Here is a 144,179-nt window from a genome sequence, read left to right as displayed (position 1 = left end):
ACAGGAAAAGGAATATCAGTTGATGAGCTATTGAATTTTTTAATTTTAAAAAAATCGCACCAAAAATGCTAAAGATGAATGATAGTTGATAAAAGTATAAACAAAAGCAAGACACATATAACATCCCCTATGGGGTATCCCCCCATAATTTGCATGCACACGAAAAAGATGCATCCGAGAAAGTGGCTGCTACACTAGGATTCAAGGGATACTTTGTGGATACCCACTCCTAACATTATGTAACTCATGAGCTTCACCAAGGAGCCTCCTATTAACAGGCAGACAGTAGATCCAGTTAATTCCTACCAAAAGCATTTATTCCATTTAATGGCATTTAAGGTCTTCCCTAATGTGTCACTATTCTGTTTTTCCGGCTTTGTCTCATATTCCCCCCATTACAAAATATTCTACAAGAAAATTGCACTACTTGACACCTTCCAAATACACTCTATATTTTGCTACCCTTGTGCCTAAGCTTACCTTATCCCCTATATTTGGAATATGTTACTCCATCTTTGCCCTTTGAATTCCTTTTGGTATTCTTGTTGCTGAGTCATTTCAGTTGTGTCCAATTCTTTATGACCTCATCTGGGATCTTCTTGACAAAAATACTAAAGTGGTTTGCCATTTCCTTCTCCAGATCATTTTACAGTTGAGGAAACTGAGGCAAACAGGGTTAAGTGACTTGCCCAGGGTCACACAGCTAGTAAGTGTCTGAGGCCAGATTTGAACTCGAATCTTCATGACTCTAGGCCCAGCACTCCAACCACTGAGCCACCCAGCTGCCATTGAATTGGCATTGAATTCCTACCTGTTCTGTAAAGATGAACCAAAATGCCACCTCCACCTCCTCCATGAATCTTTCCATGATAGTAATATCTCATGTTTAGCAATTTAAAGTTTTCAAAGCAATTTCTTCACAATAATGCCATGAGTTGTATTTGTTGTTCAGTCATGTTTGACTCTTCATGACCCTGTTTTCTTAGCAAATGTACTGAAGTGATTTGCCATTTCCTCCTTCAGTGGATTAAAGCAAGCAGTGACTTGCCCATGGTCACACAGTTAATAAGTGTTTGAGGCTAGATTTGAAATCAGATCTTCCTGACTCCAGGCCCAGTGTTCTATCCACTGAGTCACCCAGCTGCCTCCATGAGCTATATAGTACAAATATTATTATCCCCATTTTACTTATGAAGAAAGTGAGCCCTTCAGTGATTAACCCACAATCACTCAGCTGAAATTTATACTGCCCTTTAAAGTCTGTAAAGCATTTTATGTACATTTTATGCTTTCAGACTTACCATAACACTGTGAATTAAGTAGTATGTGATCATAGGATCCAATCAATGAAATTATTGGACTTTTTAAAATTTTTAAAAAACCTCTAAAATGGATGATAGAGCTAAAAGGAACCCATGTGGCGATCTGGTCCAAATCCTCATTTTACATATAAAGAAATTAAGGTTCAAGGACATTAAATAACTTGCCCAAGGTTAGTAAGTTGTCTTATTTAGAGAACTGCCTTGTTTGTTATAAGAGGATGAGAGGGAAGCTGGAATTTGTACTGAAAGGTTGCCATCTTTCAGGCAAATGGCTGATATTCTAGAACAGAACTGAAGAACCTGCAGCCTCGAGGCCACATGTGGCCTTCTAGGTCCTTGGGTTCGGCCTTTTGACTGAGTCCAAGTTTTACAGAACAAATCCTTTTGTTAAGGGGATTTGTTCTGTGAGGTTTAGATTCAGTTAAAGGGCTGCACTTGAGGACCTAGAGGACCACATGTGGGCCTTGAGGCTGCAGGTTCTCCACCCCTGCCCTAAAATAATCCTTTCTAAATACCAATGACAGGTGTTTAACATTCAGATTTTAGCACGGGGCAGTGGAAAATGTGTTGTCCCTAGAGTCAGATGATCTGAGTTCAAATTCTGATTCTACAACTTACTGGGTGACCTTGGAAAGTTACTTAAAATTTCTGGGCCTCAGCTTTCTCATCTGCAAAACGAATGAAATAACCTATAAGGTATCATCCAGCTCTAAATCTATGGGATTCAGAGGTGAAATTTGAACTCAGTTCCTCTCACTCCAGTGCCATGCTGCTTCACAGCCCTTATTATGCATACTTTACTGATGAGTTAACTAGAACTTTGAGAGGTTACATGGTTTACCTCTCGTTACATGGCCAACAAATGTCAGAGGTCGGATTTGAACCTGGGTCTTCACGCTTCTACGTCTAATATCCTAATCACCACACCACACAGTCATTGGTGGCTTTTTTCTCCTTGAAATTCATCTAGCATTTTGTTTCACCCTCCTCTCATGTATTCATCATATATTACTTTATATCCTAGTTATCAGTGCATGAGCTGGTTCTTCCTGCTGGGCAGAGATCTGTCCAGGACTGGAGGACAGGCACCATATAGTACCTACATGTTGAATCTCCCCCAGTGCCTACCTCAGGACTGCACTCACAGTACAAGCTTAACATGTGTTTGTTGAATTGTTGGCAAACTGAGCCTTGTGCTTCTACCTCCTTAGTTTAATAAAGTGATTCTTGTGAAAATACCTAATGCAATTACCACCAAAGCTATTCTTCCTTAAGCTGAATAGCATACAGAGAACAAACAATGACAGGCACACTCACACCAACTGAGATTGGAACTGAAATATTAAAGCAAGAGATTCCTAAATGGATGTCTTCAGAGGTCCTCAGAAAATGGTAATTACAGCAACGCAAACTCCCACAATGCTCAATGTGCTAATTATACCCTGGGTTTATGGCATCCCATCAATAGAGTACAGAACTGAAATTTGTCCATTGTAATGACATTCTGATATCTCACAATGCAAATCAATGCCACAGATAATGCCATGCATCTGCCTGGGCCCAAGCAAAGATTATATGTGCAGGACTGTCCTAGATACATTGCTTTGGTCATCCTCAAAACAAATGTTTTGAACGGCGTTCATCATTTCCTCTTTGGTTGCTTTGTTTTTTAAATGCTGGCCAGCACATGGGCTGGATCTATGCATGTGGGTGTGCACATACTCACACAGTATCATGGATGTAGGGGTTAGACCTCAAAAAGGGACCTCAAAAGCCAGAAGAAATTGAAGACCAGAAACCCATCCTCACAAATCTTCTACTTGATCTAAGGTGGCCAGGTCAGAACTGGTGGGAGACAAGCTCTGGATCCTCCTGACGCCTCTGATATTTATATGCTGTATGACCTTGATAAAACCAATTAATTTCCCTGGGTCTCAACTTTCTTATTTGTAAAATGAGGTGGTTGAAAAGAATGGCCTTAGGGGCAGCTAGGTGGCGCAGTGGATAGAGCTCCAGCCTTGGAGTCAGGCGGCCCTGAGTTCAAATCTGGCCTCAGACACATGACACTTACTAGCTGTGTGATCCTGGGCAAGTCATTTAACCCCAATTGCCTCACCAAAAAAAAAAAAGGCAAAGAAAAGAATGGCCTCTGGGGTCCCTTTCAGCTCTAAATTTGTAACCCTATTAAATAATCTTGGAAAGGTAGGGAGCCATTGAAGCTTCTTGAGCTCAGAAGTGACATGGTCATACTTGTGCTTCAGGAAGATTAGAAGCTGGAAGAAATATAGAGTGGTGGATGAGTGGAATAGGTTAAGTATGCAAGACACAGTTGTCAATGACTATAGTAATCTATTATTTGATAAACCCAAAGACCCCAGCTTCTGTAATAAGAACTCATTCTTTGACAAAAACTGCTGGGAAAACTGGAAAAGAGTGTGGCAGAAACTAGGCATAGATCAAAATCTTACAGCATATACCAAAATAAAGTCAAAATGGGTTCATGCTTTAGATATAAAAGCTGATACTGTAAGCTAACTGGGAGAGCAAGGAATAGTTTAACTATCAGATTTATGGAGAACAGAAGAATTTGTGACCAAACAGGAGATAGAGAATATTACAAAATGCAAAATGGATAATTTTGATTACGTTAAATTGAAAAGGTTTTGCACAAACAAAGCCAATGCAACCAAGATTAGAAGGAAAGTAGAAAACTGGGAAAGAATTTTTACAACCAGTCTCTCTGATAAGGGTCTCATTTCCAAAATATATAGAGAATTAAGTCAAATTTATAAGAACACAAGCCATTACCCAACTGATAAATGGTCAAAGGATATGAACAGGCAGTTCTCAGATGAAGAAATTAAAGCCATCTATAGTCATATGAAAAAATGCTTTAAATCACTATTGATTAGAGAAATGCAAATCAAAACAACTCTGAGGTACCACATCACACCTGTCAAATTGCCCATCATGACAAAACAGGAAAATGATAAATGTTGGAGAAGATGTGGGAAAATTGGAACACTAATGAATTGTTGGTGGAGTTGTGAAATAATTCAACCATTTTGGAGAACAATTTGGAACTATGCCCAAAGGGCTACAAAAATGTGCATACCCTTTGATCCAGCAATAGCACTTCTAGGGCTATATCCCAGAGACAGCATACAAATGGGAAAAAGATCCACATGTACATTAAATATTTATAGCAGCTCTTTTTGTGGTGGCAAAGAATTGGAAATTGAGAGGATGCCCATCAATTGAGGAATGGCTAAACAAGTTGTGGTATATGAAATAATGGAATACTATTGTGCTATAAGAAATGATGAGCAGAAAGACTTCAGAAAACCTGGAAAGACTTATATGGTCTGATGCTGAGTGAAGGGAGTAGAACCAGGAGAATGTTGTACATAGTAATAGCCACATTGTGTGATGACTAATATTGATAGACTTAACCCTTCTCAGCAATACAAGGATCTAAGACATCTCCAAATTGGTATGTGTGGGGAAAAAGATAATGAGTTCTGTTTTAGAAATTCTGAAGGAATGGATGGAAAATGCTATCCACAAAGAAGAAAGAACTATGGAGTTTGAATGCAGATCAAAGTATACTATTTGCTATTTTTTCTTCTGTTGTGTTTTGTTTCCTCTTTCTGGTAGTTCCTCCTATTGGTTCTAATTCTTCCTTATAACATCACTAATGTGAAAGTATGTTTAATAGGAATGTATATGTATAGCCTATATCAGATTGTGCATCATCTTAGGGAGAGAGGTGGGGAGAGAAGGAGAGAAAAATTTAAAACTCAAAAGCTCATGGAAGTGATTGTTAATAAATCAAATAAATTAATAAAAAAAAAAGATGGATTGTAAAAAAAAAAGATTAGAAGCTGGGCATAAGATAAATCAGAAAGTGAAAAAACCAGAACCAGAACCCAAGAATTCAACCAGGAGACTACATGAATACATGACATACATTCTACAAAGCATTAACTTTTCTTTTAAACTTTTAATTTAGAATATTAGCCCAAAAAATGTACATATGCTTTTGAAAAGGGTAAGGTAAGAGAGGATGGCCCGAACAAAGGTGGTGGTAATATCAGTGCAGAGATGAGGATGGATTTGAGAGATGCTGTGGAGACAGAACTGACAACTGGTGAAGACTTATCAGCTAACAACAATAGCAATAACAACAACAATAATAACTCACATTTTTCTATAGCATCTATTATGTGCTGAGCACTTCACAAACATTATTTCATTTGATCCTCACAACAACCCTGGGAGGTAGCTGCTATCATTATTCTCATTTTTCAGATGAGGAAATGGAGGCTAAACAGACTTACCCAGGGTCTCATAGCTACTAAGTATCTAAGGTCACATGTGAACTCAGGTCTTCCCGAATCCAGGCCCATCAATCTACCCACTGCACCATCTAGTTGCCTCCAGATATGGATATGAAGGAAGTAGGGGGAAGGATCAAGGATGACTCTTGATGAATGGAAGGGTAGGAATACCCTCAACAGAAAGAGGGAAGTTTGGAGGACTGGTACATGTAGGGGAAAAGATAATGAGTTCTGTTTTGGAAATTCTGAATTTGAGATATCTATGGGACATATTTGTAAAGCCCTCAGCACAGTGCCTGGCACACAGTAAGTGCTATATAAATGCTGATTCCCTTTCCCCAACCAAGAAGAGATGTTCATCAGGCTGCTGGTGGGGCAGAAATGGAGATTAGTTAATAACTGGAAGTTGAGTTTATGTGGGTTCAAGAAAAGACAGATGAAAGGAAGGGAAAAATAATAATAGGCATTTCTATAGAGCCTACTATGTGCCAGGCACTGCACTAAATACCTTTTTTTCCCCTTCATCAATATCTCATTTGACCCTCACAACAACCCTGAGAGGTAGGTGCTATTATTATCCCCATTTTCCAGATGAGGAAACTGAGGCAAACAGAAGCTAAGTGACTTGCTCAGAGTCACATAGCCAGTAAGTGTCTGAGGCCGTATTTGAACTCAGGTCTTCCTGACTCCACTTAACTGCCTCCATATAGAGCTCCCAAATATAGAAATTTGGGAGTCATCTACATAGAGATGATCCCTAAACCCACAGCTGCCGATGAGATCACTAAAAGAAGGTATAAAGAGAAAGGAGAAGAGGACTCAGAAAAGTGCTTTGGTGAACACCCACAATGTGGAGAGGTGAGGCACGTGCTCTGACAGAGCAAAGGCGACTGAGAAAAACCGATCAGACAGGTCTGAGACAGGAGCGTCACAAACCCCAGGGAGGACAGAGCGTCACCAGGAGCCTACGGTTAAAGTCCCCATTGTTAACGGCTCCTACAATAACAAACTCATGGAGACGACTGTCCCTCAACACTGCCAACATAATTCCCAGCCCCAAAGCAGCCCGCAGAGGATCAAGGTCATCTCCCAAGTATCTACAACCACAAAGAGCCTCCGAGGAGGCATCGTTTTTGTCTCAGGAAGAACTACAACAAAAGCCCTGCCTGACCAGTGTTACAATGAGCGGATGCGATGACAAAAGTGAGGCAAGCCAAACGGTTTCTTTTGGGACAGAATTTAACTGTCAATACAATATCCAATGAGCTCAAATGGCAAATAAAACCATATATGATTCCTCTACTCATTAAACACTAATGACTCTGTGTTGCCTTTAGTATAAAGTATAAACTCCTTTGTTTGGCTTTTAAATCCCATCACAGTCAGGCCCTGATCTATCTTTCCAGGCTTATTATTTATTACTCCCCTTCACACTCTGAGATCCAGCCACATTGGCCTTCCCTCTGGTCCACACACACACACACACACACACACACACACACACACACACACACACACACACACACACCCCACTCCAATTCTGGGCTCCATCGCTCCACACTGGATGCCACCCATTCCTGGATTGCACACCCTCCTCTCCTCTACCTCATAATCTCTCTCTTCCTTCAAGACATCATCTTAAACATCATCTTTTCCACAAAGTTTTTCTTGATCCCCTCTCCCCAAACTGGGAGTGTCCCTTCTCACTAATTACCTTGTAATTATATGGACTTATTCTCTTTATATTTATTCTGCATGTGCTTATACATATACATCTTGTTTCTCCAACAGATTGTACGCTCCTTGAAAGTGTGGATTGTTCATTCTTTGTTTTCATACTCCTAGCACATAGTAAACACCTAATAAATGTTTGTTCATTGATTGATAGAAAGCAATATTGTCTTTATTCTCATCTGGTGTGATGGCACATCAGTGTTAACTGATGAAAAGGAAGAGGGGATGGCATTTTTCTTTACAAGACATGCTGCTCTTTCTAGAGAGTCCAGACGACACACAATGGTTTGCATGATGTCAGAGGAAGGTTGTGGCTCTGTCTTCCATGCCCACATAAAGCACAAAAAGTGGGCCAACCAAGCCTCAATTGCCAACTTCATCTACACGCACAGCTCCACCAAAGACATCATGAAGAACAAACCCAAGGGGTTTCCTCTTATAAAAGTAGTGGTCTGGGATCCTTGCTGGTTTAGGAAGAGGAGAACATTGCTCATTACTGCTAAAGGCATCCATGCCAGTCAGCATGTATACTGCAGTAAGAAAGCCCAGCTCAATATAAGCAATGTCTTCCCAGTTGGCTCTGTGTCCATTGTGTACCTGGTGATGGGGACAAGCCTGCCTGCACATCTGGAATCTATGCCACAGTGATCTCCTGCAATCCTAAAACCAAGACAGCACAGGTAAAACCACCTTCAAGCTCTAAGAAAGTGATCTCCTCTGCAAACAAAGCTGTGGTTGGTGTTGCTGAAGGAGGTCATATTGATAAACCTATCTTTAAGGCATGTTGGGCCTGCCATGAGTACAAAGTTAAAAGGAACTGAAATAATCTTAGATATGCAGATAATACCACTTTGATGACAGAAAGTAAAGAGGAATTATGAAGCCTCTTGATGATTGAAAGAGTAGAGTGCAAAAGCTGGCTGGAAGCTTAACATAAAAAAAACTAAATCTTGGTAACCGGTCCCATCACTTCCTGACACACAGGGGGAGAAGGAATGGAAGCAGTGTCAGATTTTATATTCTTGAGCGCAAAGATCACTGCAAATGGCAACTGCAGCCATGAAATAAAAGATGTTTGCTCCTTGGAAGGAAAGCTATGGCAATCCTGGACAGCCTACTAAAAAACAGAGACAGCACCTTGCTGACAAAAGTCTGTATAGTCGAAACTATGCTTTTTCCAGTAGCGATATATGACTGTGGGAGTTGAACTGTGCCAATGCTTTTGAATTATAGTGCTAGAGAAGACTTTTGAGAGTCCATTGGATAGCAAGGAGATCAAATTAGTCAATACTTAAAAAGAAATTAATTCAGACTATGCCCTGGAAGGTCAAACACTGTAGCTGAAGCTTAAATACTTTGGCCACATAATGAGGAGAGGGGACTCATTGGAAAAGACCCTGATGTTGGGAGAGATTGAAGGCAAAAGGAAAAGGGAACAGCAGAGGATGAGGTCATGGAAACAACAAACATGAACTTGGAAAGACTTCGAGAGATGGTAGAGATATGGTCCATAGGGTCACAAAGAGTCAGACACAACTGATAACAAAAACGACAAAAGCTGGCCACTTGTCCAAGGCGTGACCATGAACCATGTGGAACATCCCTTTGAGGGAGGTAATCACCAGCATATTGGGAATCTATCCACCATCCACAAAGACACACCAGCTGGATGTAAGGTCAGTCTTATCACTAACGAGAACACTGATTGGTTCTGGGGTACCAAAAATTGTTGTTGTTTGTCGTTTGTTCTCAAAGAGGACCATGACATCAAGAAGATGATGCCATGACTTTCAAGTGAATTGAATTTAAGTGCGGGAGGGCCATGCAAGGTCACCAGCCTCACTTTCTCCTCCAGAGCCATCTGGGAATAGTGGCAAGATATAGATCTGAATGACCAGAGGGGGCCCCCAGTACCAAAACTATATAGAAGGATAACTAGGGCCCAGAATGTTGATGCTAAAAATTATTTTGGAGAGGAAAAAAGGAGTGTTATCTAGCAGTTGAGTCAGCCCTACATCCTAGATTCTATTCTTGAAGTCAGCTATGTCTTTGGACAGGAGGATCACTTAGTGATTTCTTGATATTTTTTAATGGTTGACATCACCATGGTTACAAGGCCTAAATGCAAGATACAACACATTGTGGATCCAAAGGCTCATAGTCCACCAGTATCCCAACCCCCACTCCGGTTGTTCCCCCCCCACAGAGCACTTTTATAGTCCTTATCTGTGTCTTTCCATAAATCTTCCATAGAATAGCTATCTAATGCAATGGAGGCCATCATTGAGTTTTGTTTTGTTTGTTTTAATATTTTATCTGTCACCTTTCGCTTAAAGAATTTAAACGTTTTAACCTAACCTGAATGCTGTGAAATTATAATGACCAAACTTGGCCACAAAGAAGAGATATGAGAATGCATATCTCTTGAAAATGACACCAAGGTTGAGAGATCATCCAGGTTTATGGGAGAATGTTTTATGGCTACTGTTCTTACTATGGCAGCTTATTAAATTCCTTTACTTTGTAATAGATATGTCTCCTAGCTGATGAAAGCTCAGTGGAGGGGACTCCTGAGGTATAGTTTTTGGAATGTGAACCCACAGGTTATCCTCCAACAGAAGAGAGTAGCCAACCCCCTAGAGACCCAACTTGCAAACTTGTATATTTGAGTGAAAGTTCAGAGAGATTAACCTAGAGACAACTTTATACATATTTTGCATTTTGGGTCTTATTAGTTGGAATTCTCTTCAGGCACAATTTTATTAAATATGGATTTGTTGGGGGTGCAGACTATAATGCAACAGATCCACAGTCCTTTTCACAAAATTTAATTTTTAAACATATCTGAATAAAGCCTAAGAAGTAAAAAGAAACATAAGAGGATTTCACCACAAATATCAGAAACACTTGAAGAAACATAATACTTATTCACAGTAGCTCTCTTTACAGTAGAGGAGAAAGAGAAGAAGAAGAAGAAGAAGAAGAAGAAGAAGAAGAAGAAGAAGAAGAAGAAGAAGAAGAAGAAGAAGAAGAAGAAGAAGAAGAAGAAGAAGGAGGAGGAGGAGGAGGAGGAGGAGAGGAGGAGGAGGAGGAGGAGGAGGAGGAGAGGAGGAGAGGAGAGGAAAAGAAGGAGAAGAAGGAGAGGAGGAGAGGAGAAGAAGAAGAAGGAGGAGGAAGAGAAGAAGAAGAAGAAGAAAAAGAAGAAGGAGGAGGAGGAGGAGGAGGAGAAGAAGATGGATAAGGAGAAGAAGTAGAAGTAGAAGAAGAAGGAGGAGGAGGAGGAGGAGAACGAGAAGAAAGAAGAAGAAGGAGGAGGAGAGAAGGAGGAGGAAAAGAAGGAGAAGGAGAAGAAGAAGAAGAGGAGGAGGAGGAGGAGGAGGAGGAGGAGGAGGAGAGAGGAGAAGAAGAGAAGAAGAAAGAAAAACATAGTAGAAAGAAGAAGAAGAAGAGAAGAGAGAAAGAAGAAGAAGAAGAAGAAGAAGAAGAGGAGGAGGAGAGGAGGAGGAGGAGGAGGAGGAGGAGGAGGAGGAGGAGAATGAGAAGAAAGAAGAAGAAGAAAAAACATAGTAGAAGCTCAAAGACTAGACAATGGCTCACCAAAACTTCGGTATATGAATAGGGTGGAATGCCACTGTGCTGTAATTAACAATAAACTTGAGGAATTCAGAGGAACTTGGGAAGACTTACATGAAATAGCCCTGTAAAAAAAGCAGAATCAAGAGAATACATTCAATAATCACAATAATGTAAATTAAAACAACTCTATAATGCAACCAAATTCCAATTAATTTCAGTGACCAAAGGATTAAATGATGAAACACACCTCTCTTCTCTGTAAGGAGGTTGGATACTATGGGCATTTTTTGTCATTGCTGTTGTTCAGTCATGTCCAACTCTTTGTGACCTCATTTTGGAGTTTTCTTGGCAGAGATACTGGAGTGGTTTGCCATTTCCTTCTCCAGTTCATTTTACAGACGAGGAAACTGAGGCAAATAGGGTTGAGTGACTTGTCCAGGGTCACACAGCTAGTAAGTATCTGCAGCCAGATTCAAACTCATGAAGATGAGCCTTCCTGACTCCAGGCACAGAGCTCTGTCCATTGCGCCATTTAGCTGCCCCCATACTACAGGCATACAAGTGTTGGCATATGCTGTCAGACTAAGGTGCTTTTGTAACAGCTTGGTTTTGTTTAATTGTCTTTGGTATAGGAAAGGATTCAGTGGGAGGACAGGGATGGTATATTGGGAAATGATCCTGATAAAAAATAAAAAGCTGAAGTAAAACATTTTTAAAAAGAAGAAAAATAAAATAACAAGCTCCTAAGTCATAATTCAGGAATTGATCCCAATGCAAAGTGAGCTCCAAGATGGATCAGAGCCATAGGCTTGAGTCCCAGAAGGTGAGAACCCACCCATGTTGATTCCTCCTTCTTTCTCAGGCCTCTAACACAAGCATTATTGGATGAGATTCACCCTCTTGTGTCTGGAAAGGCCAGTAATGTGCTGTACTCAGTTCATACTGCCTTGCAAGAGCCAATTGTTAAATTTTCCACGAGAGCATTTATGCCTCAGAAATCAGTAAACACTACAAATCAGGGCTTCATTTATTTTTTTAATTGGTTAATTTTTAAAAAAAAATAAAATTTAATTGTCTAGACAAATCCATGAAGAAAATGTTAATAATGCAGATTAAATTTAAAAGCAAATCATGCATACTTTTTTTTTTGCAGAGTTGGTTATTAAACACTTACTTTTCCATCCCTGGGAAGTGCTCTCATTCTGGTTTTTCAGAGAGAACCATCCCTCATCCTCTCTCTAAAGTCCCAGAAGCACAGAGTTGGATGGTACCTCAGCAGCCATCTAATCCACCCCACACTCACTAAAGAGTCCCTTCTACAACATATCTAACGGGGTCATCCTGCCTTTGCTTAAAGACACCTTGCCAGAACCCCCTTCCTGTCAGATCCAGGGGCAGTCCATTCTATTTTAACATAATTCTGTTAGGAAAGTTTTTACCGACCACATCAAACCAAAATTTGCCTCTTACTCAATACAACTCCTACTTATGCCCTTGTATGCCAAACAAAATAAATCTAATCTCACTTCCATATAAAAGCCCTTTGTATGTTTGAAGGCAGCTGTCATGTCTTCCCTCTTTCTTCTTTTCTACAGATCAAATACGCCCAGTTCCTTCAATCAGCCCTCCAACGGCATGGACTCATGGCATTGCACCATCCTGGTAGCCTCCTCTGAATGAAACTACAGCTCATCAGTATCCTCACTAAACTGGAACAGAATACAATGCTCCAGGTGTGTCCTGGCCAGGGCAGACTAAAGAAGGACTATTGCTTCCTTATTCCTGGAAGCTATGATTCTCCTAATGCAGCCCAAGATTATGGTAGCTTTTGCTGAAAGCTACATCACACTGATAATTAATATTCAATTTATAGTCTTTTAAAAATCTCAGATCTTTTTCAGATAAACTGCCGTCTAGATATACAGAGGCAACTAGGTGGCACCATGGTGCATAGAGTCCCTGACTTGGAGTCAGAAAGACTAGCGGACAAATGCAACCTCAGATATTTACTGTCTGTGAGATCTTGAGCAAGTCACTTAAAACCTCTGACTGACTCCTCATCTGCAAGATGGGGATAATAATAGCATTAACCTCCCAGGGTTGTTGTGAGAATCAAATGGGACTATATTTGCAATGTTTAGCACAGTGCCTGGTATATAGTAGGTGTTTAATAAATGCTCATTTCCTTCCATACTTTTCTATTTTGTGAAGATGATTTTTTGAACTCAAATATGACTTTACATTTATCTCTATTAAATTTCTTTCTATTCATTTTAGCTCTCTGTTCTAGCCTGTCAAAATCTCAAGACCTTTTGGGGTCTTGATTCTCTCATCTAGCAGTCTTAGGTATCCCTCCAAGTTTTGTGTCATTTGCAAATCTGATAAATGCACTTCATCAAAGTCATTAACAAAAATGTTAAACAGGACGGGCAAGGTAAGGACAGAGGCCTGAAGGATCATACAGGGCATCTCCTTCCAAGCTGACATACAACCATTCGTGTCTCCTCTTTGGGGGAGAACAATCAATCAGTTCTTAATATGTAACTATCTGGTCCAGTGGCTCTCTCAAAGAGTGATCTGGGGACCTCTGGGAAACTCTGAGGGCTCTGAGATCCTTTCAAGGTCAAAACTTTTCATAATAATACTAAGAAGTTTGCATTTCTATTGTGGTTAATATCAATTAATATAACCCACACAAACAAAAGTTATTGGGGGAGGGTCCTCAATAATTTTCACGAGTGTAAAGAAATCCTGAGACCAAAAAGTTTGGAAACCATTGCTCTAGTCCATGTCATTTCACTTTTTCCATAAAAATAGCATAAAATACTTTATTAATTATTTTGCTAAAATCTAGGGGAACTATATTTACTCAGAAATGAGATTAGTCTGACATTTACAATTTCTGATGAAAACTTCCTGGCTGTTTGTGAGACCTTCCTCCTTTTCTAGATTTTTACTAACCATATCTTTAATAATATGTTCTTAAATTTTGTGAGGATTCAAAGTTAAGATCACTGATCTGCAATTTACAGATCCCATTTTCTTTTTTTAACAAGAACAGGGACGTTTGCCCGTCTGTAATCCTGTGGTAGGGCGGCTAGGTGGCGCTGTGGATAGAACACTGGGCTTGCAGTCAGTAAGACCTCTGAGAGTTCAAACCTGACGCCACAAACTTACTAGCTATGTGACCCTGGGCAAATCACTTAAACCTGTTTACCTCAGTTTTGTTGTTATTGTTCAGTTGTTTTTCAGTCATGTCCAACTTTTTGTGACCCCATTTGGGGTTTTCTTAACAAAGATACTGGAGTGGTTTGCCATTCACTTCCTTCTCCAGCTCATTTTATAGATGAGGAAACTGAGACAAACAGAGGTAAGTGACTTGCTCAGGGTCACACAGATAGTAAGTGTCTCAAGGCCAGATTTGAACTCAGAAAGATGAGTCTATCTACTGTGCCACCTAGCTGGCCTTCAGTTTACTCATCCGTAAAATATAGATAATAATAGCACCTATCTCCCTGGATTATTAGAAGGATAATAATGAGATTATATTTACAAAGTGTTTTGTAAGCCTTAAGGCACTATATAAATGATAGTCATTATCATTACTTATCCTATCACTTTTGTTCTGGTCTTTTCAGATCAAAGGTCAAGTTTCTTGGCAGAGGAAATAAGATAAATGAGAACTAAGCAATTTTATCTTCTGTCACCAGTTGTCCTCTTTGCCATCTAGGCCAAGCAATGGTCCTACTACTTCTTCAATCCATCTCTTTTAACCCAGATAGCTTTAAAAGGGATTGTCTTGTCTCTAGCCTTTCTTATGAGCCTCAGCTCATTCTGAATTTTAGCCATTTTGACCTGACTCATGGTGACTTCTTGTTGGCTCTCCCAAGCAGGATTCAGTCTGTCTTGTTTTCTAGGTTGTTCCAGATGAGGAATGCTGGGTGAACTGAGCCAAAATGGCAGACTCTCACGCCACCATCTTGACTCTACCCTTAAGAGGATGATTTCTTACAATGTATTCCTGGAAGTTCCAAATTGTCAATTCAACATTTGATTCCAAATAATCCAACAACCTCCAAGATGGAGCAAAGAAGAGAATAGGCAATGAAGAAGAAATGTTGATGTATGGATTTAGGGGAAAATGAAAACCCATAATAGAGGCCCTCTATTTTTTTCAGTAAAGTAGGAGTCATCCTTCACTGAGGATGCAAGTGGTATTAGGAAGTCTTTAGAAAGAGAAGTTAGAGATTCCTTTAGAAAATGAACCTTCCCTACACTGTGTTCTTTGGGTTGACTCAATATTTACTAAAGATGAGGAATAGGGACCAGACCTGTGGTTTGATTGATAGCGGGCAGGCAAGGAAACACTGGTAGAGACCAATGCAGGTCAGCACTTTCTCTACAGCTTAGAGACTTCAAGAAGTACCTAGAGCACTGAGAGATTGTTACTTGACAAGGGTCACACAGACAACATGTGTCAGAGACAGAATTTGAATACAGGTCTTCCTGGCTTTGAGGCTGAGTCTTTATCCACTATGGAACATTGACTCTCATATTAAGGAAAGAGAACTAAACCTTTGAGTACACATGAAGAATGTTAATTTGATTCCTGTAATAATTGTTTAATATCAATCAATCAAATGTTTTACCTTTAGAAAATCCCAAGGTCAGATTCAATGACCTCTCAAGCTCTCTTCCAGCTCTGAAATCCTATGACTCTATGATCTTATTCTCTACCCCACCTGGCAGAACCCCTTACCTCTCCCATGGACATGTCCGTCCTAATCTACCTGTCCTATGCTAACCTCTCTGCTGACCTCCAGTCTTGTATCTCTAACTGCCTTTCAGACATCTCAAACTAGATGTCCAGTAGACATCTTAAACTCAACATATCAAAAACAAAACTCATCATCTTTCCCCCTAAATTCACCCTGCTTCCAAACTTCATTATTACCCTAGCAGTCAACAGCATCCTTCCAGTCCCTCAGGCTCACAACCTAGGTGTCATCCTGGATCCTTCATTATCTCTCACTGCTTCCCCCTCACACACCCTATATCCAATCTGTCGCCAAGGTCTGGTTATTTCATCTTTGCAACATCTCTTGAGTATGTCCCCTCCTCTCTGACACTGCCACTCTGGTGAAGGCCCTCATTATCTCACACCTGGACTATTGCAATAACCTGATGGTGGTCTGCTTGCCTCAAGTCTTTCCCTGCTCCAAACTATCCCCCATTGAGCCACCAAAGTGATTTTCCTAAGGTGCAGATCCAACTCATTAAACTCCAGCGGCTCCCTATTGCCTCAAGAAGCAAATACAAAATCCTTGGTTTGGAATTCAAAGTCCTTCATAACCTAGCCCCCTCCTACTATTCCAGTCTTCTTACACCTTAATCCCCGACATGAACTTTTCAGTTCAGTGACACTGGCACCCTTGGTGCTCTACAAACAAGATCCTCCATTTCTCAGCTTGGGTCATTTTCTCTGGCTATACTCCATGCCTGGAATGTTCTCCCTCTTTATCTCTGCCTACCAGCTTCCTCTAAGTCCCAGCTAAAATCCCATCTCTTACAGGAAGCTTTTCCCAATTCCTCTTGATTCTAATGTCTTGTTACTTTTGAATGTCTCCATTTTTCCTACATATAGCTAGTCTGTACATATTTGTTGCTGGTTGTCTCCCATTAGATGGTGAGCAGCTGAGGACAAGGACAGCCTTTTGTCTCTTTTTGGATCCCCAGAACTTAGCACAGTATTTGGCACATGCTGTTAGTCATTTCAGTCCCATCTGACTCTTTGTGACCCCATGGACCTCCGTGCATGGGATATTCTTGGCAAAGATGCTAGAGTGGTTTGCCATTTCCTTCTCCAGTGGCAAACAGTGGTTGAATGACTTGTCCTAGATCACACAGGTAGGAAGTGTTTGAACTCGGGTCTTCCTGACTCCAAGTCCAGTGCTCTATCCACTGTGCCACCTAGCTGCCCTATCTAGCACATAACCAGGTGACTAATAAATGGTTGTTGTTGAACAACAAAAGGTGATTGATAAATGCTTATTGACTGACTGACCAACTGCTCCAAGAGAAAGGGAACAGACTCAGAAATGTTTTTAGGCACACAAGAAAGCTAAGCCTGAGGCATCTGGTCATCACCAACTAGTTCTCTATTGGTTGGCTATAGCCCAGGACATTCAAGCCCCTTGCCAACAAGGTGGTGACCAAAGCAAATGTCCCCCTGGGGACAAGCATCACTGAGGCTTAAGGAATAAGGAAGGCAAGGTCAGTGAGTCATCTACACAAGTATAATTCCAGTGTAAAGAAATGGCCCAACCAATAAACCGCAACTGGTACTCATTTGTTCTGAAGGATGGCCACTGATGGCAAGGCCGTAAGACAGGAAGATGGACGGAAAGGAGGAGTGTTAGCTAAGTAGATGGTCTTGGTCCCTGACAATAAGCCACTTAAACTTCTTATAATAAAGTCTGGGTGTGCAGATGGGACAGGACTATTAGAAGAAGCAGGGAAGAGAAGAAGAGTAGAACTGTAGAATGTCAGGAGTGAGTGTCCCATGGGCAGTGGGTAGATGGAAGGCCCTACAAGGTTTTCGGTTGCTTTGTCTTGTTGGCCAGAATCCATAGCTCCCTGCTGCTCCCTGGGCTGTGCCAAGCCAAGTGGTAAAGAAACCTACTAGATGCTGACATAATCATTCCCTGCACTAAGTTACTTGGTGGTTCCCAAGCCATGATGGAAGAGAGATTGAGGTTCACATACACCAGACACCACACCGATTTCTTAATGTCCAGATGACAAAAGCACAAAAGACAAGGAATGTCCCCTGGGGTCTCAGATGGACACAAGTATGCTGGCTTGCTGTGTAGAAGGCCCTGCTTTTCTCTCTCCTCCCCTGTGCTCCCTCTTTCTACGACGGAAGAAGCATGGAGGAGTAGGAGCGGCTCAAGGATCCAACCCCAACAAAGGTCATTGTTCCCCACTGGGTAGACATCCTGCCTAATTGTAGGCCCTTCCAGATGGAAGCAGTGGTATGCTCTCAGCACCACCACTGCCCCTGTTTCCTCTGACTCCCACGATTCAGCTATGCTGCCTTCCTTAGGCTAAGGCCCACACATTTCTGCTGCACACACTCTCTCAAGAAACCCAAATTTAACTAGAAAAAGGCTGAGAAAAAGGCATAGTAGGCAACTATCCAGTAAATGGAAGAGGGGAAAAAAAATTCAGGAGTGGGGGGAAGAGAATAAATTTTGGAGTGCAGCATACAAAAAGCAGCATGTTGTCTTTAAAGGTATATGTTGGTGTTTAGCGGGAATTCTAAGCAAGAAACAGCCCCAGTCAATCTCAGGCTCATAAAAGGATGTTTGGCTAGTTGCCAGATGCACAGAAAAAAAACTGTAGGGTCCCCCAGCATCCTGGGGGACAAAGTCCCCAGAAAATATAGCGAAGAATAACTTCATTAATAAATCAATTTCAGCCAGTGAAGAATTAGGGCAAGGGAAATAGCTCCCAGGAAAATGCAAAGTAGCACCAGGTTATTGCTGATTTGGTTTATGTGGTGTTTTTTGGTTGGCCAACGTTTTAGCGCAGCAAGGCCATGTGGCACTGGAGCTTCAAAGCTGCTCACTAACTACATTTTCCATGTGATGAATCTATTGGGCCATAATTCTTCAATGGCAACTTTCCAGTCTATGAGGAAATGGAACATAAAACTCAGAGAACAGGTGTGTGGGAGAGTAAAGAGAGCCCTGCACTGACTCTTCCAGAATCAGGAGCTCTCTGGTTAAGTCCGAACTCTGCCCTGGATGGGTTGTTTCCTAATATCACCGAGCCTCGTGACAGCACCGTAAGGGACATCACAGGGACGTTATCTAGTCTAAACCCCTCATTTTCCAGGGGAGGAACCAAGCCCCAGGCAGGAGAAGTTACTTGCCTGGGTCACACAGGTAGCAAATGGCCAAGACAAGCCAATTCATATCTACTGATGACAAATCAGCGTTCTTTCCCTTAGAAGAAGGGGGTTGGGCTGCATGATCCCTAAGGTTCTTCAAGCTCTGTTAGTCCATTTTGACCCAACCCAATCCAACAAGCATTCATTACATGCCAGGCACTGTGCTGAGTGGCATAGTGGGCAGAGCACCAGGACTAGAGTCAGGAAGACCTGAGTTTAAACCTAGCTTCATACACTTCCCAATTGTATGACCCTGGGCAAGTCACTTAACCCTGTTTTCCTCAGTTTCCTCATCTTTAAAATGAGCTGGAAAAGGAAAATGGCAAACCACTCCAGTGTCTGTGCCAAGAAGCCCCCAAATGGGGCCATGAAGAGTCTCACATGATTGAAAAAACAACATCACACGGAGCTAAGGGCTTTACATTTATTATCTCATTTGATCCTCATAACAACCCTGAAAGGTAGGTTTATAGTTTATAGTTAAGGAAACCGAAGCAAACAGGGTTAACTGACTTGTCCAGAGTCACAGAGCTAGTAAGTATCTGAGGCTGGATTTGAACTCAGGTTTTCCTGATTCCAGATCCTGTCCTCTATCCACTGAGCCATCTAGCTGCCTCTTTCAAATGCTTTTCTGCACAAAGGCAGTGTGCTGGTATTTTGGGACCAACTAAATTGTGATGACTGTAATGCATTCCATAGTGTCTGCTTTATAGTTGTTATACCCCTGTTATGATGCATACAAGAATGTGGTTACCACACAGGGTGTTGTGTCACACCCTTCCCCTGTGAATGTAAATACACTGATATTGCTATACACTACCCAAATGAACCACAGCGGTCCTGACCTGTCTCCTAACAGACTTTCTGACACCTTTACTGGCTTCCAACGATATCCTCCAGGAAACCTCATTATGATAACTGGATTCTATATCTAGCCAGCTCCTTTCCTCCCTTCATCTAGCAGTTAGTTTTTCCACATAATCGTTCACTTAAAAGGCAATTGCTGTTAAGTGTAGGGCTTAATATGGAAAGGAGAATCAGATCAATTCCCCATCTCATTTATTCTGAAGGACCCTCTTCCCCCAAATAACACCAAAACAGCTACATGATGAAAGGTACAGGGCTGTGATTGCATTGGTATGGGGAACATTTAAATGAGGAGACTCCCCTCTAGTATTGTAGGATGGCACCTTTCCTGTAATTTAGTCTTGGAGGGTTATCTAGAACAGAGGTGTCAAATATGCTTCCCCCACCTCCAGCACAGCACAGAGGGCGGCCCAACCTAGAGGAAAAGGTAATGGAGAAATGTTAAACAAAATAAATTAAAAAATAAAATCTAGATAATATTACATTTTAAAACTAAGTAAATGTGTGGCCAGCTGTAGGAATCCACGAACATATCTATCTATACACATATATGCAAACATATACATATGCACATGTGTATGCATATATGTACATACATATATGTACATATAAACATAAATATTTTTGTATGTACATGCATGTATGTATGCATATATACATATTTATTAGAGAGAGAGATATATAAGCAGATATGTATATATTTGGATAACTATCTTTCAATATAATTGGCTTTCATGTGCAAACCTGTGTATTTTCTTCTATGTATTTAAAAGCATTACTCCGAGAACATCTTCACTCCTGACCCCCTGGATTTTCACCACCATGCATCAGCTGGAGTCTTCTCACCTTGGAAGTTTACTCAGCTCCTGCAAGCCTTCCCTCAGATTGGTCGGTTTTTCCCAGAATCTTCATTTTAATGAAAGTGCCTGGGCCAGTCATAACTCTCAAAGATGAGGAGCTCCCAAAAGGAGAATGGACTGCTATCCATACTTCTCAATGATGAGGACTTCCCAAAAGTGGAATGGGTGCCATCCACCCTTCTCCATAGTGACTACTTTCCAAGAGTGAAATGGTCACATTCCATCCTTAGTGGGAGATGGATTGCCTCTCCAGGGCGAAGTAAAGCTTCACACAACAACTTGTATTTGGGTTGGAGTAGATGAACAATGATTCCACCTTCCAGTTCTTGAATTCCATGAATATGGATCAGGTTGTATGTGCCCCTTGAAGCCTAATTTTACGAGTATCACAGAGTGACCCTTTAGTCAATAAGGTTGTGTTCAATGACAGAGGGTTCTAGCCTGTCAGTGATTACATTGAGGGCCCAATATCTTCAACATTATGAGAGTTTTCTACTATTCCTTACAAATAATAAAACGATCTAGTGAGTAAAGGAGAAGGCTGGGTGAACTCTGACTTAAGGTTGTTGGCAAGAAACTCCTGGAAGGCATGGATCTGGGGGTCAACCAATGAATATATAAGAATCCATCAGAATCAGAGCTTTTGAGACCGAAATCATGGTATAGTTCTGTTGTATGGACAAAACCAGTAGCTACTGTCCAAGGCTGGCTCAGGACCTCTTGACTTGGAAAAACAAGTCTAACCCTTTCCTACCTATATTGGCTCCATGAGGATGACCAGGGCCTTGGGATTCAATTATAGCCTGTATCTGAATGACCCTGGGTTAAGAGAGCTTGATTCTACTTGAGTGGCAGAACAGATTGCCAGAAGGGTGACCTCTGAAAGGAGATCCTTCATAAGGGGAAATTCTGACAATGTTCCGGTCACTAAGGATCCCTTCGCCCATCCCTTTGGCCTTATGGCCCATGTGGTGCACTAACTCATCCAGTATTTCTAGCTGCCCACATTATAAGTACAGCTGCCCCACCAATCACCTTCCTCATAGTGAAGGGGTCAGTCAATGCCAAGCCCCGTCTACACACATAAGAAGAGAACTTCTTTTAGTTTAGATGCAGGGCTCAAAAGTCCCCTCTAGTGGAAAAAGAGATCCCACTAACCAAAGGCTCTGCTGGACCAAAAGTATCATGCCCATCTTAAACTGGGCAAATTCAACCTGCTTGAATAGGCTCTTTTCTGAATAGTTCCATTAGGAACTTCATCCTAATAGATCTTGGCTTACTACCCACACTAGTAGATTCCACAAGCCTATTGAAGTTATGAGAGATCTACCAGTTTGCAACCTCAGGTCATAACAGATCCTCAAAGGTCTTGCTGTCCATCAAAACGTTCTCAAACTTCTCCAGTCAGTGGAGTCCTTCCATCATGCAAACCAGATCCTAACTTTCCTCAGACCATGAGACCAACATTCACTTGGTTGATAGGAAAGTGCTTTGCAGAACTTCCAGTACTACTTCATATGAGGGCACCCAAAGGACATTGTCAGGTTGGTCTAGCTGCTATTACATTGAATGAGTCTTTTTTCTCCAAAGGAAGAAAAGGGAAACACTGCGTCCTCCCACCCAAGCTGATGTTTTAAAGCTGCTCTTCCTCTAGCTGTATCTCTACTCCACCTCACCTTAAAGAACAGATGAGCTATATACTGATTATCATTATTAAGAATGACAACCACAAAGCACTTTTTCTCACAATAATCCTTTGGATTAGAGGACTAAGAGGACAAGTATTACTATTTCTTTTTTACAGCTGAGGAAACTAAGGTTTAGAGAGCATACATGTCACTCAGGGTCACAAAGCTAATGTATTAGAATCCAGATCCTATGACTTCAAGATCAGTGCTCTCTGGGAAGTTAAGCTCATAAGTAAATCTTAGAGGATTTAAAGAAGGAAGAGATTTTAGATATTAATACATGTAACTCTCTAATTTTAATGAGGAACTTGAGGTCAGAAGGGTTAAGTGATTTGCCCAAGGTACACAGGTAGTAAGGAAGAGCCAGGATTCAATCCTGAGATCTCCAAAGTTATTCCTCTCCCAAGAGGCAGATTCCAAGACCACCTCTTCAATCTATCCAGAATCCTACTATGCTCAGATCCATTAGCATTACTTTCATTATGTTTCTCTACCCAAAATTCTTTAACAGCCAACCACTTGCTATACCATTTTGCCTGAACGTGCCTGAGTTTAGGTTTCAAATACCTCTTATAATCTGACCATACCTTCTCTATATAAACTTTCTCATTTCTTCCTAACGTAACTTCACTGGCCCTATGAACAAGCCCTGCCTGCCTTCTATTATTTTCCACACCTGAAATACTTTCCCATCTCTACCTAGTCAAATCCCACCCTTTCTTCAATATCTTGGCAAATCTCGCCTCCCCCTTGAAGCGTTCTCTGACTATTCTGCCTCTCATTGATCTTGGTAAGAAAAGTGAAAGTATGAACTCTTCTGGTATTGTATACTCTCATCTGATATGTGTTAGCCTTATCTCCCCAACAAGGCTTTAAGCTAGGAGTGGGCAAGGACTATGACTTAGGCATGTTCTCCATGACCTCTCCTACAGCACCTTAACAATTACAGAATATATAGTAGGCTCTCAATATACTATTAAGTGAGAAACTCAGAGGCAAGAACTGCTTTTTACCGGCTAATAACATGTTGGGGTACAAAAGATAAAATAAATCTAATATTAAGGGCATGAAGTTTTATACATATTGGTTAGAAATCCTAAGATCTATGTTTCCTTTCCCTATTTCACTATCAGCTCTACCCAAGGGAAGGTTTCTTATTTTGTAAATGGACCAATATAAAATACCGTCTTGAAAAGGGGTGACAGTGTGCTTTATTTTAAGAAAAGAATAAAGAACATAACTGGAGCCGTGCCATTATGCTCAAAATGATAATACATTCATCCTAACTAGGGTATTATCTTTCCAACACTCTCTGAAATGTTAAGATCTGAGTTTTAGCTAACTTATTTCTTAAGAATGTTAAGAAAAAAAGATAGAAATAAGCTCTAAATGAAATGGCCAGATAAGGGAACGTTTCTTCTCCCCATACTTAAACCCCAGCAGAAATACAGCACAATTCATCTAAAGAGCACACAGAGCAGCACCAAAACATGCTATTTACAAGAAGAGACTTTTCTTCAACATAACTCGCTTGGATGCTTTGGAAAACAGCATCCTATCAAAAAGCAGTTTGCTAAGGAAACTGTCAATGTCTAAGTGCCTAAGGAGTATCTGAAATTGCCAAGGAGTGGGGATGTGCAAACTCAGCAGCAAAAGGTTCTTTTGCTTCATGGAAAAGTGATGGTAGTCAAAGGTGTCAACTCTAAGGTCTGGTCTAATGGTGGCCGCTGTTCCTGGTATTCAGCTGGATGTCCATTCCGATGGTGGCCATATTCAAACTTGATTCTCAGCTCACCAATCTTGGACTGGGGCAAAATATCTGGAATCCATTCAATGATGAAAGGTGTTGGCTCCTTCTGATCTGGAGAGGTGTTGCCTAAAAGGATAAACAATAATCCAGTGCTGAATTTTTACCTACACATTTTGGTTATAATGAAGTGCGAGAAATAGCAAAATATGTGAGACTGTAGGTAAAATCCATCTTGTTACTCTTTGATCTTAGGGTTGATTTTTTTTTCGCTTTTTGGTGAGGCAATTGGGGTTAAGTGACTTGCCCATGGTCACACAGCTAGTAAGTGTCAAGTGTTTGGTCTGAGGCCAGATTTGATTAGGATTGAATTTTAATTAGGTAACAACATATCACCAAAGAACATAATAATCTTGGGAGACTTATGACTGTTGGTGACCCAAAAGGCAAAGGAAAGACAAATGGTTGTTGCAGGCTACAGTACATTACCAACAACGATTAATGCATGAAAACAGATGTAAAAGACATTATCAAGAACATTTATGATTGAAAGAGGTGGAGCAGTTATGTAGTTGGAGGGAGGGGAAACAGATGGACAATCTAAGGACTACACTACTAGATCCTCTATCTAGGATTTACAGAAAGATTGTCAGTGATTATTCAGAATAAGAAGGCAGCATATAACCTGTACTGAGGAGATGGAAGGAAGTGATGGGGGTGGAGGGTGGGGTGGGAGAGGGCATCCATGCTAATGAACTCAAAGAGATAAAGAGAGGGAGAAGAGCCAGACCCTATGATTTCATAGGCATAGAAAATTCCCAAAAGCTCTACTGAAAGCTGCTGCTCCACCATCTCAATCTGGATGCAGATTTGGAGGATCCCAATATTCCACTCCCATCTCTAGAGAGCTATGAGGAATATCCTTTAATAAATCTCTTTTGGACATGTTGGGGGGAAAAAAAAGGAAAGAAAAGAAGAGAAAATTCCCAGGACAGGAAACACTTCTTACCAAAGCAGATCAGTACCTTCTCAGCAACTTGAGAATTATCAGCATCTAAGCAACTCAGAGAATTATCTAGGGCACTAATAGTTTAAGTTACTTGCCCAGATCACACAGACAATATGTGTCAGAAAGAGAACCTGAATCTATGTCTTTCTGACTTCAAGACTAGCTTTCTATCCACTACGCCAAATGTATCAAACATTCGGCCCACGAGTACCTGCAGCCCACAACACTCCTGAGTACAGCCCAAACCAGACTAAAAATGTAGCTTTTGATTTTAATGTTTTGATGTACTCTTGAAAAAACAAATATATAAACATGTACGGATTTCTAAATAAAAATGTGGCCTGCAGAAATCCTTAGGTATGGTTGAGAGGCCCTCATTTCTAGAGGAATTGAACACCACTGTACTACACCATGATGTTTCTTGTTAAGAGCATGGATCCATCAAAATATTAAAGCACCACCACATTATTTCTATTTGAAGTGCTTCTATTTAATATAGCAGTCTTCACCTCACCCTTTGGGAATTAGGTCATCACACTGTTGAAAAATGTTGAGTCTAAACTAGTCTGATATATGATCATCTTCATTCTTAATGTTTCCTTCATGTTGAATACATTCTCATCTCCACATAAGTCATCAAATTTTAGAGAATAACATTATTTGGCTCCTTCATAGAAGGAATTCTGTAATTAACTTTGACAAGCTAAAAAAAAAATAGTAGTAACCAATGCCTAAAACAGCAATATCCTAAATTGCAACTAGGGCATGTTGTTAGAGCTTATTCTGATAAATTCTGTTAAAAAGCATGATATTACTCAGGGATCAGCCTACTGAAGATATTTCTTAACTACTTCCACTGGGAGAATAATTTTCAGCAGAACTCTCTTTGAAGTCTTTAGAGCAAGATGAGAACTTCAAAGAACCTGGGAATTGGAAACTACATAGGACTGAAAGCAGTAAAAGACTTCAGAGATCATTAATTCCAAATCTCTTTATTATAGGTGAGGAAACTGAGACCAAGACAGGTCAATTGACTTGCCTTAGTGCCAGTTAGTATGTAGAAGAAATGATACTTGAATCTAGGTTTTCTGACTCCAAATCCATTGTTCATTCACCTGTCTTTTCCCTAAAGCCTTTCTTTACCTACCTTCCAAATGAAAATGATTTCATTCTCTCTCTCTCTCTCTCTCTCTCTCTCATTTCTCATAGTACTGTACCCAAACATCCTGTTCACACACAGCTCACTCTGTCTTGTGTTATCAGTATTTATGTACTTGTTTCTCCCCTTTTAGAATGTAAGTCTCTTTAAAGGAGTTCCATGTATTATCTGTTTCTGTGCCTTACACAAAGTAGTCACCATATAAATAGGTTTGTTGAATATGCATGGATGGTAAATACCTTTATCTAAGGAAAAAATATTTTAGATATAGATGTGTCTTTGTAGTATGTCTATATGTGGAGGCATTATCACAAACTCATTTGGCTTTGTACCTAGCACAGTGCCTTTCTGGCACACAGTAAAAGATCTACAAATATACGAACTACTCTTGCCAAAGATATGTTCCTCAAAAGTTGTATTGATGCAACTTTTTCTGCCCTAAATGGTGCTTAAGAATGCAGTAAATAGGGACTTTAAGACAAAATGGTTGCCTGAATGGGAGTTAGACCCAGCATTCACACATCTAATCCAGGAAAAATCTTGACATTCACACCAGCCCAAATAATGACCAAAAAAAAAAAAGCCAATGTAAAATCACAGTAAGTAACTTCTTCCACTGCAGCACTGCAAAAAAAATCAACCAATATCCCATGAAACATAGGAAAAGAGAGCACCAGTAAAGCCAAGCAAAGAAGAGACACAGCCCTGGGTCCAGAGGCCAAGAAAGTAGATAGCTCCCTAAGAAAGCTTCATCAAGTGAGATAGGAAAGCCCTACGGCGGAAAGAAAACATCAGGGGGAGGGAAGGGGTTGAAGCTTGGAAGCCCTGGGGAGCAGTAGCAACAAATGAAGCATGGGAGAGTTCAGACTGGACAGCCCAGATACCCAAGGACTCCAAGGTCTCTAGCACTCTATCTTGATATGACATAGAGGGCCCTGGGGAATCCTACTTTATGAATCTCAGAGATCCAGGGGGACCTCACTTCTGAAATGAAGAGATTGGTACAGGAAGCCAAGGGCCCCAGAGTAAAACAAGCAGTGCTGACCACCCCATAAAAAAGTATGGCAAGGGAAAAAACCTGCCTCTGGCATAAAAATTAAGTGAGAAATAAGTAAATAAAAATAAATACAAACCAGCACCAGAAAACAGTATGGCAGAAACTAGGTATAGAGCAACATCTTATACTATATAGCAAGATATGGTCAAAATGGGTATATGACTTAGATGTAAAGGGTAATACCATAAACAAATTAGGAGAACAAGGAATAGTTTATCTGTCAGATCTATGGAGAAGGGAAGAACTGGTGACCAAATAAGACACAGAGAACATTATGAGATATAAAATGTAATGGAATACTATTGTGCTATAAGAAATGATGAGCAAGCAGGCTTCAGAAAAACCTGGAAAGAATGTATGAACTGATGTTGAGTGAAGTGAGCAAAACCAGAAGAAAATTGTACACAGTAACTGCAATGCTGTGCAATGACCAACTTTGATAGACTTAGCTCTTCTCAGCAATACAAGGATCTAAGACATCTCCACAAGTCTCATGACAGAAAATGCTATCCACATTCAGGGAAAAAACTATGGAGTTTGGATGCAGATCAAAGCTTACTATTTACTCTTTTTTTTCCTTCTGTTTTGTTTTGTTTCTTCTTTCTTGTGATTCCGCCTTTTGATTTTAATTCTTCTTTACAATATGACTAATGGGAAAATATGTTTAATACGAATGTATATGTATAGCCTATATCAGATTGCATGCCGGCTTGAGGAGGGAGATAAGGAAGGAGGAGAAAATTTAAAACTCAAAAGCTTAAGGAAGAGAATGTTGAAAACTAAAAATAAATTAATAAAAATAAGAAAAGGGAGGTTAAAAGGAATAGTGTAAAAAAGTGTAAAAAAGAAAGAATGAGCGTAACTTGCTGAACATTCGAAGACAAATATTTAAACATGATGAAGCAGGAATCAGATAAACTTTACTCTCATCTGAAATGAACAAGGGAGGATTAAATACCTCCCCTTCCCTTCCCCCCAAATACACACAGAGTTTGGTATAGAGATACATCAAATTCAACTAAGAAACAAATAACGGTAGAAAGGTAGAGGGTATATAAGAGGGAATATAATACTGGGGAGGGAACGGTCACAAACAAACTTCCTTATCCCAAAGTGGGGAGTAAAAGGAACAAAAAAGAAAAAAAAGAACTAGAATCCAAGGGGGCGCCCTTCAATTGAAGAAACTGTGGTTTATGAACGTAATGGAACACTATGCACTATAAGTAAGGAAAACGAAGATTTCAAAGAATCTTGGGTACTATGAACCAATATAGTTTAGACCCCAGGGCTTCTAAAATTTTTTCCATTCTGACCCCTTTTCCCATGGCAGGGTTCATTGGCGTTGCATGGGCCAAGGGCATGCGCAGTTCAAAGTGCATATGCTTTGTGTTCAGAACCAAGGCTTCAGTGAAGTTGCCCAATGCAACACAGGCAAGTGCTGCCAGAAACATCTTGGATTCATAACATGTTTGATTTTTAATTAATTTTTGGTCATTGTGCATTCAGAAACCTTTTACATGACCCACAGTTTAAGAAGCACTTGTTTAGAGAACAAAAAAAAACCAAGAGAATAATTTATACAAGGACAACAACATTATAAAGAAAAACAACTTTGAAATATTTAAGAACCCTGATCAATGCAGTGACCAACCAGATTTCCAGAGGACCTATGATGAAGCATGTTACCTACCTCCTGGCAGAGAGGTGATAGATCCAAGGTAGAAAAAAGAAACATACAATTTTAGACACAGCCACTGTGTAGACTGGTTTTTCTTTACTATGCTTATTCGCTCCAGGTATGTGCTTTTTTTTTTCTTTCTCTCAGTTTTTTGATGGGGGAAGAAAGATTGGGGGCAGAAGTGAGATTAGCAATAGAGATGTCAAAAAAGAGAGAGAGAACCACTGAAATATTTTTTAAAATGTACAGAAGAGAAGAAAGCTCAGAAGGAAGCAACATGCAGGAGAGTTTTGAAAGCAACATGTAATTTACTATGTATTCTTTTTTTTTAAAAAGCAAGTGGAATAAAAATGCATATTCACAGACTCATACACAATCCGTTTTGTGTTCTGTTCTATATATGGAAATGTTCTTTTCATATTAAAGTTCAGAGTAAATATAAAAAGAAAAAAAGAATGCAGCAAGTAATCTTATTAGAGGAAATCTGTGAAGAATAAATAATTTTGTAAAATAAAGACATTGAAATTCACCTTTTTTTTTCAGTGAAGTTTAAATCAATGAAACAAATTTCAACTTTCCTAGCTCAGAATTTTTGGTAATCTGTACAGTAATTTGAACAAAAAGCCAAAATTAAACTTTTTTTTAAGGCAATTTGGGGTTAAGTGACTTGCCCAGGGTCACACAGCTAGTAAGTGTCAAGAGTTTGGTCTGAGGCCAGATTTAAACTCAGGTCCTCCTGACTTCAGGGCCAGTGTTCTATCCACTGTGCCACTTAGCTGCCCCCAAAATTAAACTTTTTGTTACCTTTGAAAGAGCTTACAAATTATTATTTGCAGGGGAAGTATGTCTAACCTTTTTAAGCAAACTTTTCCTATACTTTGATGCCAATTTATAAATATTGTGCTAATTATAAGCAATTCTCATCTACTCTTTAAAGTAGCTCTCCTATGGATTGTTCTCACTATATGCTATCAGAAACTATAGCATATAGTGGCATAGAACATAAAATACTGGAATTGGAGTCAGGAAAACCTGTGTTCAAATTCTTCCCCTGACATACTAGCTATATGACATGGGCTAGTCACTTAACCTGTCTAAGCTTTAGTTTCCTCATCTGTACTTTGGGGATAATAATAATTACATATTTACTTCACAGAGTTGTAGTATGGATCAAATGACATAGTATATATAAAGCATTTTGCAAACTTTAAAGTACTATATGGCATTTATGGTTGTTACTTTCAAATAACTTGTGAGATAGACTTGACTAATTTTACATAAAATCATAAAATGTCAGTCAAAAGAATATTCACTAATTAAAAATTTTCATTATTCAGAGACTGGCTTTCCCCAATTAACTGCTGATATATAATTCCATCTGAGCAATACCTCCATCTGATAAATCATTACAAACTTTTCAAATCTTAACAGATCATCTTCATGAGTTGTTTTTGCTAAAAAAAAATATTGCTTACCCAAGCAGTCAACTTTTTGAGCATGGAACTGGAATTGATGAATGAGCTATGTTTTATCTGTACCTATATAATGTATTATAATGGCAGAAAGAGAGCTACCAGAATGCACCAAAATGAACAAAGCCATGTTTGTTCTATGAACATTAAAGAATCTATGAATCATCAAAGAATAAGCAAGTGAAATAAAACTATATGCTCTGACACACAAGAAGGTCAAGATCCAGCCATGTGTTATCAGTTTGAAAATCTAAGACTGTGAGCTGCTCAGATTCTCACAAATGGTGCAAGGTTAGCTGGTCTACAACTAAACAGCAAGCTCTCTCACATACAAACTAGAATTCTATGATCTACACCTTCCAGCAGAGAGCATTCATAGCTACAAAATAAGAATCAAAGATATGGGGGATCAGATGATAAAAAAGAATAAAGAAAAAGGGAGTAGGTGCATGCTTGAGAAAGGGCTCTGTCACTATCATGGAAGATGTCTTACACAAGGGCCAAATGGGGAAAAAAAAATCCCTCCAGACAGTGAAATGAAGTCCTCCAGATGCTCCTATCTGAAGATGTTGTGCTGACTGCTTCCTCAATGAGATCTACAATTACTAAATAAGAAATCAGTGGGAGCAGCTAGGTGGCACAGTGGATAGAGCACCGGCCCTGGAGTCAGGAGGACATGAATTCAAATCCGGCCTCAGACACATAATAGTCACTAGCTGTGTGACTCTGGGCAAGTCACTTAACCCCAATTGTCTCACCCCCCCCCAAAAAAAAAAAGAAAAGAAAAAAAATCAGCACAACAATACTCAAAGGAAAAACATAAATGGACAAAAAATATGTACTGTTCAGATTAGGACAAACAATTGAATGATTTAGTATATCAGTACATATATTTGGGCCAGGTATTATAGTTGGACAATGAATTGGATGCAAAACTGAACAGGAGGAAAAGGGCAGGGTGGACAGTATTTGAGAAACTACACAACGCTTTTAATGATCTCATGCTATTCTGGGGTACAAAGACAACTTTTAAAAACAAATGTTCTACCAGAAATGGTTATGGCTTTAAGGAATTTAAGTTCTGGGTGATTCAAAGGGATTTCCATTTGAAAACAGAGAGAGATCATCGCAAAGATCATACACTATGACCAGGTGGGATTTATACCAGGAATTCCGGGTTGGTTCAATATTAGGAAAACTAGCAGTATAATTGATCATATCAATACCAAAAACAACAAAAATCATATAATTATTTCAGTAAGATGCAGAAAAAGCTTGTGACAAAATACAACACCCATTCCTATTAAAAACACTAGAAAGCAAAAGAATAAATGGAGCCTTTCTTAAAATTATAAGTAGTATCTATCTAAAACCCAAAGCATGTATTATAATGGGGATGAACTTGAAGCCTTCCCAATAAGATTAGGGGTGAAGCAAGGATGGCCATTATCACCACTATTATTCAATATTGCACTCGAAATGTTAGCTATGGCGATCAAAACAAAAAGAAATTGAAGGAATAAAAATAGACAAAGGAAACAAAACTATCACTCTTTGCAGATGATATGATGGCATGCTTACAGAACACTAGAGAATCAACTACAAAATTAGTTGAAACAATTAACAACTTTAGCAAAATTGCAGGATATAAAGTAAACCCAGATAAATCATCAGCATTTCTATGTACTACCAACCAAACCCAGCAACAAAAGATAGAGAAATTCTACTTAAAAAAAATGCAGACAATATAAAATACTTGGGACTCTTATGCACCAAAACAAACCCAGGGATTATATACTTTTCACACAAATAAAGACAGACCTAAACAACTGGAAAAATAGTCATTGTTCATGGGTAGGAGAAGCCAACATAATAAAAACAACAATTCTACCTAAATCAATTTACTTATTCAGTGTCATAGCAATCAAACTACCAAAGAATTCCTCTAGAGAGCTAGAAAAAAAATAACAAGATTCATCTGGAAGAACAAAAAGTTGAGCATATCAAGGCAATCAATGAAAAAAATGTGAACAAAGGCTGCCTAGCAGTACCAAATTTCAAACTATATTACAAAGAGGAATCATCAAAACAATGTAACACTGGCTAAAAAATAGAGTGGTGGATCAGTGAAATAGATTAGGTACACAATACACAGTAGTAAATGACCATAGTAATCTAGTGTTTGACAAATGCAAAGATCCAAGCTTTTGAGGTAATTACTCACCATTTGACAAAAACTGTCGGAAAAACTAGAGAGCAGTTTGGCAGAAACTAGGCCTAGACCAACATCTCACACCAACATAAGGTCAAAATGGATAAATGATTTTGACATAAAGGGTGATATCATAAGTAAATTAGGGGAGCATGCAAAAAATGTACCTGTCAGACCTATGGATAAGAGAGGAGTTTATGACCACATAAGAGACAGAGAGGATCATGGGAAGCAAAAGCAATAATTTTGAATGTATGAAATTAAAAAGCTTTTGCACAAACAAAACTAATGTAGCCAAAATTAGAAGGAAAACAGAAAACTAGGGGAAAATTTTACATGCAGTAAGTTTCTCTCATAAAGACCCTAGTTTTCAAATTCTTAGGGAAGTGAGCCAAATTTATAAAAATAAAAGCTATTTCCCAATTGTTAAATGGTCAAAGGATACAAGCAGGCAGTTTTCAGAAGCAATCAAAACTATCAACAGCCACACAAAAAATGTTCTAAATCACTACTGATTAGAGAAATGCAAATTAAAACAACTCTGAGATACTACCTTAACACCTATCAGATTAGCTATCATGACAGAAAAAGAAAATGACAAATTCTGGAGAGGATGTGGAAAAATTAGGACACTAATGCACTGTTGGTGGAGTTGTGAAGAACTGGTCTATCCACTCTGGAAAACAGTTTGGAACTACACCCTAAGGGCTATAAAACTGTGCAAACCCTTTGATCCAATAGTGCCACTATCAGGTCTACATTCCAGATTTCAAAAAAAAAAAAAGGAAAAAGGACCTATTTGTACAAAAATATTTATAACAGCTCTTTTTGTAGTCACAAACAATTGGAAATTGAGGGGGAGCCCATCAATTGGGAAACGGCTGAACAAGTTGTGGTATATGATTGTAATGACATACCATAAGAAATACTATAAGTGCTAGAAGAAATGATGAACAGTATGACTTCAGAAAAACTGGGAAGACTTATATGAACGGATGCAAAATGATACGAGCATAACCAGGAGAACATAGTACACAGTAATAGCAATATTATAAGGATGATCAACTATGAAAGACTTAGCTACTCTGATCAAGACAATGATCCAAAACAATTCTAAAGGGTCCTCAATGAAAAATGCTATAGCAGAGAAAGTGCTAATGAACTATAAATACAGATCGAAGCATACTTTTTTACTGTTACTTTTCTTGAATTTCTTTGTCTAGGAATATTTATTCATAGGTATCTGGATTTGTTCAGCTTAGGTAGAGGCTGTATTCTTTTATGGTACTTATATTCCCCATTTATTTATCTGCTTATTCTCAGGGTCTTCAAGAATTTTCTTTCTCCTGAGATCTTTGGTAACTTCAGTCATTTTTCCTTATTGTTCACTTTCTTAATTCTTCTTTAATTACAATTCTCCTGGAGATTGGACTTTCATACTGGGCAATTCATATTTCACTGACCTCAATCTCTGCCTTAAGTCACTTTGAGGAGATAGAATTAGCTCCAGCTGGATGTCAGTCCTCTTTCCTTCAGGCATAATGGCCACTGCCATACACTGGTATCTTGTTCCAGTTTTCTCAGTTCTCTAACAGCACAGAGAACTCCCAGGCTGCAGTCCTAGTCTCTCAAGCTTCTGTCTTTTGGCTTTCCATAGCACAGGAAGAGGGGAGAACTGAGTTCTGTTGTAAACTAATGGGTTGGCTTGTACAGACCTGGATGAGCATTGTGGCTGGTAAGGGAAGGAGTGCTGAGTAAACACTGTAGGACAGAGATCAGTTTTCTTTGTTATCAGCTCATCTAGTTGTTTCCTTGTTAGCTTCCCTCACATTTTAACCTGTAGAGATAGATGAAATTGCTTCATCCCTTGCACATAAGTGCTCTTTTGGAGGGGTTTGAGATCAGGGAAGGTGGCTAGTCCATAATTCTGTTGGTCACCTAACTTAGAAGTCCACATAAGATATCAAGTCAAGAAGTATTTATTAAGTACCCACTATATGGCAGGTACTGTGATAAGAGCTGGAGTTACAAGAAAGACAAAAAACAATCCCTGTCTATAAGGAACTCACAATCGAATGGGGAAGACAAGCAAACAAATATGTATAAAGAGGCTATACACACAACTAAATGGAGATATTTCAGAGGGAAGGCAAGAGAACCTGAAAAGACTTCTTGTAGAAGGTGGGATTTTATTTGAAACCAGAAGGAAGCCAGGGAAGCCAGGAGGTGGATTTATAGAGGGAGAGCATTCTGGACACAAGGGACAGCCAGCGAAAATGTGTAGAGTCAGGACATGGAGTGTCACATGTAAGGAACAGAAAGGAGGCCAAAGTCATCATAGAGTATCTGTGAGTTCCCTGAGAATAAAAACTGTTTTTTGCCTTTCTTCATATCCCAAGAATTTGGCAGAGTACCTGGTACATATTAGGTGCTTGTTAAATGCTTGCTAACTTGACTTTGGTAAGGTTTAAGAAGACTACAAAAGGAGTAAAGGTTATGGTTATGAAAAACTTTAAAAGCATAACAGAGGATGTTATATTTTATCTTTTAGGTTATAGAGAGCCACTTGAGTTTATTGAATGGAGGGTTTACATAGTCAGACTTGGGCTTTAAAAAGACTGATTCTGATAGCTGGGTGGAAGAGAGACTTGAAGCAAGGAGGGCAACCAGAAGGCTATTGTAATAGTTTAGGAAGGGGAGTAAAGAGGGCCTGGATCAAAGTGATATAAATATCAGAAAGAGAAGGGATTACATACAAGAAATATCACCATAGAAATGTATGATCAGAAAAGGTGGGCTGGTTAAATGGTATATATAAGGCAAAGTAGATGGACAGCCATCTATAGTCCACTAGAACCCTCAAAATGAAAAAGAGAAAGGCACACTAGTCAGAGTCTCTGTAGAAGAACTATGTAAGAACAAGGACAAAAATTATGCAGGATGAAAAGGATTATAATCCGTAACAATGGAGGAAAACTCTCATCTATGAAATGTCAAATCCATTGAAATATGAGAAGTATTGGTAGTAGAGTAGAGTGTAAATAGTGCTGGATTTGTAGTCAGGGGACCTATGACCTGAGCTCTGCTACTTACTAGCAGTGTAGTCTTGGGATGGTCAGTTTAATGCCTCCATGCCTCAATTTCCTCATCTGTAAAATGAGGGGTTTGGATTAGATAATCTATAAGGTCCCTTTCCAGTTCTAAATCCTATGATTCCTATGCATGTCTAAGAAAGCAGGTTGTATGATACTAGCGAATATATCATTTTTTAATTAACTTCTTCATCAAACACATTGTATATGGTTTGATACACACAGCAAGACTCAAAAGTGCCATCAGTAAACATTAATTAAACTTACCAACTTTCAGAAAAGTTTTCAGTTCCAAAGGTCGGAGCACTGGCTGTTTCTCTAAGCGACCATAAGTTTCTGCTATGTTCTCTACTTCCACTTTGGGACACTTAAACAGCTCATAAGTCCCATCCCGGTTCTGGATAAAGCTCCGGGTGATTTCCAAGGGCATCTGATCACAAAGACAACACCAGAAAGAATTAGAAGGGACAAATCTTTACTAAAGGAGACAGATAATTCAACGATTTTTTAAAAAAACTCTTACTAGTTTGGTGCACTCAAACAGTATTTGATTTCTCCTTTTCCCTTGTACCTCAAGATTATTCTGTCAGTGAACTCTGCCCTTTTTTCCACACATTATATACACCCATGCTTTACTTTCTGCATGCACAGTGCAATCCTTAGTGTGAAGCAAAGCAAGATTATCTCCAGTAATCCCTGCAACTTCACTCTGGTTTACTCACCTCCAGTACAGGTCCTTGGATTGTAGTCAAGCTTATTTTTTTATATACCCCATCACCTGTCCCCTCAAAACTTTTCAGTGGCTGCCCATCACCCACCATTCCAAAATAAAGCTCTTCGCCTCACTTTCTTATTGAATTCTCCTCCCTCCTTGTTCTCTTTCCTCTATCCCATTCCACCCCACCTTGAAGCTACTTGTGAACTGCCCTGAGGTGATTCCTGAAGTCACTGTATATCTGCAGTGTCCTCACAAACTACATATAAGCTACTACAAATCACATATAAGCTACATGGCCACTACAAAAGTCAGTTATCTTTCTTCTGGGGATGTGGTATGACTTATCAATGTAATCCGGTGTTGAATTAGTTGCATTACATTAGCCTTTCCATTGTAAAACTAACTCTCAACTAATAATATAAATCCATTTTCTTACCAAGCCTTCTTTATCTGCCTGAGGGAAAGTTTTTAAATTGTTCAAAGATCTCTTCAGGGAGTGAAAAACACTAATAGATGATTAGGTAAGTGGAATTAGCTATGACAAAAACTCCAGGGGGGCAGCTAGGTGGCACAGTGGATAGAGCACCAGCCCTGGAGTCAAGAGGACCTGAGTTCAAATCCAGCCTCAGACACATAACACTTACTAGCTGTGTGACTCTGGGCAAGTCACTTAACCCCAATTGCCTCGCAAAAAAACAAAACAACAACAACAAAAAACAAAACAAAAAATAAGAACTCCAGTTCTGCAGAAGTTTGAGGTAAAGGCCTAATTACCTGCACATCCAGCATATAATCTTTGCAAAGCCTCAAACACTTTCAAACTGCCTGCCATTAAAATCAAAGAAATCAATAGTGATCTGGAAATTATAAGTCTCTTAACAGTAGCCCAAACATTACTTGACTTACATGTAAACACATGTCAGAGAAAGATTCTTCCAATACCATAGGTTACTAGGTTAATGCATGGCCTCCTCCCCCTGGACCTCTGCAGTTTCTGATCCACCCTTTCCCCCATCACTATCTGCTGCTCTGGTTTCCATAACATGGCTCTTTCCTTGTTCTCTTTTCTCTAATCCCTCTTTATCTCCTGGGCTGGATTACCAGCCACGACAACACTCACTCCCTCCCTAACCATGTATGCCTCCTGAGGCTCTCTCCTGGGCCTGCTTTTCTCTCCATACACTTCCTCTTGGAAATCTCATCAGTTCCCATGAATTCAACTATAGTCTTTATGCAGATAAACACTAAATTCATATATCCAGCCCCAGTCTCTCTCCTGACCACCAGTGCTATATCATCAGCTTCCTGTGGGAACATCTTGTCCTAGATGGCCCACTGTCATCTCAAACTCGACAAATCCAAAAGGGAAATCATTAACTTACCCACAAAATCTGTCCCTCTTCCAAACTTCCCATTTGTGTTAAGAAAACCACTGTCCTAGTCACTAAGGTCTGCTACCATGGAGTGATGTGCTCTCTATCCCTCACCCCTCTATATCCATTTACTTGACAAGTTTTATCCATTCTACTTCTACAATCCCTCAAATCCATTCCCTTCCCTCGTTTGGCCACTCATCACTCCTTACTCAGACTATTGTCATAACCTACTGATTTGTTTGCCTACTTCCAGAATCTTCTAGCTGCCAAAATAATCTTCCTAATGCATAGTCACCTCAGTTCTCACAACACTTCTATGGCTTGATACTTCCTACAGGATAAAATAAGTTCTTCAGTTTGGCATCTAAAGCTTTTCCCAATCTGGCTCTAGCCTGCCTCTCCTGACTCTCACCTTTATGTATTCTACATTTCAACCAAACTAGATTATCTGCTGTTTCCTGCCTGAACGTGGTGTTCCATCTCCCACTCAATGTACTTGTTAAATCTTTCCATGCCTGGAATGCACTCTCCCCTCCTAACCTCCAACTCTTAGAATCTCTTAGCTCAACTCAAATGCCACTTCCTACTGCAAGGTTTTCTTGATCTAACTAGTTGTTAGTGTTCTCACCAGTGGTAAGCTAGTAAATGTTCTATAATAGCTCTCTGCAAAAAACGTATACCAGTACACTTTTTTTTTTGGTGAGGCAATTGGAGTTAAGTGACTTGTCCAGGGTCACCCAGCTAGCCAATACACTTTTGAGTTTAATCTGAAGTAATAATATTTTGTCTACCTAACATCCATCAAATTTTTAAGTCTAGATAATCAATAAAACAATTAATCAAGCCCTGATTTGTACCATTTGTTGATTTTTGAGATACAAATGCTCACACAGAAAATTTAATAATCAGCTCTTGCCAGTTGGTATGAACTGGCTCCAGCACACCTCTGGTTCCCTCTCTCCTCAAATCATCACAGTTTTAGAGTTGGAAGGAACCTCATCAGCCATCTAAGTTCAATCCATACCCAAAAAAGAAACTCCCCACTATCGCATATTCAACAAGTAGCCATCCAACCCTGCTTGAAGACCTCTAACAAGGCAGTCAACTGCACTCTTGCACTTGACATCAAGTCTAAATTTGCCTTCATACAACTCCAACCCACTGTTCCTACTTCTGTTCTCAGTGGCCAAAACTGAAAAAGCCTAATCGCTCCTCCACATGACAATCTTTCAAATTCTTGAACAGAAGTTATCATGTCCCCTCCTAAGTCTTCTCTTCTCTAGGCTAAATACCCCCAGTTCCTTCAATCAATCCTTCTGGCATAGGCTGATGGCCCTCCAATATTCTGTGACAGTCCAGTTTATCAATGTCTTTTCCACACCGTGGGACAAAGGACAAAAATCATGTATCTATTTATCTGAATACATATTAAATCCTCCCAGGAATATGAAAGCTCTTTAAAGGAAAGGATTATTTCTCATTTTGTCATGTAGTTCCAGTGTCTTGTACACAGTAGGTGCTTAAAATATGATTAGTGAATGAATAAACACTTTTTCTCATTAGGAAGAATACTTAAAACCAAAGAAGTCAAACAAAGCTACCAATCTATCTAAGTCATCTCCAGCTACAAAAAAAGGAAAGCCTCTGCAATTCAATGAACTGTTACAATAGGCTACCTGGGCTGTCATAAAAGTTGGAGCTAGAATAGGCCTCATTTTGTAGAAGAGGAAACCAGGGAGGGCCCAGAGTGGCAGCCAAGACCCTACCCCAAGTAAGAAGGAGGATGAGGATTCCAAGCCGTGTTTTCCTGCTCTTTCAGCTACACTACATGGGCTTTACCAAGAAGACTGTAACATGTAATAAAGTAATGAACTGACATTTCTTTGAATGATAAAGTTTTTTTTTAACAGCAGGAGAGACCATTTTTAAAGGCAGCACCCCATAAGAACTCAACATGGCAAGAATCACACATTAAGATCTGTGTCTGTGTACATTTCTGTGCTTTTTCTCCAGAGAGTTGTGATAACAAACTTCCCATACCTCTGGGGTGTCCAAGATTTGCTTAACCTGCAGGATATTTGTGATGTGCCAGGTGTATTTAGAGAAGGTCCCCAGCGGCAAGGCATCTTTTCGCACAAAAGCTGCAATTAAAAAGGGGACATGGTTAATAATTACAGCTGACATTTATATAGAGCTTTAAAGTTTACTAAAAGCTTTACACAATAGTCTCTTTGATTTCATTTATAGTTACTAAAGGGTTAGCAATGCAATGCTGTTCTTTCTTTACATGGAGATTTGTAACTTTTAAAATACATAGGGATTGGCTAAATGGCACAAAATCAAAGATTTCACTGTGGAATTCTTGCCATGAAAAGTCTGTGTAGTGCTGCTTTTGGATTTTCTTTCACAATCACATAAAATCATAGAATTTAGAGGTGAATGAGTCCTTAAAAATCATCTAGTCCAATTTTATCTAGATCATCTAGTCCATTTTATACACAAGAAAACTGAGGCCTAGAGAATGAAAGTGATTTGCCCCAGGTTACATGGATAATAAGAACCCGGATATGAACCCAAGTCATAGGACAACAGGATCACAGATTTAGAGCTGGAAAGGAAGGGGCCTTATTGATTATCTAGTTCAACCTCATTTTACAAATGAGGAGACTTAGGCTCCAAGAAGTGAAGGGACTTGCCCAAAGTCATAAAAGGTCACATGAGTGATTTGTGGCACAGCCAGGATTTGAACTCATTTCAAATCTGGTGTTCTTTTATAATACCATGCATCCTCTTTTTTATATGTAATGCATATGCTATTGTTATCTACTTCTGCTTTGGAATTTCATCTCTCTTCTTACATAAAAGTGATTACACATTAAAGGCCCAATCATAACTGAGCTGGTTATTATAAGAGCCAAGGTCAAATCATATCCCCAAAGTAACTACATATAATAAAAGTTTTCTGAACATGCTTAGCCTATAACATGGCTATCAGCCTTGTTTCCTGATACAAGCAATAGATGGGGGTCCCAAAAATCTTAGTGCAGTTTTAAGCTTTAAGAGCTTTAAAGTATTAAATAGTGTAATATTAAGCTCTTTTCTTTTTTTAGGCAATTGGGGTTAAGTGACTTGCCCAGGGTCACACAGCTAGTGTCAAGTGTTTGATCTGAGGCCAGATTTGAACTCAGGTACTCCTGACTTCAGGGCCGGTGCTCTATCCACTGCGCCACCTAGCTGCTCCATATTAAGCTCTTAAAGCTTAAAACTGCACTAAGACTTTTGGGACTGCCAGTATAAAAGGGTTTCATAGTATGTGATTTGGCTAGCAAAAATAAAGAAGAGAAATGCATCCCTAAATGTATCTTAAGATGAAGGAAAAATCACTAACATAACCATTCAAGGTTTAAGTCTGATAAGCTGTGGATTTCTCTATTCTGAAGGAGCCAAGTTTCATGTGGAAGACATAGCAAAGGTTTCCAGGGCTAATATTCCCAAACGCAGGGATTCATGGGAAATATTGAAAAACTGGGTCATAAACATTTCTAGAATTCAACATCCTCTCATCAAATAATATTTACAGAGGAAGCAGCATGTATTCCCAACTATAGCTATCCTTAGGTGGCCTACCACTAATGATTTACCCCAATAGACTGTGAGCTCCTTAAGGACAGGGACGTTCTTGCCTTTCTTTGTATTCCCTGCATTTAGCAGTGTCTGGCACAGAGTAAGCATTAAATAAATGCATGACCACTTGTGAACTAAACACTCTTCTCTGTCTTTTCTTCTCTACTCCCAGCTGCTTAATATTAAAGTTACCAGACCGAAGTTCAGTGTCTTGAGATCTTTGGTTAAAAAAAAAAAAGATAAAGCTAAGAAATAAGTAAACCAAAATGAAGATGTAATGACATAAGTATATTAAGTCTGAGAGTTATTTAGACCTTCAAAATAAAAATCTGCTAACACTCAAACCTGATAGCCACGGAAGGAAAAAAATGGTCATCAAAAAGCCAGGCAAATTCTAACTATTATATACCATAATATTTTGGGAAGTAATTACCCAGATCTAGAAAACATCAAACTTCAGGATAAGGAACTCTTCAGTAACATCATTTCATCCTTCTTAATTTTCCAGGTTTGAAGCTCCCGGAATCACTTGATTAATCTTAATTATAATGATAACGACCTTTTAAGAGTGTGGTCAGTATTCCAAGCCTATATTAGTACCAACCCCTGCCCCATGTTACTGGCACATGACTCTGTAAGGTTGGCAGAAAACCACCACTGGAAGTATCCAAAAAGACAGCTTCACAGTCAATGCCACGAGGCCAGAAGTTGATTAGTCTTCCTGAAAGATCCTGTACCTGTAGTGGAGTTGGGGAGCCTTTTCTTTGCACTTCCAACAGAGATCCTCTGTTGTAGGGCATCAAAGAAGGACTGAGGAATGTGGAACACCAATGGCTCTGGTTTGCCTACAAAAAAAAGAAACGGAACTGAAGTAAAGAAACTAAAAGAACATTCTGATGGGGAAAATGGACATGGCATTAAAGATCAATAACATTTAATTATTACTGTCAGTGAGGTTTCTTCATATAGAGGCAAGAGGTGAATGTACAGTTTGAATTTTTAATCTCATCAGCTTGTGTTAGTGAAGAAAGGTTAAAATAAGTCAATCTCACCTAAGTCAGAATCAACTATAGACCAAAAGCTAGGATCCCTTTTGATCATTAAAATTTTATGACAAGTCTCCATCAGTATTTTTCTCTAACGACCATACCAGACACACAAAAAGCAGAAAGTTAGGGTTAACAAGAATTGGTCTAAGTTGAAACAGAAAGGTTTAGAGAATGAATCCTATAGATTCAGAGCTGTCCTGCCAAAGCTCTGCTTCTTCCCAACAAATAGCTAGTACAGGAAGGTGGAAAGCACTCAGAATCGTTTGCTGTAATTGAATAATGACTGCCTGCTTCATTCTTTACAACTCTCTGATTCTGTAGATGGCATCACTGTCCTCCCAGTTACCCAGGCTTGAAACCTTAGTGTCACCCTCAAGTAGGCAAGGGAGAACTCATTAAGTTTTGTCATTTCTACAATTAGAATCTTTAGTGTACACTTATCCTTCTGTCAATTCAGCCTCCACCCTGCTGTGAGGCATCACTTCACACCTAGACTATCATAATAGCCTTCTCATCAGTCTTCTTCCTTCAAGTCTGTCCACTTCATCCTGTCTCAGCTGCCAAAATGCAGCCGAGGTGGTGCAGTGGATAGAGCACTGGCCCTGAAGTCAGGAGAACCTGAGTTCAAATCTGGCCTCAGACCAAACACTTGACATTTACTAGCTGTGTGACCCTGGGCAAGTCACTTAACTTCAATTGCCTAAAAATTAAAAAGAAAAGAAAAGAAAAGAAAAGAAAAACAAAACGCAGGTCTGATCACGTCACCCCACTACTCGATAAATTCCAGTGGTTCCCTATTACCTCCAGTATTAAATATAAAATACTACATTTGCCCTTCTTACCTTTCCAGTCTTGCTAAACTTTACACCCCTCCTTCTATACTACAATCCAACTAAAGGGCCCTTCTTGCTCTTCCTCTTGACCTTCTTATCTTCCTAACCCTGTGACTTTTTATGGGCTGTCCTCTGTGTCTGCAATGCACTCCCTCTTCATCTCCATCTCTTGGGTTCCTAGCCTCTTTCAAAAGCCGCCTCAAATTCCAACTTCTGAAAAAGGTATTTCCTGATCTCTCCCACTTCTAATGCCTTACCTCTGAAATTACATTTATTTACAACACACATATCTTATGTGTATATAGGTATTTGCATGTTGTCTCACTCATTAAAATATTAGTTCCCTGAGGACAAATGAGTCACATTTTTGCCTTTCTGTATATCCCTCAGTACAGTGTGTAGCACATAGGAAGCACTTAATAAATGCTTGTTGACAGTTTGATGTGTTCTATACCAAATACTAACTTTTTGGCTTCTATTTCAAGACCCTGACACCTGTTATCTCACTACCTCCACCTGTTTTTACCCTCTAGCTCATGCTCCATTTCAGTCACCTAAATCTGCTTCCATTCTCAGGACATCATTGGCTTACCTTTGACTTGGAGTATCTGCATGTGCAATCTTATCTTCCTGAAATGCCCTGTGCTTCTTCTCTATAACCAAAGCCATAATATCTCCATTTCATGATTCAATGCCTCCACTAAACCTTTCTTGACTGGTCAGACCATAATGCTGTGTTTAGGTCTCTATTTTCAGAAGGACACCAAAAAACTAGAGTATCCCAAAAATGATTAGGACAATAAAAGGCCGGGGCAGTTAGGTGGCATAGTGGATAGAGCACTGGCTCTGAAGTCAGGAGGACCTGAGTTCAAATCGGACCAAACACTTGACACTTACTAGCTGTGTGACTCCGGGCAAGTCACTTAACCCTAACTGCCTAAAAAAAAAAAAGCAGACAATAAAAGGCCTAGAAACCATGCCTTACATAGAATAACTGAAAGAATTATAGACATTTAGCCTATAGAAGAGCCGTCTCAGGGAGTCAATGACATCTCTTCAACTATGTGAAGAACTGTCACCAAAAGAGGAAGTAAACTTAATCCATTTTGCTCCAGATGGAAGAACTCAGGCAGACTGCTAGGAGCTAATAGACTTCAGCTCAATGAAAAAAAAAAAGGAAAAAAGAAAGAAAGAAAAAGAATTCTAACCAAGATGGAATGGGCTGCTGTGCAAAATAGTGAGTTCTCTGTAATGTAAGAATGTTGAAAGAGAAGCTGATCATCTGTCAAGAATATGGTTGAAGGGTTCCCTACATAATCAAAGGTTGGACCTCCCTATATCTGTAATGTCCTTTCCAATTCTAAATTTCAATGACTAGTTCTACGCCTGAATATGGTCTTTCCATTTACTGGAGCAGGACTAAGCCCTTGAGAATATAATTTAACATCTTCAAAATAAGAAAGCACTTAAAGTGCTATATAAATGTGTGTAATGATATTGTTTCTCTTGCTTTTGTTTTCTTTGCATGCACATTTGTCATGTATATGCCCTCTCACCTCCATTAAATTTTCATGCATAGGTCTTGGACTATCTCTTCAACTACTCGTATATTCCCTACACAGGGCTAGCAGAACAATGGGTACTCACTGAGTTTTAGTTACTAGCATTTTTTTTACATTTCTTAGACTTTTTATTAGCACTACACTTTTACTGTGATTTCTATTCTCTTCATACTGTAACCTTCTCTTGTTCCTTCCAGCCCAAAGCATCTGAATGTTCAACCTATTAGTTTGACAGACACAAAGTAACATACAGAAGCTCAATAACACTCTTTCAGAATAAAGTAACAACAGTAATACAATCGAGTTTCTTCTTCCAGAAAGAGCTCAGCTGAAAAATAAGTACTTACCATCAAACTGATAATGCATAGTTTGGTGGATGCGTTCTGTGACACTGGCCAGCCAATCTTGGAAGGATAAAGTCACTTGTGACTCATCTAGCAACTGATTGCAGGCTGAAAGACAAGGATCTCTTCAGTAACAACCACTTTTACTCACAATATAAACAGTCAAAAACATGGGGAAAAGTTGGCTAATTTGGAAGGACCAAAAAACAAAGAGTTAAAAAGTGGGAGACAAAAAAAGAGGATTTTTATATTAGCTAGGAAACTTTTAGAACAAAATTCATCAACATACTGAGAAGTTGGCAAATTTTCAAAACCTAGCAAAAATTTAAGTATAACACATCAAATGGCTGTTTAATACAGTTCTTAATAAACTGGTGCCTACAAATTAGTCTAATTCCTTTTAAATTTTTATCATCAAAGAAACCAAAATAGCCACGCGGCTTCTTAAGAGCCAAAACCTGCCTTCAAGTATATTAGACTGATCTCTACACTATGGATTAATATATCACACTTATACATCTAGATGTACCTAAAGCACAGGGTAGTGAATAAAGAGCTGTCATTGGAGTCCCAAAGGCCTGAGTTCAAATCTTGTTTCAGACATAAATGGGCTATATGATGTTGGGTAAGTCATTTATCTCTCTAAGACTATAAGCTGCAGAACAGCTGCCCAAATTCCTTGGAAGAAGGAAGTCACTTCTACAATAAAATTACAGGTCTGGACCACAAAACATCCAATCCATCATTTAACCAACTGAACAAATGTATTTAATCACCTACTATGTGCAATATACTGTACTAGGTGCTGGGGACACAAAGAAGAAACAAAACATAGTTTCTGCCCTCTAGGAACCTGCAATTTAGTGGGGCAGCATGGTATAGTAGAAAACAATGCATCCGAAGTCTCCTAGATGGTATCCCAACTCTGATTTTTACTGTGTGACTATGAATTTTATTTCTAAGCTTCAATTTGCTTATCTGTAAAATGGAGAATACCACTTGTACCACCTACCTCACAAGATTATTATTTACATTTTGTAAACCTTAGCATTAAAGCACCACATAAATGTGAATAATAATAACAGTTATTATTATTATTACTGGGATAAGACAAATGTGCAGCTAAGTATAATGAAAATTATAATACGACAAATGCATAGGAGATGTCTAGGCAGATGGTCAGAGAAATTCAATAAGGAAAAGATTGTCTCTAGCTGGAAGAAAAGTTTCATGACATACTGATAACCCCTAACAGAGGTGGCAGTATGTGAACCAGGAAGATCAGGCTACAACTACAAGGTCACAGTCTAAAGAGGGTCTGAAAAGCATCTTAAATCTTTGGGAGATGGCAGCAGAAGCAAGCAGCAAGAAACGGGGGAGTCTTCTGGCTGAAGAAGTTAAAACTCACTATCCCACAGTTGTTGTTTTGTTGTTGTTAAAGCAGTAAAGAGCTTCCAAATAACTTTTTTTAATTTAAAAAATAGAGAGAACATTAGTAACCTTGAATACGGCAGTTTCAGTCAAGTGGTGGCATTGGAAGTCAGGTGGCAAGGGAATTAATTTGGTGCGGGTGGGGGTGGTGGTGAAGAAATGAAGGCAATATGTGTAAATGACCCTTTCTGGGAGTATGATTGGAAAAGGGAGAAGAAATAAAAGATGACTGCTTGAGGAGAAAACAAAGTCAAGTGATAGTTTTTTTAAGGATGGGAAGACCTTGGCATGTTTGTAATAACACAAAGTTGTTGCTCTTCCCCACTTACGTCAGAGTTATTGTGAAGATCAAATGGGATGATGAATATAAACTAAAAAGCACTATAAAACTGGAAAGTATTGCTAGGGAAAGGAAATGCAATACCAATGATGCATGTAGATAAGAAACCAAACAAGGAATTCTCTTCCTCTCTCCCCCAATTCTACAAAATCCACCCATCCTACCAAAACGATGCAATATATTTCTATTACATTTGCTCATTTAAAAGATATAATTTAACAGTCCAATACTATTTATTCTATATTCCAAATGTAATACAAACAGGATTCTGTCATTGCTCAACCCCCCTTCTCTATTTCTCCAGCCTCCTTGTTTCCTTATGTCAAAATCATAGCAACTTTTCCTATTTTCAGTGTCCAAATAGTTGAACAGTTCTCAAAAGAAAGCACTTTGAATTCCTAGGGATAAAATTCCAACACCTGAAGCCATTCCAGTAAAGAGACACTTACCCTGCCTTTTTATTGAAGAGGTGACTGCAGGCTTTTTCAAACTGCTTTTTCTTAGATTACTGCTCACTGCATCTTGAGCCAAAAGTGGACTATTGGCTTGTGTACCTAAAATACAAATGACTGAAAATTTTAGCAATATGTCTGCAGGATATACATACAGATTAATTTTTGCAGGGACCAAAATGTGCAATGATTCCTACATAATGCTTAGGTATACTTTGCATATTCGATGAAAGAAATTAAAATAAATCTTTACATGTGGTTTTGAACTTCCTTAATTAACAGTGGAACTGAGTATTTAACAGAAAGGAATTATATCCCATTGGATGAAAATTTCAGGTCAACAAATATCTTTTTTTAAATGCTATCTACCTCCAGATAAAGAAGTGATGGACTCAAAGTACAGACTGAAACATATTTTTTTTCTTTCTTTCTTTCTCTCTTTTTCTTGGGTTTTCTTGGGGTTGTAGTTGGAACATGGCTAACAGGACATTTGTTTTGTATGACTTCACATTTGTAATGGCTCTTGTATTTCTTGCCTTCTCAATGAGAGGGGGAAGGGATGGGAGAAGGAAGAAAATCTGAAACTGAAAAAAATACAACTAAGCGGAAAAAAATTTTTTTAAATAAAATTTCATTGTATCTTTCATTTTTAAGTTATCTACATTTCCCAATGTATGCTTCCTCCCAGAGATCCATTCTTTATAATAAGTAAAAAAGAGGGGACAAAAATGTCCAACAAAACTAACCAACACTTCACAAATATGCAGTTATATGTGCCCATATATATAACCCTACCCTATCATCTCTGCAAAGTAGCTACCTCCCTTTACAAAACTGGCCCTACCTCTCTGAACAAAACTGGCAAGAAGCAGGTGAAGTTGGATAACATATCCACTGTCTCATAAGATACAGGGAAAGGGTAAAATGTCCTTTCTAGAAAAAGGGCAAGCTTTGTAGTCCTGCTTTCACTGACACTATAGCACAGTTCTAATTAGATTAAAAAAAATTTTTTTAAAGATACAAAGTTTTTCAGAAAGTTTTAGAAGATAGAGTGCTAGAGAGGTTGCATTATTTTGACCTTAGATGTGAATCTACTTCTTGATTTACTCTAAAAAAAAAGCCCAATTCTTTTAATTCCCCAGAAAATCAAGAGGGTCCACAGCAACATATGAAATAGAATAAAACAAATGTTCAAAACAGCTTCTCACCAGATGCTTCATCCCTTTTCCTCTTCTTTGGCTTAGAGGTGGTGGATTCGCAAATCTGTGCTGTAGATTCTGAATGACAACCTAACTGGGGCACAATAATCCCTTTAAGACCTAGAAAATAGATCTCTAAATTAACAATCATTTAAGAAACCCAGTGTGCCCCACTTAAAGAAAACTGAATTTACAAAAATCCAAACCCCCCAAAATATTTATTAAATCTGTTTCAAAACAGACTTCCTTTAAGTACTGAGCTCCCTAATACATAGAAGTGTTTTTTCAATATGAGAGAAAGGCCAAGGAGTGAAAGGGGAAGGAAAGTGTGCATAGAACCTTAAAGATAAATAGTTAGATGATGGCTGTCAATTGGATATAAATACATTTTGCATTTTTTAATCACTGAAATCCAATAAGATTGAGGAGTAAAATAAGGATGTCCATTATCACTACTACTTCACAGTAGGACCAAGCATATTAAGTGATACAAAAGTTTTATTATAATTTTACTCTGAAAGAAAAATCCTATCTTTTTTTATGTGCCTTATGGATTAAAAAATGCACTGCCAATTGACAGTTTGGCCCTTCAAGGTATTCTTAAATTCCAATCTTTCTAGCGTAAACATTGTGCTGGAAATGCTAGCTATAGCAGTAGGACAAGAAAGAGAAATCAAGGGCATGATAATGGCAAAGAAGAAACAAAATGGTCATTTCCTACAGATGATATGATTTTAAATTCTTGGTAAATCCTAAAGAGTCAACTTTAAAAATTAATAGAACCAATTAATGCAGTAAAATTATAGGATATAAAATAAACCACATAAATCAGTGACATTCTTGTTACTACCAAAAAAAAACTAGCAACAAGACATAAAAAGACAAATTCCAATAAAGAATGTGTAAAATACTTGGGAATCTATCTCCTAAGACACACTCAGGAACTACATAAATCCAACTATAAAATTCTCTCTACAGAAACATACAGACCTAAATAATTAGAGAAATATTAATTGTTCATAGATAGGCCAATATAATAAAATTGCAATGTTACCTAAATTAACTCACTTATTCAAACTACCAAAGAATCATTTTATAGAGCTAGAAAAAATAATAAAGAACTTCATCTAGAGGAACAAAAGGTCAAGTATCTCAAGAAAAGGAATGGGAAAAAAGTGAGAAAGCAGGGGGCCTTTCAGTATCAAATTTCAAACTATTTAATAAAGCAGCAATCATCTCAATGATTTCATAACAGTTAAAAAAGAGAGGTCAATCAGTGAAACAAATTAGGGATATAATGTGTAGAATAGAATCAAGCAAATCTAGTAGCTTAGTGTTTGATAAACACGAAGACCCTAACTACTGAGATAACAACTCACTATTTGATAAAAACTGCTAGGAAAATTAGAAAACAGTATGAAAGAAATTAGTTACATTCCAACATTTCACAGTGTATACCAAGATCAACTCCAAATGGACAGTGACTTAAATCATAAAAAGTGCCATTATCAGCAAATTAGGGAAGCAAAGAAAAAAATTATCCTTCTGATCTTTGGATGGGGAAAAATACATAACCAAATAAGGGACAGAATGATCACAGAGATAAAATGGACAATTTTAATCTCATAATTAGAATGTTTTACACAAATAGAACCAGTACAGTTAAAATTAAAAGGAAAACAAACAGGTAACTGGGGGGGAAATCCTTACAGCAAGATTCTCTGATAAAAGATATCATAGACGAGATTTACCAAGAATTGATTCCAATTTCAAGATAAGAACCATTCTCCAATAGTCAATGGGTATGAGTGGTCAGTTTTCAAAGTAAGAAATCCAAGCTATTAACAATTATGTGAGGAAATCCTCCAAATAACTAATAATTAAAGAAATTGCAAATTAATGCAACTCTGGGGCTCCATCTCGTACTCATCAGTGATTGGCAAAGATAACAGAAGAGGAAAATGACAAATGCTGGAAAGGCTGCAAGGAAACAAACTAATGCACTGTTGGTGGAGCTGTGAATTGGTATGGTCATTCTGGAAAACAATTTGGAATTATGTCCCAAAAGTCACTCAACTGTTCTTACCCCTCCACCCGCTAGTAGACATATAGCCCAAAGAAATTTTAAAAAGGAAAGAACCCACAGAAAGAGGAAAAGGACAAAAATAGCAGCCCTTTTCATAGTAGCAAAAAGCTGGAAAATAATAGGGTGCCCACCTATTGGGTAATGGCTAAACAAACCATAGTATATGAATATAATGGAAAATTGTGACACGAAAAATGACAATAAACAGTTTCAGAGGAAATTAGAATTAGAAGAGCAATTTATACAATGACAACATTATAAAGACAAACAACTATCAAAGATTTTAGAACTCTGATGAATGCAATAATAAAGTACAATCCAGAGGACCAAAAAAAGAAGCATACCATCCCACCTCCTGCCAGAGAGGCATTGGACTTAAAATGCAGAATGAGACATCGTCAATGTGGGAATTTTTGTTTTACTATGTATATTTGTTATGAAGGTTTCTTTTTTTATTGTATATTTGGGGGAACAGAAAAAAGGAAATATCACTGAAATCAAAAGGAAGGTAAAATCAGAAACTATAATTGATCTTCAGACTTTTTAAGGACCACACAGAGAATAAAGACATTGCAGTTTTCTGCATCTTCAAAAATCAGAAAAAAGCAGAAAGAAAATTGAAGATTCTTAGGCTTTTTAAAGACTACCATGAAAAAGATGAAAAAGTCAAGTTTAAGCTGTCTAATTCATCAAGGGTCATCTTCTTACCATATGAATTAGGGGTTTGTAACTCTCTGAATAGTCACATACAAATTGTGACAAACTGAATGAAACAAATTTCAATGTAGTCTAACTGTGCTATATACTCAGATAAGAGAAGACCTTGTTTGCTATGTTTTTAACACCAAATATTTCTGTTAATTTATCTTATTTAAAAATGGACAAACTCAGTTACTTTCACGGTCAGAAATACAGCTTCAAAAACTACATTTGAGAGGCCTCTAGATATCAATCTATACTACCGTTTGTGATACAGATAAGGAAAGCCCTATATCTTTGAATCTTAAAGCAACTAGTTGTCTCTTAAGATTACAAGCTTTTCTTAAAACACTACCAGGTGCTACTGCTCACTCTTTTTAAGATTCTGGCACTTATTTCACTCAACCATTCCTTCTCATTTTAGAAATGAAAAGAGTGCATGTGCCAACCCCACCTACCATTGGAATCAAAACTGAGAAAGTCAGAGAATTCCTGAGCCAATGTTTCGTCACTGGCAAAGGCACAGATGCATGCAAAGAAGTGAATGCATCTCTGGGCCAGCTCATCCTTGGAGGTGTTTGACTTGTTTGATTTCAGAGTCTGGCAGGAGCAGAAGAACCGGCGCTCTGTCATGCTCTTGGCACTGATTTTCTGAACAAAGGACGCATGCAAATACCCCAAGCTGTGCTTCTGGCTGGCCTTGCATTTTACCACCAAAATGTTTTTAGTAATCCTCTGTACCAGTGGGCCAGTAGGTTCTGTGGCCAACTGCCAGATGGTTTGTTTGGTTTCTGGGGAGGCCTGCATTGAGTTCAAGACTGAGCTTTTCAAGGTCAAAGGTGTGGCCTCTGCCTGGCAGTTCACGGCCAGCTTGATATGCTGACACTGATTTTCAACAACACCTTGAGTGGCTGCTTTTAAACATGAGGGGACATAACATCGTCCTGAGCTCAGCTGGCTAATGATGGTACCATCCACTGTCTGAATGGTCGTCTCTGAGACACCCAGCTCCACAAAACATCGGTAATCGGGACCTCTGTCTCGCTGCCGTACTGAGTAGATGTGCAGATCAGATCCTGTGATTATTTTGACCGCTTCAATGCTGGGTTGCTTTCGTGCTCCATAGCGAAAGATGGTTCCACACGTTTTGTTCTTACAACTCAGTCCTCGGGTCCCATTATATGTGCCACACCGGGGACACTTCCTGATCCCCCGCAAGGTGGCTTTTCCCAGATCAGATAAAAATGCTGGAACTTTGGTCCTCAGTGAGTTTGGTTCCATTTTTCACAGGCCCTAGAAAACACATCAAGCCTATCAGCAGAGACGTAAAATTCATAACAAATACTTAGTTTATATGCAGTATTGAAGAAAGCATTTACAAAAGTCATGCACCACCTTCCAAGTGAAATCCCAAACATAAATATCAATTTGAACCTACTAGCAAAATAAAGCATAGGGAAACAGTGTATTTTATGTATTCTCTATGGCACATAACATAATGTTGGTGTTTCATATGACCAAAGTGTTAAAAGTTTTCTTCAGGATGAGCTTCTGCTCTATAAAATGACCAAGATAGAGAGAACATCTAACCTAATCCTTTAGCTTTAACATGCTATCCTTGAGTAAGGAGCTAAAGGACAAGAACGTTTCTTTCCCTTCCAGAGTTCCCTAAAACCCCCAAATGATCTCAGAGTAGCAAAGCAACTGTCGCACCTAGATGATGGCAAGACCTAACTGCTTTGTGGATTCACAAGGCCTGGAAGGTATTTATCTCATCAGCTGGTGATCACAGAGAAGAGGTGCCAAAAACAACCTGTCCAAGTCACTGGCACTAACCAAGCCAGAGTCTGAAGTTTTAAACTTATGGTGTAACAATGAGGACATTCTGCCTCCTCTTTCCTGATCAGCCAATGGCAGGGCACCTGCCTGATGGTTCCAAAGATTAGGCAAGATTCTCATTACATTCCACAGTGAATTGACTTTAGCCTAAAATTAACAAAGAAGAAAAATGTCTAAAGAGGAAACAGAAAAGAAGGAATCCAAATTATTACAGATGATAGGAGGATACTAGGTTCTAAGAAAAATCATTGGCCAGAATGGTAATTTATTGTCAAAAAATATAAATAGTGACAATGTCACTAGAAAAGAGGCAGCTGATAACACTTGTATAATAGTTAGATATTCATCCTTGCTAATAAAAATAATGAATATAATAATAGGTGGTGTGCTTTATATCAAAGAAATTACATGTACATGATCTCATTTGGGCATTATAACACTGTGAGAGGTAGGAAAGTTTACAACAAACAATGAAACAGAGACAAAAAGAGTTTAAGTGACTTGCCAAGATAACATAACAAGTTCATGAACAAAGTTAGGCCTGGATGCAAATTCCCCTGATTTCTAATTCTATACTATTTTATACCATATTTCATATCATATTGCTTCTCATAAGACCAAACAGTGTAAATCTTTGTTTCTGAATGCTGACATGTTAGCATTGCTCCCTAGATGGCCTGGTTAATTTGTTTATTTCCCTTTCCACCTCATGTTGATAATATTCAATCAGAAATATTTATCTGAAGGCCAACAGATACACTACTGGAGGAAATGAACCACATTTATAGTGATATTATTGCAATGAATCAAACTAAAGGCATAAAAGCCATGAAACTAAATAGAAGGGTAAGTCACAGGTTCTTTTCAGAGAAATGAATAAAGGAACTGCGAGCTGGTTTCATGCCTTCTTATAAGCCAAGAAACCATTTTGTGAGAAAGTCAATTATTTTGCCTTAATGTATTCACAATAAGCATAAGCAAACATACCACTATAAAAATGACTGTAGTTTGACGTTTGTTCCAGAGAAAGAAGTAGTAGAGGACTTATATGAAGAACACAAGAGCTTCTAAACTAAGTGAACATTTACTTTGACACTGACAAACTAAAGAGTAAAAGTGGGTACAGTGGAAGGTAAAGGATCATGATGAAAAATAGGGTTTGTCAAGAAATGAAAGAAGCCAAAGGCTTGTAAACTACTCCAAAGCCTCATGCCTATATATCATACAATAAATCAACCCATCAGGGAGGATCCGCTCAGTTCGGTTCCCATAGAAAGAACTTTCTCCAAAAGCCATGTTTTCATGCAATCAATTAATAAATTGATAAGATATGCTGGAATACAGATAAAACTACTTTGAAAAAGCTAGCCTGCATTCCTATGCAATTAAAAGTCACCACTATCACTGAATTTTTAAAAGGTGGGCTGGTCATATGGCATGAAAAATAACAGCCCAGCGCTGCAATGATACCCACAGACTATGAAAAGGACTGGAGTAAAGCTTCAAGCGACATTTGAGGTAGCTCCTCCATGGAGGATTTATAGAAAAACATGAACAAGACTGGCACAGCCAGTCAACAAAAACATTTGTAAGAAAGGGTGAATAGGTTGTAACATGTATGAGTAAAAGGAACATTCATATGGCCAAAAGAGAGATTAGCTGAAAACACAGAGTTCCTAGTGGGTACAGCACACTCTATCTAATAATCATGTTGTTTGTGCAGAACTTTCAAACTCAGTATATTTCTGTGCCTGCATCTCATCATCTTCACTTGGTAGAGAAGAAAGAATACTCTATGAAGAGTCAGAACACCTACATTCTTATCCCCTTCCCACTAACTAGTGCGTGACCTTAGGCAAGTCACTCGAACAATCTGAGCTTCAAGTTTCTCATCTGTACAATGAGGTTGTTATCTATACCAGGTAGTCCTCATGTACCTTTGGAGAGGAATTTAATAAAGGCCCAAGTGTACAAAGTATGTTTCTCACAGCAATCCTGTAAGATAAATAGTACAAGTATTCTTACAATCCCCATTTTACAAAGAAAAAGGAAAGGAGGAAAAGAGAAAAGAAACTCAGAGAACTTAAGTGATTTGCCACAGAGCTAGTACTGGTAAGAGCTAGAACACAAATGCAGGTCTTTTAGCTCTACTGAAATAAAGCATTATCACTATTTAGCAGAGAAGATACAATAGCTCACATTTCCGCAGATCTTTGTGATTTACAAAGCACTTTGCACAGACCATCTTATTTGATCTTCTAAGCTTAAGTATTACCTTCATTTTACAAATGAGGAAAGTTAGTTTCAGGGAGGTTCTGATTTGCTTAAATCATAGAAACATGAAAACATCCAGGTCAAAAACTCAGCTCCTGTATATACGATATGTATACAAAGTGGTTTCTTCTCAGTTTTCATTCTTCTTGACTTCTCTGAAATATTCTGCACAGCTGACCACCTCTGTTCCTTTAAGCTATCCTCTCCCTACGGTGGAAAGTACATGGGATTTGGAGTCAAAAGGTTTGCACAGTCTGAGAACTGGCCCTGCTGCCTAGTAGCGCCATAATCTTAGGCAAATCACTACCTTTCTAAGCCCAAGTTTCTCCACATATAAAATGAAGGGGTTGGAGTTGGTGACTGCAGGTGTCCCAGTTCTGAGTCTAAAATCGTTTCCTCCTCTCTGGGTTTTAGTTACACTGTCTCTTTTAGTTCTCCTATCTGGCCTTCACAGCCTCCTTTGCTGGATTATAATCCATGTCCTGCTCCCAGGATGTATCCCAGGGTTTTGCACTGGGCCCTCTTCTATCCCTCTATACTCTTTTTCTCAGTCATCTCTATATCTCCCATAAGTTCAAATATCTATGTAAATGCTTCCCAGAGCTATAAATCCAGAGTCTCATTCCTGAGTTCCAGATCCATATCACCAGGTATTTCATACTCAATATGCCCAAAACAGAATTATTTTTCCTCTGAAAAACCTTCTTTCTTTCTAACTTCTCTATTTCTTCTAAGGCCTCGATCATACTTAACCCAGGTAAGTTACCTTGGGGTCATCTTTACTGTCCCCCTCATATTCCCACCTATTGTTGAGTATTGTTGATTCCACCTCCCAATTTCTCCTAACCACCATTCCTCTTTATTTACACAGTTCAGGCCCTCATAACCTTTTGCCAGGATTACTGTTTGTCTCCAGTTGGTCTTACCCTCCTCCAATCCACCACTCACATAGCTGCCAAATTGATATTCCCAAAGCATAAGTCTGACTATCTCCCTTTGATGCTCAAAGCAGCTCCTGTGCCTCCCTCTTGCCTCTAAGACAAAATGAAAGCTCCTCCACTTGGAATTTAAAATCCTGATGTAAAAATGAAAGATATCAATAAAAACCTATTTTTTAAATATACATATATATATATATATAATTTTCCAAAATTATTTTGGAAACCACCAGATTCTAGGGATGAAGGTTCCCCATAAACAAAAAAATCAGTGAACTAAACCACCAAGTGTAATTTATTAATCTATTTAATGATTTTCAGAATTATTATTTTCAAATAAATTTTAAAGACAACTCATAATTTTAAATATTACATATTATGACATCAATATTTTTAGCCACCATGGGTAGGTTGGCATTTCAAAGAGTCAATGGACTTTCTGAACAGTTTTCCTGATTCTTATTTGACGTTAACTTGCTTTTACTTTAAAATATCAGAACCACAAGTAAGGCATAACAAAGTGTTCACTTTGTAGACGTTTGTACTTCTAAAAGATACAAGCTGTTCTTGCACATTCTTCCAGGTATAAAAGTGAAACAGTATCTCAGTATACCAAATCATCAAGTGATCATGATTGCCACAACAGTAACTTTGAAAAATGTAATAAAAATGGAAATGACAACACCTATTTCATCTATCTCAAAATGCTAAGAAAGCATTAATTTTTGTATGGATAACTCAATTGCAGTACCTAAAACATAGTAAGCACCTAATAAATGCTTGCTGACTGACAAAAATAGAAATAATGTACTATATAGTATTATATTCTTCTAAAAGACCCTTCCTTCCACATAAGCAGGCATTTAATGTTTGAAGTGAATTTAGGCACAGAGTCTAGCACATAAAAAGCACTAATAAATGCTTGATTGATTGAATTTAACTCTTTAGGTTATATGTGTTAGCATGTAAGTAACAAAAAATAATTGTGAGGGAAGTGGAAGGAATGAAGGCAGGTTTTTGCTAATTGAAAAAAATAAAATTTAATTATGAAAAAAAAAAGGAAGCATGCCACTTCAGATGCACGGGGCAGCCTAACAAAAATTATATTTACATTTGTTCTTCACCAAAGTCTTCCACTAATGCCTCACTGTGGCATGGAGGGGATTCTGGTTTCTTGAAGAAATGCCAAGCTTTAACAGGCCCAAGCAAGCTAGAAAAGATTTAAGTATAGAATGTGATCTAAGCATGTGATTTAAGTATAGAATGTGATCTAAGAACCAGCTAGCTAAGTTTTCAAGAAGGAGACTCATTTCCAAAAGTCTGGTGATATTTTTTTTTTGGATACAGGAACTTATAAAATTGTTTACTAATGGCAACTAATAAATAAATGGCACCCTACTGCTGCCTAACAAATAATGTATAAACTCCTAATCCTGGCATTCAAAGCCAGACACAATTTATCTTCAAACTACCTTTCAAACTGAATTATTCTCTACTCCCTACCCTCCTGTTCTTTCCTCTGTGCCTTCTCACTCACACCATCTCCTTTACCTGAAATCGACATCTCCTCTGACACCCCATATCTCTACCTGCCCTTTTTTCCTCTACTCAAATGCTCCCTCCTCTACAAAGCATTCCTACACACACACACCAAAAAGCAAACTTTTCCCTCTTCAGATTTGTCATACTACTTTTCCTTTTCTCATACTACTTCATCTTTTTACACATCTCCCTCTTCTTTGTAACAAAGATTTTGCCTGCATCCTGTCACTGAATATTTTAAAATACTCAAATATTGTACACTTGTAAAATACTCCAAAGCTTTAAAAAATACTTTCACATTATTTATTTCATCACCACAATAATTCTGAGAGGTAGACAGAGAAAATACTGTCATTCCATCTTAGTAATAATACCAATCTCAAATTTGTAAAATGTTTTAGTGATCTCTTCCTCAGGGACCTGTGATTTCTTCCATATGTAGATTCCCAGGAAGTTGACAACAACACTATGACTTAGTAGACAGTCCTTGAGAGTTGCTATGGCCAAATCACTTTGCCCCCAACCTCATGATGAGCCTAACCAAATATAGCTAGGATTTCTTTGAATGACAGACACAGTTCCTCATCGAGCCTCACCACTCAAAGCCCCTTTTCATCTTAGCAGGAGATGTTAGAGTTTCTGCTCCACTGGCATAGTCCTAAAAAACCTAGAATCACCTCTAAACTATGATCAAACACTGGAGGAATTTGGTGGAGAACAGTTCTCATTTCACTATTTATCCTCTTGCTTCCATCTCAAAATAACACGAAAGGTGTTTGGTTTGGTTTTTTTGTTTTTTGTGTTTTTTTTTGTTGGGGGGGAGAGGAAAGGAATACTCAACTATTATAGTACTGATTTGGAAACATAAGGCATAGATAGCAAGAAGGAAGTTTTACAAAATACTATTACTCAGTCCTCAGCTATGAGACATTTACTCTTTAGCTATCAGTTTTGTAGATATCTGTTCCTCTGTAAAGATCACAGACTGCAAAGAAGCTTTCTCCAAATCAGTTTTGAAATGAACAGTGAAACCTAAGTCCTGGATTCACATCCCAGCTCAGCTACTTACTACCACTGTGACCCCGTATATGTCCTAATTTTCTCTGGGGTTCAGTCTTCTTATATGCAAAACGAGAAGTTGGATTTGGTGACTTCGTACCTGCTCTAAATCTACGATCCTATCCGATAATCGGCAGTCGTGATTGAGGCTCAAACAGCATAACTTACAAATGTTAAAAGAGTCAGAGAAAAGTCAGATATCATAATCATCATCTTTAGGGTTCAAAAGGCACGTTCCTCACAACAAACCTGAAGGGGAGCTAGCACAGGAATTATCAGCCCTTTACTGCGGCTTGAGAGTTTGGGTCGCTTGTCCGGGATCGCACAGGTGGGTAACGAGGGAGCCGGCTTGGACAGCCCTGCTCCCCGCAGCCCCCAGCCGGGGCCCGGAGGCAGCACCTCTGCCTCCCCCCGGGGCACGGGGCACCCTTGCCCCGCCTGAAGCAAGGCAAAAGGTGAGGAGCGGAAAGAGCCCTGGATCTGGAATCGAAGACGCGGAGGTCGAATCCTGTCCACGCCACCAACTAACTGTGCGACCCCGGGAAAGTCCCTGTCGTCTCACCCACCACGCACACCCCGACCCCCAGCCCCCCGCGCCTCAGTTTCCTCCGCCGCACGATGAAGGGGTGGTACTGGATTACGTCTAAGGTGCCTCCAGCTCCGACAGTCCCCGATCCTGGTGCTGTGGCTCAGGTGGACATGAGCGCCCGTCAGCCTCCTCCCTGGGAACGGTACCCACCTCACGGCCTCCCCCAGCTCTGGACCCGCCTTTCCTCCAGCCCAGACCGCCTCCTCTCCATCCCGTCTGGGCGTGACGGGGACGAGCAGGTCCTCGGAGCCCCGCCACCCTCGGCGGAGGGCAGCCTCCCGGCATGCTCCGTGCCCTCGCACGTCACTTCCGCTGGCTGTCAGGCAGACGGAGCGGAGGCACCGGCCTCTCTCAGCACCTTCTGCCTCCCGACGCCCTTGCCTCGGTTTGGTAGTATGGCAGTCCTCTGCCCCCTGACAAACCGTCCCCTCCTGACGCGCTACATTGCTCATATATACCTGTTTTGGCAGCCTCAGCCCGCAGCTTTGCCCTAGAGCCCCAAACTGGCAGCCGCCACAGCCAACCCTCAACTCAGACCCTCCGCCATGGCTTCTTACGAGAAGCTGCCAACCGCCAGCTGTAACGGCAGCCACGATTGGTCGACAAGCTTCCACGTGGCGGATAATGCACGTCCCACTCCTTTCTCCCGCCCCAAAGGCCAGCTGGGAGTAGTAGTAGTTTTGCCTTGCTGAATTCAATTAAATTCCGTAACGATCTTGTAAGCGCTCTGCCTTGAATATGGGGAAGAGTGCTAGGCGTTGTAGGTCGTGCAAAGACAAAAAAGGTTACCGTCTTAAATATTGGAAGTGGGAACGAGATAGAGGAAGCGGAGCACGCAGAAAGGCTATCCATTCTTTGTATTCTCGCACAGAAATGAACCCGAACTTGGAAGAAAACTGTTAACACTCAGAGTAGCCTGAGCGTTTTTTGACACAAGCTTATTAATTCTGTAGTAGGTATGCCCAGTTTTGCCTTCGGCCAACGACATGAAATTATCTATATACCAGCTACAAAATTCCTTTCCCTGAAAGTGTCTCTGATAATATGCAAACTCCTTGCTCTGTGTAATAATGTTTCACTTGACCTTTAAAAGGAAAAGCTGGGAAGCCGGAGAAACTGGTGCGGCACACATGGACTTTGTTCTCCAAAAGCATGTGCAGCCACACAGCCTCTCCATGGAACCCTGTGCCCAAGGAAAACGTGAGCATGGAGTAGGTTCCTGGCCTGAGCTTGTGGCCTTCAGAAATGGCAAGAGCAAAGCTGAGTGCTATTGACGATAAATCCATTACGTGAAAGAACAAACCCGGTTTTTGGCTATGTAATACGAGGATCCAGGGGAGGAAGGTGCACTATATTGTCAAGTACTTTTCCCTTGCTGAGGGGCAGGAGAGGACCCAAATACTGTATGAGGTATGATTTCCAGTTGTTGGTCCTTCCTTTTGGAGAGGACCATGATATCACATAGTAATTGGATTTAATTGAGGCCGGATTGCACAAAATTTCAACCTTACTCTCTTCCAGTCATGGAAATGCAGCAGCAAAATAAAAGTCAGGGCTGGTTAAGGCCCAGAATGCAGTGGATGAGGTTGGAGGCTTTGATGTCTGACCAAGCTCTAAGCACTCCAGAGTCTGCTTCAGCTCACCACCATGGCATTAGTACAAATCGGTTCATCTGCCCGTGGGCTGGGGCAGCACGTCTTTCTCATTAGCGTAGACACCTCGGATTCACTGTTTGAGGCTTGTGGATTACCCTCAACCTGGGTTTTGCCCTTCTGCCCAGTTTTACCTGGCTATGGCTGTTGTCAATGCTACAGCTTTTTGGAGCCACAGGTAAGATATGGGAGACAAGTGGACACCTAAAGTGGATGAGTAGCCCTGAAATGGGCTCTCTCAACAGGTGTTAATTCTCCCTTTATCACCCAGTATACCACATATAACACAGTTATGTCCAAAGGACCTTGAAGTAGTGGGGTTCTGCAGAGGCGAGCCTTGCTTGACTCTTCAGCAACAAAACAAATGCTTTCCTTTTGCTGGGAGAGGGTGGTGCTTAGGTTTCTAGTAAGTAGGATTCAAAAGAACAGTTTAATCTTGATCATTTAAGAGTTCGAGGTGCATATCCTTTGCACATTTTTATGTCTAAATAAATGTATGCTGTATTGTCATTAGCCTGCGTATTTTGCATGAGAGGTCTAGGCTCATTACCTTTTCTGGACATGAACTAAATACTAAGGTCAACAAGAAGCAAAAAGGTACCTAGTGAGAATTCACTAACCCTTTTAAACCCAGCAAGATGCTAATATGCTTCTGGGCCAGAGACTACAATTCATATGACTTAGCCAGACCTTGGGGGAAACTGGAAATCTGAGTAAGAGATGGCCCCCTGCCTTTATCTGAGTTGTTACTTATTCCAGGGTAGAAGTTTTATCTCAATTTGGAAGTGCTTTGCACACAGTAAAAATTTAATGTTCCATATATAGTTACATTGTATTTCAGTCTAAGGGGCTGAAACAAAAGCATAAATGACTGCAGTGCATAATTTTACATAACTGCACTAAATGCCCATTATCCAAATAAAAAGGCCAACTCTATTTCTCCTGACCACTAACGGTTTGTGTGTGGCAGGTTACTTTTTCAACTACAGTAACTGACCTTCCAAGGAGAAAGGTCCACGTACATCCAAATCACAAAATATTTGAGCTGGAAAAGAACCTAGAGATTATCTAGCAAGTCCATAGGTTCCCAAAGTGGGAGATAGCGACCCCTGTGAAACACTGGAACCATGGGGGTAAGGGGGGACACAGTAGTGGCCTCAGGTACAACTGGAGGGCATTGAACAAAACTAAGAGACAGTGGAAGCATAAGGAAAGAGAATTTTGAAAAATCTTTCATACGTTTCATCTGTTGTGTAACAGCAGGCCTGCACAATCGGCCCAAAGCACATGACAGGATTTTGGCCAGCCCATGAAAAACATAGAGGAAAACATCCTTTGTATGTAGAGGAAATCCTTTGGTGGGCCACAGGTTGTGCAGATCTGTGTAACAGAGTTAAAGTGGTAATGATTACACCATTTTCCAAATAAACACACAAAATGCAAGTTATAACCAATCAGTGGTCAAGTCCGCTGACAGGTCTTAAAAAGCAAGTGTTGCTGGGGCATATCACACATTGTCAGAAAGTCCAGCATGCATTGTCAGGAATATGTGAGTGTAATGACATGCTTACAATATGATACTATAGTTACATAAGGCAATATTGTCATTAAAAGTTCAATGCAGGAAAAAAAAACCATGAATTTACAATAAACTATTAAATTTAAGATGTCATTTAAAAAATATTTTATGTATTTGTCAAAGGGTTAAAGAAAGCAGATGGAAAGGACATACTAATTTTTTTTCTTTAAAGGGGCAGTAGGCCAAATACGTTTGGGAACCTCTGATGTAATCCAACACCCTAATTTTACATGAGGAAACAAGTTGAAAGAGGAAACTGCAGTAGGTTACAGCTTTCCCCATTCCGGTTCCAATGCATTTATTCTATATATTATTTCCCTTGAGATTGAATTTCACCCACATGGTAGTGGCAAAAACATCGAATTTGGAGCCTAAAGATCTGAGTTTGAATCCTAGTTTTAGTACTTAGTGTTGAGTCTCTGAACCCATTTTCACATTATGTAAAATGAGGTCGGTCTAGAACGATGTAAGCTTCTTTCCATTACTAATCCTAAGAATCTATGTCACTGGATTGTAGGGAGGTACTCCCTGCTGTACCATTAATTCAGTGTGGTGTTCTGACATTTCATTTAGTCTCCATATGCTACACAGGGGTACTCTGCCTGCTTTAGAAGCTTGTTTGAGAAAATGAGATAATTGTTTGCACTCAGGAGATGCACTGTGTGACAGTGGACTTCCAACTCTGCACCTATTTTCTTGAACTATGAAGTGGGAAGATTAATACTTACACTATATACCTCAGAGTCACAAGGAACATACTAAGACATGATGAAAACTAACTATGACATAACAGCAGTCATGCCATTAACTTTAATCACTGCTGAAACATTTGTAGTTCCATGAATTTGACTGAAGATGGAAAATTTACATAGACAATAGCCACAAACTGTGCTTGACTATCATGACTGTTTGGAAGTCAAACAAACAAGAACTACATGGAGTAGGAAGTTCAGTAGCATGACCTCTTAAAGCAACAGTATGAAAATGACTTCTATGAAGGTTGCAATCTGTCAGTGGAGGAAGGAACCACACCAGCAGACTCACAGATCCTAAAAGCATTTAAATATCTAAGGATAAAGCAACTGTGCATTTAAACTTTAGTAACTTTGTTTGGAATACACTGAAGAAGCAGAGTTGGAAAAGATACCTTTTGAGTTTCCTAGTCCAACCTTGCAGCCTCTGTAAGAATCATTTCTACAACATACTTGATATGCAGTTATCCCATCCAGCTTCTTGAATTGTCTTGCCTGTCCCTCTCCATGTATCTCATTCCTATCCATCCCTTCCAGCCTCATTCAAATGCCACTTCATCTACAAAACCTTCTAGATTTTGTCAATCAATAATGATCTTTCAACCTTAGACTTAGAACTGCACTGATTCTTGCCATAGATTATTTTGTTTCTTGAGTTGCATTTGGAATAATATACACTGCTTCTAAATCTCCAACTCCTCCTTTATGCCAACTCCCATTGGCACATTCCTCCACTGGTGCTATCTAGCTATACAAATCCATAATTTCTAACAAAACAAAACTATAGGTAGTTCCAAAGAGCACTAATGAAGTGTGCACCATATATAATTAGGCTGTACTTCCATCATCAATAATGACTTGTGCAAGAATAACTTATGATAGCCAAGAAATGTACGACTGAAAAAAAGTGGTAAAAAGTTATATAGTAGGCACATGGACACAAGCCCAAATACCGCACTGTTGCTCAATTAATATAAAAAGGCCTTCCATGTGCTGGGTAGATTCTCTGTGAAGGATCAGTAGGAAAGCATGGACAACAAATCACACACAATGATTTGGAGGTACATGAACTGTGATCTGCACTAGCGAGAGAATCTACATCAATTTCTTTTAAAGTTTAGATAATCAAATACTTTCCAATGATTTAGAAATTTCACAATTGTAAGTTTTTAAAATGAATCAAAATTTACTTGCCTAAAATGGACTTCTACCTAATTTTACCTGCAAGAACACCACAGAATTCCACTTATATGATCTTTCAAATACCTAAAGATAATTATCTTTACTCCCTGTCTACTCATCTTTTCTTCAAGTTGTACATCCTCAGTTGCTTCAATTAAACCCTGTATGATATTTCAGTCAGTTCCTACCACTCCTGGTCACTCTTCTGGATGTACTATAGTAATGTCTCTCATAAAATGTGTTAACCACTTCACAATCTCATCTTGCCTTTTGAATTACTCAAAGTGGATATGCTATAAACATCTCATACTCAAAATATAACCAAAACAGAAATAACCATCCTTCCTCTCAACCAGTTCCCTCTCCTAAATTTCCCTATCACTTTTGAGAATCCCATCCTCCTCCTCCTCATCACCCATACTCATAACCTCAGTGTCACCCTAAGTTTCTCAGACTCACAACACACATCCATTACAACTTCACAACCTTCACAACACTTCCCATAAGTTCCCTTCTCTCTAATCACACAAGTTATCACCCTGGTACAGATCCTCATTACCTTATTCCTGGAATATTGTTAATAGCCGCTTTTTTTTTTGTAATTGCCTTCTAATTGGTATTCCTGCTTTGACTAATTCCAACCCATGTTTCACTCAGCTGCCAGCAATTTTCCTAAAGGTTTGACCATGTCATTCCCCTAATTCAACAAACTATTGGGGCTCTCTAGTATCTCCAAGATCATCAAACCACCACCCCTTTGGCAAAGCTGGTCACAACCTTGCTTTTTCTACATTTCCAGACTTTTCCCCTTTCTCCCTCCTCCCATCTACAATCCAATACCACTTGGCATTCCACCTCCCAATCCTGTGTTTTTTTTCTTACTGGCTGTCTCCCATGCCTGGAATGCTCTTCCTCACCTCTGCCTCTTAGCTTTCTTCAATCTCAAAATTCCACCTTCTGTAGAAGCCTTTCCAGTTCTCTACTTTCTGATGCCTTGCCTCTGAGATGATTTTCATTTATACTGCATTTATTTTGTATGTTACATGGCAGGTTTTGCATGTTGTCTTTCCCCATAAAATGTCTAGCACATGGTAGATAATAAGCATTAAGTGCTTCCTATGTGCTAGATGCTGTCATGACTTAACACTGTATTACTTAAGACTCACAACACACATCCCTTAAATTGTTATCATTTTTACCTTCACAACTTAAGAGTATGAGTTTGTCAATAGACGATATTACTTGAGGACTAGCCTAAGACTGGAGACGTTACTAAAGGGCCAGACACAAGACTAGGTCATGAATTTCTTAAGCAGAGTAAATTTATTAAGCTACATATTTGTAGAGGGGTTGAAATCTGCATCACTGACATATGCTGCCAGGAACAATCGCTATCTATAGTTGATCTTCCTTAAATGTTAGAAAAGGATTTTTTTAAATGGAGGGAGAGGAGAAGAGATGATAAAGAGTGTTAAGGGGAAAGAAACAATGCAGCAACAAAATAAACGCTGTCCATGAAAAAGACAAACTCCATCAGTGAGTATCCACACTGAAGAAGTTACAGTTCTTCAAAATATTTAAGTGGTACATTCTAATTGGTAATTCTCAGATTATTAAAGTTTAAACTGGTTTTCAAATATTAACATTTTTTCTGAAAAGTGTTCATAGTCTTTGACCATAGTTATCCATGATTAAACTTTACCAGTTCCTTAAATATTCTTCATGTCAGATATTTTATCTGACATTTACTCCAGTGAGGCATAACAGGATATAGAGCTAGTGTCCAAGCTAAGAATAACTGAATTCAAGTCCCACCACTGACATCATACTACCTGTGTAACCCTGAGAACATAAGTCACTTGATCTTTCAGTACACTAGACCAGAGTTACCATCCATACCCAACACCGCTCCTGAATCTGCCAGAATCACATTAAAACAAAGTTTAATAAATAAAACCAGAATAAAACAGATAACAAACACTACATTTAAAAACTAAGTCATGCAGCATGGATTTTTATGTTTGGTTTAGTGCCCATCCCCTTTCTGAGTTTAACACCAATGCTCTAGACAATTCCATGAGATAGTAAGTTCTATGGAAGCTGCATTGATACCAAATATTTCCTCATTTGGCAGTTTCCCATTATCACTGAAATCACACATCCAGCTTCTATCCCTATATATAGTATAAAAATTTTCCCCAGTGTTTTTTCCTGGACATAGTTTTATGTTGTGTAAAATTTTCTTAACAGTCAAATCCATCTTTAATCGCCAACAATTTAACATTTAATACATTATTTTCCTTCTCTCCATAACTGATGTTAATATTATAAACATCCTTCAAGAGATTTTGGACCTCCTTATTGTTTCTGAAAACATTAATCTAGGAATGTTTCCCTATCATTTTCTCCCTGAAAATTTCCCTATGGGAAGTATGGTAGATATAACAGAAACCAAGTCTTTCTCTTATCATTAGTCTTTTGTCTCTTCTTTAGCTGTCATATCAATTGGCAAAACTTCACTTTGCACTGTTACACAAACTCCACACCTATATTTAAAATGAAAGAACCAATACTTATTTGCATCAAACTTTTTAAATATAATTTCTCATCATGTTATCTGCTCAGTGTCAGTTTCGTTGAAAACGGAGAAGAAATTCAAATGTGCAAAGTCGAATTTGATCTGGAATCCAAATGTATCTCCAAATACAAGTCCTTCATCTAGTCTTAAAATGGGTTTTAACCATAGCAAGAAGTCACTTTGTCCATGTATCATCCATTTTTGTGGCATAAACTTGACAATACAACAATCAAAATTTTTTTTAAAAAAAGTTACCAGAAATGAAATGAATGTTTGTATAATCATGTTTCAAAGCAGGTTCCTTGGAAAGCCATACACTCACCTGATTCAAATAAGTGGCCACTGATAAATCTATTTTTTGACCATGGGCAAATCATAAATTTTCCATGCGTGAGGCAATTCTCTAGAAAAGCTTAGTTCTTTAAGTAACTACATCAGTAGAGGGGATTTCCCACAATGCTGAATACAGATTTGGAAAAAAGAAAACGCTGCCAGTACTCAAGATAGTTTTGACTAACTTCGGAGTTTATCAGGCACACAATTAAAAAAAATAATCGGTAACATTACTTGATTACAAAATACCTTTCCTTTCCTGGAATTTTATTTTCTCCTTTCTTAACTCCTTAAATGAGTCTGACTGGAATGTGGAAGTACCCTAACATCAGGAATCAGAGGGCCAAATCCACTTGTTTGCTGCTGCTTAGTTCTAAGTGGTAACATAATTATAACTGGCCAATCCTCCAAAATATCCAGGTTCCTATACAGAATCCACTTTAAGTCACTGCTGCCTTTAAGAGAAAGTGAATATAGAATTATTCCAATTTAGAGCAAATTAATAGTAATGGTATGCTATCAAACTTTTTGAAATGAGTAATTTCAGCTATTTTTCTTTTACATTATTAGAATAATTTTAGCTTTCAACTTAAGATATTCTTGCTATTATCTCCATCTGTTCAATCTTAGCAAAACCTAAGCTTTGACACTACCATTTGTGATACTCTACCCAAACAAAAGTCACTTTCAAAAAAAAAAGCATACCAACAATTGAATATCAAAAGACATACTATAAAGTAGGTGGCAAACTTGGCTATACCTTCCCATAATAAAAAGAAAATAAGCCAACAAAACTGTAAAGTGAGGCACAAATTCACAACTTTTATTAAGGTCCTTAATGGCTTAAAAACATACTTGATTGTTCTGGAATTAAATTCCTGAAATTCTAAAACGAGCCAAAAGACATTGATTTAATTAAATGCAAACAAATAACCTATAGTGGAAGCTGATTTTTAAACACTCCCATTTTTCTACCTTGCTCCATGTAACATTCCTATATATCTTGTTACTAAACTCCTTGAGAACAGGCCCCATGTCTCCTACTTCTTTGGTATCCCCTACAGTACTTAATCCTTGTTAATTTATCTTATTTCACTGAAGCTCCTATGTGAAATCAGTCTCTCTTTTCAAATGAAGTAGAAAACTCGACATATAAGAAGGGAAAAACACAAGGACATGGGCAAAAGTAGAAGAAAACCAACATATGAATCAGCCCTCTGCAATGGAGAAGCTACCAACATCAGGGGACTACAATAAATCTGGGTTTCATAACTGTCATTTACTTGGAAGCTTTTAACACTCAATGCAAACAGCAGTTTCTGAAAACTTTTTGTCCCATCAAGTATATGAATGGACTTAACAGTACTGTTGAAAATATACATGCACACATCCACACTCACGTGCACCCACAGCATCCCAGGTATCTGTGAAACTTTATTATAAAGGGATTTTAATAACCAAATAGCCTAGGGGTGGAATACTGGATTCATAAACCACCAAGTGTTAGTCACCTTGGATCCTTTACAGTAGTAAATTGTTTTGAGTTGATAGCAACAGATATTGCAAAATTTTTAAAAATCATATTCTGACCATTTTATTTCCTTACCTGATATGGACAGATTATGAAAAGAACTTCTGAATGATTTCCTTTGTTCTACAGGGAAGCTTAAATCCAGTTTAAGATTGGTTTTAAAATGCAAGGCTGTTAAATAGTAACCTTTTCTCAATAAGATGTAAGGCAGTAGCAGTTATTCTATTGACCACCTTCTTTCCCATCAGCAGGTGCTGAGCATTTTGGTATTATGTTATCAAGTACAACAAGCATGTAACATTTTTATTTTCTATAGTTAAAATAAATGGGAAAAATCTGATTTCTGTTTATATCCAAAATCAGGGAGGCAGCCCGGTAGAAAAAAACAGCAATGGCTCTGGAGTCAGAGGACCTGAGTTCAAGTCCTACCTCTGAAGCATACTACCTAGGTAACCTGGCCAAGTCAATCTCCCTGGGCCTAAGTTTACTCATCTATAAAAAAGAGAAGGTTAAACCAGATGGCCTCTCATATTCCTTCTAGCTCTAGACATACAATCTATCTAATTAATTCAACCTGCAGTTCTTGATATGCAGGAAGTAAAAGCTATTTTTGTTTAAATCTGGAATGCTACAATGAATGTCTAAATAGAAACATAAGTCAAGAAATCTAAAATGAGTTTCCTGATTTTATTTTTTTGAGTATTTCATTTTCATTTTGTTTTGGGTTGCATGCCCTGATCTGCAAAAGTTAACATGGAAATAAAGTTTCCATTTTTTAAAAAATTTACGCCATCTTCCATAAAGCAAACTCTTAAGTACCAACACTTGAAAAAACACACACAGTGACTCAATGAAACATTTTTAGTACAGCTGCATAGAATTGATCTCCAGAGAATTAAACACTTATGAACATTCTTTTCTGGCCCCCAGTTTTACAATTTATTGGCTTAAGAGACCAGCTTAAGAGTCATTTGCTCTTACCTGGAGATATAGGCCAGAAACTAAAATTCCTTAGGCCTTTCTTGTCCCTAAGGCGTCAGGAGTTTTGAAGGTCTTTAAAAAAGATACCCCCAACTATACATATACATACATACATACACACATATATGTTATGTGTATACTGGGATCACACTACCTCAAATATTTCCTAGTGTGAAGCAAGGAAGAGGAGGAGGTTCGAAGAGACCAAGCTTGCCCTTCATTTTAAAATAAAAGCAAAACAAAAAAATCCCTCATGACTTACATAAGACTTTGAAATGCACTAAAAAGAAACTTTAAAAACTAGAATGAAGCCATCAAAGATAAAACCCCCTGAATATGTGGAGTTATCCCAAAGAGACACTGATGCAGAATGAGTCAGAGTGAGCTGGGAACTCCACAAAAGCAGGTACCAAAAGGATCATAAATTACACTGAGGACTCTCCTCTTTGAAGGCTGGTTAAGGAGGTAGGATATCATAAAGTTGGTTTTTTTTTTCTTTCTCTTTTTTTCTTTTTTTGGGTTTTTTTTTTTTTGGCCTCTGAACATTTTTTTTAAAAAATGCTTTGCCCAGCTGGTCCTTCAGGCAAATTGTGGAGCACTCTACATACCCCATGCCTGATAAAAGGATATTCTATAGTTTCACAGCTATAGTTGTACATATTAAAATTAAGTGACTTACTCTACTTGAGTAAATCTAACAACTAGAAAACAGCAAATTGATAGCTTTTCTTTTTACTTACAACTGTCTTAATTTTTTAAAAATAAGAGCAGATGACTTTGTATTCAAAGACTACCAAAGTGTATATTTGATACTGACATGCAAACGTAAAATATAAATCTCATGGCAACTCTGTATCATACCTTTAAATAAGGAAATGACAAAGTTTGCTAACTGTGCAAAATATTAATTTGCTAAAATATTTTACATGATAGTGAAATAATACATGTAAATGTAAAGTTGACAGATGAAATGAATAGGGGGGTTCATAGAAATTTATCACATTTCGGTAATTGTCTTTAGTATGGTTTTATATATATATATTTCCTGGTACACAGCAAAGTTTATCACAGAAGATAAAAATTCTTTAAAACAAATCTAACAGGGAATTCTCTAGGCACCTTCTCATATAAAACACAAAATGAATGCAATTATCGATCCATCTGAGAAAGTTTTGCAATTTTTAAAAGGTTGAACATCATTTTCCCCATTTAACTATAATTTACAGAACTTTAATAAGGCAAGACAAAATTTTGTGAAAAAATGTTGATACAAAATGATGTAAACTAATAATTTATATTTAAAAACCCTGACAGACAGGACAAAAGTGGAGATGGACAGCTGAGACAATGCCTGTTCTTCTAAAACACAGAATTGTGCACAAGTTGAAGATTTCAAAGAACTTTCAGACTCTGCACAGTTTTGGCTTTTTGTACATTTTTTTATATTACACATTTTAAATCATATTAGGAATGCAAACTAGAACTGCACACTACTTCAGTGGAAAAAAGTTCGACATTGTGCAATTTTCTGCCTCTTAATTTTAAAAAGTGGCAGCAATCCCTGCATTTATTGTGTTTCAAACAAGGATCTGAGAAACATTATCAAAAACAGTAATGAAGGCAAAAATTGGCAGACATCCAGCATCTTGTTTCTTATTAAAACAATGTGGATGACAAGTAATTTCATGATTAAAAAATGAATTTCTTTTAAATAAATACATTGTATCTGACATTTGCACTGACTGATTTGATAAATCTTTAAGTAAACAAAGGCTTTACTACACTCCTTGTAGCCTCAAGCCACTGGTGTTAAGATCCCGTAGTCCTTTCTCATTGAGTCTCATAACCTGCCACGCGATATCCAGTTTGATTGGGTAACATGCTCCCATTCTGCCCTTGAGGTGGCTGTACTCCATAATTTGCACCCATCCATGGTGCAGAAGTCTGTGGTGGTGGTGGTGGTGGAGGAGGAGGAGGTGTCTGACTGGTTAGAATACATGGGGAGGGAAAGGGACAGAAGCCATTTAATTAAAAAGGTACTTTAATGTCAAAGAGCACATTACATGAAAAAGCTGAAAACATGTTCTCGCTAGCTGTTAAAAAGGGACGAGGGACACATGCAAAGAACTATTAAAACCTTGTGAAAAGCAAAAGGAAGGTTTTTTGGTTTTTTTTAAAGCAAGCATTCCAATATACCAAATTTGGATACTGAATCATTTAACATATTTTTGATTAGGAATTATTCTATCATAAGACTACCTATTCTGAACAGGTGCTTTCTTAATACAGTACAATTAAACATTTTACCACAAGACTCAAAAAACAAATAAAAAGCTTCTTATCTCAGAGAATTACCATTTGTACACCAGGCAAAAGAAAAATCTTTCAACTTGTTGAAATAACAAAGAACACTGACAATATGGTCAGATATGGCAGAATGCTCTCATGGTTCCTCAACAAAAGAAGAAAAAGATCACTTTTTACTTAACATATGTAAAACTAGAATTCTTTTTTCCTAATAGGAAAAAAATAAATAGGGCATTCTCTTTACAAACGCCAAGTTATTTTTCTCCCCATTACATCTGCAGAAACAAGAAAGCCTAATCTCATAATTTATCTCACTATACAGAAAGGGCCCATGAAGGGATTTATGTTGCACACATACAGAATATAGAAAAATTTCTCAAAGTAGATTCACCACCCCTACACAAACACATACTATCCCCAAAATAAACATTCTTCAAAAGTGGCTTCCTATGTCCTCTAGGATCCAGAACATCATTTGTCAGGGGGAAAAACCCCACAAATATAACTGCCAGTGAAGCAAAGGTATCCAGAATGGCTACTATGTGACAAGAGGAAAATATGACTAAGGCTCATCAAATTTTTTGCTTGCTAAAAAATGGTCTATTCCATGATTAAGAATTGCCAAAACTGATGAGACAGGATACTCATAAAGGCAATGTTTACAAGAAAATTCTAAAAGCAAACATTTCAAGTCAGAAACTTCACTATTTCAGAAACCAACAATTTTGACATAGTAGCTATGCTTTAGTAAAAGCAGCATAATGCCCATTAAATGTTGAATATTTTCTCCCTAATGGTCCCTATTCAAGCAACAGTAAAATAGCAAATATACTTACTTAAATCCCTGTTGATTCCATGCCTGTCCATACATTCCATATGCAGGTACTTGCCAACCATTGGGCATGTACTGGCCAATTTGTTGGGCATTTCCATACCACTGGCCCCACTGACCATAAGCCTGTGGATATCCAATTTGATTCTGCTTTTAAATAAAATTATAACAACTCAAGTTAGTATTATATGAAGTTACCAAAGCAGAAAAAATCTGAACATAAAAACTATATCCACTATTTTGAGTCACAACACATAAGGGCCATTATCACAATGAGAACAAACTAGAATTTGACAAGTGGTTCTTAATAAAGTGAAGTTGTACTGCTGTATTTCTGCTCGGCGTTCTTAACTGCAGACTCTTTGAAATGGAGTAGTATAAATTGTATTGATAATGAAATGTACTTGAGTGTGTGTATAGGGAGCGAATTTTTTTAAAAAGCAGCAGAGATGACTGATTTAAAGATTACTGGTAGAATGCTTTATGACTTGTTATTCTGAAAGGGCTACAAATCCAATCATATTTTAAATGTGCTGAAGGGAGCGTGGTATTTACAAGACTCCTACTGTGAATCCTTGGTACATAAAAGTGCTCAGTAGGAATTTAACAAATACTCAACTGACTGACTTTTCAAAAAGCAAATAATGACCCCTTGACTTATAATTAGAAAATATATTTATATTTGGGTTTGCATACTTGCACAATCCAGGACATTCCAGCGCCTACTTATTATGTGCTCCATCTATAGCTTCTCTTCAGAGGAGAGCGCTATGGTGCAAAGTTTAAACCACTAGTTGCACTGAAGAATAATGTACAGCAATCTGGAGGACAACTTTAAGGCCCTAATAAATATATATTAACAATTTTTTTTAAATTGACCCAAGCATGCTTGTGAGTTATCTGCACAGTATGTGAATAAATCTATCAAGTATTAAAAAAAGATTTAATACCCTGTTATGTTTGTCGGAGCATTTTTAAATCCACTGTGTGAGCATGAGTCAATTGAGGAGGTCACATTCACCATGTCACCACTGCAATCCATGAAACACCACTCTGGAACTATAATACATGTAGGAACAGCCCTTATACACTATAATTTTAGCTAGAAGCCTATTAACAAGGATTTAATAACAAATATTTATTCTAAAGTAACCCTTATGAGCCCAGAAATTAAATACCAATATCAAGAACTCTCTTACCTGTTGAACTGGATTTAGCATATCAAGAGTTTCTTTGCCCCAATAGCATTTCACAACATGTCCTTCAATTGTAGTACCATTAACTGAAACAATTGCATGTGCAGCACTCTCATGGGAATTGAACCTATTAAATACAATATTTAAAATAACCAATTATGTATTCTCTTAATCACAAAGAAAATCTAAAAAATAATTCAGCCAGCCAATCTTCCCCACTTCCAAAAAAGGTTTCTTTATTGATTCTTTAAAGTGATCTCGGGGCAGCTAGGTGGCGCAATGGATAGAGCACTGGCCCTGAAGTCAGGAGAAACTGAGTTCAAATCTAGCCTTAGACACTTCACACTTACTGTGTGACCCTGGACAAGTCACTTAACCCCATTGCCTAGCAAAAACAAACAAAAATTAAAAAAAAACAAAACACAAAAAAACCCAACAACAAAGTGACCTTATATTTACAACCATAGGATTCAGAATTGGAAGGGACTTTAGAGACCATCTAGTCTATAGAGTGATTTTCACTTATCAAAAAGGCTGTGCTCCTTTGGCCTTTGTGAATGGGAAACAGGAAGACGTAAGCATGGAGAATTGTCTAACAGCGGCAAATATGATGAACACTGCTACAATTCCCAAATATGTTTTTAAACCAAAAAAAGCAGTCAAACACACCCAAGCCTCTGAAATAGAATGGGCTGAAATCATAGTATAATTGTGTTAAAAGCAATCTTAATGATGATGAAACGGAAGCCCAGAGATTATGACTTGCTCTCCCTTACCACCTCTAATCAAAAGAACTTTTCACACTGTTTTTTACTGATTTTAACCTCACGATCATAACCTTACAATTAAAAACAACATGGTAAGTTATTTCTGAACTAATGAGATAGAACACTATTCTCAGCAAGTGTTCCCAACCCAAGATAAAAAACTAATTTAAAACATCTCTACTGCAATTCATTTCCAAACCATAGTAATAGCCTAGAAACAGCCACAATTTCCTAAAAGTTTTTCTGAAAAATACAATAGATGTTGAAAAAGCATATATAAAAACTGTCTGAAGCGCTTCATATTAACTTTGCTCCAAATACATATGTCCCATATAAAAGGAGGTGAAAACACTTAGAGTACAAGAAACAGCTATCCTTTATTAACTGGATACTCTACAGAAAAATAAGCAATTAATCCCAAAGTAGCAAGATTAAAAGCTAGTAGCAAGCAGAAGCCACGTAATTTTAAGTCCAAGTGCTGATCATTTTTTTTACTAGGTCAGCCAGCAGCCATTTCCTCTTTTATCACTTCATTCTCCTTTTTCTCTATTATCATTCAAGATATGTACCAAGGCTCCAATCTTGGAAACAAAAAAAAAAGTCTGTCCTCAAAAAACTTACACTCTAACAGGGAAGAGATGTACATACATCAAGATATATAAGACCTATACAAATTAGTTCCAAGCTAATCTTAAAGGGGAATACATTAGCAGCTGAGGGGACTGGAAAAAGACCTAAAAAGTTCAGGATTCTAAGAAGAAGGGGCAAAGAGAGAGCGGGCAGTCCAGAGTAGAGGAGCCAGGAGAGTGGCAGAAAGATAAAACTTTGTATGAGGAAGATGGCTAGACAGCAGAGAAATAACTTGTAAGACCCCTGGAAATACAGGACGGGGCCAGGTTAGGATGAGCTTAAAATGCCAAAAAAGAGCAGCTTCTATGTGATTCTAGAGGGTGTCATTAGTTATTGAGTAGTGGAGATAACGTAGCCAAGTTTGTACTTTAGTCAAAGTACTTTATAAGCTGTGTGGAATATGGATTAAAGTGAAAGGGACTGATATAAAATACACTGTGAAGACAGAAGCAACAAGATTTGGAAACTGAGTGGCTATATATGATAGAGAGAGAAGCTGAAAATTACTAAGATCGCAAAAGAGGTGACCAGAGGGATGGTAGGGCCCTCAAAGAAAGTTGGGGGTGGGAGAGGAAAAGAGAAGGATAATGGATAATTGAGTTCTCTTCTGAACACGTTGAGTTTAAGATACTGACAGGATATCTAGTTTGGGACAGTCCAACAGGCAGCTACGAGACTGGAGCTTGGAACAGAGATGTAAGGCTTGAATACAGATGTAAGAGCCATTTAAATAGAGATAAGTGAACCCATAAGAACTGATAAGGTCACCTAGGGAGAAAGAATAGAGAGGAATATGGTCCAAGGACAGAGCTTTAGAGGGCACGCTATCAGTTAGTGAGCATGGTGTGAATATTTAGCAAGCAAAGGAGATCGGGGAAAAAAAAGCAATCAGAAGGACAGGAAGAGAAACAAGAGAAAGCAGTATCATAAAAACCCAGCAAGACTATCTAGGAGGCAGAGTGCATCAACAATGTCAAAGATTTCAGAAATGTCAAGAAGGATGAGGACTGAGAAGAGGCCATTAAATAGATACATATTGAACTCCACTGGCAAATCCACACAAGTACAACCTTCTTGATGTTGACACTTCCCTTTTCACCCCCTTTAGTCAACTATAAGAATAATTTGTGCATAATGATGTGAAACTGTCTATATGAAGCCAAATTTTTAGTCCATTTGTGAATCAATTTTGTTATATTACACAGAAAGCAAAATTACTTTTCCATCAAGCAAATAAAATGAATAAAAAAAATTTGAGGTAAAATCTCATTTCCAAAAGGAATTTTATATAGTACCTGATTTCTATCAGTGTTACTTACAAATAGCTCTCTCGGCTCAGTATATCTTTATCAAGGGATAAAATTATCTTGCTACATACTACATGCCCAAACATCTTTCCCAATATTGGTTTCAGGTACTACCATTTGTACCAATTATATATACCTTCCAAACCCCTACTCCTGAGTTTTAGGAATAACATAAGATTCCTTAGTTCTTCTCTCAAAAAAGAAATTTTCTTTTTTCAAAAAGTTTTACTTTATTGGGTAATGTTTTTCATACAGGATCCCTGCTGTACAGGAACAGAAGACACTTTGGTTATAGTAAAGAGAAGATTAGACTTTAGTGTCATTAGACCTGAGGTTAAAAAATTCCTAGTGAGGCATAACAACGAACAAGTCATTTTACTCCTCTGGACCACTACTATCATCTGGAAAATGACTTACTTCTAGGTCCTTTTAGCTCTAAAATTCTATGAACTACGACATAATCTTATCTATCAACATCCCTGGCTTAGGTTCTTTCTTTGATTTAAAAAGTTTTAAAATTATTTCTACAGATGAAAGAGCATAGGCTAAATGATCTTAAGTTCTTCAGAGGACAACTAAAAGGTTAGCTTCCCTGGATGACTAGAGAAAGTGCTTTCTTAATATTGAAGCTATCTTGAAATTCACAGAAAACCTATTTGAAAATGTAAAAAAAATTTTTTTTAAACCCACAAAAACATACCGTACAAATGAGTATCCTTTGTCTGGGAAGACTCGAATTTCCATTATCTGTCCAAATGGTGAAAAAGTCTGGCGCATTAATTGTTCTGTAATTCAAAAATGAGATCTAGTTTATAAAGATCCTACACTTTTCCTCTTTGGGTTTCAAAACGAATCATAAAATATCAATCTGAGACATGTTAGATAATATACCTGTCAGGCCTGAAGTAACACCTCCACAATACACAGTGCAATTGCTTGGGCTGGATTGATTTACCACATCATCATAAGACAGTTGTTTGGTATTTGCTAGGGGAGGGAAGAATGGGGGAAGGAAAGGAAAAGAAAGTTCTGATATTAAATTTCATAAATATTACTGTGAAACACTAAGAAAAAAATTTTTATTTTTAACTATCAATTCATATTCATGCATTACATTAATTCTACTTTCACTAATCTACACTCCTGTCAATCACAAAATTCTTATAAAAGTATTCAGTATTTATTCAGTATTTCCCCTCCACTTTTAAGCAAAAATTAGGAATATCACATTATTGTTATATGTATAAAAATACCATAAATAAAAAAGAACTTTTTAAAAACTGGTCTTGATTTGCTTTTCTAGTTCGGCAGCAAGTCTTCAAGAGCAGTTATGACATTTAAAACCTACTATGTTTTTCTCCCCCTTCCCCCCACTCCAATCTACATTTCTTTTTCTTTTTCAACACCCTTACATTCATATGTACTCTTTGGAGCTGGAGGTTTTCGTGTTGCCCAGTTAGTTCTGATTTGTCTTCCTCCAAGCCACTGTCCACCCATCTGCTGTATGGCATTTTCTGCATCCTATTCACCATAACAAACATAAAAGACAAAAATGTTTCAGTTGATGTTAAGTCAATTGGTCTGCATAACCATGCCTACCCAAAATGGACAGAATTACAAAGAAAAATTACTGCAAGAAATATTCAAAGGAAAATAAAAATGAAACTACAGAGCTAATTCACATAGGACCTTTGAATAGAGATGCTTTCAATAAAGCCTTAATAATAATAAAAGCTCACACATACATGGTACTCTACATTTTACAAAGCACTTTTCTAACAATCCTCAGAAGTTCCTTAGGGCAAGTATAAGTCATATTTTTGGCAACCACAAACACAGGATAGAAGTCTAGCCTAGAACCTGAAGTGAAAAGATTCCTGTTAGAGCTCTCTGGAACTCCATGCACTAGAAAAGTCCCAGTTCCTCACTTAGAACATAATAAAAGGTTATCATTAACTATTATATTCCCTAACAGACAGCCTCTTGCGTAAGTGGCAAGATATGACAATGAGGCAGAAGACACAACTAATCATACACAAGAACTAGAGAGTCTGGTCTAGCAGCATACAGCCCAAAACATCAACAGCCATTGAGGGTGTCATTATCTTCATCATGATATTACATCGGTTTAACTTGTTTAGTATAAAAAACAAAGGAATATCCAGTAACTTAAAAAAAACTTTCCACTAAAAATAATCAAAGTAAAAAGTATTCCATGACAAAGAAACAGAAATAAGACATTTACTTATAAGTAACAGGGTATAATGGAAAAAGCACTCAAATCAGGCAACCTGAGTTTGAATTTAGCTCTTAAAACTTATTAGCTGTGTGACTAAAAACATACTTGACTTCCTTGAGTCTCAAATTTTCTTTGCTATAAAATGAGGATAAGAACATTTGCTCTAGCTACTTCACAGGGCTGTTGAGACACTTAGGGCAACCTTTTATGAATGCAACAAAATCCCAGAACAACATAACGAAGATTTGATCTTAAGGAGTCATTACGAGGAAATGACTTAATTTCCTAAATGAATGTTCTTATCCACATGGAGTATCAGCAGAATTAACACTTTTTCTTCTCTGAACTCCCAAATCTCAAGATATTTCCTAAAACAAAAATTACTGGGAAAACAAATAGAAAAAACAAGGCTATGAAAGGATAACAAACTATATAGTAATTCTAGTATAATGTGTTAGCTGGAATGAATGATATAAAGTTGTCAAATACAACTATTTTGAGCCAAAATTTACTAGTAGTTTTTTTCATCAACTTGTGGTAATCAAGTATAAGAATGAACAAATTAAAGCCACAAGAAAAAATAAACTTTATCTGAGACAATAATTTCATTACCTGAGGTCTCCTCACAAATCTTTTTTTTTTGGGCGCCTTGTACATAGTAGGCATTCAATATATACTTCTTGATAAATGAATGATAAAAACAAGATGTAAAGGCACTCTACCTTATGGTGAAATGCTAATTGCTGAAAATGATCATAAGGTAAAAGGGAAAAAATGAGGGACAGGTACTAGACAACTTTTACACCCTTACATGATATATACTTGGGAGCACAAAGAGTCTTGCCCCTATGTAGTCAACATATGTCAGAAGCAGAACTTGAACCAAGCAAGGCCTTCTTAACTTTTAAGGCTATGAACTGTCAGACTGACTCTGAGCTTGATCAGAACTTACCCATTTGTTGAAGAAGGAAACGAAGCCATATCCTTTTGACTTTCCTGTTGCCATGTCTTTCACAACTCGAGCATCTCTAAAATCAGAAGCAATCAGAAATTCAGCTTTGCAAATCAAATTTTTCTTACAGAAAGAAAAGTGTGAGTTTCACGCACAATTTATTTTCATGTTTCATCATTAAAGTGACCCTTTTAACACACCAGCAAAATAGTCAAAGCAAGTTTTGCTTTTTCTACTATAAAATTTAATGTTTTCTCATGTAGCAGTAAATTAAACAAACTGTATAAACATGCAAATCATTAACTTCTCAAATATATGCAAATATTTTACAGAAGTTGATTCCCAGTAGTTCAAAATGCTTTTTACATTATGTTAAGCACTAGGCATGGTCAAAGCAGCTATTCACATTAAATAAGCCACTTATAGCTCACTAGCACATCAGATGAATGGCTCTCTTTAACCATGCAAATTTATAACTTGCTATTTACCAACACAATCTACCTACTCAGTAAAAAAAAGTTAAAATAGAAAAAATGGAAAAAATAGGAATTAAAAAGGCATACGTCGCCTGTTAACTGAATTCAATTTTCTCAGGTCAATTCGTTACCCCCTTTTTGGACTGTGGGCAGCTGTAAATTTTGAGAAATTGACATTTTCAGAAATGGTTGCATTATTGAAGAAAAATAAACACTAAAAACACTTCAGTTTCAATTACACACTAAAATTTTATACTAAGATTTTAAACTGCATTTTAAAACAGTAATCATACAGGATTGATTGGAAACTACAAGACATAAAAGCAAATTTTATAAAATTCAGAAAATAAATAAGAACTCCAACATTTATCCACTGTGAACCGTAGCTTGTAGTTAGCCAGGGCAATTCTGTCCACATTCTTCAGAGATACTCTGCAAAATAACCAGAGCCCTATTATTTGAGATTGAGTAAAATTCCAGCTATGATAGCTAAAACTCCATACCTCAAAAAACTGGAATGAATGTACTTCTCAAGCAATCTGTTTTAAGTTAGCCAGGTATGCTACAGTGCTTCTTCTCTGGTGACACACCACCAGAAGAGGCTATTCTCACCACAAAAACACGTATCAGAAAGCCAGACATGTACTATATTACATTAAAAGATCTACTATATATCACTCCAATTAAAATGTGTGCCATTTTTAGAGCCAATGAACTGACAAAAAGGTGATCAAAAGGGAAAACTATTGTCAGTCACTTTCTGGTATTTAAAAATCCATTTAATTTTACATTTCTGTGCACATGCACTCAATTTTGTAGTTTGACTAAATACTATACCAAAGTTATACTTTATCTGATTTTCTAATTTAAAACTATTCCTACACTCAAAAAGGAATGAATATGACAAAAGAAAAAGAGGAACATTTTTATTTTCAGCAAAAGGGGTAGGAGAGTAGGCAATATGCTACCAACTGTCTGAAAAATGTTTTCTAAATTTAGCAAATCTGTACACTGCACAGTGTAAAAAAAAAGCTGTCCGATTCACTTTATTATTTTTATGTAAATTTTAATTTAAGAAAAATCATGGCTAAAATTTTTTAATTTTAAATTTTTTAAATTTTTTTTAAAAAACACACACAAAAATGAGAATTTCCAATAAAGAAATCAATGAAAAGCTTGCTTAATATTAACTACTTTATGTGCTAACGAAGTTGGATGTTTTAAATAAGTTGAGAAAAAAATTTTATTTCCTGTGCCCTAAAATATAGCTAACTCCTGATAATTTGTTATAAGGTATAAAAATTGGAACACTAACAACAAAATAAGTTAACTTCTGCCTCTACTTAAGACTTTTATCTGAGTAAGTAAAAGGAATGAAACAAAATAATTTAAGATTCCTTTCATTCACCTTATTCATATCTGTGATGTAAGGGACAAATGAGTAGAGAAATATGCAAAGTAAATCATTAGAAGGAACAAAAGTAAAGACTGATTGCAAAACATAGTTGGCCCTACTGTTTTTCCAACCCTAAAACAGATTGAGAGAAGCAAAAGGAATTCAAACTCGACCTTATTTCCTAACCAGTTCTCAAATAATCAAAGAACAAACTTGGCAATAGGAAATTAGCTTTTAAAAGGAAATTTTTAGATATGTGATTTTAAGGCAATTAAAAAATATGCTACAATTACTAAAATCCTTATTTCACCTCTAAGTTTTTCAGCATTTACTTTTAATCTCTTGCCTGCCTTTTTAACCTAGCTTCTCACTCCCTCAAACGTAGTAAAAAACAGAATGGTTCATGAGCTGTGGGAAAGCTCAAAAATATGCAGTGGGCCAGATTTGTTGACTCTTGCACTAAAGGACCAATTACTTCCAATAATCTTCAATTTCTCATCACTAGAGTATTATTTTTCCATCAAGAAAAATCATACTTAGAACATAGTTCCTTTAAAAACTTTTAGCCAAATATAAAGACTGAATGGAACAATGACAAAACAAATGGAAAAAAAATTCTTAATAAATTACCATTTTGATAAACCTCACAAACTATGAGAATGCACTAGAATAAAATACTTTACAAAACACTGAAGTACTTTCTTGACTGCTACCTAGATTAACTGTCTTTACGAAGGTTTAAATTTATGATCAATAACAAAATGTAAGCATTTGGAAGTTTCATGAAATACTAATATACTTGTGTAAAAGTAAAAATAGCTTGGTTTTGTAACTAAACAATTCTTTTTTCCTAAATGTGCTCACTTATTGCTTCTATGAATATTTCACACAAAATGCATGCCAAAATAAAAGCCTCCACCTGGTCTATACAAAATTAACACAGATACCAAACAAGATACCTAATCTCTTAAGACAGTTAAAAAGTGAAATATAATATGGCCAACAAGTTTCTTTAAAAAAAAATGCTACTTAAGAATTTATAAATAACTGAAAACCAAAGATTTATATATTATAAATATCTTAAAGAAGGCACACTGCTACTAGATGTATATTAATATTTTTACACTGATTAGTTGTAATTTAAGTCTAAAATTCAAGGATCATTTTCAATTTGTTGTTATGTAAGCTTGTGTCTAAGTAAAAGAAATTTAAGTTGCCATCTGTTACTTACGATATTCTTCCAAATGGTGCAAAAGCCGCTTTTATATCTTCAGTTGTAATTTCTGGACTGAGATCACCAACAAAGACATGGAAATGATCTTTTAAGGGGGAAGGAAAAGGGGTGGGGTAAAAAGAAAAATAAAATTTTAAAGTTTGAAAAATAGATTTTAAAGCAAATTTAATATATTGCTGATATGAAATAATTTCCAGTCAATTACAAATAAAACACAGCTCTACATCTAAGCATACAAATCCTATCATAATCTTAAAATAATTGCTCATTGACACTATAGCAAGGATCTGTTTTTTAAAAGTTGTTATAATATAAGTTGAACTTATTTTTAGTTATAGTCATATCCAGTCACTATTCTAGAATACAAAATACTATATAATGAGTTCATTTAAATTCTGCAAAAAAGACATCGAATGACAGTTATCATAGTACTGTTAATTATTCACATTTATTCAGTTAACCACTATATAATGCTTTAAAAATTAAGAGAATAGTGGTATCATAAAAAATGGAAAATAATGTTTCAGTTAAGACAAGATACCAAAACCTAGCTACATAATAACACTTGGTTTAACCACAGTTTGTGAAGAACAATCAAAGAAATACCTTGCATTGCAACAGTTTGCTGTTAAAGTATTTGACAGTTTTCTCAAAAGCCAACAGTTTTGGTTGCCCAGCCATTACACCATTCAGTTTATGTGAATCCATGTGCAAGTGAACTAAGACTGAAGGCAACAGAATGAAAACAGTAATCCCTTCAACTTTATGTCAGAGTCATTAAAGAGTACACTGGAGAGAAATAAAGATTCCCACAGCTGAAGATAGTTTAATTATAAATACATTCTTATTAAAAAAATACACAACACTTAATACGTGCAGAAGAGTTTGATCAACACTCTAGAAATGGACACATAAGTTATAAGTTTAAATCAACTATTTTTTTAAGCTATCCCCATCTGGCTGGCCTTAAGCAACACATGTGGGTTGCCAGTTGGGAAACCCTTTTTAGAAGCAACTCAAGCACTCGGAAGATCTGGGTAAAGAGTAGCACACATCAAGGATGACCTCAAGGAAGTAAAGTTATCTTGTCCCTTCTTTAGCTGGATAAAGAACTTCTAAAGCATCAGCTACTACCCTAGGGGATTCAGAGTACCTGAAATAGCACCAGACTAAAACAGTCTACTATAGTACTACAGGTCACATTCTGTCAATGCTGGGAAGAAAGGGGAAATACTGCCAAAGACAATCCAAATACAGCCCTTCCCTCCCTCCCCATAAAAAACCAAAAAACAAAAAAACTTCAGGTGGTTAGTGAATACCCTTCAGAGATATTTCATTTTATGTTTAAGAAGATACAATTACCTTGTGAACGCAGTGTGCTGACAACGGTACTACCTGATGACAAAGATTAGATTTGTTCTTAAATTTATTAACACAAACATATTAAATCATATCTTAGGATAAAGATCAAAACATTACTGCAAACATGTATGATGCTTATATGCTTTATAATAAAACTATGTGTACAATAAAAATAATTCATCAAAGAGTATAAAATACACTTACTGCTTGTATCTTTCTTCTGACTGCTGGGGGTTGTTGCCCAATTCACTTTGACTTCCTACAAAAAATATTTTCAACAGTTATTGTCGAAATAAATTTTAATCTAGATAGTTTCAAAACTTAGTTTATCATGTGCATAAAAAAGGAAATTGCACAAGTCTATGAACACAAAAGGCATACTAACTAGATTACAGTCGACATATTTAATCCTTTTGTTTTAATCTATAATACAGAAACAAAAGGTAATAGAAATACCTTTCCTACATCCTGTTCTCTGTTCACATTACTGGATTAATCTTACCTTACGTATTAGCTGACGAGACATTTTTCTTCTTGCTTCCAACCTCCCCTTAGTACCCAATTCTCCTATAAGGTTTCATCCATACCTAATTAAAATTCCTTCATTCAACAAACAATAACTAAGAATCTACTAAGTGCAAAGAGGCACAATGGGGGATGCAAAGATGAATAAGATATTATTCTTTTCTTCAAGGTAGGCTACAATATATGTAGCTTTATCCCACCCCTTCCCTAAATATTAAAAACTAAAAGGAATAATATAATTTACCTTTTGTAGTTCAGTTGACCCTTTTTTTGCTAGTTTAGAAGTATCTCATCCACTTAATACTGTATAACAACTTTTGAATTTCCACTCCACCCTTCAGTCATGACAGCTTACCTTACCCATTATCTTCCGTCCATTCATAGCAGCTAGTGCTGCAGCTGCATGACGGTGCTCATAGAACTCCACAAAACAGTAAGGATCATTTCCCGCTGTCTGTTGAAGAAAACACAGAAAAAAACAATTTCTTAAAGCTCCATGTTACCCATTTCCTTAAACCTGCTTTAAAAATATTTACTATATAAAAAAGCTGTATATAGGAAAACTGCATTTATTTACTATCACTAAGTAAATTTTTAAAAATTTTGACATTTGTTTCATATGGAAACCTTTCTAAAACCATGCTGCTTTAAGACAGAACATACTAAATACAACTTAATCTTTTTCTTGGTAACCTACTGAGTTATGTATGCAGATATTCCTTTCTTTTTGAAGGTTTTTTATGCTTTTGTCCTCTAGCTGTCACATACAGAAGCAGATAAACCTTTAGCAAAGAGTCTCCCAAACCTCAAGTTTCTAACTGATCATAAACTAAGAAACCAGATTACCAAGCTAATCAGAAGGAAGGAGTTTCCCATAAATAAAATGGGCTTTCTAACATCTACTCTGGCTGACAGAGGATTTTACTGGTTTCGTCCTCATAGATGTCTATATCCTGAACAGCTGAAGTTTCTTGGTCATTAATCAATAAATGAAAGAGGTGTTATTTCAAATAAAAAACGAACAACACCCCTAATGTTTTATCTGTATGCACTGCAATACACAAATTGGCCTTGTAATCCATGGGATTTCTCTTTCTATAATCTCTTTAAAAAATTAAAACCATCTCCTAACTCTAATGCCCCCCAAATTAAAAGGATTTAAAGCATTTAAAGTAGAACAATGAATGCTATATAGATATCCAAATAAACTCAGGCACATCAATCAGCACTACAGACAAGAAAAGGAAATAATCAAAAGAAATGAAGAGGTCTGAGAACAGACTTCACTAAGGAAACCTAATTTTGGTACAAAAGGGGACATGATGAAAGAGCTAATAGTTTTATTTCATAAAAAAAAGCAAAGAACAAACATCTTTAATATTGCATAATTTAAAAGTTATATTTGTAGAAATTCTACCAGTATTTCACCAATAAGAGATCAAAGGATAGGAACAAGAACTGTTAAAAAAAAAAACGTGCAAACTACAACTACCTTATGAAACAGTTCCAAATTAATAAATAGTAAGAAATGTACAATAAAAAAATGAGGGTTCATATTTGACACCCCATTCCAGGAAAATTCAGAAGCAGTTAATGATATAGGAATATGGAAACATAGGCACACTAATACACTGTTGGTGGAGCTATAAACTAGTCCAACCATTCTCAAATACAGTTTGGAATTATATAATAAAAGTCACTAAACTATTCATATGCTTGGACCCAGAGATCCTAATACTGAGTATATATCCCAAAGAGAAAAAAAGAGAGACTACAGATCAAAATATTCAGCACATTTTTGTGGTAGCAAAAAACTGAAAGCAAAAAGTGGGACCTCATCAATTAGAGATGACTGAACAAACTGTCATATATGTAATATAACTAAACCATAAGGAACACTGAATATGAGAAATATGGATAATACCTATTTGATTAAACTAAGGGCAAAAGCTGCAAATGGTAGTAGAAAGAGCACTGAACTTGAAAGAACCTAAGTTCAAGTCCAGGTTCTGGTACCTTACTATCTGTGTGACCCTAAGCAAGTCACTTAACCTCTCAGGTCTCATCTGTTTAAAAACAAAAGTGGTGAAGGATGTGGGAGGGATTGAACTAAATACCTCCAGAGGTCTCTTCCAACTCAAAATATATAATCCTAAACAGGATCTAAAGACTAATATGCACAGTGATTACAATACTAATGAAAAGAATACTGAAATGAAGTTGAACACTAAGTAATAATAATGACCAATCTTGGTCAAGGACAAGAGATGAGGAGGCATCTCTTTCCTTTCAGTAGACATGTAAAGAAATACTAAATATGTCAATTGTGTCAATTCCTTTTTTCTTTTATTTGTTATTACAAATGAGGTTTCATGTGGTATAAGGAGGCTATCTGGAAATAACTCTGTAGTGTAAAAACAAAAGGCACCAATAAAACATATCTTTTTTAAAAAAAACTCTACCTGTGTTGTTAGGGAGCAGAATGATACAAGGTAGTACAATAAAGGTAAAAAATGCAACATTATATAATAAAATGGAAAATCAGAAAGTACCTAGTTATCTTACAAGTAGAATATACAAATGAAAATGAATGCTCATATGACTTACTAAGCCTGGACCACAAGAAGGCATTTGAGCAGTCTACCTGGAAATTAGAGCAAAGAAAGGATGTTCATATAATCCTTTGCTCCCAAGAAATGCTCAGAGAATTCATGCTTTGGGGGTTAGGGTTGGGGGAAGGGGAAGAGGAAGGGGGAGACATGACTTATAAAAATCTTCAAAGATTAGTCCAGCAAAAGACAACAACCCTGTATTCACGTGGGCTTATCAAGGGCAATCTTTCCTTTTCCATTCCACATGTAAAGCCTAAAATTCTTGTTCACCTAAGGTCAAGGCAAAAATCTGGAATGGGAAGAATGAGGGAAGAAAGAAAAAAGTAGGGAAAAAATATTTTTTAATCTCCCTTTTAATTTTACCATTCTTTGATTCCCACCCCAACCCACTGCCCCCAATCCACAGATATGTGGTAGAACAGAACAATCTTTTAAGCCTGATTAGAGTATACAAACATGGGTAATAGAGGCACTAAAACAGATATAGGGAACTAATGTTTTGAAATTTAAAATATATATAACAAAGTGTTTGGGAGTCCAAAGTTAATTTTTAAAAAGCAACAAATACAGGAGAAAGGTTAGGGGGAAGAGCAGATATAGAGAGGGACAGAAGGAAACAAGTCAAGTAAGTACCCATTACACTAAATTCTCAGGGTGTTATCTTGAAAGAAAGAGAAATAAGAGACTTTTAAGACAGCTTCAAGAAGGGGAAAAGAAAATTTAACTATAAGAAAAAGAATCTCTACGGAAGTTTTTTTTCACGTTATGAATTTTTCAATGTGCATTTTTAAAAGCCTCTCTACCACCAACTAGATACATTATCCCCAGAGGTGGGGACTGCATACGTAAAATGTTTCATATACTTTCAGATGTGGTCGTGTGTTGTGCTTAACTGCTTGTCCTTGTTACAAGAGATCTCAAAATGTAAGTAGGGGAGATCTATCCAGGAATGGCTCCAGGAAAACAAAAGCCCTCAATAAAAGCTCAAAAAATATACTGAAGGGCTTTTATTTATTATATTTTAATTTCAATTTTCAATTTACTAACACTTAATTTCAAGATTCCCTATATTAATTTAAAGGTACTTCAAATATAACCAAGAAGCTTATGCCTTATGCCTCAAAACTTCTCTTACAGTATTGTTTCTGTGAAAAATAGAAAACTTCCCTCAAAAACTTTTTTGTAAGACAAAAGATTTTTTTGAAGATGAAGTGTAGCTCAGTGACTAACTTCAACCATTCAATTTATATATATGTGTACATGTGTGTATATTTACGCACATACCTCCCTCCCACTAAACTTCATTAATAATTGACAAACCCTGAATTATTAATTTCTGGAATTATTAGTTAAAAAAGAAGAACTAAGTAAAATACCCTTACATCCATAATCATCTTGCAGTTTTTGCATGGTCCAATCTGGCTGAACAACTGGAGAATTAGGGCTTCTGTCACATCTCGGGAAAGGTTGCCTACATACCTGTAAAAACAAAAAATTATCTTTCAAAGTGTTTTTTTGGAGGTCAAAGACAAAAAGAAAAGGCCCCATTTACCCAAAATAGTCACAGTCAGAGCAGCAAATTTTGCGGCAGCAAAAAACTGGAAACAAAGTAAGTGATCATCAGAATAGCTAGACGAATAGGAATACATGAAAATAGAGTATTACCACATCATAGGAATATAAATAATTCATAAGCACACGGGAAGACTTATGAATTGGATAAAGCATAATCAGGAACACAACATAAGCAATTACTGCAGAAATTAAATGTTAGGAACAAAACCTGAACTCTCTAAATATAATGACCAAGCCTGACCCCAAACAAGAGATATGAAAATGCACCTCCCTTCATTTCTTTGCAGAGCTGGAGATCTACAAGTATGAAACACTGCATTTACAGTCAGACTCTGCCGATTTGTGGGCTACTTGTAAACTTTTTAAAAATTCTTTTTGACAAGGGACTGCTTAATAAATAGAGGGGGAGACTTGAAAACAAAGCTCATGCAAAAATAAAAGTTGTCAAAATTAAAAATAAAAGTGATCCCTGTGCATTGTTTCTGAAGTTGCTTGACCTAAAAACAAGGAAGACTGGGGACTGAACAAAGTTATGTCAGCTTTAAGATATATTCATCCCAGGAGACAGTTTGAACCTTAATAGATGAGAAATATCTTAATAACATGTACTTAGGTAAAAACTGTGTCACTTACAATCATACTTGGACATTTCATCAGGGAAACAAAAATGCTCAATTTTACTTTAAATGAAGGTTTTATTTTTCCTATTGCTTCAAATCAGATTCATAATCACTAGTACCAAACCTAACAAGATATTCTTGTAAAATTCTAAGTAAAATTGTTGCATATGAAAAATGTAGCTTGCAACAAGCAACAAAATTTAGGTAGCAGTCCTAATATTTTTAATTAATCTATAATTAATCTAATTTGTAATTAAAACTGTAGTATTTTGCTCACAGAACCACTTCAAACTTAGGTGGCTTCAAACTTAATTTGTTAAGTCCAGCACCCAATACAAATGCAAAGGCTCAAGTTTGGTAGGATTTTTGACAGAGTGTGTGCTCCAATGGAATTCCCTTACAGCATCTGGTTGGGTCAAATCTATCACGTGATGAAACATCAGAATAATGTTCTAGCTTTGCTATGTTCAAGAAAACTTATTACCAGAAGGCTGGTTTTGTTGTTTTAGTTTAGTCTTTGGATGTCCGATGGCTAGCACAACAATGCCTGGTACATAATAAATGTTTGCAGAATGATCAAGTGAAACTTTTTTATAGCCCATCACTAGATGACTCAGAAAGTCATCTACCGTTATCTACAAACAGTAAGATGCAGAGCAACTACGATCTATGTCAGATAAAGTCAGAGATCTTCAGAAGCAGTAAAATACAATTACTAAGGATACAAAGCAAAATGGAAAAGTTCTAAAACTTCTGAAAACATATTTATATATGTACATAAAACTGAGATTTGTAGTACAATTTTATAGGCCTGACTGACATTACTAACTAAATCACATACTTCACAATCCCTAAACAATTTTCCTCACATTCCCAAATACTCAATTTATATGTCATGTTAAAACAATTCTACTTCGAGTCACAACATTTTAGAACTGTAAAAGATAATCTTCATCTCCCTTATTGTATAAATGAAGAAATCAGGGTCAGAAAAGTCACAAAGAAAGGTCGACGGCAAGAGCCAGATTTAGCTCGTCTCCTGGGCCCAAATTCAGGGCCTTTTCTAAAGCCAAGAGAGCATTTGAAAGATAGCAAAGCAGCATTCTTTTTAATGAAGCAATGGAAAGCTTTCTATTTAAGGGGCACTAACCAAAGAGCATCAGGAGCAAGTGATAGCTACATGTAAAAAGAAAACTGAATTAATAACTTAAAAATTACCTTAGGAGAAACATGAAACAGGCTTCTCATTTGTTTTTGTAATTAAGTACTGAAAAATGAAACTATTCCAATTAAAAAAAACACTAAAGATACAATTTTATATTATGGACCATGAAGGGAAAGAAAAGGTAGGCCAGTCATTTGGCAGAATAGGGAATAAACAAACCCTTGTGCGCTACTGGTATCTATATAATATATCTGCCCCTCCACTTCAGCATTCTGGGTATACCTCTTTCAAAAAATTTATAAGGCAGGACAGGAGTCTCCTAAGTTCAAAGGGCACAGATGAGTTATGATCTGCATCACTGGAGGAAGTACAGTCTTCAGAGGCTCTTAATGCCGGCCAAGTTTACATTAATGTTACAATGCTGACTCATACTGAGCTTAGAGGCTAAAAACTCAGATTTTTCCCCCCTGAGATGAACTGCCATCTAACCCATGCTTCCTCCATCTTCTACTTCGGTTGGAAAAATCAAATTCATAAGTATAAATATTTAAGTTTTCCCCAAATTTTATTAGATTCAGCCAAATATTCTAGTCTATCAAGATCTTTTTAGATTCTGACTGTCATTCAATGCCTTAACTATCTGTCCTCAATTTGTGTCATCTGCAACTACAAAGAGTATGACATTTATGCTTGCATCCAAACACAATAAAATGTTAAACAGCTACAGAGCAACCCTGGGGCACCCCACTGGAGATCTCCCTTCTAAGCTGACATTAAATTATTAATTGGCTACTATTACCGTCTAGCTATTCAATCGATTCCAAATCCCTCTTAATAGGGGTTCTTAATTTTTTTTATGCCATAGACCACCTACCACCATTACCATACTTCCCCTCCCCCACCAAACCACCACATTTGACAGTTTAGTGAAGCTATCGACCCTTTCTCAAAATGCTTTTAAACGAATGAAATAAAATGTATGGGACTACAAATGAAATCAATTATATGGAAACACAGTTACCAAATATTTTTAAAACAAATTTCTAGATCATAGGTTAAGAATCACTACTCTAAATTTGTTATCATCTAGTTTACATTAAGTAGAGAAGGAAATGGCAAACCACTCCAGTATTTTTGCCTAGAAAACCCTACAAACAATATTAAAATGCTTGGAAGACGAGCCCCTCAGGTCGGAAGGACCATGGGGTCGTGAAGAGTTGGACACAGATGAAAAACAAATTTACATCTCTACAATTTTTTCCATAAGAATAGCATGAGACTTTAATCAATGGAGGCAAACTACATAAATTAAATCTGTAGCACTTCCCTGAACTTATAGGGCAGGACTCCCTGTCAAAAAAGGAAACAAGGTTATGCTGGCATGACTTGTTCTTGAATTAAGCCATGCTGCCTGTTTTTAATTACTACTTCCTTTTCTAGATGTTCATTAACCATTTTGCCAGAAAATGCAGTTAGGTTCACTACGCTGGAATACAGATTCCATTTTCTTTCCTTTTTTTGAAAGCTAAGTATTTAACATTTGCTGCAACACCTCCTGTTCTACATAATTTTTAAATACCATTTATAGGAAGGAAAAATACACACACACAAAATTGGGTATAAAAATGCATTTCACTCAAAAGGGAAATAAGGAATAGGGAGAAGGGCGAATCAGAGGGAAGGTAGATTAAGGTAATAGTCCTAAGTGAATAAAGATGTACAAAGATATTCATAGCTCTTTTGGTGGTGACAAAGAGCCAGAAACCGAGTGGTGCCTATCAATTGGGAAATAGCTAAACAAATTATAGTATATGTGATGGAACACTATTGTGCTATAAGAAATGATGAAGGAAATGGTTTCACAAAAACCTGGGAAGACTTGTATGAACTAATTGGCAGAGCGAGTTGAACAGAACCAGAACAATTTATATGACAACAATACTGTCAAGATAAAACAATTCCGAAAGACTTAGGAACTCTCATCAGCATAATGACTAGCCACAATGTCAAAGAACTAATGATCAAACATGCTGTCTACTTCCTTCTACGTAAGTCTGAGAGTGTAGAATGAGCACTCTCTCTCTCACGCATATGGACATGTAAAGAGACAGAGACTTAGTCCTACTGGTTTCAAGGTTCCTTCTCCCCACTAAACCATAACTTTTAGACAGAGGAACAATAGGATAAGCACCTGGAACCTTTTGCTTAAATGCAAAACTTTATATTCTTTGCACATCTGTTATGACTCAGCAGTGATTGTAGCCACCCAAATTTCTTTCCTTTTACCATTTTCTATATCCTATAAAGCAACCCGTTTGAGAATGTGAATTTACCAAACTAAAGGTAGCATGATAAAACTTGGGAGATTTAAGCCTCTGACTTGCTGTGTGACTTTGGGCAATTTACTTAACCTTTTTGATCTTCAGTTGCCTTATGTGCAAAATGAGAGGATTGAAACAAATGATCCCTAATGGCTCTTCCTGATCTAATAATCTAAGGACAAACTACTTTTTAGGATGAGGACTGCTCTATTGTTATTTTGCTTCTGTCTTCTTTGCCATACAGAAGGATATTTAAACTGGACAAAACAAAAATGAATAACTAAAGAGTTGACACCTAAGATAAATAAGGAGACAGTAAGAGAGTATTTAACTGTCCAAAATAAGTTCCAGTTCCCTGGCCTAGATGAACTGCATCTGAGTACTGACTAAATTGGTGGATATGATTCCTGAGCCACTCTCTGGAATACTTGTATTTTTCAAATTAAATGTTATTCTTTACCTCCCTTCAACGAAAAAGAAAAACAAAACATCTGTTATAGACATATACAGTGAAGTGAAAATAAATTTCCCACTTTGGCCATGCCACAGAGAAAGAGAGAGAAAGAGAGAGAGGGATGGAGGGATGGCTGGCTAGACAGACATGCATAAGACATGGCCAATGTAGAAATCTGTTTTGCTTGTTTGTGATTACTTGCTAAATATGGGTTTTGCATTGCTTTTCAACAGGAAGGGGGAGTAGTGGGAGGGAGAAAAAAGCTAGGGTTAAAAAAAATGAAGTATGAACAGAAGGAAGGCCAGAAGGAATCACACACTGGACAGCTCTGAAAGTTACATGATGAATTTATTATACTTTAAAAGAAAAGAGAGCTCTACATAATAAAGATTCAATTTCATTTACAATCCCCTCCTTCTGTTCTACACGTACATAGAAAAGCTCATTTTATTTTTTAGTTTTAAAAAAATTTAAATGTTGATGCTAAAAATGGAATATGGATAAAAAAAGACATTAACACAACTACAGTAATTTTAGAGTTTAAAAATTTGATTTCTGTAATCAATTCCATTATAATATATTATCCCCCTCCCCCTCTAACCCAGCTAGTTCTCTTGCTGTTCTTCACACAAAACACAATCTCTTGTCTCCATGCCTTTGGACTTTCTGTCCCTCACACCTAGAATGAGATTCGTCCTCACTCACAGCCTCTCAGAAGCCCATTTCCTCCAAGGTTCTGCTCAAGTATCGCCTTCGTCTACAAAGACTTTGCTGACCCCCTCTTCTCCTTTCATAGCTGGTACACACTTTATCTACACAGGCACACTCATACCTTTGTTTTCTCCCATGAATACTTCAAATAAAAAAAGGTGGGAAGGGGTGATTTGGATGGGTTCTCAGTTCTATTTCAAGCTTAATATTCTATGAAGATGTACTCAATGACAGCAATTTAAAAAATTTAAGTGCACTAAGGCTGAGGCATCAAACTCCAAGAAGCAGGAAGTACCCAAGTATCATCTAAACCAGATTAAAATGTAATTGGAAAATATTTAACAAAATAAATAAAAATACAATATCACATAAATATTAATTGTGATTTTCTACATCAATACTCCCAGCAACAAGCAGGGAATCTTTTCTATTTGAGTTTGACATCACTTTGATAAGGAACCAGAGATTGCTTCAAAAATGTCAACATATGTGAACAACCACTAAAATACTAGTTTTTAGAGATAGAAAGGATCTTGGTGATTGAGTTCAATTCTCATTTTGAAAAATGAAACCCAGAAAAGCTACAGGATTTGGCCAAGATCACAAGCTAAGTAACAGCAAAATCTACACTAGACTCCAGGTTTCCTTAACAAAGGATAGACCAATTTCTCAATATTAACAGAATATTTATCCCACAAACTACCTCAATTTCACAAGCACAACTTACCCCTTTCTACACACCCAAGCAATGAAACTGCAAGGTTGTATTATGTTGGTGACACGTGCATGGCTGGAAACACATACATACATACATACATACACACTCTCTCTCTCTCTCTCTCTCCTGGCCTTTTTAACTGTAAAAAAAGTAACAGGATTCCAAAGTACTAAAACTCTTGAAATAAATTAACAACAAACCTTGTATACAGGATACAAAGATTTAACAATGCTACTAAACTCCACCAACAGGATTATGTTCATACAATAAAACTGCCATGTTTTTGTTTATATCACTGTAATTTCCTCAAGCCATTTCATAGCCTGCCCCCAATAATTATCTCTTTTGTTAACAAAGTACAATTAAGGGAAACAAATCAACACACTGACCATATCTGACAATGCAGTTCATTCTATCAACTAAATTCCATCCCTTTTCTTAGGAGAGTGCAGGAGCAATACTTACATGCTGGTCCTCTGAAGTCATACTTAGTCTCTACACTGAGTCTTAAGATTTTCAGTGGTGTTTTCCTTTATATTAATGTGACAATGGGTAGTTTGGGGTAGGCAGAAAAGACATGGGAAGTACATTCTAGGTGGAAGAAAATGCAAAAGCATAAAAACGGTAATTCCAGTTCTTTCAACTGACAATCCTATGACTTTTTCTCAATCCTCATTCTCCCTGACCTCTTTGCAGCCTTACACACTACTGATCATGCTTTTCCTTCATGATACTCTCTTCTCTCTAGGCTTCCAGGATATTACTCTCTCCTGTTTCTCCTCCTACCTAACCACTCCTCTTCTGTCTTTTTGCTGGATCCTCACCCAGATCACACCCTCTAAGTGTCTCAATGGGCCTAGGGGCCTAGGCCTTCTTTTCTTCTCCACCTATAATTTCATCTGGTGATCTCATCAACTCTGATGGTTTTAAAAATCTACCTCATTCAAACCTACCTATCCTGCCGTAAATTCTCGGTTGATCGCCAATCTCACATCTCCAACTGCCTTTGAGACATCTCAAACTGGATGTTCAGTAGACATCTTAAAATCAACATGTCAAGAAATGAACTCATTATCTTTTCCCCAAAACCCCGCCCCATCTCCTATAACTATATAGAGGGCAATATCATCCTCCTAGTCCCTCAGGTTCACAACTTAGAAGTCATACTGGACACCTCACTATCTCTTAACCTCCCTTCCCCAAATCCAAGCTCTTGCCAAGGCCTGTCAATTTCACTTCTGCAATTTTCTCTCTATAAGCTCCTTCTTTTCTCTAACACTGCCCCCACACTACAGTGCTGACCCTCATCACCTCGCAGCTTGATTATTACAACAGCCTACTGGTGGATTTGTCTGCTTCAAGTCTCTCACCACTCCAATCCATCCTCCCTTCAACCACTAAAATGATTTTCCTAAAGTGTGGATCTGATCGTGTCAGTCCCCCACTCAATAAATTTCAATGGCTACCTATTGCCTCTAGGATAAAATATAAAATGCTCTGTTTTCGGGCAGCTAGGTGGTGCAGTGGATAGAGCACCAGGAGCCTTGGAGTCAGGAGGACCTCAGTTCAAATCCAGCCTCAGACACTTGACACTTACTGGCTGTGTGACCCTGGGCAAGTCACTTAACCCCAACTGCCTCACCAAAAAAAAAAAAAGTAAAATGCTCTGTTTTGTATTCAAAGCCCTTCATAACCTAGTTCTACCTCCACCATCACCCCCAACCTTTCCAGTCCTCTTAGACCTTATTGTCTACCACATTCTCTTCAACCCAGTGACACTGGTCCCCTAGCTATTCCACTAAGACCCTTTATCACTTGGATCCTGGCATTTTCTCGTTATCTCCTGTGCCTAGAATGTTCTCCCTCTTTCTGCCTTCTGGCTAATCCTGGCTTCCTTTCAGTTACATCTTCCATAAGAAGCCTTTCTCAATCTCTCTTAATTCCAGCGCCTTCCCTCTTTTAATTATTTTCCTTTTGTCCTATACATAGCTTTTTTGCACTTTGCTTGTTCTCTTCCCCATTAGATTGTGAGCTCCTTGACATCAGCCATCAGTCTTTTGCCTCTTATAGACCTTAATAGACATTATTAGCACAGAGCCTGGCACATGGTAGTTACTTAATGTTTACTGACTGAATATGTAAATGGAGTGGGGGGAAGTGGAACATTGGTGGCTCTTTCTTCTTCTCCTAAGAAAGGATTAAAGCTAAACTTTCAATGTAATGTCACAATGGAGATGAATTCTCAAAGCACATTCCTTTTAAGAAATTCCATGTTTGGGGCAGCTGGTGGAGAAGTGGATAGAGCACTGGCCCTGAAGTCAGGAGCACCTGAGTTCAAATTTGGCCTCAGACCACTTAACATTTACCAGCTGTGTGACCCTGGGCAAGTCACTTAACCCCAATTGCCTAAAAATAAAAATTTAAAAATTTAAAAAATAAATTCCATGTTTACTACAAAAATTCTTAAGCACTAGCATATCCTAAGATAAGAAAGTACAAAAATATAGTACCATATCAGAATAATCTACATATTCTGGTGAAACAAATTTTTGTTTACTCCTCTTCCCACAAATCAAAAAGGCAAGAGAATTGATCCCACAAACAACTCCATTTGTACCATGTTCTAATCAACTGAGTTATCTGTAAATCCTTAAAAGACTTAAGATTGTTACAACAGATGGCTATTTCCAAGTCAATTCAGCTAATAAGAAGCAAGTTTGAGATTAAAAAAAAAAAACAACAAAAACTACTGATCAGTTCTTCCAACCAAGGTGGCTATAGAATTGCACACAAATCACCCAGCTCCCACAAACTTACTCTTTCAAAAAGCTGAAATTCACAACTGATCCACAGAATGATTGAAGTTATATTGATTTCTTCTACCCCAAATATGCACAAAAAATTAACCAAAAGCCCACAAGCAACAGCAATTGCCAGAACAGACAAATTAACAACATTCCCAGCTTGACTATGGACAGGCAAGAGACAAGTGACCTATAAGCTCTGTGTCTACAGACAGAAGTGCAGCTCTGAGAGATCCTTAGAAACTACACTCTGCCTAAGATGCCAGAAAGCATTGAAAATCCAACACTGAATCTCAAAGATCTAAGGCCTAACTCCAATAGGTAAAAGAAGTTCAAGAATCCAGAATGAGATCAAGTTGACCAACTACCCTAACCAAAAGAACAGTAGGGGTCAGAGCCTGGCCCTGGCACAAAGCCCCAATTCAAGAACTAAATAAAGCTAGAGAGATGGGGAGAGAAACCCAAGAGACTAATCAATATGTAAAATTACTATAGATCTAGAGATACGCAAAAAGGAACAAGTAACTCCATAACTACAAGCAGACTCAAAGAAAAATAAGGGATATCCCCCAAGGATCACATGAGAATACCTAGAAGAAATTAAGCGAGTGGAGGGGGAGGGGGAATGAAATAAAAGCTATAGAGATAAGAATTAGAAGACAAATAGCTAGAAGAATAAGTGGTAAACCTTGTCTAAGTAACAGACTGCCTAAAAACTACAACAGAACCAACAGAAATCAATGACTATAACAGCAAGATATTACAAAAACAAAATTGAAAAAATAGAAAATTTAAGATATCTAACATAAAAAACAACAGACTTGGAAAAACAGTTTGACAAGAGATAATTCCAGAATCACCAGACTCCCTGAAAACTATTTTTTAAAAGGCCTAGCTAGTTATATTTCAAGAAATCACAAATTAAAAACTGCCCAGAATCTATTAGACCCAGAAAGCCAAGTGAAAATAGAAAGCATTCATCAATCATCCACACCAGTGTAGGGGACTCCAAAATGAAAAGCCCCTCAAGGTTATCACAGCCTAAATCCAAAATTTCCACATCAAGAAGGGAAAACTGATTTAAAAAAAAATTAATAAAGTACTTCAAATAACAAAAAATCACAGCCAGAAATCACACAAAACCTGAATGTTTCTATCCTAAACAAGATATCTGAGAATACAATATTCCAAAATGCAAAAGATACAGGCTTTCAATCAAGAAAATTTTACCCTGCGGGGATGAATGGACAGTTTTTCTCCTTCAAATTTAGCTTTGATTGTAGTCCATAAGTTTTTTTTTAATTTTAATATTTCAGTTAAGTATTTTTCTCTTTCTCCCACCTCCCCAGTGAAAAGAAAAAAAGAAAAACAAAACTTTGTAAATAAATACATATGCACACTCAAGGAAAACAAATACTTGCCAAGTCCAAAAATGTCTCAATATGCATATTTAGTCCATAACCTCTATTACTAAGCGCTGGAGCTAAAACAGGAACTTTAAAATACAAACACAAAAGTCAAGAGAAATCTAGGAAGATAAACTGAAGTAGTGCTAACACTCTCACAGAGGGAGAAGAAACAAATGTCCCCTTCAGAATTCTAAAGTCTGTGGTAGGTTGTTTCTGCTCTGGTGGTCCAAAGAGGGGAGTAAGAAGGAATGAGAAAAGGAACCCAACTGGTACATACCATATTCTAGGTGCTTAATAAATGCTTGTTGACCTGTAGAAAGGAAGAATGGAACAGAACTTGCTGTTTCTCCTGAGTTAGTTTGCTATTTCTCATAATTAAGTCTGTGAGATGAAGATTATACAAACATGTGCATGGGGGGAGCAGGAAGGTATCAGACAAAGCTCACTCTTAACTGAAACAAAAGAAAGTTGAAAACATAAATAGTTCTAAGGTATTTTACATTACATCTCATGCACACATCTTTGGTGGCAATATGCTCTAGCTAGCCTATTACATCCATCATTTATTTTCCTATTGCCTTTTTAGTCACTTGCAAGTTTTATTCTTTGGACATTACAGTATTCCATATCCAATCATAAGACATCATCATGAGATTACACTTGTAAAGATGAGTACTGGAGGCAAAGAAAAGCTTAGGACCACTGAAAATTCTGTGTAATTTCTCAAAAATGATACAACCCACTCTCATTCTTCTATGGGACAGGATGCTTTTATTAAGAAGATTTGTTCTATAAAGCTTGGATTCGGTCAAAGAGTTGCGGGCTGCACTTAAGGACCAAGAGGGCCACATGTGGACACAAGGCCATAGGTTCCCCACTTCATCCTATCCAAATATGGTCCCAACTCATAAACTACCTGAACTTTTTGTTCAAGATATATGTCCTGATTCAATGGATTGTCTATTCAATTGCTTAACACATTCTGAGCAGTATAGTGTGTTGCCTTATGGCTAGGAGTCATGGAATCCTACAGTCTCTTCAGAACTGAAAATGATTCTCACTCAGAAGACCACTGAGAAGTACATGGTGAGCACAAATAAAAACTTACAAAGTACAACCATAATGTTATCCAAGAAATATATGGGCCAGGCCTTCTGGTTAAGATTGTAATGTAAAACATTGTAGACATATTTGTCTACTTAATTTTTCCACTGTGAATAACTAATTTGGCTTCTTTAGGGCTACATCTCATTAAAGGAGTCCTCTACTATTTGGGGGTTTAATGAAATCATCACAATGTCATCCACAAACAAGCATCTATAACAGGAAACCCCTTTTCTTTTTGGACTGCATAGGAAATAACTTCAGGATAGTCACAAATACCTTTGTTGAACACATCTCCTTTTATACCTTGCTTAACAGGATTTATTCAAGATTGAAAAAGTTCTCTCCTTAGCATAGTTATCAAGGAACATTTAAAAAAAATTACTGCAGCATATTTTTAACCAAAAAAACAAAAACAACAAACTTGTTCTCCAATGTTTTCCACTGCATGTAGGACCTTTGTGATAAATAAAATTGTATGTTACTAATAGCAAAGGCTCAAAGACTCTAATGGACAATAACACACCAATGAAACAATTTTTAAACCTTGCATGAGGTACACAAATGCCTAAAATGCTAAAAAACTCTAATGGACAAATAACACACAGATGACATAATTTTCAAACCTTGCATGAGGTACACAAATGCCTAATTCAGGGGCTGTCCACAACTTTCATAAAATAATTTGTTTTCAAAAGAGTTGGAAGGGACCTTAAAGGTCGTCACCCTGTCCAGCCTATCTCAGGGAAGGAAACTATGGAGACCCCGAGAGATTAACTTGCCCACATTCACTTAATAATTTACTTATAGAAGCCAAAGAAAGTAAAACCCATGTCTTTGAGATCCACTTGTTTTAATACATCATTTCATTAGATAAAATTTGTAATTCTTTAAATGCAGAGTCCAACAAAAGTTCAAACATTTAAAATTTTCTTAAGCCCAAGATCCCTGGAAACAGAAGCGTCTTGCCTCAGACCCTGGACCTTGTTTCCAATCCAGTCCTTATAGCCATCACCGAGAGACCCATTGTGGAGAAATTCACTATCCCCACTAACATCAACTGTAATTGACACGGCATGCTTACCTTTGCTGAGGCAACAAGGCATCCTGAAGGACAGACAGGAAGAGGCATCTGCCAGGCCCAGGACCCAATAGGCCCTGGCAATGACAGTTGTTCTGTACCCCTGTTCCTAATCCAGGTCTTTCAACTTGGCTATTCAGCCACTATGAAGAACAACCTCAGGAGAAAAGGGACCTGCAACCACCAATCATCACAAATTGGTAGAGCTCAAACTTATAAAAGTCTTAGTAACAGCAGGATTGTTCACCCTATTCTCTATCCCCAGTGGTTCTATTTCTAGCCTGGCCACTCTAACTCACAATCTGGAGAGGCAATCATTGTGCATATATGACCTATCAACTTCAACTGCAGGTGTTGTAGTTCCTGCCTCTCTCAAAAGCCACAGCTACTACGGAGCAGGACAATAAAATCTTCATAAAATTCTTTGATACCAATATGATTTTATTAATGGAAGTCACATTAAAGAAAGTAAATTCCCATCTCCTTTGCTGTTGCACCCTTAGGAGCAGACATAGGGCCTTTCTATATGACTTGCAACCTAAGCCTCCTCTTGTGTTGTCTCCTCCTTTTAGAATATAAGTTCTTCACCACATTCACGACATACTGAAAGAGGGAGAGAACAAAAAAGAATGGCAACCACCCCCCCAGCTTTGGTTGGCATTCAAGATCCCCCTGACCAGGGCCACTTCCCAGAAAAGGGAGATATCTACACTGTGCCAGTTTTCCGAAGGAATATTCCCCTTAATAAAGGAGGCAGTATCATAGGTGTCTACCTGAATAGAAGAAAAAGAGATGAAACACTTAAGTAATTTAAAACAGGATGTAGTACATTGACAATTTAGGAAAATCAATGAAGCACACATACAGTCATTCCTAGAACACAAATTAGAAAACAGTAGTCTTACCAGACTTCTGTATTATTGTACTACAATGCTTTTATTTGGTATTGTAATATAAAAGATTTAAATCATAGAAACAGTAATGACATATTGTAAAATAATTAATAAAAAAATTAAACTGATAAAGCAAGGTGGCTTGGCAGTACCAGATCTCAAGCTATATTACAAAGTAATAATCATCAAAACAATCAGTAGAATAGATTAGGTACACAATTCACAGTAGTAAATGACCACAGTAATCTAGTGTTTCACAAAGCCAAAGATTCAAGATTCTGGGACAAGAAATCACTATTTGACAAAAATTGCTGGGAAAACTAGAAAGCAGTTTGGTAAAACTAGGTATAGACCAACAATCCCACACCATATACAAAGATATGATCAAAATGGCTATATGATTTAGACACAAAAAGTGGTATTATAAGCAAATTACAGGAGCATGGAATAATTTTCCTGTCAGAGTTCTATGGATAAGGGAAGAATTTATGACCAAGCAAGAGCTAGAGAACATTAAAGGATATAAAATAGGTAATTTTGATTTTGTCAAATTAAAGACTTTGTACAAAAGCAATGCAGCCAAGATGAGAAGGAAAGCAAGAAAATGAGGGGAGGGGAGGATCAGATCTGCAGCAAGTTTCTCTGATAAAGGCCTCATTTCTCAAATATATAGGGAACTAAGTCAAATTTATAAGAATGAGTCATTCCCTGATTGATAAACAGTCAAAGGATATGAACAGGCAATTTCCAGAAGCAATTAAAGTTACCTATAGTCATATAAAAAATGCTCTAAATCACTATTAATTAAATAAATGAAAATTAAAACTCCGAGGTACCTTATACCTCTCAGATTAGCTAATATGACAGAAAAGGAAAATGACAAATGTTGGAGGGGATGTAGAAAAATTGGGACAGTAATACGTTTTTCATGGAGCTGTGAACAGAACCAACCATTCTAGAGAGCAATTTGGAATTATGCCCAAAGGGATATAAAATCACGTGCACCCTTCGATCTAGCAATACCAGTACTACTTCTGTTTATCAAAGAGATCTAACAAAAATGAAAAGGGCCTACCTGTACAAAAACATTTGCTCTGTTTGTGGTGGCAAAGAACTGGAAATTGAGGGGATGCCTATCAATTGGAGAATGGCTAAACAAGTTGTGGTACATGATTGTGATGGAATACTATTCTGCTTTAAGAAATGACGAGCAGCTATTAAGAAATGACTAGCAGGATGCTTTCAGAAAAACCTGGGAAGACTTACCTGAACTGATACAAAGTGAAATGAGCACAACCAGGAGAACACTGTACACAGTTAACAGCAACACTGTACAACAATCATCTGTGAATGACTTAGCTATCTTCAGCAATACAATGATCCAAGACAATTCTGAAGGACTTAGGATAAAAAATGCTATCCATCTCCAGAGAAAAAACTGATGGAGCCTGAATACAAATTAAAGCACACATATTTTACTTTATTATTCTTGTGTTTTTTTGGTCTGCATCTTCTTTTGCAACATGGCTAATAAGGAAACGTTTTGCATGATTATACATGTATAATCTATATCACATTGCTTGCTTTTCAGGAAGTGAGGGAATTTGGAATGCACATTTTAAAAAATTGAATATTAAAAGGTTTTGTTTATATGTAATTGAGGGAAAAAAGTAAATATACTCCCCAAAATACTTTATCATTCATTCATTAATTTAGTCTTTGTACATACCATAATTAATTCCCAGTATGTTACTGTTAGGAAACTATGTTCATCTCTAAATTCCACCCTGCCTAACTTGTTTTTAGTTACCATGGTACTGAGATAAAATATGCCACTGTCACACCATAAACAATAATAAATGCATGATAAATGACTATTTGTAATTATGTACAGTAGTGCATATATAACTATCCATCATTACTGCCTGGTTATTTCTTTAAAAACACCAAGCACTTTACACAAGGGATCATCACACTGAAACTAAGGTCAAATTATTCTACCAGTAAGCATCACTCTCATTTTGAGACTAGCCCTTACAATCAAAAGCCAACCTAAAAAAATGTATATAATCTGTGTCTAAAGGTAACTAAAATTCTACCAGCCCATATTCTCAGAAATAAGCCCAGGCTTTAGTTTCAAGAAGAATTATAGAATGGAAAGAATACTGGCCTGAATTTTAGTCCTGATACTGACTCTTACAAGCCATAGAAATAAGGTTAGGCAACTCCCTTAACCTGAGCTTTGGGTTCTCCATTGGTAAAAATACTATGGACAATACTTTAACCCAGAAGGTTGTTATAAGCATCAAATAACACCATGTGTGTAGAGAACTTTGTAACCCATAGATTATGAAAGGTTATAGAGTCCATCAGGATAAATTATATTTCAAGTGGATAGTATTATTTCATGTTTGGGAAAAGCCTACATTGGATTTTCTTTTAAAGAAAAGTTTAAACCTTTCCCTAATATATTACATGTAGTTAATTCTTGAATACCAATAGTATCAGGTACAAGGTGGATTAATAAAATCTACCAATAATTATAGACCTCATTTTAGCCATTAGAATCAAACTTCTTCCAAACTTAATCTTTGGTAATAAAGGACAAACAACACCCTTCCCAAGATATGGTTAATCCAAGTCAGCAGACAAAAACAGTGTTTAGCAGAAAAAGGAAAGACAAGCAATGGAGTCTATACCTACTTTGTAAATGAAAAATTAATTATTCACTTACAGGTCCTCAGTATTACTGGGCAGCATACTAATTTACAGTTTCAGCAAATTTGAGTATTGTTTCAAAATTACGTATCTCTACAAGCAAAGTGTATTAGCATTTGAGAAAAAAACTACACAAACGGTTTTCAGTGGGCAGAAATTTAAAAGTGGCTTAATTAGCTTTCACACTACAAAGAGATGGAAAGGACCTTCAATCCCCTTCAATTTCAACAATGAAATAAGCTAAACCAGGAGTGGGGAACTTGCAGCCTGGAGGCACATGTGGCCCTCTAGGTCTTTAAGTGCCACCCTTTGACTGAATCCAAACTTCAGAGAACAAAAGGGGATTTGCTAACGTGGCCTCAAGGCTGCAAGTTCCCCACCCCCGTGCTAGATACTTATAAAGATATCTATAGATATAAACAAAGATATCATAAACTATATGATAAACTCCCAGCTTCCATGAAGCTCACAAAGGGATCTGACATGTACCACAATGAGACCATAAACAAATAAACTAGAGTGGGAGAGGAAAAATGGAACTATCTCCCCAAATCGAATACAATGTAAGGCCTCAAAGGACAAGAGTAACCAAGCAAAAGCCTTATCAAAGAAAGATTATTTAAGCTGGGACTTAAAACTACTAGCAGTAGAATTTCAAGTGGCAAAAACTGGGGGAAAGGGAAGTGCCATAAGGGACAGTAGAGGAGCAAAACAACCTGAGAATCAAAACCCATAGGGAGAGTAGTATAGAATAAAGCTCAAAAAAAGTTTGAGCCATGCCAAACTGCTGAGGACTTTGAATACTAGGCTGAATTTACAGTTAGAATGTTAACTGCAAAAATTTAGAGTAGCAATAAGGACTTGGTCTATAATTGTGGCCACAATTAGAAACAGGACTAAACAACTAGCTACTGGGGGCCGGGGGGGGAGGGGAGGGTTCCAAAATAACATCTACCATATCCCCTAACTCTGAACTGGTGTCCAGGATCCTCACTTCCACTTTTGCCTCCTCAAAGATCTTTTGTCCCTCCTTACTACCTCCAAGGTAACATACAAATGCCTCATTCTGCCATTTAAAGTCCTCCACAAAAAAAAATGACTACCATTCTTCTTCCTTTCTTATTTCACATTTCTTTTGTTCCCTTCCCAGACCAGACAAACTGCCCTGTGCTAGCTATCTCTCACAGAAAATATCCCATCTACCACCACCTTGCCTTTGCACATATGGTCCTTCATCTCGAAATCTTAGAATCCCTAACTTCCTTTAAAGCACATTTCAGGTGTCATGTCTTACATTAGACCTCCTAGTTAAGCATTCTCTTCCTCTCTACAGAAAATGCTTTCAAAAATTTTGTATTTACTTATTAGTGTACAAATCTTTACACCCATAGGGTAGGAACTGCTTCTTTGTTTAGGGTTTTTCTGTTTGCAAGGCATTGGGATTGAGGATTAAGTGATTTGCCTAGAGTCACACAGCTAGTGAGTGCTGTGTCTGAGGCCAAATTTGAACTCAGTTCCTCCTGACTCCAGAACTAGTACAGTATCCACTGTACCACCTAGCTGCTCCCAATTGTTTCATTTTTGTCTCTGTATCCTATGTCTTGGCACATAAAATAGGCACTTAATAAATATTCACTGCATCAAAGGATACATTGATACATCGGGAGGAAAAGCAAGTACACTGGGAAACATACTAAGTTTGGATTTGGACACAAAGTTTTCAGTGCCCCTAGGTAATCAGGGTCCAAATGTCCTGGACAGTTTGGTAGTATGAGATGCGGGCCTGAAAACAAAGAGGAAAGATCAAGGTTAGACATACCATAAAAATCACAGAAAAACTGGATGGAAGCTCAGCAGCCATCTTGTCCAATTCATATACAAAAGGAATGTCTCCTTCAACATTAACACCAAATGGTCATCCAAGCTCTGCATGAAGATCTTTCAAGGAGGGGAACCCACCACCTATGGTGGCAGCCATTTCCACTTGGACAACTGTAATTGTTAGACGTTTTGCTGGCCATCAAGCCTAAATTTGCACCCTCAAACTTCCACCCATTTTTTCTGGTTCTTCAGGAGCCAAATAGGATAGTAGGTCTAATTCTTTCAAATTCTGCATGACAATCCTTCAGATAATTGAACACAAGTACTATGTGTCCCCCCCCCCACTCTTAACTTCTCTAGGCAAAGTGTCCTCCCCTCCCCTTTCTTTCTACAAATCCTCACAAGACATGGACTCAAGGCCCTTCATTATAATACCTTGGTTGCCCCTCTCCAGTGTTCCAATATCTTTCTTAAACCATGATGTCCAGAACTGAACACGATACTCGAGATGCAGTCTAATGAGGGCAGAGTACAATGGAATCTTTACCTCTCTATCCCTTTGATATTCTCAATGCAGCCCAAGCTCACATTAGCCTATTTGCTTGCTAAAACACAGTTGACTCTGAGTTTACAGTTCACCCAAGATCCCCCAAATCTCAGGTGACCCTTCTCCTTGCCAAGGTTAACCCCCAAACCCTTGCTCCTCCCAAAATCTCAATTTAAGGAGGGTCCCTAAGCCCAGTCATCTTTTCATTTCCCACGTGGCTGAAATATTTTGTACTTTATCAAGCCCCCATTCTTGTGTAGCTTCCCCCTCTGACTTTCTCCTTCGGCTTCCTTTTGTGTGTAAACTCTGTGAATGCAGAGATGGCCTTTCTTTTTCAGTATTTGTATCCCAACACTTAGCGCAGTGGCTGGCATACAGTAATGCTTAGTAAATATTTATTGACTGATTCACTGTACCTCCCCCCATCTTATTCTTGTGAAGTTGATTTTTGTACCCAAATGAAGACTCTGTGCCTACTGAAATTCATCTTACTAGATTCGGCCCAATGGGCTAGTCCTTTTGGATCTTGTCATCCAATGTGTTGGCTATCCTTCCAAGCTTTGTGTAAAATCAAAATATGTTGAGTGTATACTATCTATGCTTTTATCCAAGTCGATGTTAAAAATCATTAAACAGAACAGGGTCAAGATAGATTCCTGGGTCCACTTCACTAGATACCTTATCCTGTCGACAAAAAGCCTTTAACAATTTCTCTGAGTCCATTCATCCAACCAGTTCTGAATCCATCTGATTGTTTTATCATCTAATGATCATGTATAACTCTTCATCTTCTCCAAAAGCATAGTGTGAAATACTTTAATAAAATCTAGGTAAACTATAACCACAGTATTCCTCTCATCTCTAGTTCAGTCATCCTGTTGAAAAAGGAAATGAAGTTAGTTTGACACAACCTGTTCTTGATGAAGCCATATTTATATATTTATAACCATCTCTTGCCAATCTCCACGTTCACCAACCGTCTCTTTAATATTTTAATGAAAATCAAGTTCTCTGGCCCATATATAAGTTTGTTTAGGTTAACTAGACATTGTCAAGACATCAACAACACTTACAACTTTTCCCTTAAAATTATTATTAGCTAAATGGACACGGTATGAAATTTCCTTTCTGCAATATTTTTTCCAAAGTACATTATGTACAAACAAGAATTTAATAACAGAGAGTCTCAGACTTCTGATCTTAAATGCAAAGAAATGACTCTCACTTCTTGAAAATTAGACTTTCCCTAACATGACCTTTGTGCTACTTCAGATTGGTCTGATGATTTGAGCTTTCAGAGAACTGTGAGTTCAAAAACAGAGGAAAGGAAAAAGTTGAGAATAGCTACCTCTGATGCCAAACTCCCAAAAAGGAAAGACTTGTCTTTATAGTAGTCTTCTCAAAAGGGAGTTAAAAAAATTTTCCTTCACTTTCCCACTGCCTCAAATTCTATCAATTCATTTACTTATCAGCTAAATAAAAATACAGACACCCTTAGAAAATCCTTTTAACAATGAGTAAAAAAATTTTCCCTCACTATCTCATATTGCCTCAAATTCTACTAATTACCTATTCCTCAGCACCACCCCCTAGAAATGTATATATCTCTAAGGAAGGATGCCAGCACTATCAGTCACATTATTTCAATTAAAAATTGACTATTTACTACTAGATTCAACTAAAACTAGTTCAATTAAAATTATTTTCCACTAATACCTAGCAAAGTAATAAGCAGAAGGCAATTTTGATCAATCGGTAGCAAGTAATTTTAAGATACTTTAATGGAAAATATGGACTTGAGTGGAAGGGCTTAGGACTTCAGGAGGGACTAGACCACGTGGAGGAAGTGAGAAAGAAATATCTGAAGGGTGTGGGGGCAGGGAGACAAGACAATCTTTGCTCACTTAAATATTGTCTAGACCAGTGGCCAGGAAAGAGGGAAACCTTCCTTCCTTGTCTTGCCCCATAACTTCTAGTAATATAGTTCAGTTACTTTATTATCAGGCTTTTGTAGACTGCCCTGGAGAGTCTCATCACCTCTCCCCACCTAAGCTAGTTTCTTAAGGCCAAGGACTTGTCCATCAAAGAACGTTTATATCCCCCACAAAGTCTTGCACATAGAGGGTTCAAATATTTGTTGAATGAAATATTTTCTATAGGAAAATACTTTTTACAACTGACTTAAAAACAAAAGCAATGTGGTGTAATGGTACAGAGCTAGCCAGGAAAACTGAACATACTAGCCCAGTGACTAAACTCAGCACTCTAAGCCAGTAGTGTCAAATAAAAAAGGAGGCAACTAAGCCATTAGTAAGGATATCTGTGGGCCCCATACTGACTTAGAAAACCACATATTAAATATTATTGTATTTTTATGTATTTTGTTAACTATTTCCCAATTACATTTTAATTTGGTTCAGGTTGCACTGGGAAGTGGGCTGCATGTTTTTGACATGCAGCTCTAGGCAACTCTTGGATTCTAAATTACAGAGAAGGTTCAGGTGTGCATTGGTAGAGGGAGTTTCCTGAAGAAATCACAAATCTGGTCCCTATCTCTAAAAACAAAACCTGAAACCCATTTGTGAGGTAGAAATTTATTTTGTACATCCTAATGTTAAATTTCTAATTCATTAACAAGCTAAACATTTTAACAAGAAAACAACTGATATACTTATTATATAAAACAAATATCCTATTTAAAAATTAATAAGCATTTTCCACACAAAGTTCAACAACTTAAGACGAGTCTTTTATAATAAGGACATGACAAATTTCTACTCAACGTTTCTGGCAGCTTCCAAATTTAGCAAATTATAAAATCACTTCAGAATCTTAAACTTGAAAGAATTAGGAGAGATTATTAGTCATTAGCAAATTAATCACATTTTCAAATTACTCACTAGCTAACAGAAGGTAAAAAATAACTTCCAATAAAAGCCTCAACTAATTCTTATGAAGTTCATAACTACAGTGAAGCTTTTTCAAAACTAAAAATATGTTTTTAATTGCTGCTTCCCGGTAAAGAGCCACAAGATAGCAACACAATAGGTTCTTCGATAATTTACCAGAACCAGTCAGTTATACCAAGAAAATTGTCACCTAAATGGTAAACATGAATGTCAGTGCAAAGTTGAATTTTGAGAATAGTATGATGCAGAAAACAACGTAGCATTAGGAGCTGAAAAAGAAAAGCTACACTAAGAAATCTAAATATCAATTATTTATATGTAATCTAGCTCAAGTCTCCATCATGATTCCTGGGAAATCATAAAAATGAAAGTCAATAATACAATCAACAAATTAAAAAATATCTAGATAACAAAAACTGTCTTCACAAACAAAAATACTTGAACATAAGTCTACTCACACAAGGGGTAGCTTTTCATTTTGTAAAACAAAGAGGAATGCAAAGAAACTCAATGACAAAGAAACGGAAGTCTTAGAAACCACCCAGAAAAAAAAACCTGATATTCAGCCATAAAAATGTACTAGTACGGGAAAGATTCTCAAAGATCAATGAAAATCAGTTACGGACATATTTAACTGTTCCTTCAAATCTACTGCCAGCTCTTTACGCAGAATGTCTATCACGAGAACATGTATTATGTCTAACATAGGAAAAGAATAAAAATGTATTCTTCCCCCCATTTTGTTAGATCGGTTTCAATAAAATTTTAAGGTCTTGCGGTTTTGTTGGGGAGGAGTGAAGAGCAGAGAATATTTGCTTTTCTCTCCACTTCAACTTTTTTTATGGGAGGGGGAAGAGAGGAGAAAAGAAAACATTTGGCTTTCTTCCCATTGGCAAACGAGGAGCATGAAGCCGACCTCGCTTGATCAAAGATGGAACAGTTCTCTCAAATTTTCCTAGAGCACTTTTAGTTCTCTCTCCTTTGCCAGCCCACCCCCACCTCCCCCTACTCCTGCTACCTTGCCTTACAGTCTTTTGCACGTAAGCAAGTAGTATTTATTCTCCTCTCCCCCAGAACAGTAAGCTGCTAGAGGGCAGGGGCAGTTTCGTTTTTTGTCTTCACGTTCACATCCCCCAACGCTTTCTTTGCATATAGCAGGCTCTAAATCCAGGTTTCTCCAACTCAATTGATCTGAGTGTAGGCACTCGGGGAAAATAGAGATCCAGCAGAAGTTCCCACAACCAAGAAGAGGAAAATGAAAAACTGAGGAGTTTTGAGCATGAAAAGGAAACAATGGGGGGGTAAAAATGGAGGAAAAAAAGAGCTGATCAAGGCGGGAGGTGGGGGTGGGGGAGGGAGAAGAAACGGAACATTTACACAAGGAGAGAATTGGGTCTAAACCCACACATGGCCCGTCTCCTCCCGGGCTCCAGGGCCAGGGGAAAGGCCTCGTACAAACCAGGCCCCGGCGGGCTCGCCCCACCGCCCGCTCGTTCCCTCACGGCCCGGCAGCGCCGACCTCATGGCGGAGAGGAGACGGAAATGGGACGTGGGAAGCGGGGAGCGGGCGCCGCGGGAAACAATAGGCCGGCCCGGCCGAGGCCTCCCTCCCACCCTCCCACTCCCGACACCGCGTCCACTCCTCAGCTGCGGCCCCCGACCGCCCAGCTCCGCACCACTTACAGGGTCTTGGGCATCTCGTCCTCCATGGCTGCGGCTCTGGCGGCGGCTCCTCGGCCTCCTGCTCCCCGACCCCACCACCTCCCTCGGCGGCCCGGCAGTAAGGGCTACCGGGGGTTTCTGTCGCTCTCGGTGAAGCGGGATCTCGTCCGCCTCCTCTTCGTCCAGCAGCAGCAGCAACACGAGCCCGCCTGCCCCTGTGCCCGAACAATGAAGTCCCGACACAAGATGGCGGCGAGCCGGGCGCCCAGGAGCTGCCGAGCGGCCCGGGCCACGCAAGCGCAGAGGGAGCCCAGTCTCCTTAAGACCCCGTCTGCCCCGCGCCACGGCACTACCGACGCCAACTCGTTTGTTGCGCAGGCGTGCTTCCGCCACACGTACTGGAGGCGCTTCTTGTACTGCGCAAGTACAAGGCCGACCTCCCGGGCTGCCGCCGTACCGCCGTGGTTGCTGACTGCGCACGCGCAAAGCTTTACTCTTCTCCCTTGATCAGAAATCAGTAAAAGCAATTAAATTAAGATCGCATGGCCTTACAGATAAATAAGGTTACATTTTCAAATAGGTTTCTTCATTTTATTGATAGTAGGGGAAAAGAAGAAAAGCTAAGGAATGTGCGCCGCCCGGGAATCGAACCCGGGTCGCAAGAATGGGAATCTTGCATGATACCACTACACCAGCGGCGCTACTGGTGCCGCGTTGATCAAGAAGCCTCAAGTATATACAATGGGACGAAGTTCTGGAGCGAGTGTATTTTGTAGTTCTTACTAGTTGAAATCGAAAGCATCCCCACCTCGCGAATCCTGCAGAAGGCAATGTCGTATGTGGCCATTCCTTAAAGCAACTTTTAACTTGCCAAGTTTTTCTGAACTTTATCATCATCATGTTATCAGCTCGAAAAAGAATTTTATTAAGAAAGGAAAAAAATGTATCTTTGCTTACCATCCTCTTATGGTTTATTCGACTTTTTCTGAATTTCCCATTTAACGAGTGAGCCCTAAAAGGAGCCCCCAGCGACACACACACACACCCACCCAAGTGTTCCGACACGAACCTGGCCGGAACCAGGCAGCTTCCTTCTATTAGCTTCGTTGAGGCCCACGGACCAGTCCAGCTGCGCCGGGAGTAGACGCTTCGCGTTGTGTTTTCAGGTTTGTCTGCAATCGGCCGGCCGTTTCCAATAGATCTGCAAGAACTAAGCGCCGGGCTAAGCTGCTGGGAGGGGTGGGTGGGAAGGGAGACAGGAAACAAAGATGAAAAAAAAAACCGCCCCTGCCCTCAAAGACCTTGCATTCTCTTGGAGGAAAAAACATACATAAGAAACGTAAACAAAGTAATGGGGTGGGGGTGTTGTTCAGTCAGGTCCGACTCTGGTCTTGTCCATGCGGTTTTCTTTGCAAAGATACTGGACTGTCTGCCTTCCAGGGATTAAGTCAGAAGTTAAGTGACTTGCCCAGGGTCCTACAGCTAGTAAGTGTCAGCTACAGTTTGACAATAACGTCTGCCCAGCGCTTTATCCACTGGGCCAAATAGCCGCCCAAAGTCCCGGGGGGGGGATGGGGGAGGGAAAAAAGGGACTAGCAAATGAGGGCAGGATCCAGGAAATGCAAGGCTGAAACAAAGAGGTGTGCATGCATTTCAGGAATGGGCCAGAGCGGTGAAGTACTTGGTCTGGAACCTAGAGGTATTGTCCAGGAGAGGTGTATAAACTACAGCCAGATAGTGAAGGATTTCACACTTTAACTTGTGGGAGGGATAGCTTGAAACCACTCTACTTGGCTATAGCCCAGATGAGGTGAAAACTAGTTTTGATTGAATCACTCAGAATTAAGGCTAAACTTCACTCTTCCTGGAAGAAATCTAAACTATGGTGAGAAATATTGGGTCATGCTCTCAGCAATTTGTATAAAAGGGTGAAGCTATCTCAGGGTCCAGGGAAGAAGAGATTTTGAGTATCTGGATTTGAAAGGTTGGGAAAAAATGGAGCAAAGGGAAGACTGAGACATAGCAGAAAAGTAAGATAAATAGGAGAGTCACTGACCATCAGGCATCTCAGAAATGAGGACCCAGGCTGAGAGAAGTCCTAAGAAAAAAGGTCCCCTCTTTCTCCAATTTCCCCTCCCAATACTTCTTTATCCAGAGACACTGTAATGTAATCTGTGTTTTCATTACCCAAACATTTCCAGTAAATTTAGTTTATCCTCAAACACAAAGAGGCCAGAAGTTAAACCAAGATACACGTAAATGTAGGGGTAGACAGAGAACCCAACTTCTCCTGAGTGTCTAAGAAAAAAATTAATGCTAATGACGTTCTCTTGTGTTTCACACTCATTTCTAACAGGAACGATTTTATAGAATTTAACGTTAAGCTATATCCAAGACACTTCTAGCTTGTAAAGAGAGATGACATAGTCTCCCATGCCTTCCTCATGACTCTGTGTCTTCAAGAAAATTTCAAATAACATTTACAGGAATATTGAAAGGAAAAGATCATAATATGTTAAAATACAATTTTGAGTTAACATTCCAAAACTGCTCAGTTCCTTCCTGGACCTCTACCCTTAATGACTGAAAAGAATTCCTACCTGTTATCAATATCTTAACCTTGAATTTTAAAAGAGAAAACAGTCTTTAAGGTGGGTCATGGTGGAGGGGAATCACTCAGGATCAGTGGGAAGGCCAATATCTTATCTAGAAAAGTTATTTTGATTATCACCCTTATAACATATCAAAGGAAGGCCTTAGGTTTTCTTTCCATTTTCCTAAATGAAAAAATCTGGAAAGAAATATTATTTCTAAATATTTTCAGAAAACTAAAAAGGATTATTTAAACTAACTTCCACACAGGTGTCAGAAACTTTTCCTAATTGAGGGCTCAAAGAGATTCCTGCTGAATTTAGAACTTTTCATCTAAATCAACTCTCTTGATCTGGAGAGGAAAAAAAACACATGAACCTTGGTTGTTGTTGTTTTGGTTTTTAGTCATGTCCAATTCTTTAAGACCCCATTTGGGGTTTTCTTGGCAAAGATACTGGACGTTTTGCCATTTCCTTCTTCGTTTTACAGTTAAGGAAACTGAGGCAAACAGGGTTAAGTGACTTGCCCACGGTCACAGGGCTAGTAAGTGTCTAAAACCACATTTGAACTCAGGTCTTTCTGACTCCTGGCCTGGTATTCTATCCACTTCACCACCTAGCTAAAGGTTAGGGCCCATTATGGCTTGCTAGGCTTGAAATGAACTAATTATCACAACAGGGTGTTACACTTAGAAACCATGCAGATCCACTTAGGTGTTTTGAGCAGGAGAGTGACTTCATCATCTCAATGATTTTTGCACTGTCCCTGGTGCCTAATATACACTCCTTCTACATAGCTGCCTCTTAAGATCTCTCCACATAAGAGTTTTCCCAATCCCTCCAATTTTTACTGTCTTACTGCAATAAATTACTGTGTGTGTATATAAACATAAAAGTATATAGATATAATTTATTGTGTATGTATGAGTGTGTATCTGTGTACACATATATACACATGCACACACATACATGTATACATATGTGTGCATACATACACATATCTATATACACGTGTGTATGTATATATACCTGCCCATATACATACACATATACATCTACATATCCATATACACACATATATGCACGTATACCTATATACATGCATACTCATATACATATATACTCATACACATATGCATACATATCTCCTCATCCTAGATTACATGCTCCTCAAGGGAGGAGTATATTTCATTTTTCTCTCTGTATCGTGGGCACCTAGCACACTTGACACAGCTTATCAAATGTTTGTTGATTAATTGATTAGTGATACCAATTTGACACTTGTTTGGGGGATAGATTGCAGAAAGAAGATACTTCCAGCAGGGAGACCACTTTGAAGGCTACTGCATTGGTCCAAGTGAAAGTTGCCAAAGGTCTGAACTAGTGAATTGAGAAAAGGGACAACCATGAGAGATATTGTGGAGTTACAAAGAAACAAGACTTGGCAACTGATTAGAAATGGGAGATGAAGGAGAAGAAAGATTGGAGAAGGTTGTGAACCTGGGTGACTAGAAGGATAACAGTACCCAACAGCAGCAGGGAATTGAGGAAGAGTGATGGAGTTGGGGGGAAAAGAGTATGTCCAGGAAGAATCTGCTTCAGAATTGTGACTTTCAATGCTCTTCATGCACCAGCAAAAATCTGGAAATGTCCTGGTTAATCATTATGTTTCTTACATAATATGACAGTATAAAATGTGACTATAAGGTGATGAGTGAGAGTTACTTTTGACAAATATAGCTGGAGTTATACCCCTTGAAACATATGTGGGAATGAACTCCTGTAGAGGAGTTGCCCCATGGAACATTCCCCAAAGCTCCTCCAACAACTTATGTAGCTCAACACTGAATGGATTGGCACTTGAGAAAATGAAGGAAATTGTGGGTGGTCCCTTAGTCCTTCTCTGTTGAGGGGAAGGTGAAAAGGGAGCTTTGTCAGTTAAAAAAGGAAAGATAGTTTTTACTTATACTGTTATTACTTCAGCTGTTCAGGACTGGTGACAAGTAACTCCCTGAAGGCATGGGGAAAGGCCTGATATCTATTAATGCCACTTAGGCTTCATGGTAGTAATGAGCACAAGGCAGCTAAATCTACCTTAGCAAGCCTGAGACTAGATCTCAAAGTTCTAGTTGCCTCTTCTGCTTTATGGGTGTTTTTTTTTTTTGCCTAATCCTAGGGAACAGAAGAGCAATCTCAAGATGGAAATGCCCAGACTTGGAAGAAAGCTGAGTTTGAGAGGTAGAAAGATGCTAGGTCCTTAGTCAATGCTGGCTCCTCTGTAGGAGTTGCTGTTTCTATATCCACTTACAGTAGTTCTGGGAGATGACCACAGCCTGGCTTGCCAGAAAAGATGGACCTGGAAATAATTATTTGCACAATGCAGAGCTGGTGTTAAATATAAAATGTCTATTTAGCAGCACTATTATTTTGATGGCATTTTAATGTTATTAGAGTAAGATCTGTGTTCAAGTCCTATTTCTGACATTTACCAACTGAGTGATCATTTGACTCACTACTCCAGGACACTGTCTTTTTTCAATTTTTAAAAATGATTTCCCCCCAATTATATGTAAAAACAATTTTTAAAATTCATTTTTAATAAAGTTTTGAGTTCCAAATTATATTCCTCTCTCCGCCCCCCCCGACGTGTTAAGCAACCCAATAGAGATTATACCTATGTATTCGTGTAAAACATTTCCATGTTAGTCATTTTGTGGAAGAAAACTCAGAAAGAAGGAAGGAAGGAGGAAAGAAGAAAGAAAGAGAGGAGGGAAGAACAAAGGAATGAAGGAAGAGTATGTTTCGAATTCAGATACCGGCAGTTCTTTCTCTGGAAACAGCATTTTTCATCATTAGCCCTTTGGGATTGTCTTGGATCATCATATAGCTGAGAAGAGCTAAATCATTCACCATTGCTCAAGGTACAATATCACTGTTACTGTGTGTGATGTTCTCTTAGTTGTATTCACTTCACTCTGTATCAGTTCCTTTAAGCTTTTCCAGGTTTTTCTAAAATCATACTGTTCATCATTTCTTATAGCACAATAATATTCCATTGCAATCATATATTACAACTTGTTCAGCCATTCCCCAATTGATGGGCATCCCCTTAACTTCCAATTCTTAGTCACCACAAAAAGAGCTGTTATAAATATTTTTGTACAAATAGGAACTTTCTCCCCTTTTTAAAAATCTCTTTGGGATCCAGATAGTGGTATTGCTGGATTAGAGGGTGGGCAAAGTTTTATAGCTCTCTGGGCATAATTCCAAACTGCTCTCCAGAATAGTTGGTTCAGTTCATAACTCTACCAACGATGCATTAGTGTCCCAGTTTTCCCACATTCACTCCAAATTATCATTTTTTTCTGTTATAATAGCCAATCTGATGGGTGTGAGGTGGTACCTGAGAATTGTTTTAATTTGCATTTCTCTAATCAATAATGATTTAGAGTCTGTCTATAGTTTTGATTTCTAATCAGATCTTTGTCTGAAAACTGCCTGTTCGTATCCTTTGACCATTTATCAATTGGGGAATGTATTCGTATAAATTTGACTTAGTTCTCTATATATTTGAGAAATGAGGCCTTTATCAGAGATACTTATTGTAAAAATTTTTTCCCCAGTTTTCTGCTTTACTTCTCATTTTGGTTGCATTGGTTTTATTTGTACAAAAACTTTTAAAATTTTATATCCAAGCCACTTTCTAAGACCACAAGTTACAAATCAGGTGCTTATCTGTTTCAATGGAGGGAGTTTCTACACCAAGAGTTCCCTAAGCTGATGAAGTAACAGGTTTGAACCAAAAAGCAAATGGGCCAGGAACTGTTCTTACCCTGGGGATACAAAAACAGAATGATCCCTTTGCTCAAAAGGTTTACATTGCTAGTGAGGGAATAATAATAGCTGGCATATAAATAGCACTTTAAAGTGGAAATTATAGTTGTGGCTCTTCATTCTCAAAGAGGACCACTATTTTGGAGTCAAAGTATATATAATATGTTCTGCTGTAACTGATCAGATCAATATGACCTTGAAAGGTTCTACCATAGGTCAGGCACAAATAGCTCACATGAACACTTGGAGTGTAGATGTCTCTACATTTGTATATCTCATGTGTCTTTTGAGCTACTTCAATTTTGCTCTCCTCATAGAAGATGGTGATTTTTTTGATGCTGGGCAGTCCTTTGCCTGTACCTCCCATGACATGCAATCAATTCCAGAGTTCTTCAGAGAGACCTTAAGAGTGTCCTTGTATCACTTCTTCTGACTTCCATGTGAACACTTGTCCTGTGTAAATTCTTTGTAAGATAGTTTTTTAGGCATACACATGTTTGGCGTTCGAACGACACATTTTTTGGTTGAATAATAATTTTTTATAGTAATACTGTAAGTAGTGTTGGTAACAGACATATTGTTAGAAAGTTTCAAGTTAGGTAAACAAGAGAAATAAGGAACATGAAGCCAGACCTGAGCTATCATCCTTGTGGCCAAATGTGACTTCTTTTCTTCCTTCTGGGGCTTTGGGCAAGTCACTCCAAACCTTTCTGAGGTTCAGTTTCCTTGGGTTTTGTTTCTATACCTGTCATTTGATGAATGAAGATACCATCTTCGGAATGTTCAGTGTCATCCATTTCATACATATATGATGATGCTATTGCAAGTGTGGTCCCATCATTACTGAAGGCAAATGATGTTATGCTAGTGGGATAGCAATTCTTGTTGAATGGATCCCAAATATTAACAAATCCATCAGATCTACCTGTAGCAAATGTGTTGTGAATGTTGTAAAAGGAAATAGCATTGACAGGATAAATCTGCTTAATATTATTTTGTTTTAGGCTGTGACATTTGAATGTATATTTCTTCTGTACTTCAGGACTTGGGTCCAAAATTTAACTGCCCCTTGGCCTTCAATAGAGCTTAACACATAACCATGATTGTTTGGAAATGCTCATATGCCATGAGTTTGGTATTTTAGGCTAGACTCTCTTCTCTACTGCACATAGCCCATATTCCTCAACTCCCATACCAATACCCTCCGACCAGCTCTTCCCACAATTTATCTGTCTCCAGACACACAGAATATGTAAACCTTTTTCAGCTGAGAAAAGGTTCCTGCATTACAAGGAGTTTAAGTGTTTGATCTCAACTTCTGCTAACCATAACATTCACTTCTGGAAATATTCAACATATCTAATAGGTACCTCATGGGTTCCAAAAAGGTTTTCTTGATCAGTATGCTCTCTGCAGTAGAGTTTGAATGCTTGGCAGTTTAGCTCCAGAAAGTATTTCAGTGTCTGGTACTTTAACTTGCCAGGTGATCTTCAAAATCTTCCCAAGACAATTCAAATGGAAGTGGTTCAGTTTCCTGGCATGGCGCTGGAATACTGTCCAGGTCTCATAGGCATACAACAATGAGGTCAGTACAATGGCTCTGTAGACCTGCAGTTGGTAGGCAGTCTAAAATTTACTCTTCTCTCCAACACTTTTTTTTTGTAGTTTCCCACACTGACCGAGCTCTGGCAATGTATGTATCAACCTCATCATCTATGTATACGTCCCTGGAAAGTATAATGCCAAGCTAAGTGAACTTATCCACAACATTCAAAATTTCTCCATTTGCTGTAATGATGGCTCCACAGATGAATGGTGTGGTGCTGGCTGGTGGGGAACCTGTGGTTTCTTGTTGTTACCTGTTAGGCCAAACTTAGCACAAACAGCAGAGAATCAAGCCACACTTCGTCGCATCTTGGTATAAGAGACTGCATTGATCATCTGCAAATAAAAAAATCATGCACCAACTTTCCCTCCACTTTAGTCTTGACTTGTAGTCTTTTCAAGTTAAATAATTTACCATCAGTGAGGTAGCTGACCTTGATGCCCTTTCCATCCTTGTTGAAGGTGTTTGACAACATTGTTGAAAACATCATGGGCAGCTAGGTGGTGCAGAAGATAGAGCACTAGCTCTGAAGTCAGGAGTACCTGAGTTCAAATCCAGCCTTAGACCAAACTCTTGACACTTACTAGCTGTGTAACCCTGGGAAAGTCACTTAACCCCAATTGCCTAAAAAGGAAAAAAAAAAAGAAAGAAAACATCATGGTTTTTAAAAAGCAAGAGACCAAGCACACATACTTGCTTAACTCCATTGGTGACTGGGAAAGCTTGAGAGCACTGTCCATTATCCAGAACCCAGGCAAGCATGCTGTCATAAAACTGACATACAATACTGATGAACTTTTCTAGGCACCCAAATTTTTCCATGTTTTTCCACAAGCCCTCACAACTGATAGTATCAGAAGCCTTAGTCAGATTGACAAACATTGTGTTGTACAGACTTCTGTTCTTTGCACTTTAAAATATGCAAAATGGTTTATATGTATTATCTTACAATAACCCCACAAATAAAACATCATAGATGCTATTATCCTTACTCTACATGTTAGAAGAATGAGGTCCCTTAAGAAGAAATACAATGTATGCTACTTTTTTTTTAACCAAAAGGTTTTAGTCACCCACATGACTATGACAAACAAAGCAGAAAACAAACCAAAAACAAAACAAGAAAAATAGATCCATTTGTGAGGAGTCTCAGATTCATTCTGGTGATTTATATTCGAACCCTCTGGGCAAAAGTGGTGAGTAAAAACTGGACTTTCCTGGCTTTTCAGAGTCAATGACCTTCCTCTCCATTATCTCTGATTGTTTCAGTGGGGCAGTATTGACCATGGAGGGTCCAAGTTCAGGGGACATGGAAAACACCAGGGTAATGAGAATTAGTCATAGAAAAGCTAATTATGTATGGAAGAGGGGGGAACCTTATATTTCCAAGAACAGGCAAGCTAGCTGCAATGAAGAACTCCTGACATCATGAGTTTGATCTGGGTAAACAAGGCCTCTTTGACCTGTCTATCCCAGGGCAGTCCTCAAACTTAAAAAAAAAAATCAGTTTCAAAATTTGATCTCTTTGTTTGGAAATCAGATATGTTGTGCATTTGGATCTTGCCCAGCAGGTGCCACCTAAAGGTTCAGCATCAACTGCGTAGGTATTAAATAACAAAAGGCAAATAAATCAGAGGATTTCTGCTGACCTGGTACAGGCAAAGGTCACCGTATGTCTGAAACCAAAGGAGATCCATTGTTCAACCTGTCTTTATAAAAATAAAATCTTCCACAAATTCTCTGTCTACTCCAGGCAGCACCAGCTTCTTATTATGGATTTATGTATTTTTCCAGTCATATCATCTGCATCTCCATCCTAGTGGCCAAATCCAGACTTCTTCTTGAACAGGCTATTTTTCCAATGACCTTGGCTCTACAAAGAAGCAGATTGCATGCTTGGGTACTGTAAAGAGTATTTATTCTTAACATAGGAACAATAAAAGCAATGAACAATATATGATCAGATATCGGACAAGAAGCTGCTTACCTGCACATCTCCCATATTCTTCTCCGCTAACATTCCCCAGGCACAATTTGAGTATGTTTCATTTCCCTGTTAGAAGAAAAGGGCATATCTACTTTATGCACTGCTCAAACTTTTATTAGGACTCATCTTTAGAGTCACAAAATCTCTGGAGTCCTAGAGTCTTGGCTGAGCTTGTGCAGTGGACCTCAGGGACCCATTGTGAACTGGAACTCTTCAGTGGTGATTAGTTGTTGGCAGAGACCTCTGACCACTTCTGGCTTTGACCAGACAGCCATCTTAGAGAAGGATGGGTGAACCTAACAACCAGCCCTCACAAGGAGCAAAACTGCTGTTACGTGCCAATTTCCTTCCAACAACTAGCTTGGCCCCTAGATAAAATTCTCCTAGCTTCCTATTTCCACTCTAAAGTTCAATTCCATTCAGTTCACCAACCAGAGCCATGAAGCTCCACAACACAACCAGGGAAGAGACAGATAAGGTAAGAGGAGGTTACATTTTGAAATTGCTTAATGGGATAAATAATAATCCTTTCACAAGAGATTTGAATTTTAGAAACTGTTAGAAGTTATTTGGAATACAATAGACAATCAAGGTTGGTTTTCTTGATCAAAAACTATTAGCTGTAACCATGAGATAGCATCCAGAGATTAAGCACTAGAAAGGACCTTAGATATCATCTATCCTAACCGTCCTATTTTACAAATGAGGAAATTGAGGCCAGAACTGGGTCTGACTTATCTTAAGAAGCATCGCTAGCAAAACAGAAATTTGATCCCCAAACCTGGGACAATAAATCCAGTGCTCTTTCTGCTTGTAGGTTTTATTTTATTTTATCCCATTTTTATTATGATCACAAACTGACTTTGAAGGTAATTGCAAAAAAAAAAAAAGGAACTCCAAAAACATTCCAAGTCCTGGCAGCATCATTGGAATTAAACCTCCAAAGGGGACTACATTAATGGTGTAGTACAGGAGAATTCAAATGACAAGCCACAGAGCCACACAGGGATCACAGTTAACAGTACTTTACTACTATTCACAAGGGGAGAAGGAGAACAGGATACAGCCTCCATTTCCCTTAATGGAAGGCAGCCCACAGTGGAATATGTGTGTATGGTTTGTGTATATATATATATATATACATAGATATATGTGTATTATATATATATGTGTGTGTGTGTATGTATATGTGAATATATATATAATATATATTTATATATACACACACACATATACTTTTCCTTTTCTTTGATCTCTTTGGGATTCAGATTTAGGTATGTTATTGTTGGGTGAAAAGATATGTACAGTTTTACAGCCCTTTTGGCATAGTGCTAAGTTGTTCTCCAGAGTGGCTGGACCAGTTGATGAATGGCTCTTAATGTTACATATATGTATAAGCTCCCTATATATTCTAGATATCTGACTTTTTTTTCCAGGAGTCAAAAGTCCCCAAAAAGAAGACCTAGCAACCCTTTGTCCTCCTCAAAGCTACTATTTTGTAGTCTCTTCTTCAGTCTATTCTTGGCTTGAATTCATGCAAACTGACCGAGATATTTCATGTCAATGCTTCTTTTCTTTTTCTATCTTCATTGACTTCTTCAGCAGGTCTTGTTGAATAGGGAGGAGGTCTTTTTCATAACCAGTTTGACTATATACTGTCCTCTGCCCTTTAGTCTCTTGACTCATTGTCTTATTGTTATCGATTCCTTTCCAAATCCAAGTCCTGGATTGTTCTCACCGTCTGCTTTCCCCATTGTTGTTCTGTGATATTGAACATCGTAGAGGAAGTAATATAACTTTGCTGACTGAGTCCACTACAAATTTAGAGTATCCAGTTTCAACAGAGCCCTCATCACTGTCCAGAAATCTTTTCCCCTCCTCCCCTGGCTGATTTTCTATCTCAATCCCCACAGCTTCTGTCCCAAGCTTTCTGTTCCCACAGAGCCACCCCTCCCCCTTCCCCTCCACCAGAGGAACTAGGCTCATATATCACTGTAAAAATTGAGGCCTTCTGTGTTGTCCTGAGTCTCCTCCTGAATTCTACATTTCGTAACACCTTCTTTTCATTATCTCCTTATTTACAGAGGATGATGTGGCTCATCTCCTGGCAAATGCCAAACCCCTTGATCTCATTCCCTCAAGGTTCCTTTATCAGCTTACTCCTTTGATTATCCCCTCTTTCTTCCTGGCCACTTTTCCAATTCTAGGACATTTGGTATTTCTGGCAAGATCACTTTATGGTTACTTAATTTCCCTGTCCCCATTGCCCCCATGAAAGGCAAGCCAGTTTTCTTGATTTTCAGTTGCTGTTTTGACCGTACAATTTCTTTTACAAAGCTTGTTACTTCTTGTTTTTTCAAAGGGGTAGGCATGAGCAGGTATAGTTCTCTGAGAAATGATTCTCAGTGTTTAGAGAATAAAGGGGAACACTGAGGGCATCTGGTAGCTGTACCCAAAACCTGGTGAAGCCCAAAAGCCCAAATGTATCTGGAATGCAAGGGTTGGATCCAAGACTGCCAACCTTTCTTTTTTTTAAGAATTTTAATTAATTTAATCATTTTTAGTTTTCAACAATCATTCCCATATGCTTTTGAGTTTTAAATTTTCTCCTTCTCCCTCCCCAGGACGGCGTGCAGTCTGATATAAGCTCTACTTAGAAATTCATATTAAACATTTTCACATCAGTCATGTTGTAAAGAAGAATTAGAACCAATAGGAGACCACAAGAAAGAAGAAACGAAACAAAACAAAACAGAAGAAAAAAAAGAGCAAATCATATGCTTTGATCTGCATTCAAACTCCATAGTTCTTTCTCTGGATGAGGATAGTATTTTCCATCATGAGACTTTTGGAGATGTCTCAGATTCTTGCATTGCTGAGAAGAGCTAAATCTATAAAAGAAAGTCATCGCACAACATGGCTGCTTTTTTTTTTTAAGGCAGTTGGGGTTAAGTGACTTGCCCAGGGTCACACAGCTAGTAAGTGTCAACTGCTTGGTCTGAGGCCAGATTTGTACTCAGGTCCTCCTGACTTCAGAGCCGGTACTCTATCCACTGTGCCACCTAGCTGCCCCGTGCAGCGTGGCTGTTACTGTGTACAATGTTCTTCTGGTTCTGCTCACAACTGCCAACTTTTCTAATGGAGTCTAAATAGGTCTGCCATGAGTTCTGTCTAGAGGACAGTCATGGAGGGGAAATCCATCATTTCTGTTACTGAGCCATAAATAAGGGGGCACTTAGGAGGTTGGACAATTTCTTTAGCAAGAATCTGTTGCCTGCTTTGCTTAGCTCCAGAGTATGTCATAGATTCACTGCTAAAGCTGAAACTACCACATGGTTGGGAGAGGCTTGGGGAAAGTAGCGTTGTTACAACCAATCAGGAGGCCCAAACTGGTTTACTGGTCCTAAAACCAACATAAGGTGAGCCCTACGGCAGCTGCATGCAAGAGGTACAGTTACACATTTCCAGGAACTTTCTGCCAATATATGGGATAAAAAGAAGGGGAGTACTAATGGTTGTTTTGAGGAGCCACGGAAGTGGGTGCTCAATGTCTGTCCAGATTGTTACTCTTTTATGTTAGAAAGTTCCCTCCTCACTTGAAAAATTAGGAGCTCTAGCAAAACAGACATTTCAACATTTTTGTATTAATATATTTTGTTTTACATCATCTTCTTTTTCCAACGTGTCCTTCCCCAAACCCTACACCTAGGGAGTTAAACTTATAAGGAAGAATTAAAAAATAGGAAAAAAAAGTTCAGCAAAATTAAACAAAACATTAACTGATTGCAATAGTATCTGCAGCATCGACACCCATAGGCCTTCACCTCTCCAGAGGATAAGGTCCATTCTAATTACTCTTCTTCCCTGGCCAACTGCTCTAACCACACTTCCCTTTACTCCTGAGCTGTCTTCTCTGCTGAGTGCTACATCTGTAACTTCAGCAGCTTTTCCAGTTCTGCTTAGAGGATTTTAAAAGGTGAATTAAAAGCTGTTATCCACAGATGAAAGAATACCAGAAAGTTGTCCAACATTTTAAAGTCATTTTTGGTGACTTCAAAACTACCAATCTAGGCTACCCACCATCTCTGTAACTTTCAAAAATTAAAATACCCCTCCCTACTCACTACTTTTCCTATTGTATATTTCCTACCTCATTAGAATATAAACTCTTTGTGAAAAGAGATTGTGTTCACTTTTTTTTTCCCAGTGCTTTGCACAGTAGGCACATAATAATGCTTAATAAATGCTTTTCATCCATTTATTCATTATAATTAAACTATTCAGTTTTGTTGTTTCAATTTACATTGTAGTCATTATATTGATTGTTTTCCTGGTTCTGCATACTTCATTTTGTATCAGTTCATATGTTTTCTCATTCTGCCCTTTTAGTCTTCATGGTCTTCCTTGTTTCTTAGGGTACTGTAACAGTCCATTACATTCATGTGCCACAGTTTGTTTAGCCATTCCACAATCAATGGGAATTTATTTTGTTTCCAGTTCTTTGCTACAATAGAGAGAGAGGATAGAAATATTTTGGTCTGTATGAAATCTTTTTTTCTATCTTTGACCTCTTGCGGAGTATGCCTAGCAGTGGTAGCTCTGAGTTAAAGGATAAATGAGGGGCAGGTAGGTGGTGCAGTGGGTGGAGCACCAGCCCTGAAGTCAGGATAGCACTGAGTTCAAATCTGGCCTCAGACCAAACACTTGACATTTACTAGCTGTGTGGCCCTAGGCAAGTCACTTAACCCCAAATGCCTAAAAATAAATAAAGGATAGATGAGTATCTCAGTCATTTTTTTAAAAAATAAAATGCTTTCCAGAATGGGTAAGCCAATTCACATCAACAGTATATTTAGCATGCCTGTCTTTCCAAGCCTTTTTTGACTGTTCCCATCTTTTATTATCTTTGCCAATTTGTTGGGTGTGAAATGAAACCTCAAAGATATTTTCATTTGTATATCTCTTATCATTAGTGATTTGGACTAGTCTCTAATGTGGCTGTTAATGTTCTTTTGAGAACTATTTACATCCTTGACTAACTGATTGGGGCAGCTAGGTGGAGCAGTGGATATGCTGGGCCTAGAGTCAGGAAGAACAGAGCTCTAATGTGACCTCAAACATTTGTGTGACCCTGGGCAAGTCACTTAACTCTGTTTGTCTCAGTTTCCTCATTCCTTATCTTTGCCAAGAAAACCCCAAATGGGGTCATAAAGAGGTGGGTGACTGAAAAATAACTGTCTGAATGACTTATCAATTAGGAAATGTCTGTTCCTCTGTTTTATTGCAAGCAGCCTCTGCCTCTCTGAAGCTTAAAAGTAAGATTTAGGCCTTAGAAGAGAAGGTGTGTGATCACAAATTATCACTGGTCATTGCTCAGCTAGATCCCACTAGCAAGACTGCCAGATGTCTTAGAAAAGCAAGTGTAAGAGTAACGGAAATAATTGGGATGATTTGTGGATTTGCAGAAGTGAGGTCTGTGGGGGCCACTCCATGGAGCATGCACAGAAGTGAATCTGTGACCTGGCCCCTTCTGGTGGGTCCGGCGATTGAGGCACTTCTGGTAACACATATGCTGATGTGGCCCTCTAGGTCCTCAAGTGTGGCCCTTTGATTGAATCCAAACTTCACAAATCGAATCCCTTTAATAAAAGGATTTGTTCTGTAAAACTTGGACCCTGGTCCCTAGGAACATAGCTCCTTATCTTTACTTCAGCCATTCTCCAAACATTTTCCAAACAAACATAATCCCTCTCCCTCTTGCTCTGAAAACTGTGATTAAATTAATATAGGCATACCTTGGACATACCATAGGTTTGATTCCAGACCACTGCAAGAAAGCAAATATCATGATGAAGTCATACAAATTTTTTGCTTTCCTAGTGCATATAAAAGTTATGTTTATACTATACTGTGGTCTATTAAGTGTGCAATAGTATTATGTCTTTAAAAATGCATAGACTTTAATTTAAAAATCTTTATTGATAAAAATGCTATCATCTGAACCTTCAGTCATAATCCTTTTGCTGGTGGAGGGTCTTGCCTCGATGTTGATGGCTGCTAACTGATTAGGTGGTGGTTATTGAAAGTTGGGATAGCTGTGGCAATTTCTTAAAATAAGACAACAATGAAGTTTGCTGCATGGATTGACCCTTTCATGAAAGATTCCTCTGTGGCATGTGATGCTGTTTGATAGCATTTTACCTGCAGTAAAACTTTTTTCAAAATTGGAGTCAATCCTCTCAAACACATTCTTCAGTATTGTGTCTCAAGGAATAGGGAGGCTGGGAGAAAGAGAGAGAGAGAGAGAGAGAGAGAGAGAGAGAGAGAGAGAGAGAGAGAGAGAGAGAGAGGAATGGCCAGTTGGTGGAGCAGTCAGAACACATACAACATTTATCAATTAAGTTTGTCATCTTATATGGGCGTGGTTCATGGCGCCCCAAAACAATTTCAGTAGTAACATCAAAGATCACTGATCAAAGATCACCATAATGGATATAATAATGAAAAAGTTTAAAATATTGTGAGAATTACCAAAATGTGACACAGCGACATGATGTGAGCATATGCTGTTGGAAAAATGGCTCTAAGAGACTTTCTCAATGCAGGGTTGCCACAAATCTTCAGTTTGTTTAAAAAAAATGCAGTATGTATGAAATGGAATACAATGGGTATGCCTGTAAATGGCGGGTCAATGCACTTTTTTGTTTGTTCCAGTCTACTATGTGCCAAGCACTGGAGATACAAAGGAAGGTATTGGGGCCTTAGTGGACTGATCCTGGGACCCTAGAGGTTAAATCTTGAAGTTAAAGTTGAAGGAATTAGAGAACTTAATAAAAACAAATCTCTGAATATTTGAGTGTTAGTTAGATGAAAGGACCCACAGAGTAGGGAACATCCACTTTAATGGGGAAGAAAAGAACCTTTTAGAGAAGAGCTTTTTTTTTTTTTTGGAAAGAGGGAACCTCCCCATTAGTGGGAAGCTCCTAGTTTGCGATGCCCAGGAGACACAGGGTCAGGCATAAGCATTCCTATAGATTATCCATTGGGCAAGTTTTTGGCAGTCTGAGAAAAGTGTGGATTCCCTGTCTATCAGAGGATGACCAAAGACTGTTACATTGTGTAAAATTTGGTTTGAGAATACAAAGACCTCAGGGAAATTGTTTTGGCCAAAGTATGGAACATTTGACTACTCTACTCTTAAAAAGTTGCAGAATTTTATTCTGCAATCTTCCAAGACTAGCTTAGAACAAATGAGTTATTGATATTGCTGGGAGGTGCTGCCAGATAGAAGTCAGGCCTCATCTATCTATCCAGCTTTACCAGACCTTTCTCCCCCTCCTTCTTCCTCTGTCCTTCCTGCTTATGTACCTTCCTTTGAAACACCCCCTCTCTTAAGGAAAATTCAGGAAACAGAGAAGTCTGCTGGTATCTTTCATCTTGTAGATAAAATGCATCAAGCAGAGCAGGAGGAGATTTTGTGTATCTTAAAGAACATCATCCTTTTAGGCCATCAGACCTCTCTAATTAAAGGAAAATTACATGTAGGTTTGGTGAAAATCCTATTGCAGTTATTCATCAATTTAAAGCCAACTTTCACGTCAGTAATTTCACCTGGGGAGATGTGACTGACCTTGTGGAGATTCTGTTATGCCCAGGTGAAAGAACAGGTGTTAATGTGACTACAAATAGACAGATTGTAGGTCCAGACAGTCACGGAACTTGGCCAGTACAAGATGCTTGTTGGCATCCTAGTCTGAGTAACAGTTTACCCAGTTACAAAAGACTAGGGATATCTTACTTAGAGACATGGAACTTTTGGCAGAGTGATAAGATAACTTTAGTAAATTTCAGGAGACCTTTCAAGAAATATGGTTTTATGATAGCTTGTGTAGGAGTGGAAAGTGTTTTGCTAGATTACATCTCTTAAACCAACAAGATGCAAGGATTATTAATGCAACCTTTGTTAATCAATGATAGCCTAAGATCAAGGACTACTTTTTTTTTCTTTTTTGAACCACAAATATATGAAAATTTTAATCATCAATTACCAAAAGGAGATAAAACAACTTTTTTCTTATCTTTTATTTTTAAAATTTTTTAAACATTTGTTTTTAAAACTTTGGGTTCCAAATTTTCTCCCTTCTTCCCTCCCCACCTACCCTCATTGAGAAGGCAAGCAACTTGATACAGGTTATACATGTGTACCCATGCAAAACACTTCCATAGTAGTCATGTTGTGAAAAACTTAAGTATATTTCCCTTCGTCCTATCACACACCCAACATTTATTCTATTCTCTCTTTTGACCCTGCCCCTCGTTAGACGTGTCTGCTTCTGATTACCCCCTCCCCCAATCTGCCCTCCCCTCTATCATCCTCCTGCTCTCTTGTCCCCTTCCCCCCCAATTTTCTGTAGGGTAAGATAGATTTCCATACCCAATTGAGTGTGTATGTTATTCTCTCCTTAAGCCAAGTCCAATGAGAATAAGATTCACTCATTCCCTCTCACCTTCTCCTGTTTCCCCCTCCATGTTAAAAGCCTTTTTTTTGGTCTGTTTTATGTGAGATAATTTACCCCATTCTACCTCTCCTGTTCTCCTTCTCTTCGTATAATCCTCTCTCACCCCTTAATTACAGTGGAGGGGAATGCAGAATGAGAAGGAGAGACCAGGGAGAGCTTGGCTTTTCTAGACCCTTGGAGTAAAATCTGAATTGGTAGCTGAGGCAGAATTATGACCACAAAGAGAGAATTGATTCAGACAGCCCTTAAATCAAACGGGTAAAAAAGGATCCAGAAGCAAAAGGAGAGAGAGAGAGTCTGAACAACAGGGAAACTTCCAATGTCCTTGTCCCTGTTATCCTCAACTCTGCCTCTCCCCTAACTGGAGAACCAAGCATTGCTCTGAAAGTTGCAAGTGTCCCATATTTTGTCTTATTGACACTGGAACTACTCATTTTGTCTTAATTAAAAAACCAAGCTCTGAATGCACCATTATTCAATCCATAAAAATAGTGGGAATAGAGGGACCATGACAGGTTCCCCTTTTATCCCCACAAGAGGTGACAATTGGCTCCCTGTCTGTTTTGCAATCCTTCTTACAGGTATCTAATGCACTGGCTACCTGTTGGGAAGAGATTTCTTGTGTAAATTCAATTCCACCATTTCATGCCTTCCACATAACACCTTAACTTTACAGTGGCCAGATAACCCAACTTCCTTACTTCCATTATTGATTGACTGTCTTAAGGATTTCTCTAATGATGAGCTTCTTTCATTATTTTCTATGTTGCCTGCTCAAGATAATTGTGACAATGGTCCTCTTATTACCTATGATATCCCTAGTTCCTTGTGGGCTACTTATTCTATAGATGTGGACCTTTCGAAGTCAGCAGTCCTAGTCACCATTGCCACAAAAAGGGGGCAGTCACTATCAGTACCTCAATACTCCCTATCTAGAGAGGCCATTGAAGGCATTGTACCTTTCATTAATGTTTTGATAGAATAAGGGATTTTGTTCCTATGCTGGTCTCCCTGCAATACACCCATACTACCTGTTAAGAAACCCAAACCAGCCAGTGATGGTAAATCTGTTTATTGTTTTGTGCAAGATCTGCATGCATATGTTATACTAAGGCATCCCGTGGTACCTAACCTTGCTACAATTGTTTCTTCTATTCCCTATAATGCTACCTGTTTTATAGTTATAGACCTGTGCGCTGCATTTTTTAGTATTCTTATAAACCCTGAATCCAGATACTTGTTTGCATTCACCTGGAATAATCAGCAGTGGACATGGACTCACTTGCCTCAAGGTTTTGTTGAGTCTCCTACTTTTTATTCTCTCAAATTTTTACAGCAAGACTTAGCCTCTATTGTCTTCACAGACTCAGTTTTATTCTAATATATTGATAACCTCCTACAAGCCTTACCTACTGTTGACATCTGCCAGAGGGACAGTCATCATCTCCTCCTCCAGCTCTACCATCATGGACACATAGTCTCTGTATCAAAGTTACAGTGGTGCCAGCTTAAGGCAGAGAAATAGAAAGTGTTCTATTTCTCAGAAATGCATGTAGGCAATTCAACAGTGGTTAGTTCCTAAGAGAAAAAAGTAGGTGTCTGCCATTTTGGGAGTTGCAGGATTTTGCCATCAGTGGATCCCATCATTCCATGAAATTACTAAACCTCTTGCTCTAACAAATTCCCAAACCCCTATATCTGGAGCCTGAGCATCTCACTGCTCTCATGGAGCCAAAGAAAGTACTGATGTCTGCTCTAGCTCTAGGGCTCCCAGACTACAATAAACTCCGAATGAAGGAGGTGGCTTCTGATGTTCTTACACAATCACTGGGACACACAATATGCCCTATGGCTTTTTATTCAGCTAAATCGGACAGTGTAGCTATGGGTGTTCTATCCTGCCTCTGGCTATTGCAACCACTTCCCTTTTAGTGAAGAAGGATTCTGACCTTGTATTAGGAAATTCATTAACCATTCTGTGCCCTCATGATGTTGAGTCTTTGCTGTTGTGTCACCACCCTCAGACCTTTTGTGTTCAAACTCAGGCCTTTTCTGATCAAAGACTTGTTAAATAAAGTGACTTTAAGTGGAAAGGGAGTTTTTTTTTTTTTTTTTCTTTTTGTGAGGCACAGCTAGTGTTATGTGTCTAAGTAAGACTGGATTTGAACTCAAGTCCTCCTGACTCCAGGGACAGTGCTCCATCCACTGCACTACCTACCTGCTCCTAGAAGGGGGGATTTCTTAATAAGACTCTTTTAGACATAAAGGAATCATCTCTGCCTTTATGGGTGTGGCTGACTTTCATTCTAATAGTACTCATTAGCCTATGGCTTCTTTGGATCACAATGTTAGATGGATAAAGGTCCTATTATACTTTGGCTATGCTTTTAATGTTGCTCCCTGGTGCCGTTATTCCAAATGCTTTGTTATTTGCTCTTAGAGCAAAGAGACTGACGATTTCTTTTGTCTACCATATCTAACATATTTCTTCATCTTCTCCAGACTGGTTAAGGAAACAACTGGAAACTGTTTGCTATCTAGTAATCCCAACATTTCTACTGATTGCTATTATGATGTGGGTAAGATAACTGGCCTCTCTTATTATACAGTTTGATGCTAATTGTGGCTACAATGCCTCTGCCTCTGTTCAGGTGTCTATCGTACTAACTGCAAGGCTAGGCAAAATAGAAGCCTTACTTGTAATCTTAACCTGACATGCTGGAAGCAGAGGAATGGATCTCTTGTTTGTTATCCTGGAAAGTCTTCCTCCCTTATTGAGGGAAGCACAGTCACTAACACTATTAAAACCTACCTGTAGTAGAAGTGAAAGGTTTTCCGAGAAAAGGGTAGGGAGTGCATAACAGGTACCAAGTTTCTTCCTTTTGGCAAACTGCCTTCTACAGATAAGCCCATTAAATCCATGACTAAACCTACACAGAATCCTAGTGGCAATGCCCCCTTATTAAAGGGAGCATTTAGAAACCTACTTGGTCTTAACATAACTTCCAGCAATGAAAGAAGCAGTGGCCTTTCTACAATGACTCTTGAACCCATTACAATGTGGAACTGTACTGATCCATTGACATTCTACAACTTGACGCCTAATGAGTCTGCCTATAATAAATCCGCTATTGAGGCCTCGAGATAATTTTACTAGTTAGTAATCCTTCCAATTTAGCAATTGATTTTGCTATAACTAGTAAAGGAAACAAAAATCCCTACTCTGCAAATTGTTCTTTTGGAGGATGAGGAAGCTGTCTCTCTCCCAGCTGGATTTTTGTGCTATCAGCATTAGTGGTGGTTATTGGTTGAAGCGGTTTGGGAATTTACCATTGCTGTAAATGGTTTGTTGTTTGGCCCAGGAATATTCCTCATCTAGCTAAGAGTGTTATGTTCAAGACTTGACACAACTCCACGTGGTTCTTACCAAATACAACCGGACTAGTGAAAGTAGATGAGGTAGATTTTGAGACTAAAACTTCAGAGGATGTAGAGGCAGATGACATCTGATATCCTCTAAACCCCAGAATTCAAAAGGGAACTGGTGAAGTAGACTATGTTGAAGGAACTAACGAAGTGCAAACTGGAGAAAAGCAAGAACCTTATAAAATGGAGAAAACTCCTCCAGGAAGAGCTATTGAAGTTGTCTGGCATTTTAATTTGATTATATTGGACTGTTTTTCTTCTTATTTTTACCCCTTGCTCTGGAAAGTAGTGAGATCCTGCCTCCTCAAAATATAGCATAAGTGCTGTCTCCTTAGGGCATAAAGAAGCTACCTCCCTATTTAGGGAAAAGAGGGAAATTGACAACCATAGTGAGGATGTTCATTGCTGAACAAAATCTTTTAATGCCATCATACACATTTGTACCCCTAAAAATTCTGGGGGTTTTATTTGTGCTGGTGTCAGGCAAAGACTTCAGGAACTCAATCCTGTCCAGAGCCCAAACAGAACAGGAATTGTTTGGTGACAAAATTCCACTTCTGAGAAGGAAATGTTTCCCTGGGCCAATTCTGGACATGGTTCCAATGCTTCACATTTGATTGAGGATGCTAATACATCCAAAAATGAATGGGCCCTAAATAGTATTATTGGAATGCATAGCCAAATAGGCCAGAAATTGCATCATGCCAAGGTGATTGAAATGTATGGGTGTTAGATTTTCAATGTATCCATAGAAATTCACCTGAGCCTTGCTTGGCTCCTAGTGAAGTAGGAAAAACCATGCCTCAAGTACAAAGCCATTTGCTCCTTTTGCCTTTGCCAAGTGTGTCATTAATAACGGCTCCTGGAATACAACCCAATGCAATGTTCTTCTTTCTATGAGAAGTAGACCTCTTAAATTTTTTAAGATGAATTTTCATGTATTAACCCATAACAATGTTACCTGAACTAGTTTCAAAGCTAAGTTTCCCCTAGTGACTGTAGCTTGTCCCATGCCAAATTTTACTCTTTGTGTAAACAAAGGTAAGACTGCAAATTCTGGAATAAATGTGGGTAATTAGTGAAGTATAATTTTACTTTTACTATTCCTGAACCTAATAATGTCTCCTCTTTTGTACGTGCCCTGACAAAGAACCTATAGGGCAACCATAAGTTTTCTTTTGCAACAGTCACCTACAGTGGACACAACTTTATTAATGGAACTGTAAAAATTCCTGAGTTACCCTGGGGTTTAGTAACCTAGGTCAGTTTTTTGTCTGTGCTGGTGTTGTTTTTTACTTTCCTCTCTCACCCCTTTCCCCCCACCAACAGTATGAGACTTGTGGGATAGCCTATTTAATCCCACCAGTGATTATGACAAATCATTCCATAGGATTTATAGGAATAAGAACAAACAGAACCATGGTAGTATGGTGGTGTCATCAAAGATAGAGCAGTTTTGGGGGGAGATCACAACCCTGTAGCAAAGTATGGTGCAGGGTATCGCTTCTTGGGGGCTCTCATTCCTAGTTTGGGTATGACCACAGTAATAGTTTGTCATAAACCTATCTGCTGAACTGGAAAATCTTGCTCAGGACACCTCTGCTGTTATACAGTATACTACTGCAGCTACTTCGGGGCTGCAAGCAAAAATTCACTCTGTGGCTTACATGGCAAAGGAAAATTGGATGACTTTGGATATGTTAACTGCTGCACAGGGAGACTGGTGCCTATGCTATCATTAATCAGTCTTGCTGTTCTTATGTTGATCATTCATTGATGAACTTCAGAAGATCTTAAATGATACTCTGCAGATAGCATAGACTCATGTGCCTGCAAGTACTGCAGGACGGTAAGACCCTTCATCGTGGGGCTATTGGATTGCCTCTTTCTTTAAGGGGGGAGGAATCTTTTCTCTCCTAAAGACTGCTTTGTCTGCATCCCACAGATTTGGGCATATTATCTCAGTGTTATAATTTCATTTAAGGAAATTATCTATTGTTTGTGTGATTAGTTTTTTTTTTAACCATCCATTTCCTTAGGATTGTTACTTAGTCTAAAATTAATTTTAATCTTTTATTCAATGGCTCTTTACTAAATATAATTGTAGTCAGTAAAGGATGTGTGTAATATTTCTGCTTTTATGCATTTGATTGTGAAGTTTTCGGCCAAAATACATGATCAATTTTTGTAAATATATCTTGAAGTACTGAAAGATATGTATTTTTTTTCCAGTTTCTTTTCAGTAATCACCAGAGATCTGTTATTTCTAACTTTCCTCAAATTCTATTCTGGACCTTAACTTCTTTCCTGTGAATTTTTTTGGTTAGATTTGTCTATGTCTGAAAGGGGTACATTGAGGTCTCCAATTGTTATAGTTTTACTGTCTATTTCTTACTGTAACTCATTTAATTTTTCCTTTAAGTATTCAGATGTTATACCTTTTGATGCATATGTTAAGAACTGATATTAAGTTAATGTACATGGTACCTTTAAGCATAATGTAGTTTCTCCATTTATCTTTATTCATTAAGTCTATTTTTGTTTTTGCTAATTGGTACCATTTCTCACATCTGAGTTCTGCTGAAGTAAGTATAACAGATTTTGCTCCAGACCCTTATTTTAATGGTCTTTATACATCCAGGTCCTGACCATTAATATTCCCCTGAAGTAGTTGAATTCACACTACATACTTCCATTGGGCTGGAACTATTTACCATATATTACATAATTATAACTTTGAATTCATATACATGTGACTATGTTAGGGACTGCATTATTTGTACTCATAAGGACCTAGCTGTATTTCAAATGTATTTCTTGTAAATAGCATATTGTTTGAATCTACTTTGTAACTGATTCTGCTAACCCATTCACGTTCAGAATTATGATTATTTGGCTTTTTCCCTTTATGCTATTTTCTAATACTTTTTCCTCTCTTTGCTCCTTAGCTTCCCTTTGCTAAGAAAAAGATGCTGACAAAGAAGCATGATTAGCATTAGTGATCTATGCTTGATGCAATCAGCTTCTATTCCTGTGTTCCACTCTTACTAATTCCTCCATGAGTCTGTCTACCCTTCATCTCCTTTTCCCAGTTCCCTCTTGTTTCCCTATATTGAATGTATTTCTATATAAAACTCTATGTGTGTAGGTATGTTCTACTCTTCTTAAAACATGTTCAAGTGAATGTTAGGTTCAGATGACACCAGCTCACTGAGTCCCCCTTTTTTTGTTTGTACAGTCATCCAGACACAGAATCCAGATGTGAGATATTAAATTCCCCCTTTATCGTCTAGTGTATTCCTCTCTCCCCCCTTTTCTATTTTCTTTTAAGATTATCAAAACATTACATAGCCACTCCCAAGACCCTTAGATTATTTAAATCCCTCTATGACCTGTAATGACATTATGGTTCTGAGGGGAAGCTTGTTTCTTGTTCCCCTATTGTAATGTAAACATTTCATCCTGGTGTAGTCCCTTCCAATTACTCAAACATATTTAACTTTTAAGTTTCTTTTGAAATGTTAATATTACAAAATTTCTACTAAGCTCTGGGTTTTGATTTTGTTGTTTTTTGGTTTTTTTCATCATGAATGCTTAAAAGTTTCTCTTTCACAAAATGTCAATTTTCCTGTGTTTTAATTTGTACTTCCTAATTATTAATGATTTAGAGCATTTTTTCATGTGAGTATTGATCACTTGGATTTTTTCCTCTGAAAACTGCCTATTCATATATTTTGACTATATAACAATTGCAGAACGGCTTTTATTTGTAAAGATCTGACTCCACTCTCTATAATTCTATACATCTTATATTCTATGTCTATATATTATATCTAATAGAACTCTTATTATATCTAATAGATCTATGTAGCTATATAATAGATTTTCTCCTCTGTATATGCATATATATCACATATATCTTTAAATTCTAAATATCTTAGAAATGAGACCTTTATCAGAGAAACTTGTTACCAAGGTATTTTTCCACGGTTTCTTGCATCTTTTCTATTTTTAGCTGCATTGGTGTTTGTGCAAAAACTTTTTTGGTTTTATGCAACCAAAACTGTCCATTCTACCACCTATGAACCTATCTATTTTGTTTGGTCATAATCTCTTACTTTTCCATATATCTGACAGGCAATTTCCTCCCTGCTCTGCTAATTTATTTATGATGTAACCTTTTATGTCTAAATCATGTACCCATTTGGAGGCTGTTTTGGTATACTGTGTGAAATTTTGGTCTATCCCTAGTTTCTGTCAAATTACTTTTTGTTTTTCCAGCAGTTTTTGTTGAATAATGAGTTTTTGCTCCAGTAGTTGGGATCTTTCAGCTTATCAAAATCTAAGATACTGTATTAATTTGTTTCTCTATATTGAGTACCTAATCTGTTTCATTAATCAACCTTTCTGCTTCCTATCTAGTACCAAATTGTTTTGATTATTACAGCTTTGTAGTATAGTTTGGGATCTGGTACTGTTAGGCCCTTTTTCTTACCATTTTTTTCCCATTGATTCCTTTGATATTCTTGATATTCTGTTTTTCCAGATGAATTTTGTTAGTTTTTTTTTCTAGCTCTAGAAAATAATTTTTTGGTAGTTTGGCACAGCACTAAATAAGTAAATTAATTTAGGTAGTATTGCTATTTGCTATTTTTCTTATATTGGCTTGTCCTACTAAAGAGAAATTATGTCTCCAATTATTTAGATCTGCCTTTATATGAAGTGTTTCATAATAGTGTTCACAGAGTTCCTCTGTGTGTGTGTGTGTGTGTGTGTGTGTGTCTTGGCAAGCAGACTCCCAAGTACTTTATATTGTTTGTAGTTATTTTAAATGTAATTTCTTTTTCTATGTCTTCCTGTTAGATATTGTTGGTAATAGACATGCTGGTGATTTATATGGCTTTATTTTATATCCTACAACTCTGCTGAAGTTGTTAATTGTTTCAACCAATTTTTTAGTTGCTTCTTTAGGATTCTCTAAGTAAACCCTCATATTATCTGTAAAAAAGTGATAATTTTTTCCTCTTTGCCTATGTTTATTCCCTCAATTTCTTTTTCTTGTCTTATTGTTACCCCCTAGCATTCTAGCACTATGTTGAATGGTAATGGTGACAATGGATAATCTTACTTTACCCCTAATTTAATAAAATAAGTTCAATAAAGAAAGGTCTCTGGTTTATTCTCATCACAGATAATGCTGGCTCTTAGTTTTAGATAGATATTACTTATCATTTTAAGGAAAACTTTACTTCTAGTGTTAAGAGGAATGGATGCTATGTCTTGTCAAATGTTTTTTTCTGCATCTATTAATATAATCATATGATTTCTGTTGGCTTTATTTTCCATTATGTTGGCCATTTTCCTAATATTGAACCAGTCATGCATTCCTGGTATAAATCTAGCCTGGTCATAATATGTAATCTTTGTAATATGTTGTAGTAGTTTCTTTGGTAATATTTTATTTAAATTTTTTTTTTGGTTGGGCAATGGGGGTTAAGTGACTTGCCCAGGGTCACACAGCTAGTAAGTGTTATGTGTCTGAGGTCACATTTGAACTCAGTTCCTCCTGAATCCAGGGCTGGTGCTCTATTCACTGCATCACCAGCTGCCCCCTTTAAATTTTTGGCATCAATATTTATTAGGCATATTGGTCTAAAGATTTCCCCCCTCTGTTTTAACTTTCCTTTGTTTAGGTATGATGACCAAATTTGTATCATAGAAGGAATTTGGTAGGACCCCTTTCTTTTCCTATTTTTTCAAACAGTTTATATAGTATATAAGTATTCTTTAAATCTTGGTAGAATTTTCTTGTAAATCCATCTGGTTTTCTTCCCCCCCCCCTTGGGAGTTCATTTATGGCTCAATTTCTTTTTCTGAATAGAGTTATTCAAGTACTCTATTTCCTGTTTGTTAATTGGAGCATTTTTTATTTTTATAAATATTTATTTATTTCATTTGGATTATAAGCTTTATTGGCCTATAGCTGGGTGAGATAGTGCCTCAAATTATTTCTTTTTTATTAATTGTCAATTCACCTTTTTCATTTTTTTATACTGATTTTTGTTTTCTTCCTGTTTTTAAAATCAAGTTAGGTAATGGCTTATCTATTTTATTGTTGCTGTTGTTTTTAAAACAGTTGTTAGTTTTATTAATTCTAATTTGGTTTTGCTTCCAGTTTTGTTAATTTCTCCTTCGATTTTCAATATTTCTATTTGTTGTTTAATTAGAGGTTTTTAATATGTTGGTTGTCCAGGTGTTTTTAGTTGCCTGCCCAATTTGTTGATCTGCTCTTTCTCTGTTTTACTAATAAAAGTGTTTAGAGATATACATTAAACCCTAAGTATTTCTTTAGCTGATTCCACAAATTTTGCTATGTTGTCTCATTGTTGTCATTATGTTTAATTAAATTAGTTCTTTGATCCACCCATTTTTTTAGGATTAATCGATTTAGTTTCTAATTAATTTTTGATCTTTGCTTCAAAGGCCATTTATCGTATATAATTTTATTGCATTATGATTGGTAATATATACATTTATTATTTATGGTTTTCTGTGTCTTACTTGCACCTGTTGTATTAGGCTATTCATTCCCCTTCTAAGTCTTTCCTCAAACATTCTAATTTGTTTTCCAATTCTTTCTTCTAGAGATCTTATTTTATTTATGTTACTTTAAAACTCCTGCTTCATTTTTCCCAGTAAATTTTCATTGACTTTTGGCCAAGCTATGTTGTTCTTTGACATTTCACTTGTAGGTGTTTATTGTTTCTTCTGGTTTTATATCTTGGATGTCTCTTGTTCTACAACAACTTTTCATCATATATTCCTTTCCATTTTTATTCATTCTTCCAGTTGAACTAAATTGGGACTGTGTGTTTGGCCCAAGATCTGCACACTTCTGGAGGGAATGTCAGGACTTTTATTTGGTCTTGATTTGTATTCTCTGGAGTCCTGATACTGCTTTCTCCATATATTGATAACTGTGTTCTTCAAGGAATTCTGAGAAGGTGAGTCCAGGGACTTGCAACACTTTTAGAATGCCTTCCGTGGCATGATCTAGAATGAAATCTAATTTTTCCCTCTTGGTCTGAGTTTGCTGTTGGTCTTGGCTTTTGCTCCTGGGTGGAGCTGTAGTAGACTGCCCCAATGTCTGTCAACTAGCTGAAAGGCTCTGTGGTTCAGGCTGGTGGAGCTATACATTGCTCCTCTTTCTGCTTCATGAAAGGTATATAACCTCCTGTCCTACACCATTCCTTACCATAATCTGAAGTCTAATTTTGGGACCCCAACCCTGCTCTGGGATCAGAGCAACTCTTTTGCCATCTGGCTATTTTTCCTGCTCCCTACACAGCACACAGTGTCCGCTCTCTCCACACGGTGACTCTGCTCCTTACTATGGGTCCCATCCTCAGTCCAAGCTGGATCCTAGCCAAGGCTCTGAAGCCAAAGCAAAGAGGCTATCTCCCTTCTGTTTCTGTTCCTTGTGCGGGACACAGAATCAAGGTCTCATCCCTGATGAATTCCAGACTGTTCTTTGCCTTGTTACAAACTTCAAGAATTCAGGGAGTCTCAGTTTAGGGACTTCTAATACTTCTAGCATGCCCTAGGTGGTATATTCTAGCATGAAGTCTAATGGTTGCCCTCTAATTACTGCCTTCAGCCCATTTCCTTACTGGAGGATCTGAACACCTGGGGATCTGGAAACAAAAGTTTATTATTCACAATTCAGGAGGACAGAATGTATGTAGCTTCCTGTGCCTAAGTTAGTTCCACTGGACAAGTATGTGAGTGATGGCTAGGACATGAAATCAGAGGGGTGCATTCTGGTCTTAGGTTCCCAGGCAGCCAGAGCTGGGCTTTATGGGCTAGTGTAGGGAGAAAGATCACCGCATACCAACCAACTAATCAGCAAGGGAAGAATATTCTCAGACTATATACAGGGAATTTTAAATGCCCCACAACAGGACAGTCAAATGGGCGAGTGGCAGCACACAGGGTTCTCTCTGCTTAAGCAAACATGCATGGCTTTACAGAAGTATGTCAAACTCAAGTAGGTATTGGCCATACATTGACTTAAAAGAACCACACATTAACATTATCTATGCTCTTTATTTGTTAAATATTTCCCAATTACAGTTTAATCTTGTTCAGGCTACACTCAGTATTGTGGACAACATGGGACAAGTGTTTGACACCTCTGCTTTCCCAACCAGGGTAGAAAGTACCACTGTGAAATACAAATATAAGCTGAAAGAAACTTGGATTCCAAGTGAGAAGACGTGGATTAGAATCTTGGCCCTGTCACTAACTAGACATGTAACCTCAGGCAAGTGGCTTAAAAACATTTATCAAGTGCTTACTGGGCACTATACTAGGTTATATGAAGACAGAACTTAAACAGATACTGACCTCAAGAAACTTACAGTCCATCGAGGGGAGACTGGTACCCATATAAGTATATACAAACTAGATGCAAAAGACATACAAGGTAATTTTTGGCTATCACTGTCATTTTACAAATGAGGAAACTGAGTTCCAAAGGGGGCAAACCTTTGCCTTCTGCCTGTAAATGCAGTGCTTCTTCCACTTCACTTCTCTGGGCCTTAATCTCTCACGGCCTATCTTGTAATAGAAACAGTACTAAACTTGGGAGTTAGGGAGATCTGAGTTCAAGCCCTTTCTCAGCTACTTGCTAGCTGCTCCCCTTTGGACAGTAAAACAAACCAGGAAAGAAATTAAAACGCCCTGTCAATAAATATTAAATTATCTCAGGACTTTTACTTTGGTGGATGGCATTGTATTGAGAGGGAAAAAAATGCTAAGTTGACACAGTGGATTGATCATTAGACTTGGAATCAGGAAGACCTAAATTCAGATTCGGTTTCAGATGCTTCCTAGCTGTGTGATCCTGACCAACTCACTTAACCTCGGACTTATTCAGTAAAATGGGATAATAATAGCATCTATGCCCCAGGGTTGTTGTGAGGATAAAATGAGATAATATCTGTAAAGTTTTTTGCAAACATTTAAGCGTTATGTAAATGCTATTATTATATAATAACACTTTTGTGAACGTGTGTATATAGTCCATATGACTCTTCAGAGGTTCTCCTATCTTTCCAACTGTTCCTTCATTGTTACTGTTACTAATTTCCTATCCCCACCTCTAACATAAGTATCTTTTCATGAGTATATCCTCCGCCTTCTTCGACTTGAATTCAGGGAAGTCAATTTCTGTCTTGGCTACTTGCTAGCTAGGAGCTTGGGCAATTCACTTCACCTTTTCCAGCCTCAGTTTCCTCATCTGTAAAATGTGGAGACCTACCTCCCAGGGCTGATGTGAGACTCCAGTAAAATACATAAAGCACTCTGTTAAGCTGCACCCACTATACATAAACCTTAGCTATTTCCCTTATTGATTTCCCCCCCTCCCCATCCCCGTTATTTCCAGCGCTTAGCACAGTAGAAAGCGGAACACAGTAGGAGATTAATAAATGCTGTAGACTAAGAAAGCTGGGCTAGATGACCTTTCTGTTTCCTTGCAGCTCCGAAATGCCCTCTTT

At 37.9% G+C, this 144,179-nt stretch overlaps 2 protein-coding genes, 1 non-coding gene and 1 pseudogene across 19 annotated transcripts; all 4 read right to left on the bottom strand.

Moving 5' to 3' along the window:
- Nucleotides 1–23,529: 23,529 nt before the first annotated feature.
- On the bottom strand, nt 23,530–60,285 carry CUNH2orf42 (chromosome unknown C2orf42 homolog). Of its 5 annotated transcripts, XM_020985326.2 has the most exons (10): nt 59,872–60,149; nt 51,939–52,773; nt 48,705–48,815; nt 47,494–47,598; nt 45,277–45,381; nt 42,223–42,330; nt 39,902–40,002; nt 36,035–36,197; nt 35,769–35,824; nt 24,127–24,217 (listed from the first exon to the last, which is right to left on the bottom strand). In XM_020985326.2, exons 2-9 carry the CDS (start codon nt 52,759–52,761, stop codon nt 35,796–35,798), a joined length of 1,545 nt encoding a protein of 514 aa, XP_020840985.1. In that variant the 5' UTR covers nt 52,762–52,773; nt 59,872–60,149; the 3' UTR covers nt 24,127–24,217; nt 35,769–35,795. The 5 variants fall into 5 exon arrangements, with proteins under 5 accessions (XP_020840983.1, XP_020840981.1, XP_020840984.1 ...); XM_020985324.2 differs by lacking the exons at nt 35,769–35,824; nt 59,872–60,149 and adding an exon at nt 60,180–60,285 and having other exon boundaries at nt 23,530–24,217; XM_020985322.2 differs by lacking the exon at nt 35,769–35,824 and having other exon boundaries at nt 23,530–24,217; nt 59,872–60,142.
- Nucleotides 60,286–68,599: 8,314 nt separating this feature from the next.
- TIA1 (TIA1 cytotoxic granule associated RNA binding protein) lies at nt 68,600–112,790 on the bottom strand. 13 transcript variants are annotated; one of them, XM_020985328.2, is made up of 13 exons: nt 112,678–112,790; nt 89,521–89,623; nt 85,888–85,986; nt 85,212–85,266; nt 85,008–85,040; nt 83,643–83,730; nt 80,540–80,615; nt 78,761–78,869; nt 78,240–78,335; nt 78,049–78,133; nt 74,648–74,771; nt 73,453–73,598; nt 68,600–72,293 (listed from the first exon to the last, which is right to left on the bottom strand). In XM_020985328.2, the coding sequence occupies exons 1-13, from the start codon at nt 112,701–112,703 to the stop codon at nt 72,140–72,142; spliced, it is 1,194 nt and encodes a 397-aa protein (XP_020840987.1). In that variant the 5' UTR covers nt 112,704–112,790; the 3' UTR covers nt 68,600–72,139. The 13 variants fall into 13 exon arrangements, with proteins under 13 accessions (XP_020840987.1, XP_020840988.1, XP_020840989.1 ...); XM_020985329.2 differs by having other exon boundaries at nt 73,453–73,595; XM_020985330.2 differs by having other exon boundaries at nt 89,527–89,623.
- Nucleotides 112,791–113,286: 496 nt separating this feature from the next.
- On the bottom strand, nt 113,287–113,357 carry TRNAG-CCC (transfer RNA glycine (anticodon CCC)). Its single transcript has one exon. It is a non-coding gene; the product is annotated as a tRNA-Gly (tRNA).
- A 6,419-nt stretch (nt 113,358–119,776) lies between these two features.
- Nucleotides 119,777–132,658, bottom strand: LOC110207541 (mitotic checkpoint protein BUB3 pseudogene; annotated as a pseudogene).
- Between the last annotated feature and the right edge of the window lie 11,521 nt (nt 132,659–144,179).

This window comes from Phascolarctos cinereus, unplaced genomic scaffold (assembly GCF_003287225.1).
Source record: "Phascolarctos cinereus isolate Bilbo 61053 unplaced genomic scaffold, phaCin_HiC Scaffold_2;HRSCAF=192, whole genome shotgun sequence".
In the NCBI taxonomy this organism is placed as follows: domain Eukaryota; kingdom Metazoa; phylum Chordata; class Mammalia; order Diprotodontia; family Phascolarctidae; genus Phascolarctos; species Phascolarctos cinereus.
This window is presented reverse-complemented; position numbering and strand designations above follow the sequence as displayed.

What these genes read in the sequence shown, in the direction of transcription:
- CUNH2orf42 (XM_020985324.2), bottom strand. Translation starts at nt 52,761, where the DNA reads ATGGAACCAAACTCACTGAGGACCAAAGTTCCAGCATTTTTATCTGAT. An exon ending in GCTCCCCAACTCCACTACAG is followed by an intron (nt 40,003 to 42,222) that starts GTACAGGATCTT and finishes TTTTAATTGCAG; the next exon opens with CTTTTGTGCGAAAAGATGCC. An exon ending in AAATCTTGGACACCCCAGAG is followed by an intron (nt 36,198 to 39,901) that starts GTATGGGAAGTT and finishes CTTTGTGATCAG; the next exon opens with ATGCCCTTGGAAATCACCCG.
- TIA1 (XM_020985328.2), bottom strand. Translation starts at nt 112,703, where the DNA reads ATGGAGGACGAGATGCCCAAGACCCT. An exon ending in GACGAGATGCCCAAGACCCT is followed by an intron (nt 89,624 to 112,677) that starts GTAAGTGGTGCG and finishes TTGTTTTTACAG; the next exon opens with GTATGTAGGCAACCTTTCCC. An exon ending in AGATGATTATGGATGTAAGG is followed by an intron (nt 85,987 to 89,520) that starts GTATTTTACTTA and finishes TTTCTTCAACAG; the next exon opens with ACAGCGGGAAATGATCCTTA.